At 34.4% G+C, this 111858-nt stretch overlaps 5 protein-coding genes and 3 non-coding genes across 8 annotated transcripts in view; 4 read left to right on the top strand and 4 right to left on the bottom strand.

The window, feature by feature from the left end:
• The first annotated feature begins 11281 nt into the window (after positions 1-11281).
• On the top strand, positions 11282-62679 carry LOC149421109 (lipase member H-A-like). Its single transcript, XM_089635166.1, has 7 exons — positions 11282-11445; positions 14734-14879; positions 16905-16998; positions 22892-23043; positions 58185-58376; positions 60082-60253; positions 62524-62679. Exons 1-7 carry the CDS (start codon positions 11282-11284, stop codon positions 62579-62581), a joined length of 978 nt encoding a protein of 325 aa, XP_089491292.1. The 3' UTR covers positions 62582-62679.
• On the bottom strand, positions 24190-36074 carry LOC149421110 (aldehyde dehydrogenase 1A1). Its single transcript, XM_089635811.1, has 11 exons — positions 35933-36074; positions 32281-32385; positions 27501-27768; positions 26991-27107; positions 26718-26905; positions 26533-26635; positions 26258-26442; positions 26000-26164; positions 25632-25789; positions 24767-24841; positions 24190-24458 (listed from the first exon to the last, which is right to left on the bottom strand). The coding sequence occupies exons 1-11, from the start codon at positions 35954-35956 to the stop codon at positions 24392-24394; spliced, it is 1455 nt and encodes a 484-aa protein (XP_089491937.1). The 5' UTR covers positions 35957-36074; the 3' UTR covers positions 24190-24391.
• A 1295-nt stretch (positions 62680-63974) lies between the features above and the next one.
• LOC149421108 (5S ribosomal RNA) lies at positions 63975-64093 on the bottom strand. The gene has a single exon (XR_016302677.1). It is a non-coding gene; the product is annotated as a 5S ribosomal RNA (ribosomal RNA).
• Positions 64094-64416: 323 nt separating this feature from the next.
• On the bottom strand, positions 64417-64535 carry LOC149421107 (5S ribosomal RNA). The gene has a single exon (XR_016302676.1). It is a non-coding gene; the product is annotated as a 5S ribosomal RNA (ribosomal RNA).
• Positions 64536-64858: 323 nt separating this feature from the next.
• Positions 64859-64977, bottom strand: LOC149421106 (5S ribosomal RNA). Its single transcript, XR_016302675.1, has one exon. It is a non-coding gene; the product is annotated as a 5S ribosomal RNA (ribosomal RNA).
• Positions 64978-68432: 3455 nt separating this feature from the next.
• Positions 68433-73826, top strand: LOC149421105 (pancreatic triacylglycerol lipase-like). Its single transcript, XM_089635165.1, has 6 exons — positions 68433-68496; positions 69303-69495; positions 70542-70818; positions 71168-71324; positions 71825-72025; positions 73564-73826. The coding sequence occupies exons 1-6, from the start codon at positions 68433-68435 to the stop codon at positions 73824-73826; spliced, it is 1155 nt and encodes a 384-aa protein (XP_089491291.1).
• An 8106-nt stretch (positions 73827-81932) lies between these two features.
• Positions 81933-104247, top strand: LOC149421104 (phospholipase A1 member A-like). Its single transcript, XM_089635164.1, has 7 exons — positions 81933-82222; positions 87997-88184; positions 91221-91344; positions 96952-97197; positions 100817-100999; positions 103386-103548; positions 103932-104247. The coding sequence occupies exons 1-7, from the start codon at positions 82156-82158 to the stop codon at positions 104245-104247; spliced, it is 1287 nt and encodes a 428-aa protein (XP_089491290.1). The 5' UTR covers positions 81933-82155.
• Positions 104248-106942: 2695 nt separating this feature from the next.
• The window catches only part of LOC149421103 (tubulin alpha chain-like), a 7412-nt gene continuing 2496 nt past the window's right edge, over positions 106943-111858 (top strand). Inside the window, exons 1-3 of the mRNA XM_089635163.1 lie at positions 106943-106948; positions 107903-108131; positions 111493-111665. Of these exons, the coding sequence (XP_089491289.1) occupies positions 106943-106948; positions 107903-108131; positions 111493-111665 (408 nt within the window). The remainder of the gene's footprint in view (positions 106949-107902; positions 108132-111492; positions 111666-111858) is intronic.

Below are 111858 nucleotides of genomic sequence, written 5' to 3'. Positions count from 1 at the left end.
TCTTTGATAAAATTTAAAACATAAGCAGGGATAACCACATTCTGATTAGGCAAAAAAGATTTCAGGCTTACGAGTTCATCACACAACATACAACCATCTATATCAGATTTAGAGTCTACAGTTAATTTCAATTGGAGATTACCACAGAGTTTGACAAGGTCGGGTTTTTCCGGAATCTGTTTTATATTGTACAAAAAAGACCAAGATTCCGAGTACTCATTTAACTGTTCAAATCTTTCATTAACTGAAATTAATGTAGTGTCCAAGAGAGAGTTGAAAATTTCAACCTCAAATTTTTTTTCTGGAGAAGTTATAGGCTCGTCGTGGGCAGTTTCACCAGCTTGACGCTTAACAAATCGAATTCTTATTGTGGCTCTAAACACAGGTTCAATTTCTAGTTCTTCAGCCAATCCCTTCGCAGTTAAAATGGCGCTTTTAAAGCCAGTATTTCTATATTCTTCCAAGAAAGTGCAGCATTTTTTCAACATTTCTGTACATTTACTGATATCCATATCTGTTGATTGTAGAGATTTACTAACGACATTAATTTGAAAAAGTATGCCATACAAAACAACCAACGAAACTATGAAGCTGAAATCTTTTAACTGTTTGGCTAGAGTAGTAGCCTCATGAGAGACTTGAACATCAGTTTTCTGAGTTTCAATAGCCAAAGTAATTAAAGCGTCATGGATGGCACTAATTTGATAACGGACTGCTTTAACACTGTTTTTTCTTGCTTCCCAACGTGTGTCACTGAGCTTTTTTATAGTATATAATCCCAAATGATCGGTTAGAATTTTCCATCGATGAACAGAAGCTGAAAACAATGTGAACAACCTCTGAAGTACCCCAAACAAAGTGACTGATTTTACGGATGACTTAGCGGCATCGCATAGTACGAGATTGTAGCTATGACAACCACAAGGTACATAAACAGCTAAGGGATTTATGTCCAGAATCCTCCTTAGAACCCCAATATTTTTCCCTTTCATATTTGCTCCGTTGTCATAACCCTGACCACTACAGTCGTTCAATTCCAGTCCGTGTTTATTTAAAACATCAATAATAACTTCAGTCAGTTTTTCACCAGTCGACTCATTTACAGGTATAAATTCTATGAAATGCTCTTTTACTGATACTTTATCGTCATCTGATGATAAATCAACAAATCGTATTGTCAGTGAAAGTTGTTCTACATGACTAATGTCCGGAGTACAGTCAGCTATAATAGAATAATATTTTGATTTCTTTGCGCGAGATATGATTTCTGACTTTATTTTTTCACCGATCAACTCTATTAATTCATTTTGGATGTCTTTTCCGCAGTAGTGGTCTGAAACATCACCCTTCATAGCTAATCGCAAGTGCTCCTGCATAACTGGATCAAATTTGGCTAGTAGTTGTACTAAGCCCAAGAACTTTCCGTTATTTGGCGTATATAGTTTGTCAGAAGTAAGTCTGAACGCCATATTGTTTTCAGCTAAGTAAAGTGTAAGTAGTTAAGTAGGCCTCGTTCAAAGAACGAGGGATATAAAGGGGCGCGCCGGGCGCCTGTGGCGCCCCTTTAAATCCGGCGCCCTGGGCGGTCGCCCAACCGCGCCCTACCCTAACGCCGCTACTGCATGTCACATTACATGTGATACACTTCAGGCCGCCGCGCCGCCCAGAAAAGTCTCACAGTGAACTGGGCTGTAAACTGTTATTTTACTTTTGGTCTTTACTTTTCTGCGCGGCGGTCCTGAATTGGCGCGGGGCACGTCAACAAATAGCGACGGCAATACCGTACCGGGCGGGAAAAGCAAATATTCTAACTTAAAATATTAATTTAACTATGAAATCTTAATCAATTTTCTTTTTTTTAATAACATCAATTCTAATAGACGGTTAACATTGGTAAAATAATTACTGGAATTCCTTATAGAAGAATTAAATTTTTTTCCATACAAAATGTTTAAGCGACGTGGTTCTAATAGTTTGAATGACGTCACACCCACACCCCGCCCCTTACCGCTCGGATTCCGCTCGTTTTGGCGGGCTTAATAAAATTCAAACTTTGAAAATTAATTTAACTATGAAAACAAACTTAAAAAAAAAATACTCGTATTTAAGTTTGAATGCGAACATTGATAAAAAAAAATAAAAAAATGGACTCAACTTCCTTATTGGGGCACTTATATGGTTCGGGGAAGGGAGCGGAATATGAATTATTACATTCACAAGGACACGAAAAAGCGCCGTAGACGATATTTTTACGTGGTATCCCCAATTGGGGGACCTACCTATATGGTTCGGGTGAAGGAAGCGGAATATTAATTATTACATTCAGAAGGACACGGAAAAGTCAAGGTCAGAATCCCAGAAATATTTAGACGGAAATCTTTTAGTATTTTTGAGACGAGAAACTTTTAAAAGATATGAACTAATGCTTCGGATTCCCACCCAGGTGTCGCGAGTTCAATCCAATATTCTACCATTGCGCAAGCAACATTTTCCGCTTATATAGAAATAGGAAATATTTTTTGTCTTGTGTCCTCAATGTGTATTATTTTGGCACCTAGCCGGGGAACCCTCCGTCGTAAGGGCCCTATGGAAGATTCGATATATTATTTTGAGTCCTGTGTCCTCAGTGTGTACCATTTTCACAGCATCCCCAAAGATAACATATTATACCCTAAGGAACTTATTTCCTATCTGGGCCTCCTGAGTGAAGTTAATATTAAAAACGTGTTGTCTTTCAAGTAACCTTTTATTATTATTTTATTTTATATATTTTAGTAATAAATGGATGATTAGTAATTATACAGCGCCATTTTATTGACAAAATCATCTTAAGGGCGCTTTAAATATTAGTAAAATACTGCGATTGCTGGGGCCCGGGCGCCGGGCGGCTCGGGCCGGATCTGATGATTTATACCCCTCTCACTGACCCTGTTAAAAAGTAAGAAGTCACTGATATTGTCGATTATAAGTCCGCCCCTGTTCTGTAGGTCCCTTCTCGATCTAAATACAGATACCGAGGTAAGTACTAATAATTTCTCCTTTCCCTTATTAGTGCGACAATGACCTTTGCATTGCGCTGCACTGGTCAGAAATGCTAGGATACCCACATACAAGCAGCAAGGCTGTAGGTATTACCAAGACATGAAACATGAAACCTGAACCTGAAGCACACCTTCACTCTTCTCTTATTCTGTGATCAATGCTCGAGCTTGTTTTCAATACTGCGGTAGATGCGAAATTGAGAAGCGTTTTTCACAAAGAGAAATATCTACAAAATAAAATCAAAGTAATTGAAAAATCACTCGGGGCCAACATCTTATGATAAATCTATGTAAATACAAAATGTAAGACCTCATGAATTTTAATAAAACTAAGTTTTATTTTTAATTTTTTTAATGTTACTTTGAAATATATTCTAGGGTTTGCTGTCCGTATTTATTGTTATACTTTGGAACAAGCATGCCTTCATTTTTTGTGGACCTAGTGTTGTGTTCGTGTTCCAATTTATTTTTATATTCAGAGTCTGATATATGCTGAATCAATATTTTGTCCCATAGTAAGGCCTGCACAGACAAGGCATTTAAGTACATTTGTGAAAAGTCATCTCTATTTAACAAGAAGTCGAAAATTGCGAATTTTGACAAAAGAGAAATATCTACATAACTATAAAAAAAAATTTTCACAAAGCGATCACACAATAATCAACACTACCGTTTCCTCTAAACGCGTTATTCTAACTGAAGACAGAGCCAACGTGTGAACGCACGCTGTTGGCGGGTTAGCTAAAATCGTTTGATGTGTGCACGAAATAGCGAATACCGATACATTTTAGTTCCACTAAATGATTGTCTTTAATTTTAAAAAGTTTTTTTTTTATCTTTCAAAGTACCTACTTACACCTGAAAAATTATTTTAAATTTAACATTGAATAGATGTATTTAAAAAAAAACATTCGAGGCAGATATTTCTCTTTGTGAAAACGCTCTTCAATTGTACCTCCCCCCTCTCCATCCTCTGCTAAAGGGGGCACATCACAGACCCACTTATTTCAAGTTTAGCGTATCAGTTTAGAAATAACACTTTTCTCCGTTCAGTTTACTTCAGTCTTTCCACTTACCACAGTTGACCGGCACTCTTGTTCCGCGAACATTGCACGATCCACCGTCCCGGAACAGTAGTCAATATTCAATTAATTGTAATTAATTAATAATATTATGATTCGGAGAAAACCGATTAATATTCTTAAATAACTAAGTACTTAGAAATTAATAGTAATACATTTTTAAAATGTGTGTGCTTGTTGATGGCTAAACTCAGTGAAGTTATAAACATAAATTTAATTCAATTTATTTTAAAATTGAATTCAGTTACTAATTTCTAAGATGAACGTCTTAAGTTTTATAGTTAGTGCTGTAATATGGATTTATATTATAGAAGGTATTTATGACATTATTATATGATTTATCTAGGTTCATACTCATACTAAGGCGGATGTAGGAAACACTATACTTAAATTAAGACAGAAATGGGTTGAAGTAGAAAAGCGCGGCGCGCGCTGTTTATTTAATAAGTTCTGATTTTTTGTTGTTTCTTCCCCTTTATTATACATCTATTTAAATTTACATTTTTAAAGCATATCTTGGAAGTGGAAATTAGCGCACTTCCCGACATCCGATCAAGCTGAAACTCGTCAGTTAGACTCGTCGTCTATGATTATGCAATTTGGTGAACGCGTAAATACAAGGACATGTCCGCATTTCTCTGAAATCAGATGAAATTACAGCAGTTAAAATAATAAATAAATGTCGGTCGTAGTTGATCGCGGTTTGGCTCATTTGTTAGTGAAATTGATTCCAGTCCCCAGGGACTGGAATCAATCTTCAGTTAAACCAATAATGTTTAAAACTGTTATGGTTGAATACTGACGTAGGTAGGTAGGTACTATAGAAGAACATGAGAGTTAGGTACATCACTAAAATATCTCATTTTTACGAGGGATGAGGTTCACACTTCGAACTTTGAAGCAGTACCTACCTATCGAGAAAATATAATAATGGCTCTTACAGATGTTCTTACTTACGTGAGAACAATGTAAATGAAAAAGAAAATATTATCTAGTACCTATCGATGAAAACACTACACTAAAAATAGTAGGCAAACTGTCTACCAATCGGGTTAACGCCACTTTAAATGTTCATTTTTCTACCTAGTAAATCTTATAATACCATGACATTACAATTTTTACTACCAATTTTTAGTTTATTTTCAACTTTTTATAAACTGCACTATGTCCTCTTTAGGGATACTGGGCGGAAGAGTCGCTTTACTCGCAAAGAGTGTGAGGAAATATATCAATGGCCTAGCGCACACATGTGTTAAGTGCAGTAAAAACAATTACGTATTTCGTAAAGCATTTATTTATCAAGATTACTTTGTAAATAGATGTTTCGTGGGAAATTTACATGACTTATCTCATCTTTGATGGTTAAAAAACGGATATGCAGATTAATTTTGTTGCTTTAATCTCATAATAAACCTGGAATATTCTTTTATATTGAATTTTCAACTTACACTTAACACATGTGTGCGCCAGGCCATCGATATTGAATATGCCCAAATTGCAGGTGGGAGAAATACAAAATTAGAGCTAAGCTGTGTTTTGCATTCTCAAGCGGCAAATAATGTCAACAACGTGCAAACCGGTGTATCTCCGGTCGTGCATCGGTGCTAAAGGGTTCATTGACGCTAGTTCTTGGTAGCATCTTCCATAGAAATACCGGTAGAACAACTACAGCATTCGCATTTGGTGTCCATGTTCCAAAGCTTACAACCTGACGGCTTATATATGGGAAACCATCTACTAAACTAACAGCATTATGAAAGTTATATATTATGTTTTTTTTTAAATTTATATTTTGTAGTTATCTTTTTGTTTTGTGTTGATAATTGTATTATGTCACTTATCGAAGTTTATTATATTCGATTCTATTTTGTACAGATTAGTTAACATCATGTTATGTTATGTAAGTTTATCAACTAGGTTTATTATGATTAGTTATAATTAAGTAGGTACTTCAATTATTGTAAACACCTTGCAAACTATTATGGCGTCACTCCCAAATTCAAATACGAGATATAATTTCCAAATTGAGTTGGGCAGTTTCGTTTAAAAAAACATTTTTCGCAATTAGCCTCGAACTATCTGTATTTCTAAATCTATTGTTATATGTTTATTTAATAACAAAACAAACTCAATGAAAATCTGTCTTCAATTACCAATGATCGAAGACATTTATTAGGCAATTGAGTGCGAAATTAAGTCGTTTCAAGTGATTACACTTTTTATGACCCCTAATTATGACACTTCACAAGCAGACAATCATTTAATGTTGTTTACTTAACGTTGGCCGGTCAACCCGATTATTGTTGGTTTTTGTGCGCCCATCAAAGTATCTTGGCGCTAAACCGCTAACAGCGTTCACACGTTGGCCCAGTCTTCAGTTCGCAATACGCGTTTAGCGGAGACGGTCGTGTTGATTATTACGAATTATTACGAATTACTACGATTATTAAATAAACGTGCTGTACAAATAAATTAAATAATATTTATAAATAAAATTTTATTTATAAATTGATCATTTCTACATCCATCTTCATTTGGCGGCCTCCGTGGTCGAGTGCTAAGGCTCTCGTCTAAATTTTATTTGATGAATTTCTGTTGTTTCACAATTTATTCATTTTAAAAATTATATACAAGGTGTATCGGCAAGTACCCGACAAACTTTAACCAGCTATTCCTCAGCACATTTGGAGTAAAAAATGTTATGGGCTCTTGGCTGTCCGGTAACATTTTTTTTCCATTAAAAACAAAAAATAAATTAAAAAATCCACACTCCGTCACTGTCATTTGCATTGTTTCTCGTGTTCAACAGCTGTTATTAGCAAGTGTGTCAAAAAGTGTCCTCGCTCTTTCGTACACACTAAATAATAATAGTTAAAAATGAGACGAATGATGCCATGCCATTTCGTTGTGATTGTAAAAGCGCGCCAATGTAGGTACGTACGTACATTATTCAACGAAACTCGAACAAAATATTGCCAGATGGGTTTTCAAACTTTGACAAAGGATAAAACATTGGTGACATGTGGTGAAAATATGAATAGTAATTTTTTTATTAAAAAAAAATGTTCCGGACAGCAAAGTGCCCATAACATTTTTTACTCCAAATGTGCTAATGAATAGCTGGTTAAAGTTTGTCGGGTACGTGCCGATATACCCTGTATAGTATTCCTACGGCACGTTACATTTTGGAAGATACTTTCAGTATCACCCTGGTGTTAGACCACCATGCAGAAACGTTGTTTGAAATGGCTTTAGCTGTTTGGTGACCATATTTGAATAGCCAGGTACTCTCCCATCTTCCTCTTCTCCATCTCTTTCCCCTATCCGCTACCTTCAGACTCACAACATACCCCAATTGGGGATGCCATAGTGTCATTGGCTCCAGATGGTTGGGAACTGATGAGACGCTTGTGCGGTTTCAGATAAAAAATATTTATTGTGATTCTTGCTCCATTTTATGTAGACGAATAAATTTTCCAACGATACGTCGGTCACACGTTGGCGAGAAAAGTTGGCATTCAAAATCAAAAGTTGTACATTCGGCATAACATGTTGCATCTACATCTCAATATTTTTACAATATAAAAATAATTTATGATCATAATATTCCAAACAATTTTTTTGTTTTGTTTTCTAAAGCTAACCACTAAACTGACTTACTCAACTATAAAACAAAAATATATTATCTGGCGTCATGAAAATAACACAGCTTAAATCTATTATTAAGTTCAATTTAGCTGTCAAATAATTTGACACACAAAAATTTTTGTTCCATATATTTCAAATATTAGATAAGAACAAAGTTTTCAAAATAAGACTGTTGAAATTTGAGCGAAACCGGGCGGCAGATAACGACTGGAACTAGTTAAATTCGTTCTAGTATAAATTTGACCTGATAAATAAGAATGCGTTAAAACTTAAAATTTAAAAAAAAAAAGAATTTAAAATCAATGAAGTCATGTTTAATCAAGACGAAACTTTTTTCACAGTTTCAATGTTACACATTCTTCGTACAAGATAAGCTACAGATAAGGCAATGGTGTTAAAAAAGAAGCTTGCCACATTTCTTTCGATATAAAAGCAAAAAAAATGGAAGCAGTTGTGTAAAAATCTGGGTCGCCGAACCAAACAGGTAACGACTGAAAAAAACTGAATTAAAATATCTGGCAACTAGTTTATTTGATGGGAAAGTACAATTTATTATTAATGCTGTTAGGATCGTTAGTGTTAGGAAGTTCCATACACACGAATGTAAAATACAGAGAAGCTTTTCATACCAGTTACAAATAATTTATCACCATTTTGTGAACTCTCCTCTTAGACTGTAGAAATGCTACTATGAAAAAATAGAATCTTGTGTTATAGATACATAATCTTTACTGAGAACTTTGCTGTTTGCTTGAGTTGAAATTTGAAATTATAAACAGCAATTTTTGTTCCAACGTCACTTTGTGTAACTTTTTATGTCGGGGGTTTAAGCAGACATGCAAAAATAGATTTTCAGGGTGTTAGTTTGGGTTATTTTAATAATTTATGCGTCTTTCCTAACCTTCAACTTTAAGGCGATGCACTACGTCGTGTAATATTTTAAATCGAGCCGCTATCAATAACACCCCTTACGTAGATGGCGATAAGGTTTAAATTCCCGTTTAACACCATCCGCCTGTTTTGATTTATGCAAGAAAAAAACATGGCCAAAAAGTGCCTTTTATTTTATTTTGTCGATGTTAAGGAATAAATATTTATTTTTTTCCGATCATTTTATAAATAACTTAATTTGCAACATTATAAAATAAAATCATAACCGAAAATGGGTTCGTAAGTAGGAGATTTTGAACTTTAAAGCAGTTTTCATAGGCCTTATATATAATTTTTTTCTGGGCTTATAAAAAGATTTATCTAAAAAATACTCGATTGTTTTAAAGGCCAAGATGTATTCTACTCGCAGTATTTAATTAAAGCATCTGAAACATTTCTAGGCGACAAAATGTTCAAACCAAAAACACATGATTTTGCATTACTACGTAGTGCATCGCCACGTTGATTGTAAAAATGGAACTTTAATTAATCTTTTACCATCTCCAACGACATAAATAGTTATTTTTTGAAGTAATTAGGTGCTATTTATAAGTTTTTTGTGTATAAGTGTGCAGCAGAATTCGAAAAGTTTATCTAATTTTCTTACAACCTACATACTAAATAAATTAGCTCTAAAGATTTTTTAAGATATACGAAAAAATAATTAATACCTTTGGTTGGATATTATAATCTTAAATACAAAATAAAATTTCGAGACAGGCCCCGAGTGCGTTCCTGAAAAGCTAACACATTTAAAAATGCAACAAAAGCCTTATGCGAAGAATTCACAAACAGATCCGTCCGTGTATTCCTACGACGGACAGATCGGCTCAGCCCATCGGTCCGTCTGTTCGCTATGAGCCGATCCGTGTGTGAATGTACGCAATGGATCGACTCGCCGAGCAAGACCTCATTTGCAGTCGATGAGAATGACGTCAATCAGTAACGGTATGCCCAAAATTTTTTTCCCATAAAAAATTCCCTCGATGTGAGTTTGTATGAGGTAAATTTCAGAGATTCCAGTTTTTTTTTAAAGAAAACATACATTCCCGGGTTACGAATAACCTGACAATATTTGAAAATCTCCTACTACCACCAAAGTAAGCGGAAAATTTTGTTTATGTTGTGATGGAGGACTTATCAAGCCGAGGAGTTAAACACACTACGCCTGGGTGGCACCCAAAAGCAATGGTCACAATTTTTTTCCCTTGATTGGCTTGAGAGTTTTGACTATAAAACAAAATTTTAAAATTTTGCTAGATTTTGTGCTTTTCCCTAAAAAAATATTTAATACCCTAGGTATAGGAAAATTTTCCTAGTAATACCATCACTGTAATTTGAGATGCTCGCGATGTGAATTCTGGGCCGATCTGTCCGTCACAGGTTCATAATTCTTTGCCACAGGAATACACGGGCGGATCTGTCCGCAAAGCGAATCCGTGTGTGAATTCTGCGATAAAACGGGCGGATCTACTCGCCGAGCCTGATCCGCCAAGCAATTCCTATAAATTCTGCGCTTATGTTACTCGAGCGTGTCGAATGATCATCAATGAAAAGAAAAAATAGTTTTATTTATCTGCACTTCAGTGCGTAAGTAGTAAGTAGGCATGACCAACATTTTCGCTATTACAAAGTAGGTATGGTATCAATATTCATATGGGCGCCACTAAAACAAACAATCAAAATTAGATCGATTTTCAACTACGGGTCTTTCATAACATCAATTTTGCAAGTACGTACCTACTTAAGAATTTCGAATCAGATTTTGTGGCAACTCGAATCGTTTATTTGCGGTTTATTTAAATTTGGAATTGTTTATGTTGAGACCTGCTACTGAATTTGGCAATGAGAAGCCAAACTGTGATGAATCTAAAACCGAGTGAATATTTCGCAAAGATCTCCCATTAGATTGAAGTCACAGTTGCGTTAGGTATTCGTAAATGTCTAACATTGATAATAATAGAAACAAGGGAGATGAGCCATGATTTTTTAAATTTTTTTTTTATTAAAGGGAAAAGTACATGTAAGTAATAAGGTTTATAATTTACAATGACAATCTTTAATACTACTCTTCCAGAGAAGCATTTGATTGTGGTTTGAAGAGGAGTGTACATTATGTTATTGTAGATATACATATAGAATCAAGAGAAGTAGGAAAAAAATTATTGTAAGTAAAATGTACTACTAGTAGCTATAATATATAAATAAAAATATGATTTTATTAGTTTCTGGGATAAAGACAATTGTGATTTTTTTTATTAATATGTAAACTATATTTAGAGAAGAAATTGCTTCTTAAGTAGAATATTTACTTTTCACTTTTTTGATAATTTATCTTTAAAATATTTTTTCAAAATGCTCAAAGCTTGGCGTTTGTCGTTTATGATTCTGATTTCCTCAGGGAGTTGATTGAAAAAGGTTCTTCCTTGGTATGTATAGTTATTTTGTGCAAATGAAGTTTCATTACATTATTAGTATGAAACCGGGTGCATAACGTGTGTCACAAACATCGTTCACCCATAGTGCATTTTTAAAGTCAGTGTATTTTGGTCATAACTAGGCGACAGTCGGCACTATTCCATGCCATATCTCCTGCCATCAATATACTATATTATTATATATTTCTCTTTTTTAGTTTCCGATGCAGCATTCTGGTCGGCGATGGACATCCGTTACTGGCGCTGCGTCCGTAAAGTTCAACCCAAGTGTCCCGATTCTGATGTTAAATTCTTCATGTATACACCGTAAGAAATTACTTGTTTGTTTAGTGACTTATCGTTGTGACGCCAGGGGAACTAATTGAATTACATTAATTTGATGATCGTTTCTTCCTAAATACTTTTGGGCAATGATAGAATAATAGTTATTATATCAACGCGTTCCATTGTTTTAGACAAGCATTTTTTTTAATACACAAATGATCAAACACCGTTCAACTTTGGACTATTACATTTCAACCACAATAATATTAACTTTGACCTTTGAACTTTCATATTTGACCTTTGAACTTAACCATTGAACCTTAAACTTTGACCTATTACATAAATTTAATATTGAACCTTTTACGTTTGAACTTCTCCGATAATAACTGAACCTTGACAGTTGGTCAAAGTTGAAATATATCAGTCCGAGGTTCCCCACCCTGTCCTAGAGAGATATATGTACATTGCTTTGTCTACGAGTAATTTGAATGTTTAGCCCTATTTTTAAAGCAATAAAAACTTACTGTTTTCACCATCAATTTCTCACGGACGACTTTTAACAGCATTGTGCATATAACACGATTGTTACGGATACAATTACTATTCATTTAATTTATTAATATTGACGATAAAATGAATTCTTAATGACATACGCAAGAATCTGGGCCTCATCTCAAGGGCGCTGAACTACGAGTAACTACTCATAAATAAGGCCACGGAGAATCGAAACCATGTTTAAAACGGCATTAGTGTTTAGTGACCATTGATGTGTTATATTTAGATGAGACAGCGAAAAAATACGTCCCGCTTTTTTACCTTCAACTGACCTCCAACTCTCCCAACGCTCTAACTAAAATTATCGTATTCGGTCTACACGCACCGCTAATCGCGTTATAATACTGGAACAAGTTTCTACGAGCTATTTGCAAGCAGAATCGCCTCTAATTGTAGCTCTAAGTTAGTGACCAGATCTTAGCAACCTATACATTTGCGAACCGAAGTGCGAGCCGCCTTATATCGGTTTATGTCGCTAGCTTTTATTGAGCTTGTAGACATTTACATTAGAATTTTCTTTCATTGTCGAGTCATCTTCAGTGGAAATTCCAAAGATATTAGAAGAACGAGATGTGCTATGAGCAGTTCATACTGTGTGGAATTGTTTTGCCCAGTGTCGCCGGTTTTGTTCACCAATACTACTGCACACCTTCGCTTACGCTAAGGTATCCGCACTAATACATAGAACAGATTTCTGTGCGTACACGTCCCGATAGTATTCAAAGTACCCTAAATAGGTAGTACTCCGCCTACGGTCCGGCGGCCAACATAGCATATCTCGTTCTTCTAATATCTTTGGGAAATTCCGTTGCTACTATCAGACGTAAGTACCTACCTACAAGTCAGTACGATATAGTAAGCTGGTAGACGGAATGTAGCTACACTAATACAAAGAATTGTGGTTAACAAGACCGACTACCGAACGATGTTTCTCCCTGTTCAACTGATCGTGTAAAGAGAACCAAGTCAATCGGGAACAATTGTAGTACTAAGACATTTGGTTATACGCATCGCCTCACAAACAATGCAGCGACAGTTTGAGATTCACTTTCCAAAGATGAAAATTGGAACGCATTGAATCTACAAATAGCACCACTTTTTTACAACAAGATTAAACAGTTTTAAAGAAACAGGTTATTGAATAAAAAAAGGCAATTCGCTCTGATTACTGTTTTAATAGAAAGTTACAAATGCAAATAGGTTAGTGAAATTAAACTATGATTACCACAAGGTGTGCGAAAGATCACTGTTTATACAAGAATCTGGTGGCTTTGAGGTGGTCAGCGTAGAAGTGACATAGGCCCTGTATATCGGTTGATTTAAAGCTAGGCTTGGTTGGAATGTCGAGCTTAGCGCGGCTTGGAACACAAACCGTATATGGGTCGGAAGCCTAGATATTAGTAACATTACACGTGTTGTTTTTGTTTTTAATGAAGAAATGTTTTTATTTTTTCTATGTAAAACCAAATTACAGTCTACGTGAGTGGTACATCTGTGCTCTCTACTGTCATCGGGAGTTCGAGAGCTTTCAAAATGTCAAATGTTTTTAGACGGGATTTATTTGCTTTTTTTGATAAAGTTCCCCACTTCAATCAGCATGGTGCTGATTGAATTTGTTTGCTGGAGTCAATGCAATATTCATGAAAATATGAAGAATAAACCGTTGAAAAATCTCTCTTATAATACCTTACCACACCATTTGTCTATTATAGATTAATTATCAATTAATAAAATCAACACCCTTCATCGCTCGATGAATATATTGTCGATACTGATAAAATCCGACAATTTACGCACATTTCGGTGAGATGGAAGTACCTACGTAATTAATCGCGTAAACGTCATATTTGACATTAGTCACTGCTAGCGCCTCGACGTCTAAAACAGGAACTATTCTGCAGCTTAGCGGCTGGTTTAGCCGGCTAAAATTTGAGTGAGGGATGTGGCACATAGCGAGAGGATACGAACCGACTGATATACTGGGCCATATACCAACCCAAAAATCTCGAACCGAGATAAACGTATTTAGATTGTAAATATGGGCGTGGAATATAAGTGGTTATATAAAGTGGTTTTCTGAGCTCCACCATTTCTACGTTAACCGTCTCAGTCGTATAAAAAATCAATCCGTAAAAAATAAAAAAAAACAAGTTTTTTTACTGTGATACATCCATTTATATTAATAGATGTTTTTTTTATTTTTTTTTTGGTTGACTGAGGATTAAACTTTCCCCCCAGGGTCAACAACGCTAACACCTAAGCTAAGCCAAATTCTAATTGGATAGCACCCACATTTATTTCGTATATTAACTGTTGTGAATTTTTATTTATAATGTCATCCAATTTCAGAAAAATGCGGGTGTGTGCATGAGTACCATCAAAAGTTGATAGAATGCATTGTCATCGTCAACGAGTATATCTGCCGAGTTTTAGCTCGATCGGATATCGGGAAGTGGATTAAATTCCACCTCCAATACTCCACTTTATTCATTCAATCAAGAAAGTTAAATCGAAATTTAAATAGATGTAAAAAAATCGTACTTCTCGGCTTCCTCATGGGCCAGTAAAGAATCGACAGAAACCAAGTACAGTAAAACAGTGCGCAAAAAAATAATAGTTCGCCAAAGTAAGCGCAGTCTATTGTGTGAATTTTATGCGTATGGTCTCTTACAGCATTCGGTTTATGTCGATTCCTTACCGATCCACGAGGGAGCCGCCTTGCGTATTTACTATGTCTTTGATAGTGTTGAGTAAAAAGCATTAGGTGTGCCCTAGGGATCACCCCCCGAAGCAGCAGATCAACGTGGTGGGGCAGGAGTCTCTGGAGGCACTGGGATGGGCCCCCGCCCGCAAGAATGTCATCATCATCCACGGGTTCAACGGGACCGAGGGGAAGACCCCCATGTCCTTTATAGCTAAAGGTGAGTCTATTTCACTTCACTTCATTCTTGTATTATTAAGGCTTTGGTAAACAAGAAACTTTTTACGATAATATATTGCCGGCAAAGTATTTCAATCAATATTTTGGTATTGCCGGTCAAGATTGTCTTGTATTGCCTATTCTTATAGACGTATTACAATGTCTTGGTGAGTTCGCTCAGCAACTGATATTACGACAATATTGCGGGGCCAAATCTATTTTCTTATTAACTAATTAATCTATTGTGAAGTGCGCCTCTGTTCGCCAAATCTTAACTACCAAAACTGTCGTAATTTCGAACGAGATGAATATCAATAACTTGGGGATTTTATTTTCAATTTTACATACCTATGTTTGATGGAGTTATTGCAGGAGATTGTATTTTTTGTGTTGCGAATTTGTCTTAAACATTGCGGCAATCTTGACGAGACACGACAATATTGACGACCAATACCAATAGGCAATAATGGTCAAATTATCTTGCTCGTTTACCAGCACCACTAGAAAATATATTCGTCTTGAAATTATCCCGCTGAAATGACTCGAGGGTAGTGAATATGTGAAATTTTTTTCTTACCAGTCTTTGGTAATCTTTGGCAGCCATTAGCAATATTTTCAGTTTTTCAATCAGTCTGTGAATGCGCGAATGTGTTTGCTAAATGTCTGCGAAATAAAGGAATTGAATGTAATTTTCTCATCAGTTATTAGTTGCCATTCTTTGATCATTTCTGTTCCCTGATGTGTTACAGTCTGTTGCTTCTAAGATGGATGGTTTTCAGCAGCTAGTATAGGTTGTTTGAAAGATTGCAAGATGCGATTTTTCTAAAACCATTTTCTTATTGTCTTCATTTCAAAACTCAGTCTCCTCTGGGCCTTGATTGAAAAAGACAAAATTGCAGAGAGCACAAGAGGCATCGACCAAGAGTATATCAGAATGTTATTTAGTATTTTTTAAAGTACCTACTATGCTACCGGAAACGTTCAACGATGTTTTCTAGATGTAATCACTGAGTTATAAATAAATAGAGTCTACATTCCTTGCAATATCAGTGTGAAATATGGTTCCCGTGCGGGAAGTAGGAAGAGGGGTGTGGCGACTGTCGATGTCGCCCGAGTCCTTACGACCTCGAATGAACTAAACGAACGTTTCAAAGGTGACCGGCGGCCGCCGCCACACAAATGCCCCACGAGTTTATTACATTAATAAGTGAATTTACACGACTACTGATTATGGTAAAACCCTTACAGATGAAAGGTATTGCTTTCCCTACGACTTACACAATATTTTGAAGTTATCGCCGGAGACCTGTGCCCGGCGAGCGCTTGTAATCTACTGATGCCCAAGATATCTCACATCGGACAATGATCCGATTAGCGTGACCCATACTTCGAACGTCAAAGCTGACTCTATTTATATACGTCATTGGATGAAATACATCTAGTTGGTCGTCCCAGACGGGGATATTTATCATGATTTGTGAATTTTTACTTTCGAGTGCGATACTGTATAAGTTTATCGAACTGCATCTTTTTATGTATCTTCGTTTTAACATACTTATTTAATCTAGTCTTAAATAAATAAAAAAATAAATAAATCCTGTATTCGTCTAGGATAACTTGAAATCTGGAAATTTGACTGTCCTAAAACGGGAATCCTTCCTAGTTGGACAGTAAAAAGCATAAAATGTAATCAATATAATATTGAAAAAAATACTACACGTACGGGTAAATACATTAGGTCAACTTGACAAGGTGATTGAATACTTTTATGCCTCTATCTGTCGTCGTAGGAATGTCCATAATATGTGTTGTATATTTACATATAAATTACTTTACGAGTACTCGTATTTTAATAAATAATGTATTTCACTTCTATCGAACGATTATTATTATTCTGCGATGTTCATGTATTCAGTATTCAGACTACACGCTTATAACTGACTTCTAGAAACTTATAAAACCTGATCACCTACTTGCTCAGTAGTGGTGACGTAGTAATGAACTTACTTGTAATTTCCCGTTTCAGCCTACCTGTCCAGGGGGGACTATAACGTGTTCACTGTGGACTGGGCTCCTCTGACGGTATTCCCCTGTTACCTATCGGCGTTATCTAATACCAAGTAAGTCCATAATATTATGTTTCTGATTTTTCTGTTACTGATTTTTCTGTTTCTGATTTTTCTGTTTCTGATTTTTCTGTTTCTGGTTTTTCCGTTTCTGATTTTTCTGTTTCTGATTTAACTGTTTCTGATATTTCTGTTTCTCATTTTTCGTTTGAGAGTAAAATTGTTAGTATTTATTATCTTTAGTGATTAAATATTAGAATCGAGGCTTTGAATATTAGTAGCAAAGTCAATAGATCTCTTATATTAAAAATAAACATAAATATGTTTATCAAATAAACTATGTAGCAATTAAATTCGGGTAGATTTTTGTAATCACGTATAAAAATACCAGCCAACAAGTATTGAAACATAATGTTGGTGGTTCTTAGTCGAAGTATGATACAGTTAAAATATTAACAGTGGTAGAGCAAAGCCCCGGCAAGGCTGAGGTCCTGGGTTCAATTGGTAATGATCAGAGATGTGCAAAATGGGTACCCAAAACCATTTGAAATGCAAAATGGAAATGGGTCAAAACTTTTCCAATTGAAAATGCAAAATGCAAAATGGTTTTTAGAAAAGCATTTCAAATGCAAAATGCAAAATACCCATTTCCAAAATGCATTGAAAATGCAAAATGGTTTCTCAGGTCAAACAATCAAAATAATTATAGAATTTTTAAACAATTTTGTCATTTAATAATGGACATCAATGTAGAACAAACATATTACATGATGGTAAATCCAAAAACACCACAACTACAGATTATGAAACCACAAAAAATTTGACGGGAATGTTGCCAACGTAAAAACATAGAAACTGCTATCTAACATTTAATATTACAGCGTCATGGCCCCATGTTCAGTATTTGAATCAGTATTTTTTGTAATGGTATCACTCAATTGCCAGGGCTCCTACCAGGGAGCAACTTGACAAATATAAATTATCTCTCATAGCGAGGTTGAGGACCGACTGATATTTGGGGCTTATGAAAAAAAGATGAGTGGAGATAGTAGGAAGAATGTTGCAAAAAAGTATTTAAAATGGAAAATGCATTGAGAAAAGCATTTAAAATGCAAAATGGAAAATACCCATTTTGCATTTAGCATTTCCATTTGAAATGGATTTATTTGAAATAAAGCACATCTCTGGTAATGATCTATAATTAAATAAAATACTTTGTTTTAACCACTTAATTTTTTATTAATTTTCATATCTACCGGTTTCGCTTCAGTTAAGCTTCATCAGGATGTTAGTTAAAAACTAAAAACTAAGACAGTGAATGGGCTTGTATATAGGAGGACAGAGGGAGACAGAATATAATATAAAAAAGTAAGAGTGTATAATAGACAGAGACAAAATACATGAAAGAGAAGACCAAATTGCTAATTGATATATGTGAGGGAGAAAGCAATATATGGGTGTGGTAATGAAAAAACGCTATAGTTTACGTAATTACAAATTACAGAAAATAATAATTTTTACAAGAATTAAACATTAAAACAATAAATTTTAAGGGCATAAGAAACACAATGTAATAGTATTATTACGCTAGCGTCTGGACGATCTAGGCCCTCTGATTGGTCGAATTCAAATCGTATGTTTCGGGTAAATCCCGAATAGGAGTCTGCAGGCAAAATTCGACCACTCTGCCCCTCTGGCGGTATAATTTAATATTATGAATGTATTTGACAAAAACAATCCTCACGCACCTATTTGCAAGCATACATTTATACCACGCCAAAAGTTTAAATACTCGCTGTAAAAACTCGCTGTGTCGAAAAAATAACAAAGATTTACTCCAAATTCTTGTAATGCAAACTACTTTCGGTCAAAGAAATTTTAGGTACATTTTTTAAATTTGTATTTTTATTTATTCTTAAATATATTAGTACAACAAAGGTATAGTATATTGTCCTCCACGCTAGGAGTTCACCTGTGTGTGGAGGAGGACTTTTTCAATTGTAAAGTTATATAATAGTAAACAATACAGTCGATTTAGTTACACAGAGAAACAATAAAAATTAATATATAAAATCGTTTTTTTACATAGTTTTAACAATAACAAATGTGAAATTGCAACAAGATTGTACAATACTCTTCCAGAGAACATAAAAAAATGTGATTAAAGAAATTTCAAAAAGGACATTATAATTTGGATAAAAAGTAATAATAAGGTGCCCTCACCTAAATTCGAAACTATTGATCCAACAAAAATATTGAGTATTTATATTGTAATAAAAATTATAAGTGTAGGTATACTCATAAGTATTTAAATAAACTTTTTAAATGATTGCCTCGACACAGCTAGCCGCTAGCCTAGCGAGGTAGGTTATGAGAAACCTCAACTTTACGTATTTATTTTTATTTTATTTTAGTTATTTATTTTATTTTATTTATTCACTTAACACCCAGAGGGCTTTTACATGCAATTACAATTAAATTAAAAAAATAATATATTCAAGAAACAAAATTAATAATAACAAGAACATAAATTAAAAAATACAGCGATTTGACTAGTTTACAAAAATATAACTTTCATTTAGGAATAGTGTTGAAATAAGTCTTTTACGTAATCCACAAAATCCGCAGAGTTAATATTAAATATATCGACATCACCTAAGTATTGGTTTCCCATAGTGTGAAACCGTTGTATTGGGTAGTTCGCAATTGTGTTTATGTGTGTTGCAGTGGAATAGTGTATTTTGTCGTGTTGTTATTGTAGGTATTCGTAAGTTTTTGAGTTGCAGAAGTTCGCAACAGTTGAATTTAGAGTTTAGAATTTTGAATAAAAAAGTTAAGTCGTTTATTTTACACCTGTTTTCCAATGTGTATTTTGAGTATTTAATAAGAAATGATATTGCAAGTCTTCTAGTGGGATATTTAATTTATGTATTAGTTATGTATTCTATCTACTTACATGTTTATTTTGGAAATTTCTTAAATAACGATTATTATTATTAATTCGAAACGAGATCGATCTTTTTTGTTTCGTATATTTTTTTTGAGATTTATTAATATTATCTTAAGAGGAAGCTACAAGCCAAAAATGAGTATATTCTTAGTATACCTTATATCGTAGGTGATATGCAATTAACATCGCTTGACAAATAGAGTCTACAAACGTTCGATTTCAAGCACAATACTGGTTTTTATTTATTTTGTAAATAATTTTATTAGAAAGCATAAAAGTTATTCAAGTGAAACTGTCACAGATAATCTTAGCTATAATACTGTATCTTTAAAAAGTTTTTTTACTTTATGCGTTCATACATTTATATTCAAAAAAAAAATTTTTTAGTATTTTACTTTTATTTTTTTTTGTAGAGTAATTTATTTTTTATTTGTATTTGACTCAAGCGAAACGATAGGAAAACCTTCAATTTATTTAAAGCATATTTTTGGTATTCATAATGTACACCAATTCGTTATAAAGATGAATCAAAATAGTGATTTAGCATTAAGCTTCGCCTTAAGTCCCACTGTAATCTAAATCTATTCAATTTGATTTACTAACCCACAATAAACTGATTCGGATTATGATTCGGGCAAATTATTGTAATGTTAGCACTGAGTACCCTAGATAGGTAATAATATTTACAATGGCAGTAGCACGTCAGTATTAACGGTCTATTGTTGACATTCAAAATTACTGGAAATAATTTGCCATAATCGGTCACGTCGCAATTTGAATATTTTCGAAAGTCAAATATTATCCATTATTAATTTGGAACGTGCTAGGAGTCTTAATAGAAATAATATCAAAAAAATGTATGCGTACAGGTTGTCAAAATAAAGTAGACAAAAAGGAGGGCGTTACGATCGTTTATGGTTTTAAATAGGTCCATCCACACGCCATCTGCGCCACTCTAGGCAGCCGCACAGGAAAGTCTCACAATTGACTGCGCTGTAAGGGGCCGTTCAAGTATTATGTAAGCACTATAGGGGGGCAGGGGGGTCTTTGCTTTGCTTATTTTTGATGACATGGGAGGGTGGGGGGGTCGAGATAGTGATTACGTCAGCACTGCTCAGCAGTAGTTATTTTTTGTTTACACATTGGCAACCCACACATTGTCTATGTTTGAAAACCGAATACATATTCGGGGATTCCCACAAATAATTAATACGTTTAGGTACTCGCTTAAAAAACAAAATACATTAACAGAAAAATGCATATAGGTACCAATTTTTACGTAAGCATGGGAGGGGGGGGGTTAGAGCTTTGCTTACTTTTGGTGACAAGGGGGAAGAGGGGGTAAATAATTGTAATAAATCTGCTTACGTAATACTTGAACGGCCCCTAAAGCCTAAAGGTAGAAACACACTGGATCGACGTACGCTACGTAAGCAACGTATTAAGAATCTGGACTTTACAATGTGTAAATTTTCTATGGAAATAGATGCTTTAGAAAGACACTTATCACACGCTACGCAAACTCATGCTTTTATAGTTACGCCGATCTGAGTTGTCTAGATTGGCGTGGGACATGTAAAGTTGGAGAGGGTGGCGTCACGCCTCCAACGAGTTGATTACACATTTATGAATGGTATTATCTATACATCTACTGTTATGTTTGGTATATCTATGATTGTTTGTTTGACAATTGACTTAATAAAATAATATAAATAAATCTTAACCAAATTTCATTTCACCAATTTCGCTCTCTGAATCGTAAGACATGACAAAGCTACAATGTGCTTGTGTGTGAACCAGTGTGCTTGTTGACCTGGGAACGTAGTACTATTAGAACGTAGTACGTCGACCCAGTGTGTTTCTACCTTAAGACACATTACCCTATACGCATCAATTGAGGAGCTGCCGCGCAATATCATTTCTTTGTACCTTGACAGTTGACAGTCACGTGATCACGGCGCTCCGTAAATTGAACTGACCTCCTCTCTTGCCAAAGGGTTGCATCATATTTTCAAATATCGTCTGGCTAGCAGATTACGGCATATCATCGTCGCTACGCCCACTTTTTCACTTATCATCATGTGTCAGGTGTGAACGGTCTGTATGGGATTGTATGGCGAGCGATATGGTCTTATAAAAAAAAGTTTTGATGCGTATAGCATATTGTATCGCCACCCCAAACCGTAACCTTACTTTAAAACTGTGGCGTGCGGTACCATCGCTCCAAAATGGACGTGTATTAGCCGCTAATGGCAACAAGATGATTGAAAGAAAAAATAAGAAACTTAAAAGTACTATGCTTCAAGTGAATATTTCGATAGGAAAATCTTGTTTTGTCATTTAATTTTTCCGATTATTTAACTTCTCAACTTCTTCACTGAATTTCTCACAGTTGCTATGCAAATTATCCTATTTATTTTGTAAAATCTAAGGGGAAAATAAAGACACAAATAAATAAATCGGAATGGATTTGTCATGTTTTGATTTGGGCTGTGCCTACTCTAAAAGAGAAAATGGATATAGGAAAAAAAGCATGCGATAAACTTCTAAGAAATTATTACGCTCATTTATTCAATTTGTCACAACAATCAGCGGAAGAGTATAAAAATGACTATGGCAATGCACAATAATGAACTCCAGCCAATTTTTATACCCACCTAAAATCAGAAAAAAGTTTTATTTTTATTATTTAAAAAAAATAATAATTCTGTAATTGAAATGTGTATTTCTTTTGTTTAAATTTTTGCCAGATTTTTAAGTTTTCTATCAGTGTTCTCTAGGTAAATATCTAAAAAATTTCAATATTTATCTTGAGGATAAAAATTATAAATATTTTCAGCTTCAAAAACCCTACAATTATATTATAATATAACTATACCGAGATTTCTCACGGATCTGTGCTATCATTCTTATGTTTTCAGTCCCCCCCCCTTAAACTCAAACTCCCCTTCCATGTGACTGCTATAGATACGCTATAATATATTTTTGTAATTTTAGGTTAGTTGCACAGTGCACGGCGCAGTTGTATGCGCGGCTGACGTACGAGGGAGCCCTGGCGCGAATGACGACCTGCGTGGGACACTCGCTGGGGGCGCACATCTGCGGGATGGTATCCAACCACCTTACGGAGCCGCAGCACAAGATAGTGGGTGAGTCAATTTGAGGATGAAGAAGTACCTACCTGTAAAACATGTCATGGTCCTAGCGCAGATATATGCTGTGGGAGATCACATACAACTTCTTACTGAAGACTTAACGAGCCAATCAACAAAGCCATTCAAAATGCATTGACCATCGGCACATTCAACGTCACGGTTCGACAGTTCAGCAAATTTTTCAGCAATCTTTTGACGCATGTCTATAGTAAAACTAACCTCGTGACCTTTTATACTTACATGTATCTCAAATTTGTAATCTTCTCCGTAATTTATTGGTGCATAACCGTTTTATGAATAAATAAATAAATACCTCCGTTGTGACCTCAGATTCTGTTAGATTTCGAAGTTCTGGGAAGGAAAAGCCACTCTCAAAGCCTTCCACTGCGAAGCAAGGCGATGGATCGAGAGACCTGACCAAAGGGTCTCTTCAAACCAGCGTCTCCCGATGTGGCGTACCAAGCAGCTGTTGGGCAGGCGTATCCTAAAAACACCTCACCCGATGAACCCAAGCACCCCTGCTAAATTATCAAACGTAGCGAACCACTCGGGATGACCTATATCAGAGGTATTGATTATCCAATAAATGGTTCCCTGGGCGGTAGTACTCAAAACCGCCACCCAAATTGAACTAAATTATGAGAAAGATGGAAAGGTTACGACAGATTTATCAGCGATACATAAATCACGCGGCGATGCTTATTCTGAAATGATCTCATTTTAGATCATTTCAGAATGATAGTGTTGAATTTACCTTTTTATCGTTTCTAACAACACCTTCTGTTTCAAATGAATAAATAATGCTACTTCTTTATACAATGAGCCAAATACAGAAACTATTTATAGTAAAAAATTAAGAAATGTAATTTTTTCATAGCCATATTTTCATATGCTTAAAAAGAATCAGTGTAAAATGGTTTAAAATAAATCTTAACAATATTAGGCCATTGAATATGGTTTTATTTTAAAAAAACTCCGAAGTTAATGAAAAAATTCAATCAAATAAATATGTAAGTACCTAGATGTTTTTGAAATTTTCTGACAAGCCTTCAAAAGCTTTAAAATTAAAATTTATTCAGAAATCATTTGGCTTCCGATCTGTTAATCCATTTGGAAAAAGATAATACGATGAAAAGAAATAATGCATGGCGTTATTTTTATAAATTCAGATATAAAATTTAACTTTATTGACAATTTTTACAATGTCAAATACATACATACTATGTTACATTAATATTTCGATATAATATGTTGCCAGTTATATAAATACATCAAATTTAATACCCTTGGTGGCAACCAATATCTTACAGTTTTTTTCTCTACGTGCGTGTGTTTGTTGAGCTTATTTGGATGGCAGTTTGATGGTCACGGTCTTTGTTTCCAAATATTCCTTCAGAGAATCCTCTCCCCTGAAAACATAAAAATGGGTAGTTGAGTATATCATCTCTTTCTTGTATATAATTGTGTACTGGATGGACCAAAAAAAAAAGGTTTTGTTTGGAGGCTGAAGAATGAAACGAAAAACATTAAAAGAACAAGTCGAATTGAATCGTGTGTCTAAATTCAAACGAATTGATAGACGTCACTACGAACGTAGTATATTTGCGGGGTACGAGGGGACAGAGGGCGGGTGTTTCAAATACGACGTGCCTGAAATATTATAAATTCAATAACGACAAGCAGCAAATATTAGAACTAAAAAAAATCAATGACTCACAATTCCCTTCCTGTACCAGATTGCTTGAATCCACCAAATGGAGCTTGGGGAACAACATAGTCGAAGCAGTTCACCCTGTAAAAAAATAAGTCATTTTACATTTGCTTCCTATTCCGATTGTTAGATCAATAGTTCCTACCTATTCGTTGATTCAATACCACCGAGGTGCTTCATATAAGCCATTTTTTTGGTGCCAGTTACACTAAAATATATTAGGATGGGTTGTTTCAGAGAATTTGAAGAATTCATTAAATTTCAAAGTTGTATGTTAAGTTCTGTGAAGGTTCAATCCAAGTTCTGTAATTATTTCAGTTTTGTGAAACATCTGGCCAATAATCATGTAAAAACAGAAATTGAATAGAACCTTCACAGAACTTGAAAATCAACTTTGAACTTTGATAAATTGTTGAAGTAAGCGGGCCACAGACAGCTGCGCATGAAGTCCATCGCCACAATTGACACAAAAGCTACATAGCTTGATACAGCGTTCTGGTCACACATTGTTATATGAGCTACGCCACGAAAATGCCCAGTTTCATCTCACACAGCGGTGTGTGTGGGAAGAGACGTGCCCGCCGTGGGCCCTGCAAAATTCACTCGGCCGGCGCATTCACTGCAGCCCACGTGTGTGTCTGTGTGTCACATACCTACGCAGCCGTGCAAAGCGTGGCCCGCTATGTGTTGATGTGTATGGCAGCTCATAGTGAGCGAAGCTAAAGCCTCGTGTGAAACGTAGCCGTGCGCAGCTGTCCGCGGCCAGCCTTACTTACACGAGAGAAATAACTCAAAAACCGACAAATCATTCCGTAGGTATGATCTTCGGAATATGATATGAAACAATAATTACAAATAGTTGGTTAGTTACCAGACGGATCCAGCTTCAACGGCCTTAGCGAAAGTAAGCGCGGTGTTGATGTTCTGTGTTACAATTCCTGCAGCTAGTCCATAGTTGGAATCATTGGCCCTCTCGATCACCTCCTCAAGGGATGAGAATTTGAGGATGGACTGAACTGGACCAAAGATCTGATGGAGTGAAGAACATCATTACTATAGAGTTCCTTCTAAATTATATCCCTTAAGTAATGCACGCTTAAAGTCAATTATAAACTCTTAGGTCACATTGTTTATTCTTTGGCCTGAATTTCATAATCCAACGAATTAAATATTGGTCCTGGTTTCTCCAATTTCTTTACCTGAAATATGTATTTTGAATTATAAGATTGATGGACCCACCTCTTCCTTGGCAATAGTCATGTTGTCGGTGACATTGGAGAATACTGTAGCCTGTACAAAGTAACCTTCGGATCCTACTCTGGAACCCCCTGTCTCTAGACGAGCTCCCTCTTTCTTTCCTGACTCGATGAAATCCAGAACTCGGTTCATCATTCTCTCATCGATCTGAAAATCAGAAATTGAAAGGTAATAATAGACCAAAGTACACCATTTCCTATTTTCATACATATAATGTATCGTAATATGAATTTGTTTTACCTGTGGTCCCTGTTCTGTGCCGTCCTTGAATGGGTCTCCAACCTTCCTCAAGGAAGCTTTGGCTGCAGCTTTCTTAACGAAGGCATCGTATATCTTTTCGTGGACGTAGGTTCTAGATCCAGCACAGCAGTTTTGGCCGTGGTTAGCGAAGATGGCATTAAAAGCAATCTCAACAGCTTCATCAACTATAATGAATTATCCAAAAGATAAATAAAAAATATAGATTAATAACAAAGTGAAAGGCTTCTCATCTAAAATTGAAACGGAATACCAACCGTCAGCATCGTCGAAAATGACCAAAGGACTCTTTCCTCCTAATTCCAAGGACACCCTCTTCAGGTTAGATAACGCTGCGGCCTGCATGATCTTTCTTCCAACCTAAAAATAAATATTGTTTTACAAGAGCACTTTTATTAGAAACTTTGTATTATTTTAGACAAAAGAAGAACTGTCCAAGTACCACTGTCGATCCAGTGAAAGCCACTTTGTCGATATCCATGTGGGAAGAGATCGCCACTCCAGTAGTAGAGCCAGATCCGGGTAGGACACCGATGACTCCAGCCGGGAAACCAGCTTCCTTGGAGAGGGCTGCCATGGCCAGGGCTGTCAAGGGTGTTTGGTCAGCTGGCTTCAGGACCAGGGTGCAACCTGGTATCAAAAGTTTAATACATTCAAGATGTAATTTGGCAATCTAAATCTTGAGAAGTGCTTTGAAAATAAAGGTACAGCTTACCCGCGGCGAGAGCAGGTCCCCATTTCCATACCAGCATGAGGATAGGGTAGTTCCAGGGGATGAGCTGTCCACACACTCCAACTGGCTCTTTGCGAGTCATGCAAATCACATTTCCATCTGTAAAAAGATAATGTTAACAATATGACAACAGCATAAATTAGAAGTTGAGAAAAAATCAAAAACGTAGCGTGACGGTTCAAGACAAATCTTTTGTTCAAAGAAAGTTATGCATTTTGAAAATATTAAGTTTCCTGCGATTTTCTAACACGTTAATTTCACAAATTACAATTATCTAGTTTAGTTATAAAAATGGTTTTAGTTAAATTATGTGAATTTTAAGAACTAACAAGGGGAGTCAATAGGAAAATCGCTGATTGCAGTTGATATGGATATTTTCTTCGAATTTCAGAAGAGCGATAATGCGATAGTAATTAAATATGAATAAAAATTTAAATAATTACGTTGAAAAGCTAGCGATTTGATTCAATCTCATACCATAAATGAACTAACCAGCAGGGATGGTGTTTCCGTGAATCTTGTCACACCAGCCAGCGAAGTACCTGATGGTATCAATGGCGCAGTTGATATCAAACTCTGAATCCCCGACGGTCTTTCCGTTGTCCAGAGACTCCAGTTTGGCCAGCTCCTTGATGTCTCTCTCCATTAGATCGGCCAGCTTGTTGAGCAACTTCGCCCTGCCGGAGGCATCCAAGGTCCTCCATTCGGAGTTCCTGGAGAATGCCTTACGGGCTGCCTTCACGGCAATATCCACATCTTCCTGTAAACAATAAAATATGTAATCATTGAAGGCGAACGTAATACCAATAAATCTAAACGAAATATGAAACAGAACAAGACACAGAAAATAAAAAAAGGGAACGGTCGCAATTGGGAATCGAACCCAGGATCTCTGTCTTACCGGGATAACCCCTTTAACCACTCCGCCATTGTAACCTGATTTTTTACACCAAATATTTATTATCTTCAATTATTTTCCCAATATTTTTTTGGAATCTATCTTTTTTTTGTGACCTAGATGGTATCTCGGATATGCCCATATGATTTTATCGTTGCCTTTGCATACTTCCGGCTCTTTTTTAACATTGTTGCATAATTTCACTATTTTAATCCTTGATAAAGTCTGCGTAAACGCAACGTCTAAAACGAGGTGTGATTATGTGTAATTGTACATAACCTTGAAAAAAATAACCGTTTCCATACAAGCCTTCATACATCACACTAACATATTTAAAAAAAAAGAATAAATCGGTCTTTAGAAGTACTTTATTTATTTCATATAACAAACTAACTCTGTCTTGGAGCACATGACACACTCCTTGTTTCATTCGCATTCATACATCGTCTCATATTATACATCATATTCTGTTATTTGGACTTCTGACTCTTGGAATGGAATTAATTTTTTGCTTATTTCTTTATATGTTCACTAGAGGTCGCCCCGAGATACGAAATCAAAGTATCTCTCTCAAACTATGTGTAAGTATTTGACGATAGGTATAGCATAATATTAGATTATAAACAGAGATGTGCTTTATTTCAAATAAATCCATTTCAAATGGAAATGCAAAATGCAAAATGGGTATTTTCCATTTTGCATTTTAAATGCTTTACTCAAAGCATTTTCCATTTTAAATGCTTTTTTGCAACATTCTTCCTACTATCTCCACTCATCTTTTTTGATAAGCTCCAAATATCAGTCGGTCCTCAACCTCGCTATGAGAGATAATTTACATTTGTAAAGTTGCTCCCTGGTAGGAGCCCTGGCAATTAAGTGATACCATTACAAAAAATACTGATTCAAATACTAAACATGGGGCCATGATGCTGTAATATTAAATGTTAGATAGCAGTTTCTATGTTTTTACGTTGGCAACATTAGTCCCGCGCAAATTTTTTGTGGTTTCATAATCTGTAGTCGTGGTGTTTTTGGATTTACCATCATGTAATATGTTTGTTCTACATTGATGTCCATTATTAAATGACAAAATTGTTTAAAAATTCTATAATTATTTAAATTTTTTGACCTGAGAAACCATTTTGCATTTTCAATGCATTTTGAAAATAGGTATTTTGCATTTTGCATTTTGGATGCTTTTCTAAAAACCATTTTGCATTTTGCATTTTCAAATGGAAAAGTTTTGACCCATTTCCATTTTGCATTTCAAATGATTTTGGGTACCCATTTTGCACATCTCTGGTTATAAATGATATTGCAATGTGGTATGTTACCACAAAAAAATATGAAGAAGTCTTTTCGAACTATAATTTAAAGAGGTTAAACTAAATATATTTAGAAAATACGTTTTCAGTAGAAAACAACCATTCAAAATGGAAACGTAAAGGTTCAGTGAAAAGATCAGGATAGGCAGGACCAGATACTTCCTAACCTGCCTCTTTCCTATCTAGCCCCCCCCCCCCCGCTGGCTCCGGGCAGTTGGGACTTGTAATAACATTTACATATCAGAAAAGCATTAAAAATGTATTATTTGAAGTATTGTCCGACAGATTCATCAACCGTTTACAGTGATCGACCAACTAAAAATAAGTCGTCATAAAACTACATTCGGACAAAGAAATTACATTTATTTTGCGACGAAACCCCACAACATCCTTCCCCCTGATATAAAGCGAATAGAAAATTTGAATGATTACAAATCAAGAACAAAAATCTGGCTGATAGAGATTAATGAAAAAACTCAAAACTCTGAAAAAAACGACATAGAAAACTAATAAAATAGAAATGAATAACTTTAGTCCGTCTCAGCACAGGTCACCCTAGTGAAGAGGACTAAGAAATACAATTTACTATACATAATTATATCATATTTTGTATGTACAGTGTTTATAGTCGATTACTGAAAATATTTTACAATGAAAATAGAAATCATTTCACATAATGTTATATTTAAGATGTACTACAATGATGTGAGGAATGTGGAGATCCGCAAAAAGAACAAAGGCGGATGTAAGCGTAATGAGTAAGATTAAAAAAGGGACGCTTAGATGGTTTGGGCATATAGAGGTAATGAGCGAAGAAAGGAGTGTAAGGAGGATATATGACGCAACTGCGAATGGTAGCAGTCGGGGACGCCCGAGGAAGACATGGCACGGTCAAGCGAATTAGATACTCGAGTCGGGGCATGTTAAGAGTCAGAATAATAGAAGAGTATGTATGAGACGAAGTATGAACGTGAATGAGGCAAGAAGCGTGTGCCAAGAGCGAGTTGTTTGGCGGTCCGTCCTCTCTGCCTACACCTGCGGGGAAACGGCGTGATGGTTAGTTAGTTAGTTAGTTAATTACTACAATAATAAAGCTAGGCTTGTATGTATGGGATGGGGGATGTATTATTTATTATGTTCGTTATTTCTTTATTTAACTATTAAAGAATTCAGTTTATATTTTCAGTACGTTGTTAAAAATATATATTTTGTTATTTATATTTCTGGTACTATGCATTAAAAAAACTTTACTCGAAGGACGGGTTGTTTCGGAGAATTTGAACAATTCATCAAATTTCAACGTTCATTTTCGGGTTCTGTGAAAGTCCTATTCAAGTTCTGTTATATCATTGTAGGCTAGTTGCTTGACAAAACTGAAATAAAATCAGAACTTAAAAAAAATCTTTCACAGAACTTGAAAATGAACGTTGAAATTTGATGACTTGTTCAAATTCTCCGAAACAACCCGTCCTTAGACGTTTATAGTTGAATAGTCCCATCGTTTTTTGTACATTTTGACGTTCTTAACATTTGCGAAGATAGGTAATAAAAAAAGTTTTAAGGTTATTAAAGAGTAAGTAATTAAATATGTCGAATTTAGAAATTTCATTTACCATTGCCATTTTTCCTGTCATGCTATGCATAATGTGCTAGAACATTTGTTTCTATTTGTTTGATCGTGGACAAGTCGTGGTGTCGACAATTTTATTGCATTGTATTGCAGTGTTTGGAATTTTCGGTGCACATAATGTCTCTTGATGATTACAAATCGGAACCTTCCTAACAATTACTTGTCATCAAATACCTACCCACTATTCTCTTTATGACAATCCTAGTTATGTATGTGCTTGATTATCTAGTTGATATTGAACATAATAATGCCAATCATTTAAATTATTGTCTCCATACGTTGATATGTTTTATGAAATAGGGAAGTACCTACTTACAAAATTGCTCTAGTAAAATATCGTTATCGACAAATATTACCATATAAACGTAGAAAACTAATATATATTATGCAAATCAACTTTTGCAGACATTTTCAATAAGATAGATTTATTAATATTCAACAACAATTATGTCAATTTTTTTTTAAAAGTTGATTAAAATAAAATGCACTTCTAGAGCTTTTTGGTGTATCTACTTAGATTTCGATTACCTATGATGTTTGCTCGATAGCAGATTTTTTATTAGAAAATATGTTTATTTTTTGAAGCTAAAAATTAATTTAATTAATGTCTGAAAACTACATTAAATTTGTTTTTTTATTTATGTAACACCGAACAAGAGTGCCACTGCCAGTGACTTGTGGGACTCAGTAGGACTATGTCATCTACAACAGGGTAGATAGAAATACAGGAGAGTTGAATATGAAGGTTGAAAACTGTTATATCTCTGCCTTTACTTGCAGATTTAGTGTGTTGGGAACTCTTGATAAAGTAAAAGGTTCTTTACAATAATTGCGTGTATTTACGTTACAATAAATAAGTCCGAATTTAGCTACACTGTTCATTACCCGAGGGTTGGTAATTCTCCGTTTCTAGAAGCTTGAAGTCTGACAAGGATACCCCACAGGCAATTGCTACACTCTAGCGACATCTGTCGGACTCTGGAGTAAGCTTTATGACTGGTGCCATCTATCGCTTGAATACCCAACTTTTTACCATACATCACAGAAACTGTACGGCTATATCCAAATTTATTAAAGTTAAAATCAACGTTTCGATTCTAAGTCTGTAGGTACTCTTATCAGTAAAGTACCTCTCCAAGACCATATTGAGACTTGAGAATAACTTACAATCTGGAACGAGGTGCAAATAATATACTTATCATTTATAAATAACCCGTTCTCAGAGTTTTTATTTACTATCGGATTATCGCTATAAATAGTGGTAGGCTGAGTAAATTTAAACAACTGTGCAACTGGTGTGGATGTAAAAATCTCGAATACGGTAATATGATTGGAAAAACCTGTGTGAGCGCGGCCGATGGATGAACGACAAAGATAATCGATAATAGATACAAGGTGATCGACAATGAGTGTACAGACCTGGGTTGCTTCAGAAACATCGACGATCTTGGTCCCTGTGGCGGGGTTGATGTCTGCGAATGTTTTCCCGCTGACGGAAGGGACAAACTCATTGTTGATGAAAAGCTGAAAGAAAAAAATACGAGAGAATCTGAAAAAATTGGCATATTTTGTCTTACATAAACTTTATTTGGTGTATAAATGTTAATCGGTATAAAATTTCGATTTTATTTTCGTGAAAGAAGGAATGCAAATCTCGAAGTGGAAATAAACCCACTTCACGATTCATTTTTTTTAAATTCATCTATTTATACAAATAGACGTATTTATTAATAAACATAGTACAATTAATTAATTAGGATTCATTATAGTAAAAAAAAACCTTTTCTTAGATTTCTGGAAAAAAGTGAAACATTTTGATTTGCCTTAATTAGTATAAAAGGCAACTACATATTTGCATTTGGGAAAATGGCAAATACTGAATTATAATTTTCAAGTAAAGTAAAATGAAAATTTGCTTTCGTTGTATTGGATGACAGCCATTTACAGCTAGTTCTGTCCGTAGCTTTTTCATATTTATGTTGCTATCCCTGATACTACACGAGTGGCTTGAAGAGACGTTATTACGATTTGATCAATTTAAATTTATAATTTTTACTTCAAAATTAAATTTTTTAAAGTCCTTTTTTTATTTTAAAAATATTTTATGTAAAAAACCTAACCTAACCTAACCTAATCTAATCTAACCTAACTTAAAATAACCTTTATGAATATAATTTTCATTTAAAAAACATGCATACATATCTTTATTTTATTTTCAGAGTTCCGCCAATATAGTATCTACCGAATATGCACGGATTAAACGTAATAAAATCTCTTCTACCCACTCGTATAGTATCAGGAATACTAACATAGACATAACATAAGAAAATGTTATGGACAGAAATTATTTTAAATGGCTGTCATCCCATACAACTAAAGCGAATTTTCATTTTACATATTTTAAAATTAGAATGTTAAAATTAAAAAGTTCCCAAATGTAAATAGTTACCTTTTATGGTAGTTAAAGTGAATCAAAAGGTTTTATTTGAAAAATGTATTCGTATTAAGCGTGGCCAGCGATCCCGAATGATTGAAAAATGTATTCGTATTAAGCGTGGCCAGCGATCCCGAATGATTGCAAAATGTATTCGTATTAAGCGTGACCAGCGATCCCGAATTATTGCAAAATGTATTTGTATTAAGCGTGGCCAGCGATCCCGAATGTTTGCAAAATTTTTGTTTTTTTACAGGTTGATTTTTTTCTTTCTGCTATAAATTGAGAACGCGTTACCATTTATCAGCAATTTTGTAGGAATACCATGCTTGCAATTGATGACAATGCAGACAAAACTTGCAATAGTAGGTGTAGGTATTAAAATATTTATTAGAAATTCAAGATATACAGGGTGCCCTGATAGCTCAGTGAATTATAGCAGTAACTCGGTTAGTGTCTGAGAAGCATGAATGTGGAAAATAGTACATTATTCTGTTGACCTAGGTATACCTACGTCTGATGGTCTGATAATATACAATAGCACTTCAAGTAAATAATTATTTACCTTGCCGATACTGTTAAAGTGGGTAGCAAAATAATTGCAAACATTATTCACGATAAACTTACGATTGCAACTCTATTTTTTCTGTACAATTAAATGGATACATCGGAGATTATTGCAATCTTAACTGCTTGTTCGTCTTGCTATATATTCTTTATCGTAATGATAAGATTAATAATCATTTTTGCACGGCTCCGGTTATAAGTAGTCTGATAAAAAGAAAATATCGACAACTTACAATAAAAACTTCTATAAGTACCTACCTACCACAGTTAATAGAGATAAATAAATTTTATGAATTCTGTTTACAAAAAATATATTTTATAGCATTTTAGCTCTCCATTTTTTATTGAATACTATTATTTGAACTAAAAATGGATTTTTTCGGCTCTGCTAAGTAACGTTAGAGAACTGTTTATCAACGTGGAAAGCGAAACATCTATCAAAAATTGTAAAACCAAAATAAAATAATTGAAAATTATGCCACACAGAACATAAAAATAGTAATTGTATAAAATTCGTGGAATGGTTTTTAATTTAAAAATGGATTTTCACAAAAAGATTGGTCGGTTTACTATATCAAATCGAAATAAACCAACTTAGTTTTTTTCGTGATTTTCTACACAATACACTTAAAATACAACCACCAGTTCACATTAAATAATAATAAATAATTAATAATGCACGAAATTGTACACTGCGAAATATGTTGATCGTGTAAAAAAAGTTTAAAAAAAATAATGCTACCTTCGATTTTTTTAATACATTTAATATTACCTAATCTGTCAACAACATCTATTTTTTCTTTATGACAAGCCTTTGTTGAGCTTAATACTTTTACAAAATAGTGCAATGATTAGGTATATATTGTACTGAAATATTTATTTTACAATCCTGTCACCTTCTGAGAACAGGTAATACCTAGAGAGGTAGTAGGTATAATGAAAAGCATACGGTAAATTTATACTATAGCATATTATATTGTTAATTAATATATATTATATTTAAAATTTATTTGCTAACCAAAATACGTAGTTACAAACGTACAAATACGTTTTGTATAAACCACCTCACTGGGTTGAGCCTGTTCCGAGGTGGTAAGAATTTAATTATATTTTAATATCTTAAATTATAAAGAAAATAGAATAAAAAGGGTTTATTTATATTGAAAATAAGGAGACGCTTAATATACACATTTTATTTTATAAGTATATAATAATGAGAAGTAAGTATTTCAGTTTCAGGAAATGGAAATAAATATTTTCTAATAGTTATTTCTTTAAAATTAAAATTGATTGTTCATTTGGCGGCTATTGTTATTGAGTTAAGGTTAGTTTTTTTTCTCTTTTTTAACACAAAATATTAACCTATAATTGGTTCTTAGTTTGGGTTTAATTATAAAAACACAAGTTCAAAAAACCATTTTAATATTATTTTGTCAAAATACAGTGTTTAGAAGAGACGTCAAATTTTCCGTTTTTTAAAGAAATTGCTTCTAAAATGCAATATTTTCCATTTCTGGAAACTGAAATACTAAATTATTATTATTATCTAACTGTTACTATTCTTAAAATAAAATGTGCGCATTAAGCGTGTCCCTGTTTTCTTATATTTACCGAAAAATAAATAAATTTAAATAACTGATAGTAAATAAAAAATATAATTAAAAGTAATAAAAAATAACATATGAGAGTAATAGAAAAGAAATTTTAAGAACAAACGAATAACAAACAAAATATGTAAGGAATATAAAATCAGCGTTTTGAAATGAAAGTATACCGATTAGAAGTAGAAAATGACAAGTTAGAACCGTATACAAACCAATCGATAAAAATGACATTTGTGCCAGCTGTTCCTGCGCATGTTTTGCGAACGAGGATGATAAAATTCACAGCCGGCAAAAATATTGTAAACATTACATATGACATAAAACAGTAACAGTTTTGTCATCACAACATAGATTAAAATATACACAGTAGAGGCGATATTTTTACTACTTTATGTAAACAAAGCTACTAATTTGCACTAAGTAGAATCGTTTGACTGTGTGGTTTAAATTGATTGGTCGTGTTTACCTGGGTGTACTTGACTGAAGCCATGGTTTGTTGAGATGAATACAGATTACAGAGGGTTTGAGGATTGAACTGGCTAGATATTGCACTCGCAGAGGACACGGCACGACTGAGGAGATTGAAGACTGAGGTGCGCTAAAGTTCACTGGGAGAGTCTGGGGGGCGTGAGGAGTAAGTACGGAGTGAGTTCGACTTGTGAGGTTATTTCAGTAATCGTGCTACACACTTCCGTGACAAAACTTGAATAAGTTGAATAGCGGCAGCATAACTTTTATTATTTTTGCAAGATAAGAACGATTGTAATTTAAAAAAAAAAAACATTTATAGAATAATGTCTGTAAAAGGGAGCATTAATACATTTGCGTATACCTACATCACTTTCAACAATGTTATTGTGTAATACCAAGTTATTCAAAATATCTCTGATTTGATACGAATATTACGTGTATTTTTGGACATAAAGAGTGTAGGTATAAATAATTTTTGAAATACATAGATTTCCGTACGACTGCGAGTCCAGAAGTCGTATTTAAGAGTGGTAAATACTCTTAGAACCTATCGCTCTGGTGAAAACCTAGTCAGAATCGAGCGCGTCACTTGAAATAGCTTTAGCCGTGTTTGGACCAAATATGAATTGCCAGATACTTGCCAACCTTCCTCTTTCTCATTTCCTCCTCCTCCCCACTCTCTCAGCACAACATACCTGAATAAGCAATTCCGACAAAATGTTCTTATTTATTATATTTTTGACCCGTGAGGGAGCGGCGTAAGATTTGTGAGAAACCGTCGAACAATCACAGAGCGTTTATCTTCTCTCTTACCGTTTTAATAGTTTTTAAATTAGATTTATTAATTCTAAGTATTATTATTTATAACAATACTTACATGTTCATAATCAGTGTTAGTTAAATACGCGGAGAAAACTTACTGATATGAAATATTGTTTTTATTAAAAATCTGGTCAAATTATTCGTTTTCCTGTTAAAAACACGGGACTGGAGACCTATAACGAATAATTTGACAAATTTCATTACAAACTATAGAAGTCAGAACACGGGTTCTTAAAAATAATAATATTTTCTTATTCGAACAGATATTTTCTGAATAACTAATATTTTATCAGGAAATAGTCATGCGCTCACATTTTAACAGTATTTTGATTAAAAAAAGACGTACTCATTTTTATCCGTGTACCTACATCAATATATACGGCGGTATTCACAAAAAAGTACAGGTAAATCATTTTAAAGAGTCCCTTCCTTATGTGGTTGGAGTACTGGAAAAAACAAAAATGTAATTTAGTGATAATTTTGGTTTTGTTTTGTTTGAAGCTGAAGAATGAATTAAAAACAATTGTAGAATTGAATCACGATTCTAAATATAAACGGAATTGATAAATTTCGCTATATCAACTTTATAATATTTGGCAAGCACAGCGGCTGTGTGTTCCAAACTAGAGGATTTTCCAATAAGAGGTGTTATTTTGATATTCAATCGTAAAAGATCAATGGTTTCGTTGCTTGTGTGGCACGTAGCGCCATTTTGTTGAAAATAAACGTTGTCCAGATCAATACCATCTAATTTCGGCCATAAAAATCATTAATCATCTCTCAATAGCGCAATCCATTCACCGTAACTGTTGCTCCAGCCTCATTTTCGAAAAAGTAAGGTCCAATGACTCCGCCGGACCATAAACCGCACCAATTAGTCACACGTTGAGGATAAAGAGGCTTTTCAACAATAACTCTTGGGTTTCCGAGCCCCATATGCGACAATTTTGCTTGTTGACGAAGTCACCAAGGTGGAAATGGGCCTTACCACTCAAGATGATTTGCATTTGATTCAATCAAGTGAATTTTAATAATTTCAATGCGTTGTTGAAGCGTGTATCGTTCCATTTTTATTAATGGCGTAGTTTCTACTTGTCAAATGTTAAAAAATGACAGCTTCAAAAGTAACATCTACCGAAATAGCGGGCTATTCAAAATAACACCTCTTATTGGAAAACCCTGTAGTTCGAAAAACTTTCGATATTATCGGTATGTACAATACATCGCTTTTCCTGTACGTTCGTTGAAGTGTGGCGTTGTGTTCGCTTTTTTTTAAAAAGGTTTTCCTTATCTGAAATTGAATTATTAAGAGGCTTGTCGTGTATGATATATTATGTAACTAATGTATTAAGTATTATATTACTGGAGATAAGTAGGTACACATTATCTATAATACCTATAATTATTATCTTACAACATATTCATTTCGATACAATAGTGCCTACTTATTATAATCTGGGTTGATTTACTTACTAACATATTGATAACAACTTCTAATGTTTTCAGTAAATACCTAATAGTTGACATCGTATTCTACTAGTTTAGTATCAAATCAACTTAACCTTTCAGGGTAATTTGTTCGCTTTTGGGGACAACTCATATTGTCTCACAGGAACCGCTGTGTCTACTGCTGTGGTAAGAAATATAATCTAAACGGGATTAGAAACAGAAAACACTACGCTTTATATGGAAATCTAGAAGATAACCACAATATAATTTAAATGAGACTTCGCGATTTTTTTATTAATTATTTTCACATGGAACAACAGAAAAGTGAGATCACGAATTATATTAGATAAATATTTATTTATTTAAATATACGCCTTACATAAAAGTGATACATGATGCAGTGTATATCTGTATTATACAGGAGATACTAACAGTTGAAATGACACTAAACTGCGCTATATAAATTCCATGTTATTATTATTATTATTAAATATATGTAATCCATTGTAAAGTAGGTACAAAATACACAGTTGTAAAATTGTGATTACAAGTATAATGAGAAAATATTAAGAAATTATTAAAAAAATGAAAACTAAATAAAAAAAAAATATCAAGCAATATTAGTAAAACGTAAGAGTAATATAAAATAAAAAAGAAATTACAACACTACATATAAGACAAATCATTAAAACTAATTTACCAACGTTATTCTAATTTGTAGGATTCGAAAAAGTGTTGGTTTAGATCATGCTTAATTTTATAAATGGAGTCAATAAATAAATCAATAACACCCCAATACTTGTTGCCCAGATCATGCATTCTATTGGTCAGTGAGTGTGTCTGATAGTTGGTCGTGTATGTATTGCAGAATAATGTTATATTTTGTCTTGTATTCCTAGTCGGCACATGGAGTTTAATTTTGCAACGATGGCAGGACTATCAATTAAGTTGTTTATATATATATATATATATATATATATATATATAAACATTTTTTGTCTAATAAAATAAGTGTCAATATATAGTTACAAAAAAGTAAAGCGGGCATTTATATTTTAAGTTTGCATTTAAAATTTTAACATTTAAAAATAAAAATATTTATTTCTAATGATAAAATGTATGGTCGTATTTTATCACCTTTAAAAAACAATTTTTAGTTTTCGGATTTAGATATATTCCATTTATTTGAATTTTATTGCAAAGCGGTAATTTTCTGACCGTCTGACGGAATATGGCTGAGGCCTCAGGAGTCAAGTATTTTAAATAAGTATTTACTGTAATTTATAATGATTAGATTACAAGTTGCATCGCATGCTGTCCTTGGGTAATGTACATTTATGAAAATGGGACCTTCGTGTGCGTGCGTTTTACGTTTAAAATTTAAAAAAAGCCTTGGTCAAGTTGGTTGAGTCTTCATCTCGTTAGTATGCACTGATATTAACTCTTTCTCCGCCAGAGTTGGTCTTATCAAATCTTTTTCTGAATATTCAGTTCGGTAAACGGGCAACACAGGACATTGGCAACCCAACACACTCTTAAAAGGAAGCTACAAGCCAAATGTGTATATTCTTGGTATACCTTATATTGTAGGTAACAGGCATTAAATTCGTTCGACAAACGGAGTCTAGAAACGTTCGATTTCAAGCACAAAACTGGTTTTTATTTATTTTAAAATAATAATTTTAATAAGAAATCAAAAAAGTTAATCAAGTGAAACTGTCACAGATAATCTTAGATATTATACTGTATTTTTTTAAAGTTTTTCCTTTACGCGTTCATACATTTGTATTGAATTTTTTTTTTTTCATAGTACGTTTATATTTTTTATTGAGTAATTATATTTTTTATTTGTATTCTACTCAAGCGAAACGATAGGAAAACCTTCAATTTATCTAAAGCATATTTTTTGTTATTCATAATGTACACCAATTCGATATAAAGATTAATCAAAATAGTGATTTAGCATTAAGCTTTGCCTTTTTAAAAGTGGCATAAAGTCATGAAAAGGGATGAAAAAAACTAGGTTAAATATTTTACGCCAGGTTGAGTTTATATTACTTTTTCAAAAGAGTGTTGGCTTGCCGATACATATGTATTTAAGAGTGATTTTTGTAAATCAATGCTATTAAAATCCTTAAACAAAACAGGGAGTTTTGGGGAATTGGTCGCATTGTTTCATTTTTTAAATTTTATTTCAGGAATCGGTTTGCTATTTATTGGGATTGCAAAATTATTATTAGTATTACCCCTGACAAAGTAAACATCTTTAATCATTACGTATTAAGAAAATAAAGCATACAAAAGAGTAGTAACAATAACATCATATTTAAAACAAATTGATGTTTATAATCTAAATAGTGATAAAAAGAAAAACAGCATTGCGTATAAAATCATTACTTACTTATCTCATTGTCAGCTACATTGTAAAGCTGTTGACCAAAGTTGAAAGATAAAAGTAAATTGACTGAAATACATACCGTAATTACAATAACATACAGCAGCTGATGCTGTAGGTAGTTAATATATATCGCCCGTTAATGAGCGCTGCAGACCATTCAATTTGATTGGGCGGTTGTATTATTCTGGTTGAGATAAACGTAAAATTGAATCGTGTGGTGATATATTGTATCCAATAAGAGGACATGGCTTAAAAAATCGTTAATTAAATACGTATTGCTGTGTGCGGTGGTAACTTGCCGAGATCTGCGGTAGTGAGTGGTTTACGCGGTTTCGCAGTAGGGTACGGGATTTGTGTTCTTGTGTCCATATGCACTATTAAAAAGATGATTTACGTAATAAATGGAAACTATTCATTTCATCCAATCTAATATCTCTAAAATTCTAAATGCGTAACTGTGTCAGGGTGTTTGTAAGAAAATAGTCTTTCAGCGTTGGTCAGTTTATTTCTCTTACATACAGGGTTCACAGCTTATAGTAAAAACAGAGTACAGGAAAGTTGTAGCACAAAGTAAAGTCATTTAGAGTTTAAACAATGATCACTAACCACTTAACAATGATTAATAATCTCAACAGAGGACCCGTGGTCTTTTAGTTGGGTTGAGGTTTTCCCGACAAGTAATGTCCCCGAGGGAGCTGTTACTTGAATTCCCAAGGAGGACCCGGAGGGTTCTCTCGACTTGGATTCACTTGGACCACTAGAATTCTGTTGCTTAGTTTAACCAGGAGACTTGATACACTGACTCCATATAGGCCTGCACGGTGTTATATACCCTTTGGGACAGGGTAGTACCGGCCGATGACGGAGGGGTGGGGGTAGCTCGGCCAATGGGGTGTCTTCCTGTACGGGTGATGAGCTGAAAGTTGCCGAGCGAGACGGCGCTATGCGTGTGAGGGAGAAAGTATTCGTATCCGTGCATCAGACGAAATACCACGCGCTACATAACTTGTTTACTGAGGACACATCGCCGGAACCCGGGGGATTTTTTAGCACCAGAAAATATGGGTTAAACCCATAGACATATGAATATTAGTAGACCTGCCCTAAGTGATTAAAAGCGTATTATTCCCCACTCCCCATACCGGTTCCATTGGAGCCGGCTGGGCTCGCGTATGGCTTCCCGTGAATCTTGAGAATGTGACGTCATCATTCTTGTTCGAACTAGCGTCGAGCTATGGTCGAGGCATTTTACGAAATAACACGGGAAAATGGTGGCTTAGCTATGAAAACTTGTAAAAATAGATGTGAAAAAGAGAATAAACCCAATTGTCGTATTACATTCCATATGTAAGCATTATTTTAAGCGTAATTACATCGTATAATATGGATCAGTTTGTAGAAACATATACTATCACATCGAGATATATCTGTACGCATCGTTGGTTACTGGGAACTAAATTATGAAAACTTATAAAAGTGTCTTAACTAAATACGTAAACAAATTATTCGACTCTGATAATAGAAGAAATTTTTTTTTGCCGAATTTGGACTTCGCAAATTTGTTCATAACGTGGCGAGTAATTTGCGCTCCCATGTAAAAATGTCTATTCATTCAAGAGCAGATTTTACTTTTAAGAACTAAATGGTGATATTATAATGCGAGATGCCTATATACTGTCAGATTGATTTATTGACGAATCACAGTCAGCTTTACCCCCTTCGTTCTTCAACAGTTGATTTTACCCCTCACCTTTAATTTCTAGTCTATATATTCATATGTCTGTGGTTAAACCCAAGGCCCAATACCACTTTTCACCTCTTCTTAAAAATATTAAATTACTGACCAATAAGTTCTGCAAAAGTGTTATTTGAAACCTGTTGTAAGAAAGCACTGTACACTGCACTAGGAAGTAAGTATAGTATAGGTACTATACACCAGTAAATTCTGGTTAAAAAAAGTATTTTTATCTATATCTGACGGCATCCAGGTTGAGGGGTAAGGCTGTCGACTAGCAATCCGGTTGCGGGTTCAAATCCCAGCGTGCGCAAGTAAATTTCAGTGATTTAATTTGTGGTGTTTCACAAGAATAATATTTTTTTATTTTTCTTGAAAGAAAGACAAACGTAACTTGATAATACTTGAAAATTTCCTATTACTACAAAAGTAAGCGGAAAATGTTGCTTGTGACGTGACGGAGAACTTATCCAGTCTAGTAATTTAATTCAAGACTCAGCCACTATATAGAACACTATCGGAAAGTAATCGGATCACAAACAGACCGCACGTCAAATTTCGCTCTTCAGAAATCACCTTAATTAAACCTTACAAAACTCAATTATCCATGCAATTCATCGTTAAACGTGTTCCTAAAAATCAGTAAAGTGAATTTTCTACTTTAGTGAATTTATAAACATTCGGTTTTATTCTCATTCTAAGTGTTTTAATACATTGTGTTGTGACAGAAGTGTTGTTGCCCAAAACAAAAAATTATCATCATCCGATTCACCAAATAATAATATACAAGAGTGAGCCAGTTAATATTACTCTTATTTGTCGAGTAGCCGTAACCGGTCCGTGGCCTAGCGGCAAGAGCGTTCGGATAGCTAGCGGCATATATTGCACTCGCACAGACATCTGAAGGACCCCGGAACGATCCCAACTGCCGCCAAAGATTTTTATTTTTATTTCTTTTTCCTTGTAAACTGAAATCATTAACAAGAAAGAGAACGGAATAAACTCGAAAAAAAATCGAACTACAATGAACTGTGAAGCATGTTTGAACATCATTTCCAAAAATGACCATGCACTTACGTGCGCCATCTGCAATATTGCCTTTCATAATAACTGCCTAAATATCTCCGATACCAACTTTAAAAGAATGGCATCTAAAAATAAACAAACATGGAAATGCCCAAAATGTAAAAGCCGGCCGAGCTCACCTGCTCCGTCGGCCTCAACATTAGGTTCAGAAGCCGATGTATTATTTGATCGCCTCACTAAACATTTCGACAACAAAATAAGTGAAATAAAAAAAATGTTTGAGGAAGAAATCAGCGATCTTAAGAAAAGCAGTAATTTTATTTGCAACCAGTATGATGACCTGATCACACGCTTTAAAGATTTGGAGGAGGGCCTCAAAGGTATAAAATTCTTAAAAGAAGAGAATGAAAAAAAAAATACAAGAATCTCATCCTTGGAAAGCCGTCTTGCAGATCTAGAGCAAGTGAAGCTCTCCGACAGCTTGGAAATGGCGGGCGTGGAATTGCGGCCGGGAGAACAAGCCTCGGAAGCAGTACTTCGAGTAGCCAACTCACTGGGACTGCCCTTACAACCACAAGATATACGCATGGTGACCAGGACTCAAGATCGAAGACAAAACACCCCGGACAAACTCCACATCACCCTCTACAGTCAAAATATAAGGGAATCTATGCTCTCAAAAAAAAACGCGGCCAAAACCATATACTCAAATTCTCCCATTTTCATCAGCGAGGTGCTGTCACCGTACTTTAAGGAACTTCTATGGAAAACTAAGCAGACGGCTAAAGAAACCCACTACCAATACGTGTGGTTTAAATCAAATAAATTGCTTGTCCGCAAAGCAACTGGGGATAAAATCATCCAAATAAAACACGAAAATGACCTAAAAAAATGGGGTAACAAACTTAGACGACTAATCCACCTGAATCCAAGTAAATTAAATGTATTGCTAATTATTTAATATGGCAGAATTACTAAATACTATCCACTCAACTAGCACTCACTCACATTATTCAACCAATAATACAAAACTATGCGATTCTTTATTTAGCACCCCAGGCACCCTTACTATATTAAATCAAAACATAAGATCCCTAAACAAAAACTACGACGAACTAGACATACTATTGTCCTCCTTTAAAATAGACTTCAATATTATTATATTAACAGAATGCTGGATCCCAACCTCTTTTACTGTAAAATACAAAAAAACTACTCCTCATATTTCACAACAAAATACAAAAACCAAAATGATGGAGTTGTTGTTTACATAAAAGATAATCTTAACGCCTCTGTCTCAGAATTCACCCTAGAAAACTCAAACTGTTTACAAATAATCGCTGACCCAGATACGTGCATACTCGCTATTTACAGATCACCTTCATCACACAACATTACACCCTTTCTAATAGCTCTCGACTCTCACATAAAAAAAATTACCCACTTCAAAAACATCATCGTAACTGGTGACCTAAACATAAATATACTCCCACAAGGCCATCCCCAGAATATCGAATACCAACTGATGCTCCTGGAACATGGCATAATAAGCGCCATCAACACTCCAACCAGAGTTACCAGAGACTCGGAATCATGTTTAGATCACTTAATGATCAAATCCAAAAACAAATTCTGTAGCGTAGTTTTCGAATCCACAATCACAGATCACTACACAACAATGATAGGACTGACCACACAGGCATTGAACCCAACAATTCAAAACAACATCACAAAATTTGAAACTGACTACGTGAACCTAAAACATTGCCTAGAAAACCAAACGTGGGAACACCTTAAAAAAATTAACAACACTGAAGAAGCCTGGAATTACTTTATTACATACCTACAAACGCTCATCACTCAAAACACCACAAAAACATTCAAATCCTTCACGCACCGCAAAATAAGACTCAAAAAATGGATTACCCAAAGCATAATAAATAGCATTAAAAAACGGGACAAACTGCACAAACAAGTCAAACACAACCCAAATGATACTTTTCTGAACTCTTTCTATAAAAGGTACAGAAATACTTGCTCTCTAATTATACGAAAAGCCAAAGAATTATATTACAGAAACAAACTGGTAACTGCTAACTTTGACCCGAAAAGCGTTTGGTCTATTCTGAGGGAAAGTACAAATACACAAAAAAACAAAGATGATGAAATAAAAAAAATACTTATCAACGACGAAGAAGTCGACTTCCACAAAAATCCTACACTTATCCTGAACTACATAAACAGACATTACACAAATATCGGAGCTAGCCTAGCCGAAAATATAAAACAAAAATCGTCTAGTAACGATAATCAAGAAACTCAAAAAATTCCGACTCAGTGCACACACAAAAATAGTGACAGTCTATTCAAATTACATAGAGTAACTCTGGAAGACACCAACAAATTAATACATTCCCTAAAGAATAATACAACATCAGGTCCCGACGGAATAGACTCTAAAACAATAATTACACTAAGCCAACAACTACTTACTCCACTAACATACGTTATTAATCTTAGCCTGAAAGAAGGAATTTTTCCGAGCATCCTAAAAAAAGGTTTGGTTATTCCTATTCATAAATCAGGACTTAAAAATAATGTAAACAACTTTCGACCCATTACACTATTAAACACATTGTCAAAAATTCTTGAAAAAGCAATAAAAGAACAGCTGCAACAATATCTGGAAAACATGCAAATACTCTCAGTTAACCAACATGGCTTTAGAAAAAATAGGAACACAGAAAACGCAATTGCCACTGTAACCGAGTTTATTACACATAATTTAGATGCAAAAAAAAAGTTATTTCAATCTATTTAGACTTATCTAAAGCCTTCGATACAATTTCGCACAAAAAACTTTTCAAGAAGCTAAAAAACATTGGCATAAATGGAGTAGAATTTGAATTAATGAAAAGTTTCATGTCTGACAGAACACAACAAGTTAAAATTGATAACAAGACAAATGAACCACTCTTAATCACATACGGAGTCCCACAGGGGAGTGTCCTTGGTCCATTAATATTCCTCATATACATAAACGAATTATGTGACATTGAAATTGATGGTAAACTCGTGACCTTCGCTGATGATACAGTTCTTCTGTGTCAAGCAGCCACATGGAAAGATTTATTCATAACAGCTGAAAAAAGTTTGTCTATTGTCATAAAATGGCTAAACAGAAATACTCTTACCGTTAACACAGTCAAAACAAAATATATCACACACAGTATTACACAAAGAGGTCAACCTCCGTCTAACTTGGACTTGTTTTTGCATGAATGTAAACAAACATCATCCAATTGCCAATGCGAACACATTGAAAGGGTTAAACAAATAAAGTACCTAGGAGTTATTATTGATGCATACTTACAATGGACTGACCACATTACTTTTATTACCAATAAACTAAAACGAGTCTTACACCTAATAAAATCCATTAAAAACATTTTCCCACTAACAATACTCAGATCAATATATTTTGCACTGTGTCAATCCATTGCCACTTATGGAATATTAGCTTGGGGAAGCGCTACAAACACAACAATTGACCCAATTCAAAAAGTTCAAAAGGCAATAATAAAACTCATACTGCAAGTACCATTCTACACAGACTCAACCAAAATCTTCAAAACACTAGACGTCATGTCAATAAGACAACTTTACGCCAAAACTGCTCTCCTACACCTCATCCATAATAATCTTCATATTACAAATCAAGCAAAAGCCATAATAAAAACCAGGTCCTCAACAAATAAAACACTGAACATTCCAATAACACACACCACACACGGTCAAAGACACTTTCAATACTACGCAACCAAACTTTTTAACAGTATGCCCATTACTTTGAAACAATTATTGACTACAAACACATCTACAAACTTTCTCAAAAAACATATCATAGCCTGGATAAAAAATCAAGATATTCACTTTATTCAAAAGATTATAATTCCAAACCAAACATAACCAAAATATAACAAGTAAAATTTAATATTATACACGTTCATCAAGAATTATCCACAAATTCATACACTCACATATAAAAGTGTGTTTTCATGTTTCAATATATGTCTGTGAAAAAAAAAATAATAATAATAACTTTCTACCACAACACATAAATACCTGTCACCCTTAACCACAAACACGTTAACACCTCAGCACAGGTTCTCCTAGTGAGGTGCTCACGTTACATATAATATCACACACACACACAGTTTTACCTAAATCAACCTATGTTCTTCATTTTTTATACCTTTTTTCTTCATTTTTTATACCTTTTTTCTGTACTTTTTTTTCTCTGTACTGCAATATAAACCACTGTAATAATTTGTAAAACGTGTATTCAAGAATAGACATAAATAAATAAATAGAATTTATTTGCGGTACGTTCCATCGTGGTAGGTACTGTATCACTCTGGTGAAACTTTGCTTGAAATGGCTTTAGCCGTGTTTGGTAACCAGATCTGAAAAGCTGGGTACTTCCGCTTCCCCATCTTCTTCCACTAGCCAGCCTCTTTCGGCCTCACAACATACCCAAATTGGGATACCATAGTCTCACTGGCCCCAAAAGCTTGAAATCTTGTGCGGTGATCACAAAAAAATGTATTTGTATATCCATATACTTATTTAGATATTGCATTCTCAAATTAGCATTTCTTTTGTGAGGAAATATGCAGACATTCTAATGTGCATATATTTTACATATTAATATTATTATATTATGATTATTTCATTGAATATTTATAATGTGACGCAAAACGCCACAAGCAATGAATTAATAAAATATCTGACCGTGACCATGTAAATGTAAAATGAAAACACATATTCTTGATACAATATACAGGGTTTTCCAATAAAAGGTGTTATTTTGAATAGCCCGCTATTTCGATAGATGTTACTTTTGAAGCTGTCATTTTTTGACATTTGACAAGTAGAAACTACGCCATTAATAAAAATGGAACGATACAACAACAACGCATTGAAATTATTAAAATTCACTTGAGTGAATCAAATGCAAATCATCTTGAGTAATGTGGCCCATTTCCACCTCGGTGGCTTCGTCAACAAGCAAAATTGTCGCATCTGGGGCTCGGAAAACCCAAGAGTTATTGTTGAAAAGCCTCTCTATCCTCAACGTGTGACTGTTTGGTGCGGTTTATGTTCCGGCAGAGTCATTGGACCTTACTTTTTGGAAAATGAGGCTGGATAAACAGTTACGGTGAATGGATTGCGCTATCGAGAGATGATTTAATGATTTTTTACGGCCGGAATTGGATGGTATTGATCTGGGCAACGATACCATTGATCTTTTACGATTGAATATCAAAATAACACCTCTTATTGGAAAACCCTGTATTTTTTAATCTTGTCATGTTACTTTTATAGGGTTGATGCATAAGTTAAAGGTATTTTTAATATAATTTTGTTTTTAAAATTAGAACAAAGTAAAAAAATATAAAAAAATTAACTCACGGCAAACTCTTGAAAAGCCGAGTAAACGGAAAAAATGGCTTTTTTTTCTTTGATGTTCAATAAATTGGTATGCTTTTTCCCCTCAATTTTATTTAGTCAAAGTTTTAACGACGTTGGTAGGTGAGAATGTAGCTACCAAAAACTCTACAAACTTAAACCTTAACCAATTTTTAAATAAATCTATTTGAAATTTTGAACTGAATTAAACTTGAAACTGAATTAAACTCGTTGTCGATGACAATGCATTCTATCTAAGTTGGTGGTAATCACGTACACACGCAGGCGTTCACGCATTTCTCTGAAATTCGATGGCATTACAGCGGTTAACATACGAAATAAATGTCAGTCCCACCATTCTTACCCGATCGGCATTCGTCGAGGTTGTTAGCGCGGTTGACTCCAGTCCCTTGTAAGGATGGTACAACCCTCACTCAAACAGCTTTAAAAGACATTTTAAAATATATGTATTATAGAAATAATATTTTATTAACTTCTGTTTCAAAAATAGATTCCTGAACACCGAATATATCTAACATCTAAATCTTTCGTTCTTCTATGGTTATTATTTTTTGAAAATTTTTCGACTGTTGCCAAACTTGCGAACTTCTCTAGATATCGGCTCTCCATTTTCGTTTAAATGGCTATCACTACTAAATATAAATTATTTAAAATTTCAAGGCCAAACAAAATAGTTTTCTTGAATCTATCGAATCTGCTGGTTCCAGAGTTGAATTCCTGGCGTACTCTGAATACAAAATAGTTCTCCGTTTATAAATTGTTTCAATTTATTGATCTTAAAAAAATGTGTATTTGTGTGGTATTTGTATACAGTTGTGTATTTGTAGATGGCTCAGAGCCAAATTCGCCAAAATAACCACTAATTTACGTTAAACTAAGATAAGTAATCGAATTGTTTTCAAAATAGAAATACCAATACATATGTTAATAGGCGATTGGAACTAAACATATTTTTTTTATTTATTCTGGGTTATTACAGATGCTCTCACTTACATGAGAACAATCCAGTTAAAGAAAAAATATGTTAATTCACAAATAGGAACAACAATTATAAAAATCTACTCAGACATATGAAGCATTAATTTTCTTACATCTAATTAAAGATTAAAAAATTAAACAAATAAAAAGAAAAACGCAAATTTTTAAAAATATATGAAAACTCGCTAAAATGACAAACAGTACAAAAAAAGGTATGGGACACAAAATAATAGAGACACAAAAGAAGCAAATAGTTTTCTAAATCCGCATGAATTATCGATGAAAATGTCTACTTCAGCACAATTTTATTCGACACATTTGGGTCAGAGGGCTAAAATAGGCGATATTATTTTTATATATATTCAGGTAAAAGATGCTAAGGCGTCTTAAAGAATGGGAATTAGGAACATTATTTCAATATTCCTAAGACATAATGCAGTGTCAAGATGGCCGTGAATTATATTGGATAAAAATATATTAAATCAGTCACTAACCTTCTAATTTTAAGAGAATTAATTTTTAATTTTTTTGACCAATTCTACAATATTTTCTTATTTAAAATAATGTGGGTTCCAAATAGTGCTTCCATCTTCAAGTTTACTTCTAATTAAACCAAAACTCTAATTAACCAAACATAACCAAAATATAATAAGTAAAATTAAATATTATATACGTTCTTCAAGAATTATCCAAAAATACAAACACTCACATATAAAATGTCTGTGAAAAAAAAAATTAACTTTCTACTACACACATAAATACCTGTCACACTTAATCACAAACACGTTAACACCTCAGCACAGGTTCTCCTAGTAAGGTGTTCACGTAACATACAATATCACCCACACACAGTTTTACCTATATAAATCTATGTTCTTTATTTTTTATACCTTTTTTCTGTACTTTTTTCTCTGTACTACAATATAAACCACTGTAATCATTTGTAAAATGTGTATTCAAGAATATACATAAATAAAATTAAGGAACTGTAAACGGTTAACATTGATTGAGGGTCTTTGAAAGGTATTAGGTTCATATTCTGTGAATAAATAGTATTGGCATCCAAATGTCTTTTAATGTTTATATTTTCAGTTAATTCTTCTCCACTTTGGATGCTGTTTTTGCTTTTCTAGGTTGAACAAAAATTTCAAATCTTTTTGGCCCACAGCCCCCATTTTCAGAGACATTTTTTCTTGAGCGTACTTACCACATCCCTTGTTTATAAATGGAAGGTAACGAAAAATGGAATAGAATGTTTTGGAAGTACCTACTTCTGGTACCTGGCTAATGATCTGGTTACTCAACATAGCTATGGCCAAGCAACAATTCGAATCTACATGGTGGTGTGGTGTCTCATCAGGGACTGATATATCTTAACAATAGTCCCACAGAACTGTCCTATGTAGCTAAACTAAGATAAATGAGTGTTGCTGATTTATTAAAATTCTGTTGAAATTTGGAAGCGTACTTTTCCCAATAAGCTTTTAATACATATCGGAACATGTGTTCACGCACCTGCATTTGTCCTGATGTACACAATGACGAAATGTGAAAATATTAGATTTTTTATGAACACGTGTTGCGACATCCACATAACACATTCGTGTTTTACTGTTTATGAAACCTGTCAATTCATTCGCTAGAATGCCTGTAGTCCTGTTTTTAACCAGAATACGAACAATTTAAAGAGATTTTTAATAAATTGGCAATATTTTCTTCCCGTGTATAAAATGTCACGTGAAAAGCTGATAAAAATCTTATTTTACTTTCAATAGATTAGCCTTTACTTCCTAAGCCTACTCCAAAATATATATTACTAGACAATACCCATCACTTAAATTGTTCGCATGCACCTAGCCTCCCATCGAGATAATACAAACTCAAACAAATTCTCGTACATACAAACTACACAGTAATAATAACAGTATAGGTTCAACATGAAGTAGATATAAAAGTATGATGACGTACTCGATACTTATATACAATGAAAAAACATAATTAGATATCCTTCTAATGTATTTATAATCAGTATGAATCATTGTAAATCACGCTATAGCGTTTCTGGATATTATTATATGTGGTTCGGACGAATTATTTTACAATAAAGGAAATGAGTTGGTATGTTTACTACGACTACGTATACGAACAGTGTTCGTAATATTAATCCAACTAGCTGATGTGCACCCGGCGTTGGTCGACTTTTCTCTACTTTTTATAAATTTAATATGCATGTTTTATATATACAAACCTTCCGGAAGAAATTCTCTAAGTGATAGTGAAAACCTTATCAAAATATGTTGCATTGTTTAGAAGAACTAAGCGCACAAACAGACATAGCGCACATAGCGACTTTATTTTATACTATTAAAAGGGGGTATTTCACTATCTCTGATTATGTTCTGACTAAGCACTAATCCGCGGATTAGTCATTTTTTCGTTTTCACTATATCTGAATAACGCTAACGCTCGGGTTAAAGTTCGATTTGACTAATCAGTGCTCGAACCTCACGTTAGGCGCTATTCCTCGAATCAAAGATGGCGTCAAAACATTCCGAGTTTGACAGCTGAGAAGTGAGTCGAATTTTGTTGAATGAATTTGAATGCTTGTATGATCCATCCTGAATTATTTGATTGTGTTCAAAATAAGAAACAATGTATTAACTCGACACGAATCTATCTAAAATGACCTGATAATCAACATAACATAACCAAAAAAATGCAGACTTCGCGGTGTGCGGACTGTGACGCATGACAGCCGTGGCAGTAGATGGAGTAACTGCAAACATTTTGCGATGTTGCCAGACTATTTCGAGTGTTATCTATCCGGAAGCTCGAAACAATGGTGAAACGGTCGCCGTTGAATAACGAAGTTATTCTGATCTTTAAAGCCAGCCAACGGATAGCTAGTCAGATATTTAGCCCGACATAGTGAAATACCCCCTTAGAGAGATTAAGTAATCTAAAGATATTTTGTTAGAATAATTACAGTAAAATATTCACGGATTAAAGGGATTTTGGGACTACAGTAAATTGTTCGCCAAACAGCGAAAAAAGTTTCCGAAGTACATAAAATGGTAAGATTTGGTATTATTTTTAATCCTAGTAAAATCACTTTGAAGTTATTTCAAATGTTAATAAAGGTTTTAGAAATAAAAATTGGTATCGCATCCCGAGATGAGTGACATAAATCGAATACAATACTAATACAAATGCATCGCTCGCATACAAAATAGTTTACACTTGTTATTCGATTTGAGAAAAGAAACATTTTTAATATAAGGAAAAGTTTTTAATAAAAATTTTGGAATAACTGTAAAAACTTTTAGATATTTTAAATTAGAATAACATAAGTACCGTAATTTTGGGTGTAGTCTAAAAAAATTCAACATTTTTTTTGCTGTAATACATCTACCTTTATTAATATATGTATTTAAAAAATATGAACATATATATTTTTTTAAATTCCAAATTTGAACGCGAAAACAAAAGTGAATTTCAAATAGATGCATTTAAAAATAATCAAAGTAAAATAAATGTTTTTGTTCAAAGTATATACGTCTTTTCAAATGTCTTTTTTTTAATTGGTTTGATTGAGGATTGAACCTCCCTCCCCAGGGACTGGTTGTGAAATTTATAAATGTATTTTAAAATAAAACAAAAAACAACGAAATAATGCTAATAATAATATTTTTTGGGTGTCCGGATAAATCATCAAAATGATAATTCATCACATCTTTAAAAAGTTATACATAGAAAAGGAAAGTGATGAATGTGAAACAAAAAATTAATTAACTGGGTTATGTAGGTTAGGTTAGGTTTAACTTTTTTGTTTGTCTTCATCGTTTCTAATGACTTTATATCGCCTTTTAAATGTGTGTTGAATTGTCACTGTGTTGAGTTATAATGGAACCATTTTTTTCGGTTCTCTATACTCCGTGGCTTTGTGATTTTTGTTCACCAGTTTCTTTAGTTATTTATTTACCACTAGTTTCCGAACACTCTGTGTAAGGTATATCAACGAACAGTATAGGAGGACGCGTAATACCACAGTGCTGTGAATAGGGCCTCATCTTCCCATAGGTAATAATATAAGCAATAACAAGAGACACTAATTTATTTCCTCACCTCGCCACAGGTCATCTCTCTGAAAATTAACCTGTCAGTTTTCTGATTGAAAAGACGTAAAAAATGAAAGAGCCTCTTGTAGAAGATTCCTTCGTCTATTCATAAAGTTTATAACACCCGGATTGAGATTCGTTGTCGATGACAATGCATTATATCAATTCTTTTGGTGTCAATCGCTACACACGCGGACGTATACTCTATTCTCTGAAATCAGACGAGATGGCGAAGCTTTGCTAAATCACTATTTTGATTAATCTTTATAACGAATTGGTATACCAAATTATTTATTATGAATACCAAAAATATGCTTTAGATAAATTGAAGATTTTCCTACCGTTTTGCTTGAGTAGAATATAAATAAAAAAATAAATTACTCAATAAAAAAATAAATTACTCAATAAAAAAATAAATTACTCAATAAAAATATAAATGTAAACTTCTAAAAAATATCTTTTTTCAATAGAAGTGTATGAACGCGTAAAGGAAACAACTTAAAAAAATACAGTATTATAGCTAAAATTATCTGTGACAGTTTCACTTGATTAACTTTTTTGCTTTCTTATAAAATTATTTACAAAATAAATAAAAAACCAGTTTTGTGCTTGAAATCGAACGTTTCTAGATTCCGTTTGTCAAGCAATTTCAATGCCTATTACCTACAATTTAAGGTTCACCAAGAATATACACACTTTTGGCTTGTAGCTTCCTCTTAATATAGGTTATAAATGTCGGTATTATCCGTTCAGCATCTGGCAAGGTCGGTAGCGCGGTTGACAAGGGTCCCTGTTAAGGAACGTTCAATCATCAGCAAACCGATTTTTTTAGTTTTATTAGTAAAAATCACTTCCAGTTTCAGACAAACCCGTCAGAATAATTCTAACATTTTCTCTAATATATTTCATTATAATAATGATATTCGTATCCATAAAAATTTTAACTAAAAATAAAAATATAACACCAAACTATCTATGCAATAATTCTAATGGAACGGAATTTCAACTTCGTACGAAAATCGCATTAAAAATATAATAAGTTTGCATTTAACAAATTATAAGACTTGATAATTGTCGCTTAGAAAAATTTGGTTATTCATTTTGTCTCAAAAAATATGGAGTGGTTTCTTTGCTAATATTAAATTGGTGGTATCCGGCTTCTAAGTGCCAGTCGAATTATGATATCTGGCTATTCAGATCTAGTCATTATACATGATTGACTAACTAACCATCACGAAGTTTCTCCGCAGGGGTAGACATAGAGGATAATCCGCTACACAACTCTATCTTTGCACACATTCCTCGCTTCGTGCATACTTTTCTATTAGTCTGGCGCTTTTAAAATGATCCGATTCAAGTATTGGATTCCAATGATCGTGTAATGTCTTCTTCAAACTTCGCTGACTTCTTCTAACTTCGACTGTTTCACTTTATGAAAACTGAAGGACGATGTTTGTTTGTACATACTTGATGGCATAATAACACTTTATATGAACTCCTCAATACACATTCTCCTAGTGAAGTGTTGACAAAACACTATTACTAACCCATACTGTTATGAATATTGCCTTCTTTTGTTTAGGAGTATCTTCATTTAGAGTTCATTCGTGAAGTGGAAGATACTATCATATAGCTCTGGTGTAATGGCTTTGGCCGTGTTTGGTGATCATATCTGTACAACCAGGTAGTTCCCCACCTTCATCTGCCTCAACTTTTTCCCCTCCCCACCACCTTCAGCCTCACTATATAAACTGTAGTTATTTAAATCTCTAATAGTATATTTAAAGTCGCTATCCGCGTCTGTCTGTTTGTGGCCTTAGTTCTTCTAAACTGCGCAATGGATTTTGATAGGGTTTTCATTAGCATTTAGAAAATTTCTTCCGAAAGGTTTACATATATAATACATGCATATTATATTTATAGAAAGTAGAGAAAAGTTGATGTTTTATAATCAAGTCGCAAAAATATATTTTTTGGCACTACATTGTTAACGATGGCTAAACCTTACGAGATACATCAAAATAATGTACTACGGAATTGTATATCTTAAAAAGGCTAACAGAAAAGTCCATGATGGTATATATCTATGTCCTAAGGATAACCCCCAACAACGCCGGGAACACGTCATCTAGTTAATAAATAAATTTTACATGTCACTAGTAAGGAGTCATATCGAGTATAATTCCACAGTTTGGTCTCCAAATTTAGGCCAGTGCAATTAGCGCCAAAAAGGGGGTCGCGATCGTAATTATTCCGGCAGTCCCAATTTTTTAATATGTTTTATAAACTGATCCTCTGATGTAAAATCTGAGTTTCCGACCTTGGCGCACCTGTGCTCGCGCCAAAATCTAGTTTTTCCCAAATAAACCGGAATAATTACGATCGCGAATCGCTAATTGCACTGGACTAATTATCAAGTTCGTTAACACATGATTGATAGAATAATTATTATCAAATTATTTGTAAAATAATTTCTATATTTTAAAGTAGGTATCTAGAGAATGCCTTGATTACGGCTAATTTATTAAAATTATCGGAACGAAGAATTTTTATGATTGAATGTGTTTGTTTAAAATTATTAATTCGGTGTTGAATACCTCTGAATTGCTGTATTTTAAATTTCATTCCACGTTCCTGGCAGGACAGTAATGACACTAATGACAGTTTACCCACCGCGACATTGTAACAATTATTCTTCAACGTCCCAATATTACACTCCTACGCGTATTTATGCTCCTACGAGACGAATTCAAAATTTGGGAAACGTACACACAATGTTCTTGATATATTTAGTTCATTTATATTGCAATATAAGCTGACTTATTTCATCTAGTAGTTATTTGGTATAACATTAACTTATTAACTTTGGATGTGCAAAATGCGTTGGTTCTATGGCTGAATGTGTCAAATTTTCCTTTTGTATTACTCCCTATTATGTACAAAATTAAATATTTCTTTCTTTTTACAATATTTTAATTATGTTATATCAGACATTTTTATATACTGCACTGATTATGAGTACATTTTATAAACTATGTTAATGTATACGTAAAACCCTTTTTAACAGGCGTTAATAAATAAATATGAGGTAACTTCGGACAGGGAGAGAGCATTGTGCATGACATTCATGTATTAAGTGCCCTTCATAAGAAAGGGTTACTGGCTGTCAGTAATCCTAATCAGTTAGATGCCGGTGTCTGTGACCGATGTACGTGTGTTGTTAATTTATGGCCAGTCTTCATAAGTTTGCTTAAAAGTTCACCTTTATCGAGGTGTGTTGTATAATCTACTATCAAAGTCAGTATTATTATCATTTATCATCAAGATTTGTTATTTATAATTGCTTATTTTATAAAACTCATAAATAAAGTTAGCATATTTACAATTAAGCGTAATTTTTTTATGACTATTTTTTTAAAATTTCGTATTTTGTTGTTTGATTTTGGACATGAATCGAAAGAATATTTTGAAAAGGCCGTTTCGGAGGGACGAAATAAGAAATAATTACAATTTTAGCATTTGATTTACTAGGTCAATAATTATTGGGTCATTTTTCTGAGATGATAAATAATTTTCATGCAATCATAAACGTGTTTTAAATATCAACTATGAACCACCCCCACCCCCTAAATATTTATTTTAATAAATAAATAAAAAACATGAATATGGAATGGCAGTTATCAGAAATCATGACATTTAATGTTTATCTAATAATAGCTAGTTTACATAGCTATCCGGAGTCACCACACTTGATGTGGTGATTTCGAAAATATTTGTAAAAATTACTATAGTTATATATACGTAAATATAATCCAGATACCTTAAGGTTCAAATACATTGGGGTTCAAATACTCTCAACAGGGCAACACAGAGAGTACCTACCAAATTCATCTCTGGAACGAGTTGCAAATATCAGGAGTGTTCTAAGCCCCGTTGTCTATAAATTCTTCAAAACTCCGGGGTAAACAAAACACTTTGGACTCTTATTGGTAACACATATATTCTAATGGAGCTTGGACAGCAATCAGGTCAGTGACTTAAATTTTGCAGGCAGTATACGACCTTGGTAGCAATCGTATTTATATATCTATCATTCTCTGTATTATCGACAGCACTACATTAATGCTACTAGTGCCATCTACGAATAACACATCAAACTAATATCTATTATACCACTGGATCAATTACTGGAAACAACATTCTCATTCTAATATTGAATAATTTTCAGGTTTGGACCCCGCCAAGCCGCTGGTCAGCAACTACGGCTCGAAGAAGTTCCGTCTGACGAGGGACGACGCGCACATCGTGCACGTGCTGCACACCAACGCGGGCTTCCTCGGGGAGTCCGGGCAGGTGGGGCACGCCGATTTCTGCATCAACGGGGGCCGCACTCAGCCCGGCTGCCAGGGGCACCTAGTCAGTAAGGACCCATTACTTTCATAATTCATTTTTAGGTTATTGCGTGCTAGTAGTTCTTTTAACAGCAAACCTCCTGTCCATTACCTACTTAATTATAAACCAAAAATTATTTTGTTTAATTTCAACTGATGAATTATACTACTTGTCCAAATAAACGTCACTATCTCGATGACAACTCTTTTTTCAAACTTTCTTCAGGCAAATATTCCATTATATAGAAAAAAATGCTAATAAGAAAGTCCAAATAATCACGAAGATTTCACGTTTGAAAAAAGAGTCTCTACTGAACCATTGAAACGGCCACCAGAACCGGAACCGGAGAAGACAAACAAATTAACAGACGGACGAAATGCAAACCGGTCGAGTTACCATAATAATTAGTTAAATTTAATAATAATTAAGATTAAAATATTGGATAAACGATACATGAGAAAGCAAGCAAAGTGAAGAGATGTGGCATGTATAAGTCAAGAGTCGCGAATGCTATTGTTTTTGATAGACGCGTCGAGGATAGTTTTCTGCAGGTGGCGCTAAGATCGCTAGCGTATTAATGGCAGGTAAAAGCCTTTTTGGTTCATTTTGTTAGGTATTTTTCATGTTTATGTCTGTGGCCGGCATTGGCTATAGCGCTCTCCTCCAGTGATTATGATTCCGAGTGGCAGCATCTCTTCGCATATGTTTTCTTATGTATAAAAGACTCACAGGCTAAATATTACGAAATCTTTGAAGTGATCCCCATCGGAAAGGTGAAGGGTATATTTTTGTGTGACATTTTTCCCGCCTACAGAAAGTGTCAATCCCTCGCCGTCAGCCTGTGAGAGAATGATCAATTATCACCTCTCTCCCCAACAGAGGACTCTTTCCGTGCTTCTTTTGCAGCAAACCAAAAATATGTACCAAAAACACGGCTATTTCCTGTGCTGTTTCCATCCAACACTGAAAATAGACTTATCCATTACTTCGGCTTTGTTCTTTTTTAAGTGACATACCAAGTTAAGATAGTCGTTCAAGTTATAGAATTTAGTGCAGGAACCAAACAATATGGAGTTAGAATAATGCATTCATCTTATCTCAAGAGATTTTTGACACATTTTATTTTCATTATCCATATATAACTTTTAAGATCTCGTTTTGAATATACCAACTCTTTACAATTATCCTTCTCACATCTTCTGTCTTATATATTTTATTAAACACTTAGTAGTAGTATTTTCATTATTTTTTCATATTTGATCTGATATGAATTTTATCTTCTTGCCTTCCTTTAGTAGATTCTTGTTTTGCTTCCGCACATCCTTAGTTAACTTTAGTTGCATTTAAAAAAAAATCATAAAATTGATTATGCTTATTTGCCTATGTTTTAGATTGATTTGGTGGTGACTACTTTATTATATTTGTTACCCTTATAATTGAACTATGAAGTCCAGTAAAAGGGATGAAAATTGCTTGTGGATCATCACCATGCTGAAATCGTCCAATGTCTGTACAAGACGTAATGCAAAAAGCATAATATAAGAATGATGTCACAGTTTTCACATTCCTCCTCACTTGGATTTCCTGTTCTGAGGCAGCCTGCAGTTTTTATATTTATGTATAATCTATAGTTGTCTTTACATCGTCTTCATAATGTTTACAAGTTGATTATCACTCTATGCTCTCAGCCATGTTTTACTTTAGTTTTAAATTTCTGTTATTTTATTTTCCAGGACGAGCCCGTTGCGCCCACTTCCGAAGCGCCTGTTACTTCGCCGCTGCGGTGCGGAAGTCACGAAGGTTGGTGGGGGTGCCCTGCAAGTCGGAGTGCCCCCGGAAGGGCCTCACTTGGGGGCTGCAGGGGGGCCGGCCCATGGTGGTCCTAGGAGAGGACACCCCTGACAAGTGAGTAGAATTATTCCTGTATACCTCAAATGTTACCTACAATTTCTTTGGGAAACCAGTGCGGAGATTCCGGATAACAATACGATACGATGCGATTGTACCACCCCAGCCAGGAGCACTCTTGTCCCGGTTTGACCTGTAAACCACGGGAACTGATTTGTTAGGACTTGGAACACGTGCTCTGAGGATGGGAAGGAGTTTGGAGTTCGATCAAATCGACCGTACAGTATATAGGCAACCTCCTAATAAGCCAATATTGGAATTTAGGATGGGCAGGAATAAGGGCATTGATTGAGCGTTATTTTATTATTTTTTTTATGTCTTCCTTCTTCTTGCCTCTTCTCTGCCCTTCTTGGATCTTCTTGCCTCTTATTGCCTCATCCTGTCTGTTCTTGCCTCTTTTTGTCTTTTTTTGTCTCTTCTTGTCTCTTTATAGCTCTTATTGTTTCTTCCTGGCTCTTTTTGGCTCTTCTTATCGCTTATCTCTTCTTTCCCCGTCTTGGCTCTTCTTGGTTCTTGCGGAGTCTTGAATCTTGTCTGTAATCCTTGACTATTTCAGTGTCTTCCAGTCTATGCTTGCATCTTCTTGCTTCTACTAGCCTATAGAATCAAGAAGTAAAAAAAAATTGTAAAGGAATTCGTTGTAGTGCTATTAGTTTTCATTTTTTATTATCATTTTGTGCACTAAGTACCTAACTAAGACCGGTCTAATCACGCTTCGAGAAATATAAGAAAACAAACCTTTGTTTCTTATGTTTCTGTCTTTCATTCTCGAATTACAGCCTCATTGTTAAAAGAATCTCTTCTATCAAGCTCCAAAAGATTTCCTTCGGAATATCATGTTCACCAGAACCAGAATATGGTGTTTGGCCTTCAGTTTAGGTTCGTTTTCCGGTTAATATTTTTCTCTTTGTTGTTAGGACATATTTAACAAGGTCGGTAAGTACCTACTAACAGCTTAAAATACAATCATTATTACCGCATGAATCAATTAGCCAGTAAACGACTTATTATTTTCAAATCAGCAGTCAGCACCATTTCCGTAGTTAGACGCTGTATATTATATTTTATATTTGCGCTTCCTTACAAAATAACAGATGTTGCACGAAGAATAAGTTTTTTTTGACGGCTTATATCTTCGATACTATTCTATCGTCAGCATGCTCTGATTAATGTGACTCATCGTAAATAACATGAAATTTGGTTGTAGGAGACAACCTCATAAGCATTTCACCACTTAGATGAAAATTTACCCTAAAATAGACATAACTAAACGTAACTAGCGATCACTTCGATTTTGGATTCGCCTTCCACTTGGGCGACACCGAAAGACAGAAGTATTTTCAATTCAGAACGAAGCCCGAATGGTCACTAAAAACTGGGGACTAAAAAATGTTTCGATCTAAATGACTTTTATTTGATTATTATTTTTTTTGGTAAACTAATGTTTAAGACAAGATTTTTTATGCATAGCACAAAGGGTAAAAATTATTTTTATAAGCAATAATTATTAGCCTGAAACACTCATCCACATTGAAAAATCTTTTGGCGTCATGTATCTTTTATCAGGAGATTTTTCAATGTGGATGAGTGTTTCAGGCTAATAATTATTGCTTATAAAAATGACTTTTATTTGCTTCATTCAGCGACAAACATTATATGTTTAATTTAATCTAATCACTAATTTTTTTCCTTATGGTTTGGCATAATCATACAAAAAACCTCTTCCCGAATTTAATTTTTTTCGCAAATCTAACCTAACCTAAATCATTGATATTATATGGTGAAGGTTAAGCCCACATAAAAACATGGAACAGATTAATTTCGGTGTATCATATATAGACAGGACAGGATAGTGACATTTGATTGTTATGGCAACCCTATCTTCGCATACATTAAATATCTTGGTAGTATTATATTTTTTTTCATTTTTGTTGTCGGCACTAGAGGAGAGGCGTATTTATCGTACCCAGTAAAAAAACCGGGTATTTTCATGAGGTACTTTGTACTTGTACTGTTTCCTAAATATTTGTAAATATCACAGGTTACAAAATACTCACAAGTATTTTATACTGGGACTGAGTATTTATTACTTTCTGTCCCCAGTCCCCAGATAGGTATAAAATATTTGTGAGTATTTTGCAACCGGTATTTTTAACAGGTATTTTTTTACCTGTACTCACTGTACCCAGTAACGAAAAGTACTCACATTACCCACCTCTAGTCGGCACACGAAATAATGATTAATGATTTGTTATTGTTTTTTGCAGGTCTAAAGGAATGTACTGCGTGAAGATTGATGAGACGACAGACTGTCCGTTTGACTGAGACTTCATGCCCAATTCCCATGGCTCCGTGGGGATATGCAGATAACTAGTTTATTACACTTTAGCTGTGGCGACGACGAACTAATTAACCCAACTAACCAACCCACCTTTAGTGTGCTGATGTTATAAAATGTTCGACAATATTTTGCCAATTCAAATGTTGTTTGTTGAAAGCCAAAACCGTTCACATAATCCAAAGCGATAAAAACTCATTTTCTTCTAATTTTGGACTGGTTAAACCTATATTTGAACCCTGCTTGATTTATCAAGAAAATATTTATATAATTTGTAAGTAGTTTATTTTGAGACTAGACAAATTAATAAGAATGAGATATTTTGGACTAATTGGAAAAATGATAAGATTGACACTAAAAAATTTCAACATTCATAATTTCGTCGGTATTTTCATCTGAGAGTTAATACTGATGCTATATATTATAATATAGGTAAGGTACTCGCTGTGGCTAGTAAAATGATATTGAAGTGAGCAGGGCCGCGTAAGACAAACGGCGCCTGGCGCTAGTAAAAACCTCGAGGGAGCTGTGTTATGCTACGTATACATTTGCAAACCATGCGAGTAGAACCACGAAATATGGGAAAGAAACAAAGCAATCCTCAACATTCCATTTAATTTATTTAAACTTTATTAGAAACACGAACTTAGCATGTAGGTATATTATGTTTATTGTTAATTTATTATTAAATATATAAGTGAAATTGAAGAAATGTTTTATTTCCCCCCAGCAAACACTGCTCCCCACTGACGAGAAAAATAATCTAACAAACCAGTACCTACTTAATATAAAGTATAATAACATCATTTTAAGATTGGACTGCTAACTACATAATTATGTTGAACAGCACATATCATCAAAGCAACTATATGCAGATCCCTACAACATTTCTATTCTGAGTTATGCAGATAAGAAATATACATTGAACTGCTAAAAAAATAAAACAAAGCCCCCTTGTTGTTTGTTCCACATTTTTGAAGTGAAACTTCTTTACCCGCGTCATGCAATTTCGAGTACCGGAGTAAAACCAACTCATGACCGAAACGAAAATGCGGGACCGATTAAAGTTCATTTGATCTAGTCAAAGTTTTGAAGTAAAATATAAATGCTTCTTAGCTCATCTCGACAACTGGCGTTGGTGGTGTAATGGTCAGCGTAGTTGCTTTCCAAGCAGTTGATCCGAGTTCGATTCTCGGCCATCGCACATAATTTTTTTGTTTTTAACGCCTTTTTTTTTTTCAATGGTTGACCATAATATCAATCCACTAAGTAATATTTTAGGCCTGTAGCATACTTGAAAAGTTAAAGAATGATATAAAATTTTTTATGATGTTAACGATAAAAAAATAAAAAAAAAACATAAAATTACCATAAAAAATGGGCCAACGGCACGCGGTGTTCCCAAGCGGTCACCCATCCAAGTACTGACCGCGCCCAATGTTGCTTAACTTCGGTGATCGGACGAGAACCGGTGTGTTCAACATGGTATGGTCGTTGGCAAACGCTAAACAATATTAATTTCTATTCTACCTGCCAATAAATATATGAAAATTAGTATAAAAAAGCCCTAATAATACTGAAAACATTAGCAAGGTGTGTGCGACGTTGATAAAAATAATCATTACATACGCGCTTGAAAAAGATCGTAATTACATCCATAACTTTGCAGGAATTTTTTTTTTCAATGGTTGACCATAATATCAATCCACTAAGTAATATTTTAGGCCTGTAGCATACTTGAAAAGTTAAAGAATTTTATGATATTATTAATGATAGTAACGATAAAAAAATAAAAAAAAACATGAAATTACCATAAAAAATGGGCCAACGGCACGCGGTGTTCCCAAGCGGTCACCCATCCAAGTACTGACCGCGCCCAATGTTGCTTAACTTCGGTGATCGGACGAGAACCGGTGTGTTCAACATGGTATGGTCGTTGGCAAACGCTAAACAATATTAATTTCTACTCTACCTGCCAATAAATATATGAAAATTAGTATAAAAAAGCCCTAATAATACTGAAAACATTAGCAAGGTGTGTGCGACGTTGATAAAAATAATCATTACATACGCGCTTGAAAAAGATCGTAATTACATCCATAACTTTGCAGGAATTTTTTTTTTCAATGGTTGACCATAATATCAATCCACTAAGTAATATTTTAGGCCTGTAGCATACTTGAAAAGTTAAAGAATTTTATGATATTATTAATGATAGTAACGATAAAAAAATAAAAAAAAACATGAAATTACCATAAAAAATGGGCCAACGGCACGCGGTGTTCCCAAGCGGTCACCCATCCAAGTACTGACCGCGCCCAATGTTGCTTAACTTCGGTGATCGGACGAGAACCGGTGTGTTCAACATGGTATGGTCGTTGGCAAACGCTAAACAATATTAATTTCTACTCTACCTGCCAATAAATATATGAAAATTAGTATAAAAAAGCCCTAATAATAAGAGAGAAGAATACTAGAAGTTTCACTTCTGTCTTGCGTAGGCTTGACACACCCACTTTTTTTAATAGTAAGTATTCCTCTCCACAGAAGTTATAGGTAATAAAGTATTTGCAATGAACCAAATAATAATTAATATTCACCTGTGTTTGTCAACAAATTGATTTAATTCGATTTGGGTCACCGTCACACGGAACAGGTCTATCAGGTCACATAACCTGTTTGGTGTCTAGTTGTCTAATATAACTAAACCCTATGGATGAATGCAATGGTACAAATTGCAGGAAGTTGCCTTATAGAAGATAGCAAACGTTTCCTTTGTGTAGGGACCGCTGGGAACATTAGAAAAATAATTTGCTGTCAATAAATTACCTCCGATAAGCTTTTCTGTCGCATTGGCCAGTGTTTGGCGGGATCAATGAATTTATTGCATTACACTAATGCATTTATTGGTGACATTTAGTAGGTTCTATTGAATAACTGAGGGATTTTGATAATTTAATTAATCAGAAAGCAGGGTTTAGCAAAATCTACACTTCTAATATTTAATTTAACAATTTACTACCAACTAACTTCAGAAGCAAACTACAATACAATAAAGACTTCCACACAGACCATACCAAGATAGAACGATAACATCAGACTAAAAAAATGAACAACACAAAAACCCACCATTGTTAACTATATACAGGAATTCAAATGTATAGCTTAGTTGTTGGTCAAATTAAGAGACAAAAAAATTTGTGTTAAAAATAAATAAAATTAAATAAATACCAAAGTTGACCCCAAAACAAAGTTTGTAGGTTTTCAAGTCCTACCTACGAATCAACTTGAATCGGGCTATTTAAATAATTGTGACACAATTTCATGTGCTTAGATAATATAATAATTTTATTTTTGGAATAACTTAATGAGTAAAAACTCAAATTGTAATAATTATTAAAGACAATATTAGCGATTCCTTAACGACAATTTGAAACAGGAAAAATATACCGTCACATCTAGGACTTGTACCCTGGACCCTTGCCTTTTGGGCCACCGCTCTACCAACTAGCTAATCCTAAAGGGATCATATTTCCTTCGGTCATATTCAACTGTATCATATTTTGAATAAGATACAAAAAATAGATACCTGTTGATATGACTTCGAAATCATCAACAAGCAACTGAAGGCGGTAAACTGACGGAGTTGGATGGGACGGTCTGAGAACTTGAGAATAATGGATAGGGAGGATGGATAACAATATTTCCGATATGCATCGCCGTGATGAAGATGTGTGTGCAATACTTCCAAATATCTCTATGAAACAGTTGTGCAATCTGGTTTTTTTTTTGTCATATTGTTACACATTGTGCGAGGTGCAGTCCAGTCAAGGACTATGTCTCGCGACCTGGGGGTAAGTCACCTGGGGGATGGTTTTAAGTTGTGCAATCTGCCAAGATAAGCTTGTATTTGTACGTTTTTGCTTCCTCAGTCAGGTTTAAAGGTTTTTTGTTTACATTAACTCCACACAGGAGGCCCTGAAGAAAAATAATTACCTCAGGGCCTCAAGGAAGGAAAGAAAGATATGGGAAGGAAAAAGGTATGAGGGGTGTGTGGAAATCTGGGGATCAATGTGTCCAGGAGTGACGGACGTATGAATCCACCCCTTCCACTGCGGTGCAAGGGGATGTGTCGAGAGAGAGTCCGGAGTTCCTGGAGTTCGTAACAGGTCTCCCTCGACCAGTCTCTCGACATTCAACCAAGATCTAGACATACCTAACCCCATGAGCCCGAGCACCCGTGCTAAGTCTCCAAACGTAGCGAACTACTTGTGGTGACCTATGTGCATGAATGTTAGTTATCCAATAAATGACTCCCGGGTGGCGGTACCCATAACCGCCTAGATATAACATTGCACGTCAGTTTATATTTTGTAAAGTCTGTCATGACCTTTAGCCGTTTGACATCTGGTTATTAGTGAGTACCCATGGCCTAATATAGATGGCGCTGATATAATGATGAATGATCACCCCTATTATAATATTGTCATCGTCCCGCACTTGTCTTATCCTATTTCTATATTAACTATTTAAAATAGAAAAGTAATTAAGTTGTTAACTAGACGAGTTCATAATAAATCGTCTTTGACTTGAATAGGCAAAAGAGGTCTTTCGTTTATCTTATTTGTGGTGTATATTTATATTTTTTTTACTTATATTTTATATATTTTCCTACTAGATGTGTAAAAAATTTGCATAAATCAAAATAAATACTCAAAAACAAAACAAACACCCTAATTGAATGAAATCAAATAACTTTTTTCGGCTCCTCACAGGACCTTCTAGTGAGGGTGAGGAAAATCACATATCTTTAGTTCGCATCATCACAGGTCTTCCTAGTGATGGTGAGGAAGATTAGGAAAATCACATATCTTTAGTTCGCATCATCACAGGTCTTCCTAGTGATGGTGAGGAAGATTAGGAAAATCACATATCTTTAGTTCGCATCATCACAGGTCTTCCTAGTGATGGTGAGGAAGATTAGGAAAATCACATATCTTTAGTTCGCATCATCACAGGTCTTCCTAGTGGGGGTGGGGAGGACTAGGAAAATCAAATAACTTTAGTTCGTCTCCTCACAGGACCTCCTAGTGAGGGTGGGGAAAACATATTTTAATTCTTATCCAGACCATATTTTATATCTTCAATGTATAATTATATAATCTCTAATAAAAAATAAATACTTATTTAATTTAATTGGTGCAAGATTTATAAAACTTTGCAATCAACATTACAAAATACAGACTGGTGGCGACCACATTCCTTTAACAGAAAAGCCACATATTTTTGCGCTGCGGCTGAAATCGAGCCTACAACCAATTCACCAAAGCAAAATCAGTTGATGACATTTTGATATTGGCAGTTAGGAAAATACACGATATTTTTCGCAATAATCAGCTAATATAACAATTGCTGTAATAGAATCAGTTAAATTAACAAACTTATCAACTATAACTTATCCTTCAGCAAAAGTAACTTTTTCCATAAATAGTTTAAGTATGGCTTGGGTTTCAGGATTTTTTCTATAAATTCTAATTTTCGTCTCATCAATAAGAAACACAATTACTGTAAGCCCTACACAGTCGGTTTAACACAAGCCTTTACCTTAAAAATATTTTTGTACATAATCCAACAGTTAAGAACATAACTACTCGTATCAAAACTACACGAATTTATTTCCGACATGCCTCAACACCACACTGCACTTGTGATAGTCCTACATCCGGTAAAATAATAATATATAAGCGATTCCCTGATACAAGTTCTCCTGTGTAAAATGCTAATTCCTTCAGTTACACGTTCGACTTGATCCTGCGATATCACACTCCTGCGTTCATCATGATCTTCTCTCTATCATTGTCAACTCTCATCATCATCGTGATCACAATCAGCAATCTACCCGGTATTTCATTATATGATCTTATCTCCTTACCACTCTCAAGAAGTGATATCGTCGAAATGGTTCAGATACATGATTCTGTAAGAAGTAGATGTCTATAATGCTTGACACATGAACATGAAGAAAATGTTGATTACTATGTATGGCAGAAGAAAAATGTGTTGCAAGTGAAGAGCAGAAGAAAAATATCATTTGTGTGCTGAACTTGCACGTTTCCAGAATATAGATGTCCAAAACTTTAGTGCACAAAGTTGAGGGTTTTATTTCAGTGTATGTGGTGTGGGACGATCCTCAACAACTGTGCTGAACTAATCAGGTTTCCAGAAGATAGACGTCCAAAACGTTGCAGTGCATAAACTTGAGGGTCTTATTTCAGCACAATCGGTATGGAACGATCCTCGACAACTGTGTGCTGAACTAGTCACCTCTTGCAGGTTTCTGGAACATACGAGTAGATGTCCAAAACTTTAAGTGCAGATACTTGAAGATTTTATTTCAGTGCAATTGTTGTGGAGGCCGATCATCGATTACGATGGAATTATTTAAGTGAAAAAATCATAATTCCTTCGTTTTGGTATATTTTCCTTATCAGAATTTACTTAATATGGGAATTTGATTTATTGAGAATTGTGAACACTTTCTTTGTGATTGATAAAACCACTCTCTGTCGAATCGTCAATTATTTAATAATATATTCTATAGCCATGGATCCTATGTGTAAGGGATTAGAAGTAGATATTGTGTGTCTAAACTTTAATTAAAAGTGAAGTGTAATGAGTACTGACTCATAAATATTATTATGGATTCAGGCGGACAATGCAGCGAGGAGTACGACAATAACCTGAAGGACACCTACCCTGACTATGGAAATACCTGGATGTACATTCCCGATGGAGAGGGGAACCCACAGATAGCCAATCTTACATCAAATCCACCGCCCGACAACCAGAGGTTTTTCTTCGGAGATCCGGAGAAGACCATATCCTATCAACTGTACACCAGGTAGGACGAACACGCATCTTTTGATAGTAAGTTGTGCAAAATCTAAAAAAATCTGACGCTTTAATGCATTTAACTAAGTTAAGTTAACTCATATATTCTTAAAAATATAAAGAAGAAAACTTGTCACTGGACAAATTCCCTAAGCCATAAGTACTGCACTTAATGCTACTATCCACGAAGATACCCTTTAAACACAAATCCACGGGATTTGTGAATTTCGACTCTGGCAAGGTCAAAGTTTTATTTATTTATTTTACTATAGGAATTATTTATTTATCACAACCCATTTGGGTTTTCACACTTCATTGCATTATAAGACAAGATAAATACAGAGTGTGGTAACAAAATATCAAGGGCCGTCAAGAATTAATATGTTCCGTGACAACTCAGAACAGTGACAAATCAGAACACTTCTGAAAACAGATATTTTTAAATAATTTTTATTATAAAGTAAAAATATTAATAATAATTTAAAAAAATAACAATTACAAACAAAATTATTAAAACTAAACTAATTCCTCAACCCAACCTCCTTAAACTATTTAACATAGTTGTTATCATTTTTCATGGCTTTGTATGACTTTTCAATAGTACTCCGAATACTCACTGTTTTGAAATGTCCGGTTACTACAAAAATTATTTCAATAATGTTATTTTTTATAATTTTATTTACTCGTACTCTCGTCTAAAGGACACCTAATGTAATATAATAAAACGATGCCAGTAGTCTCAAGGACACCTAATATAATGTAGTAAAACGCTGCCAGTAGTCTAAGTCTAAAGGACATATTATATGTAATGTAATAAAACGCTACCAGTAGTCTAAAGAACACGTAATGTAATAATAATATAAGAACAATTTATTATTTTTCATATCTGTTTTATTTGCGGGTCGTCGCAGAATTTAGTGTAAATTCCTTTGGGAATAACGTACTTTTATAAATTTGCTCATTTCTACTTGAAAATTTTGATGTTTGAGACGAAAATTCATAAAACTTATGATAAACAATTCAACAAGCAACTTGATCTTCATTGCACTCATTTAGAGACAACATGGAGAAGTATTCCGAACTAAAATTGAACACAAGCGAGAGCTCCAACGAGATAGACGATGGCGAGTCGCACCCCTTTAACGAGCCTTTGTTCGACCCCAAGAAGGACGTGAAGATTCTCATCCACGGCTGGCAGTCATCTGGCTCCAGCACCACGGTGGTGAATATGAAAGATGCCTACCTGGAGGATAGAGACTGCAACGTCATCATCGTAGACTGGGAATACCTGGCTTCCGACCTCTTCTACTTTAGATCTGCTCATAGAACAAGGGTAATTACAACATATGTTCAAATTATATGATACGGAGATGTCTGTGGCAACGTGGCTTTCCTGGTATTTGAGCCTTCCAAACATCACGGTAAAATATAAGAACCATCGGAGAAACTGGGTTTCTTCAAACTATTCACATTTCCTACAACTCTTCCACCAGCCTCATGTGGCTTCTAAGACACCTTTTTAATTTTCCTTCTAGCTCCCTTAGTTGGTGTATAATGTATACCCATATTGAGAAGCTTCCTTGCTTGTTTCGGGTTTGGACGGTCTGGATTATAATTATAACATTCCTGAAAAGATAACCCTTGTGTCAATTAGTCAATCTCTATTACAAACTCTCTTATAGCTAGTGGGAAACAAAACGGGCCGCATTGTGGAATACCTGATTTCAGAGCACGGGATGGTGGCAGAGCAGTTCCACATCATCGGCCACAGCTTGGGAGCGCATGTCTCAGGGTACGCTGGCAGCACCGTCCGATCAGGGAGGGTCGCGAGGATAACAGGTTCATATTAAATTATTCATTTATATTTGGATTAAGGTTATGAGTTATAGATTCAAGATGACAGAAGGTTGAAGAAATAAATAATAAAATCATATCCCCTTCACGAATCACGACTAAAAGAAACCAAGACCATACAATACAATATATAAAATACGATTAAATCCATTAAAATGCATTCGAATACCTTGTCCAATTCCTATTGTATTTCAATGTCATTTGCCCTGATGGTGGGCTCTGCAAAACTTTTCAACGTTGGCTTAGATAGGAAGATGTCCAATACGGCTCATCAGTTCAAAACTCAACCAAAGCAATTCCTCTTCCTCTTCCACTTAAAATATTCATCAAACTGTATTATTGCAAGACCACAGTTGTCAAAACTTAAATTAACCCCAGGCACCTCTGAAACTAAGTGGAGGTAATTCGCTTATCAATTATCCATTATTTGCTTGTATCGTAATTTTGTGTTTTCGATTTTGTGAAATTTGTGCGTGCTTCTTTAGGTCTAGACCCCGCCCTCCCCGGGTTCGAGTATTGGGCGGGTCCGCCTAACCGGCTGGACGAGGGGGATGCACAGTTCGTGGACGTCATCCATACGTGCTCTGGGGTCCTGGGGTACTCCGCCCCCTTGGGGCACGCGGACTTCTACCCGAACGGGGGTAAGGCTAGCCAGCCGGGGTGCGAGGGGCTTCCGGAACTCATCGGTAAGTTGAAATTGTATTGATTTTTCTTTATTTCTAATATAGTATTTAATCTGTAGGCACTGTCGAGGCGTTCTTTTCCTCTTAGCCTTCTTATTCTGCTTGTTTTTTTCCCTGTCCTACTTTTTATATATAGTCTGATGGTGGATACACAGGAATGCCGAGATTCCTCAGTCAACAATCTGTTGTATTTTTGATTAATATCACAAAGATCCTCAAAGTAAGATACCGAGTTCTTAAACTGGTCTCTAAAATTTATAAACAAAATGTCAAGCATGAGTAAATGAAAACGGAGTTTTTGATCTTATATAAGAATTTAACTTGGTTGTGGAATACTACAATCCTGTTTAATCACTATTTAATTATTTTATTATCATCATGTGACTTTTTTCATTTGATTTTTTTTCGTTCCGTGGGCCATTTTTTGTCCACGTTTGTCTTTTTCTATTCGTGTTAATAGTTAACGATGCTACAAGAGAGGTCGATTTTTTTTATAAAATAGGAGGCATAATACATGTGTTCTTCAGTGTAGTAACTGACAAAATTAAATCAACCATCGCATCGTCTGTACACCACCACACAACGGTTGAATCAACCAATGAGTCGTCTGTAGGGGTTTAAGTTCTTCCCCCGTAACACAAAATTCATGATACAGTAAATAATAGATTGAATATTGTCTTTTTTATGGAATGAGAAGAATTCCGTTTCCATCGTGGGCATGACATATTTAGGATTGAGTCTCATTGCAATTTTACTGTGGGCAATGCAAAATCACTTTAATTATTCAAGGTTAATTTAACAATCGGAAACTACAGTCACAAAACAAAATTATTACCAGTACAACAGAAAAATCAGTTTCCTTTAATAGTTCTACTAGTTCCCTTAAAGAACAGGTAAATAGTAGGTACCGAACTTTAAAAAAATAATTGACAATATTCGTGCATTCATAATATTTTGGACATATTTTCATCTTGGCAGTATAAACGAAGACGAAGATGTAAAACACCCCTCTAGGACTAAGGGGAGGGGGATTTTTTCTAATTCATGCTCATAAATTGGGTCAGGTAAGGTATCATTTTTTATGTGTTCATTAGTGCTCAATCCAGGGGGTGTATTGTTGCCTAACTATATCCACTAATGAAAAACTCTGAAAATCTATGGAATAAACTTTCCGAGTTTTTCATTGTTGTATAGTATAATAAGTAGGTTCCGAATAAGAATTGTACTATATATCATATATGTTTTTTTCGACGGTTTTTTAGGACCAATTCGTATAATAAGTAGGTTCCGAATAAGAATTGTACTATATATCATATCTGTTTTTTTCGAAGGTTTTTTAGGACCAATTCGTAAAATACAAAAAGCCTGAAGATATCGATCTAGTGAGTGGTTTGGTATGATTTGAGATTTTCAGGGCCAAAAGTATTATAGTGATTTGTTTTTGGGGTATTATACCGCGTTGAACTACTTCTTTTTTTAGCCAACGTTTCGGACAGCTGATTGGCTGATTACGAATATCTTACATGTGAGTATTATTCCAGAGGCCTGCAGTCACGGCAGATCGCACCAGTTCTTCGTGGAGTCTATCCGCTACCCCCGCGGCTACATGGCCCGACGCTGCAACAGCGAGGGGGAGGTCCGGGACGGAAGCTGCTCGGGCCCCGACACTCCCATGGGGGACTCCGTCACCCCCGACACCAGGGGGGTCTTCTACACCACCACCAACTCCAAGGAGCCCTACGCCAGGAACGTGGAAGAGGACGACAGCTATTGGAAGACTCTTACCAACATGATAGGAAGATAATTTATGGTTGTACAATATACACGTTAACCCTTTTATTTATTGTCATTTTTATCGATGGGCAAATTATTTTAACCCTTTGGAAACTAATATCAATTCCATGGACCTAAAAAGCCCTGGACGGAGCATTTTGAAAACAGTTTGAAGTCGCGGGGTGAGGTTTGGTATGAAAATGCCAAAATCTCTTTAATTTTTTAATGACGTATCCCATTCCTTGTGTCATCAAATACAACAAGACGAAAAATAAAAAATAATAATAGTTCATCATGCACCACTTTGCATACAAATCAGTTCAACAGTAGTCATACAAGATGGCTGCCAGGCATTTTCCCGTCACCCTAGATTTGGCTTCAATGCCATTCATAAAAAATTGCACTAATGCTCTAGCCAGGACTTTTTAGGTCCACGGTTAATTCAAATGAAAATTCCCAGTAGTAATGCTCAATTGTTTGGATGTATGAACAATCTATGTACATAATATCTTCGTTATCAAGAAATACACATTTTTTTTACCTCTAAGTAGCAGTGGCGGTCCGTGACTATTCGGTGAGCTAGAAAGTGGAAAGATTGAAGAATACGACATAATTAATGTTCTTGTAGCTGAAAAAATATATGTTTAGTCATTATTTTTCAATCTAACTCACTGAAAAGTCAAGGACCGCCAGTGCTAAGTAGATATGTATATGCATTCAGGTCTCAAAGGGTTAACAGGGAATATAAGGATGTAATCTAAAAATATACGTATGTAGCACTTCTTATAGCTACAATTTTACATTAACTAAGTACAAAAGTTATCTGCATTGTTGTGAAGTTTGAAATAAACGTCTGAATAAGTTATTTAGTTACTATATTTCGTTTTATGAACACCTCTCTGGGAGAACCTAGCAGGTGTTTTAATTTAAGGAGTTATAATCTTTAAAAATGTGTCGTCTTTAAGATTTAAACAACATATACAAAGAAAAACAATTGAGTAGATACCAAAATTCCAGATGACATTAAGATTTTTTTTAATAATTTGTATAGCGTCGCGATTGTGAAAAATCACTTCACGGATAATTTTTCAAGATATCTTTATTAAATTAGTGTCAATCATTTACATATTTAACACACTGCTAAGTGGGTACTTGGTACAGGTTTGAAAATGACCGTATTAATATTTAAAAAAAATAATAATACAGAATCAGTGTGTAAAATAGAGTATAAAGCGTTGGTAATAAAATAAGATAATCTACTACTATATAAATAAAAATGGAAATGTTCGTTTGTTCAAAATCTTAAATATCCAAAAGTTCTTCACTGATTGCTTTGAAATTTTGACGTTGAATTCGAATAAATTTTTTTATATACCTATATTATATAGATGTCACCTGTGACCGGTAAAAACATGATTTTTCTAAAAACCAGCGCCATCTGTTGGACGTAAAACCAACCCGCGCCATTGTTTATTTCATTGCGCCAAACAGCTTGTTAGGAATAAAGGAAGAAACTAAGCCTTATGTTTAACTTTTAGGGCTGTTTGAAGGACTTAAACTCATTGGCGGTATATTTTTAGCGTTTATCACTAACTTAGTAGTGAAACTTTGCATAATGTTAATCGACATTATGAATATGAATGGATTTTTAATGCTAGGATGAGGCATGTGCTAACAAAAATACATTTTTGTCGTTTTTTTCGTATTTTTATTTCATGGTTGCTTACTTGAATATAATGATTTTTATGAAGTCTGTTAAAGAACCAAAGAATAAAAAAGATTATAGGTTTACGAAAATAAATTAATAATCTTTATTTAGAATTTTTAATGCCGCTACGTTGGGTAGGTACCTTACTAGGTTTACTGATAAATTATGAAGTGACACGTTGTATGAAATATATTGTCATTTACAAATAAAAATAAAATTTATAGTTATTTATGAATGCAAGTTTTTAATCCATTCTTAAGCTATTTGAAATAAACATGTTACAACTAAATTAATGTAAATAAATAAATCTAAAAAACAAACAATATTTTCTTAACCCCCTTCTTTGTGGTTAAAATCTTTGCAACATATTATCCTCAGTTAAAGTGTTATGTATACATACAATGTAGGTAAGTGTATTAAATGTACGTTTATATTACTGCCATCTGGTTCATTTTAAAACGAGTTTATCGTACCTGATTAAACATTATCAGGTAATGACGAAGCGTTTTCTTTTAACATCGCTAGAGGGCGCTTTTCAAGACAAATGTTATGGTTATCGTGTGGTAGTGATATAAACAAATTGACGAGCAATCACGAGGTATGAAAAAAACTTTGAAACGTTGACAATTTATTGTAAAATCAACAAAATCGCACAGATACGCCACCAGGTCTTGTTTTAAGATAGAAATGTGGTGCTATGCTTTTTGTATAGCTGTAGGCGCATCAACGAAAATGTTATGTGCTTATGTCTTCAAAAAGTTTTTCAGAGATCAAATGGCGCCCCTTGTCAAAATCAGTAGACACCTAGGCCCTAGGTAGTAGGTAGGTAATTACTGTAATCAATAATATTTGGATGATTCGTATCTTTGTGTAGGACCGTTTTATGAAAAATAATCTCGTGTGCGACGTGATAGGGATGTTAGCTGTTAGGTGTTATCAGCTCCTTAACGCTTTTGCAATTCTGCGCCCGGAGTCAGCTGTTCCAATTGTGCCCGCATAGGACCGACACAGAACTTTAACACTTCATCGCATTTCAAAGATAATATTCAAGTTATGTTAATTATGGGTCTATGGTTTACGGTACTTGGACAGTAACAGAACTTAAATAGAACTTTCACAGAATTTGTATATTTTCTTTGAAATTTGATGAATTGTTCAATTTCTGTCAAACAATTGGCTCTAATATTTTATTTGACTAGGTATTTTGTATTAAATTACTAAAAAATATTGCCACCAATATAATAGGAATTAGGAAAAGGCTTATTTTTATCAATCTTTTTCTGAATTTTCAGTTCGGTGAAGTTCACCACAAAAAAATTTACGCAGTGTAAATTTTTTTGCATCTAATATAATTTTGATTTATCTAATTTATTGAATAGAGGGCAAAAAATGTTTTTATGATGTTTGACGTTAGTTAACATTTATTATAAAGAATATCTACCATGTCCTCAGAAATGAAATTAAGATTTGGGTGAAAAGTAAATTTCCGAAGAAACAATTTTTTAGCAACTAGGCCGTATTACATTGGTTGATTGGATAATTCACTTCCTACAGGTATTTTCAAAATGGCATTTCCAACCTCCTCTTTATTATTGTCACAAAATAAGTATATTTTTTACATCACAACAAATGCAGTGTAATAATAGCAGCCTCACAGGACGGCCCTGTGGCATACCGTTATAACGTATAACACTTAAATAGGTCGAACACTTGTCAGGGTTTAGCAATCATGTCACGACCACCGATCGAGGAGAGGTCAATAACGTTTGTACATTAACAATTAGCTGTCTCATTACATTACAGAATGATAAGTCTACCAGACAAAATAATTAAGGTGTGAAAGGTCCATCACATCTTCAAGAGTGTCCCAACACTCGGGATGGAGCAATAAGAGGTATTTTGTAGTGGAGAGGTAAGGCCCTCAGCCACGTATTCGGAGGTCAAGGGTTCAAATCTCGGTATGCGCAATCAAATTATATTTAATAAATTTTTTGTTCTTTCATAATTATTAATTCATCAAAAATAATGTATGGTTTGAGTATTTTCGGCACGTTCGGAGTACAATATACTCTCAGTATCGCCCTGGTAAAAGACCACCATTTCAGAATTTTAGCCGTGTTTGGTGACCAGATCTGAATAGCCAGATACTTCAATCTTCCTCTTTCCAACTCCATTCCCTCCCCATTACTTCCAGCCTCAGAACAAAGTCCAATTGGGAATGTCATAGTCTCACTGCCTCCGGACGAATGGGAACAGTTGGGACTCTTGCGCGATATTAACATAATATGTGTCAATTTTACCAAGTTTAATGCGTTAAACATCATATCATTATGTGATCCAATTACATCGAAAACTCGGACATAAATGAAATCTCGGATTCAGAAGAAATTATAGAAAGCCGTGGTGTAATATAACAATTTCTGGAAACCTGTATTTTTAATTGTTTTCAAAAATAAAATTTCGCTTGCGAACCATGTGATGCTATTTGGATAAAAGATAAGTAGAAGTTAATTTGAAGGGCTTTCCTCGGCCCAGTGATGGAAGGTCAAACATAATTTTTCACTTGTGATTTTATTAAACCTGATTTTTATTTTATTTATTCTTTTATTATTACTATATATTGCTTATTATTACTTTTTATTTTATATTTTATTCTTATTAGAATTCTCCAATTTCCTAATACATAGCCATAGAAATATATAATAACTCCTTAATGATATGGCAAAGGCTTATATCTGCTGAGAACATTTTTTTTGTCTAAAAAATATTGAGGTTTTATTGTTATTTGAGATTTTAAGAAGATATTTATAATATATATTTTTTCCATATCTAACTTTTCACCTGAAGTCATCTTTTGCCACCTCATATCTATTGGCCACTCAAATAAAACACAAAAGTTGTTTGGTTTAAACAATGCGTTATTATTATTTATAAGGCAGAAAATAATCTTTTTTATCAAACTTTGAGTTACATTATATACATACCAGATGTTGAATATCATTTATGGCGAAAATATACATTTTCACTTTATTCTTTTGCCACATCACGTCTAATGCTTTTTCCACGTGGCATTAAGTGACATTTTTTTTAAAGCCGCATACTTCAAAATGATTTCTGTTCTAGATTTATTGTTGCTAACATATTTTTTATTTGATTTTTCACGCCCATGGCTTTTATTTATTTACTATTTTACTATTATGTGTGCATTATGTTCTTAATATTTCCCCCACTAGGATTTCCCGTGCTTGGGAATACATTTTCTGTATTATAACTTTATTTTATTCAATTTACGTTTTAATATAATCTAATACTTATTAACGAACATAAGAATATAATTATTATAACGAACATAATTATTATAACGAAAAACAACATAAGAATGAATACTTATAAATAAGAGAGGAGGAATAAACAATTAAAATCATATAATTATGGCAAAACACCACTGGAAATTAAAATGTTTTGCTGGTTTGCCCGAAGTAATGTCAAATCCGCATATATCAAACATATTACGGAAAAAAAGGAAACACTGCTGATAGGGCTTTCCAACCAAGGTCGGTCCCGTGCAGGTGCAATTGGAGCAGTCCGCTGACTTGCCAAGGAGCCAAGGAGTATTTACAAGGAGAATAATAACCTTACACCTAACACAGCGCCTTTGAGGTTTTTAGCGTAGGGCCGGCCCTGCGTCCTACTATTAATGTTTGTCCAATCTAGGAGTAATGGCGTGTACTAATGGGAGATGACCAAATAGGTCCTGATATCCGTTATTGTTATTCGCGTGCCAAAGCAATACGCTTGTGAAGGCTTTGGAATGCGAGCGAAACCGTTAACTTTAACATGTAGCCACAACGAGAACCTCGTTGTAAATCCAGATGATAATCGAGCTGTACGAACTTGCGTAGTGTGAAATTCTTGCCAACTTTACGACAACACTCGTATCGTCAGCTGAATTATGCACACCTTCTCGATTAAATGATAAAGATGAAAATTGGTCACCTCACTACTGTTTTTATTGCATTTACAGTATACCGATGGAAATTAAACCTGATTTCACTTAAAATAAAATAGGTACCTACCTACACAGAATTTATTGCTTACAATATTTTGTTTTTGGTAATTGCAATACATTATCGTTGGCGAGGTATGTTTGAACTTGACTCATATATATTGTTAATTAAGGTTATTACTTTAAAAAATATGTGCATGGAGTTGGTGAAGTGTAAACATTTTAATGACTGCTAAAAGCTGAATGCCATTACCACGCTGCTGGTTCCCAATATAGGGGCGTACTGGAAGTCATATTTACATAGTTGAAAACAGCCTATTTTCAAGGAAAAATTTAGAGAAAATTCCGCAATTGGAGATAACTGATACAACAAGTACAAAATGGGGAAAGGGAAAAAATACAAGATTTTAAGTTTTCCCTTGGACAAATAAAGGAGCCATAAATCTACTTGCATGCTTGCATCCAATTAGCATGTTCAACCGTGTTTATAATATTCAGAGAGTATACAAGTTACAGTGGTATATAACCTTTGAAATCTAGGTTTTATAAATATAATAATTGACTGAGCGTGGTGCAGTATTATTTTTACTCGACCATTTGTCTATAAATTGGTTCGTTACGTTCTAGTTCCAGTATACTACCTTTTATCCCACCAGAATTCGAACAATCGTGGTTCCTAGGTACTAAGAGCTGTCAAATTGGATAAATCAGTTTTATAGTACCTACCGGCCTGAAGGAAGTTTAATTTGAAAAAGAAAAGTCACTAAGATGGTGACATTTCTTATGAAAAATTGTATAATTCTTTATTTGACAAATAAATTTTAAAAATTGGGTTAAATATTTATGGTTAGTAATTAAATTTGTGTTTTTAATTAACCTACTTACAAATCTTATGTATTCAGAGGAAATTTTGCTTAGTTTTATAAATAGGAGAAAATTAGAAACATATTTTTTACTTGAACCTGCGCTGTTCTGATATACATATATACGAACATATCAACAACTTCGACTTTCTCCGCAAATCTTTTGGCAATAAATTGAACATCATCCTTTAACGGTAAAATTATGTATATTATAGTGATAAATGGTTTTATTGCCAATGTGATTCTTTCTTTATTAACAGAATACCTGTTTGTTTCTGGCACACCTTTCAGGAATTCAAAATACGAAGAGAGTTTTTAAAGACATGTGCTTTTTTTAATACATTATATAGTGATTTACTTTTGTGGAATTGTGCCGTGTTTCACTACCTCCTTCTTTATCCAAGGTTTCGGACAGCATTGGTGTCCTGCATCAGGGCAGATATGATGACGGACACTGTAATGCTGTCCGAAACGTTGGCTAAAGAAGGAGGTTGCGCAACACCGCATAAAACCTAACAAATAAATAATACTTTTGGCCGTGAAAATCTCAAATCATATCTGACTTTACATTTTAAATTCAACTACTGTTAAGTATTATGAGGCTGAAGGTAGTAGGGAGGGGAAGGAGATGGGGAAGAGGAAGGTCAAATCTGGTCACTGAAGACGGCTAAAGCCATTTCAAGCAACATTTCAATTCTCAATGGTGGTTTTACACGAGGGCGATACTGAGAGTATCTCCCACTCTGGAACGTGTCACAAATTTTTACATTTTATAAATTATTAAATTATGAAATAACACAAATTAATCAAATAAAATTTACTATGCGCAAGCTGGGATTTGTACCTGCGACCTTCGGATTGCTAGTCGAGAGCCTTACCCCTCGACCATTGAGGCCTTATTTAATTAATAAATCAAATTTATTTATTTAAAATGAGCAATCAACTAACTCTTAATTAATATTTTCTACCTTCAGGTTAATTTGAAAAGTAACTGTGGTAATTATTAATTACACCATCAGAACTGGAGACAACATTAAATAAATTAAATGCTTACAGACGTCGCATTGTATGAAAATATCCCATTAATTATGTTGGATTAATGGTGTGGGCTTTCAATGTTGGTAACTATTTTTATTTTGTGGTAATAATTCAGACGACTTGTCAATGCATATATTATTAAAATAACTCTAACTAACACAACCTAAAAACTTATTTTGTGCATGTTTTACACCTCCCCGACTTAAATAGTTGTTTCCAGTAGCAATTAACTTGAAATCAGTGCTATTAAAAAAAAATTAAAATCGCCAACTTTTTAACCGCCTTTTTCATAATAAATATAGTATCAACGTAATACATCAATGATCAACGTATTAAAATTAAACCAAATTAAAAAAATATGAAATTATACTGTTTAAAATGACAAGGAAAACTGACTCCTCAACACGAATACTTTTGCGTGCATATATATGTAAATAAGCACTGTTGCAAGAGAGAGTTCTTTGTTACTCAAACGCTTCGAAGAAGTTTGCCAGTCTCGTTCAGTCTTCGCTCCTCGAAACACCTTCGTTTGTATTTATGAAATAAAAAATAACGCATTATGGACTTAAATACGTAAACCTGTTAGAGAATCCCTTATTTAAGACCTGGAGATTTCTTGTTTAGTTTTTGTTTTGCCACCAAAGGTAAACCCGTTTTCCCGCGGATTTGGAAAGTGACAGTTTTGTTGGGACGTTTTCGCAGTGTGTTCGTTGCTGCGTTTGGTTTTTTCCCTAATCAAATCAAAATGGTTTTACGGTCTACAGGAAGTTTGGTGTCCACAGCAATTATTCTGACAGTATTTTTTCTTCAAGGTATAGATTAACGATATTTTATTTAGAACCAATTTTTTAACAAGTACCCACTTATTTTTACCTAACCATTTATTTGACAACTCTGCCATAAGTTACCCCAAGGTGAGAGGTGCAAGATACTCCCCCTCTCTTACCCAATGCCTTGCTGAGAAATATATTCATAGGTCCGTCACTTCTGGATCCCTAGATTCCCGTGTCCATCCCAGAATTTCCTCTCCTCGCTTTCCTTAAAAAGACCCTCTTCACAGCATCCATTATAAATATTGATAGATGAATTAACGTTTCTGTTAACACTATTCAAGTTAATACCTTATCCTCAAATGCGCAAAAAGAATTGGAACTTAACTAGTGCAGATCCGTGAAAAATTACGGGATATGCTGTTACCAACGTGTACTGATGTCTCATCTAAACGTGTTCCACTATTATCTGGATAGTATTAGCGCGGGGACTGGATTTGATAGTTTACATTCGTTCTGCGCTTTGGGAGCACTGGAAGTTAAATTGGACTATTTCAACACTTCCAATTTTAAAAAAAATCAATATCAAACCAAAAGTTCTAACTTTCATTGAACCGGTGTTATAGACAGACACAATATCACAACCGAATTTTTTTTTAAGTGTGTTTTTTTTACTTATAAAATATATCTTTTTATATAAAGTGTACATCTATTCTAAAACTACTATAAAAATATTCTATTACCTACGTACTAATAATTTGGACTTCACAACATTAAGACATAACCCACGTATAATTGCAAGACTTTTGGCTTCCTTAACATTTAAAGGGAGTTCATTGAACATTTTGCAACCTTTAAAATAAATATTGTTTTGTGTTGCCGATAAATTTGTCTTAGGAAGCATAAAACCGTTCCAGCTTCTCCTAGAATAGCCATGGACTGTACTATTAATACTAACACTTTAGCATATAATCTGTTGACATTTTATTTTTTAACTTGAATATAAATACTAGGGCATTATAGACCTTGATAATAACATTGCCACACACTTAGATATATATCTGCTACAGCACAATATAGACCTAATACCTCTGTTTTGAATTATTTCCATTATTTTAACTTGCGTTTTATAGCTTAATAAATAAACACTTGTGCAGTAGTTCAGGTGGGATGTTACAGGATACTACATGCTATTAATAATCTTTTTTCTGCGGGTTATATTTATTAAATTTTGATTTTAACAATTGTTTTGTGAACCACCCAAGGGGGACGAGTCGGTTTAGAAATTTTCGCATTTTTACTTCAATTAGTCACATATTTTTCAAATTCTACTGTACTGTATTTACCAAACCTACAAACATCAGAAAATATAAAAATGTTTTCTGAAAATCGGAAGAAAAGTCGTGCCACGCCAATGTAACATAGTCTCACGCAAAAAAATAAAATATTTTGAAAGTCATTTCAACCATTCCAAGTACCTGCCTTGCCTCATTGATTAATTTATCGTAATATTCTCACATGCCCGTAAACAGTAAAGACAATACAGGTACAGGTGAATCTGGGTTACGTGCTGTGTTCATTGAACTTCCTGTAGAAGGACTCGCCATGATGATTTTCCGTGCATGGGTAACCATTTGTTATTCCCAGGTATGCTATTCGATATTAAAGTGGGCAATAACTTGTACAGTAATTATTGAGTGAACAAACGTTACATATTGCCTAACGGCCTTTGGCTACCAGCTAGCACCCTTGAGATGGTTTCTTACAAAATCGTTGGTGCACGCATTGTTTGATAATTCATACGAAATATTATTAAGTAGATCGGCCATGTCGAGTAGGTGATTGTGCATTTGAATTTGGAATCGATAGGCTCCCATTTTTAGTACTAGTTGCAAAAAATCAGTCAAACAACGTTATCTACAAAATGACATACCGATATTGGGGTATTTTCGCAAACTATGAATACCTTAAACATGTGTGGACGAGTTGTTTCGCAGAATTTGAATAATTCATCAAATTTCAATGTTGATTTTCAAGTTCTGTGAAGGTTTTATCCAAGTTCTGTTACTATTCAGTTTTGTGAAGCAACTGTTCAATAATGATATAATAATATAACATAAATTAGAACCTTCATATAACTTGCAATACAACTTTGAAATTTGATGAATTGTTCAAATGTAAAAGACTTTTTAGGCGATTAAATGCATAAATAAAAGGGAATAAAATAATTCTGTGAAACAACCCGTCCTTAAAGTTTATTTTTCAGATTATGATTATCGTACTAAAAATATGCAATTTTAATGTTTTCATTACGTTATTATTGATTTAAAAAAAACGATATAAAACCGCACATTCCGAAACGGTTCCAACCAACTGGCTAACGTTATTGAGATATAGAAAATGCGGTTCCATGATTGCCACTCAACACTGACAATTCAACACACCTTTAAAAATTGATATAAAATCATTAGAAACGATGAAAAAAATAATTTAAACCTAACCTAACCTACTTAACCCAGTTAATAAAGTTTTTGTTTCATCACTTTCCATGACTTTATATAATTTTTTAAAGATGTGATGAATTATCATTTTGATGATAAACCCCGCGTAAACCGCCTGACGTAAACCCTGCCGAATTCAACCATAAAAACGAACATGTCGTTTTGGCGGCAAATCGAAAATGGCACATTTTAAATCGTCATGGAACATGTCATCGTCAACATAAACTATCATAATTTTTGTCTTAATTTTTTTCGGGAATCCCTTTTGAATATCCATCCAATAAATTGTTGTTCCAATCAGCATCAGCAATTTGTATTTAAAGTTTTCTGTATTGATGCTATTATTTGATATTTCCCGAATCCCCCGGCGTTGCCCGGGCTTCACGCATAAATTTTCGAAATCTAATTTTCAAAGTGACTTTCCTGTTTTTTTGAAGGCCAAGTATGGAAAATTTGAATAAAACTGCATATTAGTATACAAATTAAATTCACGCCACAGTCACTCTTCTCTATATAAATATATATTAGGCGAAGATCCCAGCGTTGCCCGGGGATTATGCAGAAATTTTTGAAATTAGATGTAGACTAATATTTTTTGACATGTTTTGAAAATGAAGTATGCAAAGTTTCATCAATTACTATCAAAATTCTGCTTTTACGGATGGGCGCAAAAGGCGCTGGGGTGGTTTTTCTAAATCTAATGTGGACTCAAATCTGAAAATAAAACTATAGATTTATATAAACATTAAATCCACGTCACCACGACACTCTTCTTTGAGTTAATAGATTCTGTTTGAAATTGGACACTAAAAACATTCTGAAAACTGAAACAAAAAAAATTGGAAAAACTTATCGCTGCATACAAAAGAGGTTAAGCAAACAATTTATTTTCCGAAGAAAATAACTTATTGTACCTAATAACTAATAACATAGCTACAATAATTATTTTTGCTGTGATGCAGGACGGAGAATACATCATTAACAAACGATTAGAATGTCGAAATGGTTAACTTTATTGTGTAAAGGTAATCATTATGAAAAATCTCATTTTTTATACACGGTGACCGGAAAGTAGTACTTATAATATAACGGAAAACTGTCAAATGCGGGTAAGTACACATTTTGCAGAGCTTTACGACTTTATTATTTGCGAAGATTCAGCTCCGTTCATCTCAAATCTCTAAATAGTATAAAATAAAGTCGCTATCCGCGTCTGTCTGTTTGTGCGCTTAGTTCTTATAAACTAACAAACGGTAGGGTAGCAAAATTGTCGCATCTGGGACTCGGAAAATCCAAGATTTATTATTGAAAGCCTCTCTATTCTCAACGTGTGACTGTTTGGTGCGGTTTATAGTCCGGCGGAATCATTGAACCTTACTTTTTCGAAAATGAGGCTGGAGCAACAGTTACGGTAAATGGATTGCGCTATCGAGAGATAATTAATGATTTTTTTATGGCCGGAATTGGATGGTATTGATCTGGACAGCGTTTAATTTCAACAAAACGGCACAACATGCCACACAAGCAACGATACCATTGATCTTTTACGATTGAATATCAAAATAACTACATGTGCCGACTAGGAATACAAGACAAAAATATAACATTCTTCTGTAATACATACTCGACCAACTATCAGACACACTCACTGACCAATAGGATGCATGATCTGGGCAACAAGTATGGGGGTGCTATGGATTTATTTATTGACTCCATATATAGAATTAAGCATAATCTACACCAACACTTTGTTGAATCCTACAAATTAGAGTAGCGTTGGTAAATTAGTTTTAATGATTTGTCTTATATGTAGTGTTGTTGTAATTTCTTTTTTACTTTATGTTACTCTTACGTTTTACTAATATTGCTTCATATTTTGTAAAATTTTCTCATTATACTTGTAATCACAATTTTACAAGGGTGTATTTTTTACCTTCTTTACCTTCTTCTGAAAATCACGTTAAACGCCATCATTATAATATGTGTTTTGCATAGAAATGAAAATCCAATTCATCAATGTTTTCAAAGCTTCCAATCGCTTAGCCACAAGCTTAGTTAACCGGTAACGAAGCTTTAGATTAACCGGAATGGTCAGCATAGAAAGCTACTGCGGAGATTCATCACGACATAAAGCAAGAAACTCTGTGAAGGTGGATATTAGAAATCCCATGCAGCCTGTCTGAACACATTTCTTTCCACCTATCTGTACACGGTGTATGGACAACCAAAGTTGAGGTAGTTTTTATTTATTGAAGAAGTTTTTATTTTCTCTTATAATAAATCAAACCAAAAACTTCCTGAGAAATCATAAGATTTGTAAGTAGGTACTTAAATACCTACCTACTTAATTGTAAACCAGAAATATTTTATTTTATTCAAATAAGGAATTATACAATTTGTTTAAATAAATCTCACCATTTCAACGTCAATTCTTTTTTTAAACTTTCTTTAGCCCGTTAGGTAATAATATATTGATAATTTTGATTGAAAGCTCGCCGTAAGAACCATGATCATGCAAACTCGGGCAGGATAGAAGGTAGTATCCACCAAGGCCACCATCTTGAACCGGAACGTAGCAAACAGACAAATGATGGAGTTAAAATAGGACTTGGTTACGCTCAGTCAATTACTTTAATTATTAAAGTCGCAACTGCTACCAACCGTCTTAAGCCAGTCGGACTATGGCATCCCCAATTAGAGTAGGTATGCTGTGAGGCTGGAGCAACAGTTACGGTGAATGGATTGCGCTATCGAGAGATGATTAATGATTTTTTATGGCCGGAATTGGATGGTATTGATCTGGACAACGTTTACTTTCAACGAGACGGTGCTACGTGCCACACAAGCAACGCAACCATTGATCTTTTACGATTAAATATCAAAATAACACCTCTTATTGGAAAATCCTGTATATAGGTAGACTGGTGCAATACGTGTTAAAAATTGGCTTTTCTGCTTCTGGGCTACACTTATTTAATCTTCGAGAAATCACTTTAGCCCTAAATCTCCTCTATCGCTCGATGTCCGTATTGTCCGTGTCATTATTGATTGAGCTCCGCTGTTTTGATGTGTCCTAAGTACTTGACCTCGGACTTTTCTGTTATTTTCCTATCGTTTAGGCTGACGGGTAATAAATACATTTGTAGTGCCTGCATCCGACTTAAATAGTACCTGCACCATATACCATACAAACGCGTTTCTACGCCAAATAGTGATCACGCACTTAGCTCAATGCCAACGAGTGGCCTCCTTTCTTAAATTGCACGATTTTTAATATCCCTCCGAAAGTTTAATTTATTAAATCTGTTTATACAGGATGTTCGTCTCAGCTGCAGCTGCCCCACCCCATCAGGGACGCCCTATACCTGGGGAACCAGAGCCTGTTGGAGGAGGGGAACAGCCCCGACTGCGTTTGGAGAAGGGGGGCTGACAGGGACGCCTGTCCCGACCCTGACATGTTCTATACCCTGTACACCCCGGAGGAACCCACCACCAAACAGAGGGTAAATCAAACCAATAATATACCGCATCGTCTCTGTCCAGCGCTCAGTATTTCTTTCTGATACCTATCCGGAGTAACCTTATTTATATGAATACCACACAAGAGTCCGTATTGCTCCTAACCGTCTGAAGTCAATTAGTCGATGTCATCCCGTATGTTGTGAGCATTGTGAGGCTGAAGATAGATGAGAAGGGAAGGAGATGTGGAAGAGGAAGGTAGAGAAGTACATAGCTATCTAGATATGGTCATTTTAAGTGACGTTTCAATTCAGAATGGTGGTCCTACACAAGGGCGATATTGAGGGTATCGGACCCCACTAAAGATTCAGCCTCGGTAATGCCGGCTCTATGCAGGCACAATTGGAGCAGTTCGCTCCAGGGGACTACTTACCAACAGAGATGTGCTTTATTTCAAATAAATCCATTTCAAATGGAAATGCAAAATGGGTATTTTCCATTTTGCATTTTAAATGCTTTTCTAAAAACCATTTTGCATTTTGCATTTTAAATGCTTTTCTCAATGCATTTTCCATTTTAAATGCTTTTTTGCAACATTCTTCCTACTATCTCCACTCATCTTTTTTTCATAAGCCCCAAATATCAGTCGGTCCTCAACCTCGCTATGAGAGATAATTTACATTTGTCAAGTTGCTCCCTGGTAGAAGCCCTGGCAATTGAGTGATACCATTACAAAAAATACTGCTTCAAATACTGAACATGGGGCCATAACGCTGTAATATTAAATGTTAGATAGCAGTTTATATGTTTTTACGTTGGCAACATTAGTCCCGCGCAATTTTTTTGTGGTTTCATAATCTGTAGTCGTGGTGTTTTTGGATTTACCATCATGTATAATGTTTGTTCTACATTGATGTCCATTATTAAATGACAACATTGTTTAAAAATTCTATATTTATTTTAATTGTTTGACCTGAGAAACCATTTTGCATTTTCAATGCATTTTTAAAATAGGTATTTTGCATTTTGCATTTGAAATGCTTTTCTAAAAACCATTTTGCATTTTGCATTTTCAAATGGAAAAGTTTTGACCCATTTCCATTTTGCATTTCAAATGGTTTTGGGTACCCATTTTGCACATCTCTGCTTACCAAGGCACCAAGAAGCCTGATAATAACATAACACCTAACACAGCGCCCTTTAGGTTTTTACTAGCACCACGCGCAGCTTGGCTCATGGCCGGCCTTGGACCTCGATAAGAGGGGGCATTATAGAATATTAATTTATGTGTCTTTATATCTTATGTAAGGTCGGTTGTCCAGTTTTTTGTTAAAATGATTTATGTATGAGACCTGTTTAGTTATTTCAGTATCTACACAGAGGTATAAAGACGGTTGTCCCACGACAATGTAAAACTAAGTTAGGTCATCATAAAAGGTTTGGTTTCCCCACAATGTTCAAAGGAAAAATATCACTATTTCCTCTCTCATGAGCAATTTCAAAAATGTGACAATACACCTTTGATTTCTGAGGTACAGATATTATATTAATTTTTCTTCGTCATTTTTAATTGGATAACATTTGCCTTGGATTTATGGAACATCAAATACATTTTTTGTCAATATAAAACCAAGACAAAAACATTTGTTAATATTCCGTCCATGAGAAGTAACACACGGTCGCAAAAAATGTCAATAGAAAATTTCGAAATCGAACTTTATGCATGCTTAAATGTTCTTTATGAACACGATTTCATATTAAAAACAATGTATATTATTTATTTTTGAGAGACTGACCGCATCAGGTTTTTCTTGTTATCCAAACCGCATATGTTTTAATGTATTACGTTACCGTCAGTGTCGATCAACATTTTCGTCGATTTTATTTTCAGAAAATGTGATTATTGCTCATTCTCAAACTGTTGGTTAAAAAAATTTACTAAGGTGGAAGTGTTATGTTATTATTTTGTCAATTTTATTTTGTATAGATTTTCGATATGACTAATTCATAACAAAATAGAATAATTATGCACTTAATTCTAGTGTTGTTAGCACCAAAAAATTGTGTTAGTAATTTCCTTTCAAATTCTGTAATATTAATGAATTCCGATAAATGCAATATCAGCCTTGTGATTCCTGTTCAGATTACCAAAGACGCTAGTTTGTTGATTTACTTCTTCGATGAATTATTTTCGTCTTGCTGTTAGCAAACATTAACGAAGTAAGGTAGGTTTATTTTACACATGGATTTATAAACCTAATGAATATTTCTTAATCAATTGGGACCTCTATTTTCCCACTGATTGCCCCAGTGGTCCACGCTCATAAATGCGAATTATATAAATTTCAATTCTCGTACTTAGGACCTAAATTATTTAATATCATTCCTAATGCTTGGAAAACGAAAAGTACAAATGTTTTGCGCAAATTGGTCAACGACTGGCTCCTTGATTTAGGGAGGGTAAAAAGTGAAGATATGTTGATCAATAGATAATCTCATTATAAAAAATTATAAAAAATATATATGTACATTATTGTCAAAACACTGAAACATAATTTTTTAAAGTACATACAATACAAAAACACATATTTATCACCTCTGAACACAATTGTCAATTCTGTATTAATCTGTACTTTATTTATCAATGCTATCGATTATTTTCTAATCATCCAACTATATTATAAACTACCCTTCCCATTTTTTCTACCTTACAACTCCTGTGGTGATCTGTCTTTTTATAACTACTATCTGGCTGTTATTTACTTTACCGGTTTTGTTTTATATTAAGTACTAAATTATAATATGAACTAAACTTGTCAATTTGACTGGCCTAAAACAGGATCCATTCCTAGTTGGCTAGTCAAAGTTTCCGCATGTTTTATTGTATGATTTTTATGTGAAATAAATTTATTATTATTATTTACTCGACTGAATTTTTAGTTGTTGGTGTGTTTGTTATTTTTTTAAACTTTTTATCAATGCTCTGTTTTATTGTGGAACCGAAATTAATATACAAGAATCAAAATCCTTAGTCCTTTTCTTAAAAAAGCTAGTCACTTTTAAATGATGTTTGTTTACAGGTGGACCTAGACAGTTCAGATTGGCTGAGAGGAACTAGCTGGGACTCGAGCCTGGAGACCATACTGCTTATCCACGGGTATGCCGGAGGAGACGACACGCTTCCCATCATCGTACTTAGAGATGGTAAGGCTTTTATTATTTCCTCAAATTCTATTATCTGCTTTTTACTTTATTTTGATCTATAGAATATGGGCCGAAAATAGTGGTAGATACCTACATGTACATTCTCTCAGTATCGTCTTGGTTTCAAATCGACAAACACGATGATTAGGTCGACAAACATGAAGAAGAGTAAATCATGATGTAACACCAATGCAACAACCAACGGTCCGCCTCAGAACAGGAATCCCTACTGAGGAGAACTGTAAGTATACAAGTTAAAAATAATAATGTATTTGATCAATATGCTATTTGATCACAGTTGGACAAAGGCGAGTTCAAGCATATGCTATATTAGTCCTCCATCATTGAAAAGCAACATTTTCTCTCTACAGTGAGGAAAATTTTAACGAATTCATACTCTCAAAAAACCTCTCCAAAAGCATGTCTTATTTTATTTTGTAATCGAATCAGAAAAAGCTTCGCAAGAAGATTTTTCAAAGTTAAAGAGTTTTCACCAGAGACAACTAGAAACTTAACTTTTTGTAAGCTTATAAAAAGACCCGCCAAAACACACAATCTGCTGATGCAAGAAATACTACGAATGTTTATCTATATAATCGTTAAGGAAAATGTATAAGGTCTCCACAGAAAACAGTTATTTGGCTGTAAGTTTTGAAGTTCTGTATAAAATACGTACTGCAATTTCAGGTATAACGTTCGAAATTGCATTAAACAATTTTTAATTTGCACCTAATTACAGACATTTTGGTAAATACTTATTTTATAAAATTTAACAGACAACATTGTAATCCGCATATTATATAGAATTTACAGATATAACTTTTTGTATCTAATAGTGCTTTAGTTAGCAGACTACAAAGTTACATATGTTTAGGGCCATTGAGTGCTGGGCCAAGATGTGTTCTGCCAAAACTAATTTCAGTCCTGCCCTACCTATAAAAAGTACTTATCTAAATAATTCCACGAATATTACAATTTCACAACCATTCACGATTCAACATTCTGCAATGTCTACTTCGTATAATTTCTCTTTGGCGCCCTTGAGTAACCTTCAATGTTATATCTTGAATCGCATAATCTTACATAATATGGTAAAACACACAATTTCACATCAGGTTTTGTAAAAATAAATTGATTATTTTTAACGAATTACATAATATGCACTGCCATGAGTAATAGTTACTGAAATGAGTGACGTTATCGTAATATATATGTCATATGTGACATGGAGTAAATCACTGCAATAATTTAGTGTTACAAAATCGTTTCATCTTGCATGCTACAAATGTGAATGTTAGAAAAAAGGTGATTTAACTAATAAAACGTTAACATCCAGTAAGATTGTACTTAAAGTAGGTAGGTACCTCGTAGGTAGTCATTCGAGCAAGAAGCTAAACGCGTGGTAAATTATTAAATGATTGCAAAACTCGTCGCGTGCATTTTGGAATCATTATGCATGTTACGGCGTGTTTTCGATTAACACCATTAGTGTTTTTTATTGTTTGTTTTTAATTACTCATAAATAATTACATTGCTTATTAAGTATTACGATAACGATAGAGTGGAAGATACTCCCAGTCCCAACCCGTTGAAGAATAATAATTTATAAATATTGCATATTATACGAGGATTTGTACGTTCGTAGGACGTTTTTATCACAAGATTGTATCTAATATATTACTAGAACTTGTACGTTTGTAGGACGTTTTTATCACAAGTTTGTATCTACTTTATTACGAGAACTTGTACGTTCGTAGGACGTTTTTATCACAAGATTGTATCTAATATATTACTAGAACTTGTACGTTTGTAGGACGTTTTTATCACAAGTTTGTATCTACTATATTACGAGAACTTGTACGTTCGTAGGCCGTTTTTATCACAAGATTGTATCTAATATATTACTAGAACTTGTACGTTTGTAGGACGTTTTTATCACAAGTTTGTATCTACTATATTACGAGAACTTGTACGTTCGTAGGACGTTTTTATCACAAGAGTGTATCTACTATATTACTAGAACTTGTACGTTTGTAGGACGTTTTATCACAAGTTTGTATCTACTATATTACGAGAACTTGTACGTTCGTAGGACGTTTTTATCACAAAAGTGTATCTACTATATTACTAGAACTTGTACGTTTGTAGGATGTTTTATCACAAGTTTGTATCTACCATATTACGAGAACTTGTACGTTCGTAGGACGTTTTTATCACAAGAGTGTATCTACTAATTACTAGAACTTGTACGTTTGTAGGACGTTTTATCACAAGTTTGTATCTACTATATTACGAGGACTTGTACGTTCGTAGGAATTTTTTATCACAAGTTTGTATCTACTATATTTCAAATGAATTTTTAGTACAAAAATATAACGAAAATAATTCAGCTTAAGACAATATACACGTGAGGATTTTTATTAGATGATAACGATAAAACTAATACTAAATTTGTGTTGAGCTATAAATGTAATTAACGTAGTTAGAATAGTTTACATTACTCACGTAATAATTAAAAAATATTTTAATACTGAAATGGAAATATAAATCAAGAGTTATTTTAATTGTAGGATTTGTGATGCCGAAAGTATTTATAAAATATTTGCCTCGAAATCACATTGCCTTTCAAAATAATGATACATACTGCCAATTTTCAATATAAAATAATTATATTTTTTATTGACAAATTAGAGGTATATCAGAAACTTACCCTTCGAATAAACACCGTTAGTAAACTTGAAAATTGAGGTGTCAAAAATTTTAACAAAAGAAATACTTTTAAAATAAAGAATTATTACTTAATTAAAAATAAAATATGTTTCTGATTATAGGTATGTAGGTACCTACTATATCGTTTGTCTGAATTTACAAAATCATCAGTTCCAATTTTGACCATTTCAATGAAAACTTTACAGTTTTTTTTGGAGTTCATAGTTACACCGGAATATTTCACATCACAGACAACCGAAATTAATATGTTTAGTACTGATATTAACTAGTCGGGAATTTCCCGGGAACCTCAAAACTAACATTCCCCAATATTGAGGGTTACACACTCGCTCACTCCGGGAAATTCGTATGTTTAATACTGAGATTAACTATTCGGGAAATTCCCGGGAACCTCACAACTAATATTCCCCAATATTGAGGGTTACACACTCGCTCAAGCCGGGAAATTAGTATGTTTAAAACTAAAATAAACTAGTTATGAATTTCCCGGAACCTCACAACTAACTTTCCGCAATATTGAGGGTTAAACACTCGCTTACTCCGGGAAATAAGTATCTTTAATACTGAGATAAACTAGTCGGGAATTTCCCGGGAACCTCACAACTAACATTCCCCAATATTGAGGGTTACACACTCGCTCAATCCGGGAAATTAGTATGTTTAAAACTAAAATAAACTAGTTATGAATTTCCCGGAACCTCACAACTAACTTTCCCCAATATTGAGGGTTAAACACTCGCTTACTCCGGGAAATAAGTATCTTTAATACTGAGATAAACTAGTCGGGAATTTCCTGGGAACCTCACAACTAACATTCCCCAATATTGAGGGTTATGTATGCAAGGTGATTTATTTTCTTTGAAAAAAACATTTGATGTCAAGATATTCTCTTGAAATCGCTGGTGGTATAAAATGAACAAATAATTTGAAATTTAAAAAAAATTCTGCGTCGTCTCAAAATTGGCTCGTACGTTATTTCTGTAATAATGTCTACTTCTATGAAGCAAGCCGATACCGGAATGTGTTGTATAACACCATTGCATAATATAATCTGTGATACTTTTTCTCGTCTGGTATACTTTACAACTAACGATTGTAAAAAGTGTACCAGTCGTCAGTGCCCATATTATGTGTTGCACATGACTTGCGAATCAAATAACAACCGATAAGTTAACACATTTAAATTTTATGAAATTCGTAGGGGTTATATATGTATTGTTATATCAAAAAGATTCGAAGGATATATCTAAAATTTACTACTTTTTTCTAGCATTTGTTTGTTTCTAGCGTTTTATCTAGTATTTATTTGCCTTCTGAAGGAAAAAATATGTCGTACGAAATAATTCAAAATTCCTTGAACAGAACTGCATTATATTTCATATTTAAATTTATTTTGTTGTCCGGAACTAGTGGTACAAGAGGGAAATTGGTGATTCTGCACTAGTTTCCGGACAGTGTTAAGGCGAAGCTTAATGCTAAATCACTATTTTGATTAATCTTTATGACGAATTGGTGTAGGTACATTATGAATACTAAAAATATGGTTTAGATAAATTGAAGGTTATACTATCGTTTCCCTTGAGTAGAATACAAATAAAAAAATAAATTACTCAATAAAAAATATAAATATCAACTACAAAAAAAACTTTTTTTCAATAGAAATGTATGAACGCGTAAAGGAACCAAGTAAAAAAATACAGTATTATAGCTAAGATTATTTGTGACAGTTTCACTTAATCAACTTTTTTGCTTTCTTGTAAAATTATTTACAAAATAAATAAAAACCACTTTTTTGCTTGAAATCGAACATTTCTAGACTCGGTTTGTCAAGCGATTTTAATGCCTATTACCTACAATATAAGGTATTCCAAGAATATACACATTTTTAGCTTGTAGCTTCTTAGATGGTTTGGGCATGTAGAGCGAATGAGCGAAGAAAGGAGTGTAAGGAGAATATACGATGCAAATGTGAATGGTAGCAGAAGTCGGGGACGCCCGAGGAAGACATGGCACGACCAAGTGAATCAGATACTTGAGTCGGGCCATGTCAAGAGTCAGAACAATAGAAGAGTATGTATGAGACGATGTATGAATGTGAATGAGGCAAGGAGTGTGTGCCAAGACCGAGTTGTTTGGCGGTCCGTCCTCTCTGCCTACTCCTGCGGGGAAACGGCGTGATGGTTAGTTAATTAGTTAGTTTAGCTTCCACTAACGTGATGGAATTGCGACGATAATATTGTTAATTTTATCAAACTCCTTAAAATTGAAAGCATACAATATGCACAGCACGTGATAAGGTGATGAAGAATATACTGCAAGTGAAAAATACATATACATACATTTATAGGCAGTTCCGTATTTACTCGAAAGGCACGCGGGGCACAATCCCAGAACTTATATATAAAAACAATAACTCATAGTAAGAAAACAGCCCATAATAATAGTGCAGAAACATTTTTTAGGTTTTTGTTGTTATCCTGAATGCTTTTGGCTTTCAAAGGAGGCCCCAAACTCAGTGCAGGGTCGGCCTTCTCTAGCGACCCACCCCCTCTCACCACGGATACGAAAATGAGAGGGGTGCAAAGTCAGTGTGCCCAGGGGCCCTCTCACGGCTTAAGGCTGCCCTGTAAATAGGTATCGCAACCAGTGAACGTGTTTGCAGGCAATGGATCTGTCATAAATAAACCACTCACGCATCTGTTTATTTGAACGCGATACCTATGATTTGGTGCACACTTATACCGCCACCAAAATAGTGAAATATATATTATCTAGTCGCATCATCCGGAATGAAAAGCGGTGTAAGAGGCAAGTGTCTGATGGTAAACCACCAATAAACACTTGCGAACTAATAAATATATTCTTGTTTTATTCCAGCGTATCTGCGCACCGGCAAATACAACGTGATAATGGTCGACTGGGGGCTGCTCTGCCGCCCGCCATGCTACGTGGCCGCCGTGCACAACCTGCGCTCAGTGGCGCGCTGCACTGGAGCCATGGTGGGCCGCCTGCTGCAGCAAGGCCTGCCCGTGGCCACGCTCACCTGCGTGGGTCACTCGCTGGGGGCGCACATCTGCGGCATCATGGCCAATTACCTGCCCTTCAGGATTTCGAGGATCATAGGTGAGACACTATATCTCTTGAAATTACATCTAACAGAAAAAAGGTCATCAAGATACCTCCATAGTCGAGCGGTCAAGACAAGTAAATTTTAATGAATGAATGTGTTATTTCATGTAAGGAACATGTGTTTAAATGTATGAAAGAGAAGATAAAGATGTAGGAATTAGACAGCTTGCTAGGGGGGTATGTTATAAATATGTTCGATTACCTCATTACTTACTTTCCGAGATAGTAGTAACTGCATCCTAGTACCACTTTGTAATCTTACCCACAAGAATTTAATTTGATTACCCATCACAGTAATGGTCGAGGGGTAGGACTCTCGACTAGCAAGCTGGAGGTCACGGGTTCAAATCCCGGTGTGCGCAAGTAAATTTAATTGTTATATGTTTGTGTTATTTTACAAATTACTCAAGTAAATAAATATATAGTATATTTGTGACACGTTACAGAGTGGAAGATACTATCAGTATCGCCCTGGCGTAATACCTTCATTCAGAATTGAAACGTTGCGCGTTGCTTGAAATTGCTTTGGCCGAAAAGATAAATAGAAAATTTGGTGATCGAGCTTACCTATCTCATAAAACGAGCAGTCGTCACATTTCAGATATTACATATATTCATATAAAATTATATACAGCATATTAGTGTGGAACATTCCAGTGTGGTATATACTTTCAATATGATGAAATTATCTACCACATTTCAATAGAGAGGTATTTCAATCTTCCGGCATTAATGTTAATCATGATTATATGGAGACATCTCCTCAATTAGACTCTAATAACGATTCAATTAACTCAATAGAATATTTTTCTCCTATTACATTTAATGAAATTGAAAAATATATTGATAACCTAAAACCATCCAACTCTAAGGGAAATGATAGCCTATCATGTGATACATTAAAACAAATAAAACAACATGTATTAACGCCATTACAACATATCTTTAATAAATGCCTCAAAGATGGTCATTTTCCAGAACAGTTTAAAATCTCCACTATAATACCTATTCATAAATCTGGGGATACGCATAAATTAGACAATTACAGACCAATATCCCTTGTTTCAAACCTATCAAAAATATTCGAAAAATGCATCAAATTTAGAGTCATTGAACACTTAGAAAAATATAAAATTCTATCGAAAAACCAATACGGCTTTCGTAAAGATCTAAGCACTGAGGATGCCATATATGAATTGACAAAAAATATTTATACATCTATCGATAAAAAAAAAGAAATGTCTTGCCATATTCCTAGATTTAAGAAAAGCTTTCGACACCGTTAATCATAATTTACTCATTAAAAAATAACTCAACTGGGCTTCAAAAAACACACACTAAAATTACTATCAAACTATCTTAAAGACAGAACACAAAAAACAAAAATTGAGAATAATTATAGTTCAGAAACACAGATAAAAAACGGAGTTCCGCAGGGAACTGTTCTTGGCCCGATTTTATTCTTAATTTATATTAATGATTTATGTAATTTTGTAATCCCTGGTAAAATTGTTTCTTACGCAGATGAGACGGCAATAATAGTAGATGGTAATAATTGGACAGAAACTTTTTCGAATGCAACTGTATGTATTTCACTTGTTTCAAAATGGTTAAAATACAACAAACTTGTCTTAAACTACAGCAAAACATTTTACTTACCTTTTTATAAAAACATCAAAAACAAACCAAAAGACAACCTTAAAATTAGAATCCATAATACAACTTGCAATCAAGAAATGTGCTTCCTGTGCAACGAACTCGCTAATGTCAAAAATATAAAATATTTAGGAGTATCAATAGATATAAATCTTAATTGGAAATCTCATATTAATCAAACCACTTCTAAACTAAGATATCTAACCTACATATTTTATAGACTCAAGGAAATTTTAAACGCTGAAAAATTGAAAATGATCTACTTCTCCCTGGTGCAATCTGCAATCACTTATGGCATAATAGGATGGGGTGGTGCACCTGATACATTTATTAAGCCTCTACAAATAATTCAAAAGCACATAATTAAAGTCATATATAACAAAAATAAAACATTTTCGACCGACCTATTATACAAGGAATCTAAATTATTTAACATTCGTAAATTATTTATATTACAAACTATGAAATATCTATTTAAAAACAAAAACAATTTCAAAATAAATGAAAACAGAATGAGCAAAAGAACAAATAATATATTTTACACCCCCCAAACCAATACTAAATTAATGCAGACGCATAGCAGTTTCATTGGTCCTCGTACATTTAACCTTCTACCACTACAAACTCAAATGATAAATAAAAAGATAGAATATATTAAAGAGGTAAAATTATGGCTGATTGACGCAGATATTGAAACGCTTTTACTATAAATTTATTTATCCTTTCTACAACTCACTTGCTGAAACTTTATAAACTATTGTACATAATGTTTTCTCTTTACTTTTTATAATAACTATAAACAAAAAAAAAACTTTTTCTACTAATGTATATTATACTTTAGGTACTTGAAATATAGTAATCGTTTTATATTACCCACACTCAGGCAGTCAGTGCCTTAGTGGGTTTTCATTTCTTTTGTAAACTATTTGGTATTATATATTATGTTATTTTATACTATCTATTAATATGTATAATATGTGTAAAGAAATGAAAATAAATAAAGTAAAAAAAAAAAAAAAAAAAAAAAAAAAATAGGGAGAAAAATCAGCATTCAGAATTGAAACGTTGCATGAAATGGCTTTAGTCGTGTTTGGTGACCAGATCTTAATAGCCAAGTACTTCCCCACCTTACTCTGCACTATTTCCTTCCCCTATCAACTCACCCAAATGCAAACAAGGTAAAGAGATGCAACTGGTTCGCAAATGGGACGTTTGGTACTAGTATAGTTATTAGGTGTAGTTACCTTAGTAGTTTTGGTAAAGGTTACGAATTCCGCTTCACAGTAAATATGGAATGTTTACTTTGAATTAATACTTGAATTTAGTTATATTATTACTAAAAGTTACTATAAATGTTGGGGAACCTTTAATAACGCCTGCTCGCGTGGGGACGCGAAAGGGGTTTAGAGTTATATCCCAGTTTTCAAGTAGTCTGTGTGCTACGCTAGGTTTGTATAGACTGGTTTGTGATTTAATTCTAATACATATTTTCCATGTTATTTCCTGTTACAAAAAATTGCCCCTTTAATAACGCCTGCTCGCGTCCCCTTTAGAGTTATATCCCAGTTTTCAAGTAGTTTGTGGGCTACGCTAGGTTTGTATAGACTGGTTTGTGATTTAATTCTAATACGATATTATGAATATAATCCAACTCTTGATATGAACATAGTCGCCGTCGGCTTCGACTATAACGGCGCCGCATACTAATTGACATATCGCGTAAGTGACTTAATAAACGAAATTAAAATTAAAAGTGTGTATTTTTCCGTCTCCCCCGACATAATAAATCATGTTTTGAATTAATAAAGCTAAATCTATTTATTTGAAAGTGAAATATTGCGTATTAAGAGTGAAGCGGAATAAGAGAAAAATAATGTAGTTTTTAGTGACCATATTTGAATAATCGCTGCATTTCTTTTGTATGTAGACACATATTAATCATATTCCTACTGGTCAGGTTTGGATCCTGCCAGGCCACTTATCCGTAACACCCCCGCCCTGCGTTTAGACGCAGGGGACGCCCTGCACGTCCAGGTGCTCCACACCAACGCAGGCCACTACGGGGAGGGAGGCCGCCTGGGGCACATGGACGTCTGCATCAACGGAGGGCGCTCGCAGCCCTACTGCAGCAACACGCCCAGTCAGTACTCCATCTACCCGTATCCAATATTTTAATAACTAACCATAAAACCGTTTCTCCACATGTCAAATAATTGACTGTCAAACAACTCGGATTTGGAACACTCTCTTGCTTTATTCACATTAATAAATCGTCTTACACATACCCTTCTGCTATTCTGACTCTTGACAAGGCCCTACACAAGTATTTGATTCACTTCTTGCCATATCATCCACGGGTGTCCCCAATTTCTTTTACCATTCACATTAGTATCGTATACAGGATGTATCGGTACGTACCCGACAAACTTTAACCAGCTATTCTTTAGCACATTTTGAGTAAAAAATGTAATGAGCAGTTTGCTGTCGGGTAATTTTTTTTAAATTAAAACATAAAATCCACACTCCGTCACTGTTATTGGCATTGTTTCTCGTGTTCAACAGCTGTTACGAGCAAGTTTGTCAAAAAGCGTCCTCGCTCTTTCATACACACTAAATAATAATAGTTAAAAATGAGACGAATGGTGCCATGCCATTTCGTTGTGATTATTCAACGAAACTCGAATAAAATATTGCCAGATGGGTTTTCAAACTTTGACAAAGGATAAAACATTGGTGACATGTGGTGAAAATATGAATAGTAAACTTTTATTTTAAAAAATGTTACCGGACAGCAAAGTGCCAATAACATTTTTTACTCCAAATGTGCTAAGGAATAGCTGGTTAAAGTTTGTCGGGTACGTGCTGATACACCCTGTATATTCTCCTTATACTCCTTCTTTCATCCGCTCTATATGCCGAATATATCAAAGCTTTGCTATCTTAATTTACTCGTTATGCTTACCTTGCATTCTTTCCGAATCCCCACATATGTATTAACAAGGTCATACATGGATTTACCACACATACGTCTCAGTGATTTTATTTCTACAGCATTCAGATTACTTGCATCCTCCCTCTGGAGTTATTATTTCAAATTACTTAATGGCGGTTTGAAATTTTCGTGAGTAGAATTGTAAGATTGAAAAAATACGACATCATTAATGCGGTTGTAGCTGAAAATGATTTTTTTTTTGTTTTAAATTTAAAAAAATATTGTATGAAGTTTTTTTAGTTTCGGGATGTTGTGCCTTTTGCTTGCCAGCATACCAGCAATGTGTTTTTTCTTTGAATATTGATATTGGAATAGTTTTAAGAAATGACATAATGCATGTAGGATTTTAACACCTGTACATTTATTACCCACGAATTAATCATTTAAATATGTATAAGTAGACTATTTTAGCATAATTTTTTTTTCTCCATTATTTCTGGCTTTCACCCTTCAAGGGTGTTCCTGGCCATCATTTAAAATTATTGAGAAATGAAAGGTGAATTTAAATATTAATTTTATTTAAATAGGCAAATTTCAAAATTATAATGAAAATTGGAGTCGAGTTCAGACTTAGAAGAGATGAGATGTTGAATGGAGGGGAGGCAATTTTAGATAAGGCTTGATAGAAGAGAGGATATTTGTTTAGAGAGGGACAACCAAAAAATATGTTATCTAAAGTTCCCACTTCTAGACCACAGAATTTACAATCTGGGGAGTCAACGACGTGAATTTTAAAAAGATGGGAAGGAATGGAACAATGTCCGATCCTCATTCGAATGAGTGAAGAAATTTATTTTTTGGAAAAATGAGGGAATTGCTGAAACCACGGTTTTGATGGAATAGTCCTTTGTATTGAGGCATAGCAGGCTCCCTTGGAAACAATTGAGAATCCTTTTATAGCATCAACCGCAAAAAATAGGCAAATATTATAAAATACAGTGAATGTCTGGAAAAAAACTATAATACGATAAATTGTGTCATTTTTTAAATTCTTATTAAGCAGGAAAACTTTTCAAGTGATAACTTCGTAAACGAGTTTCACTTTTTATTTAAAAAACAATAATGTATAACTTTTAATTTTTTGTAATTTATATATTCCTATGCATACAAATGGTTTATACATTTATATAACTACATCATGCAATGGAAGATTTGTGTTTTTGGAATCACGTTACAAACATTGAATGACGAACAGTACATACTTATATCATGTTATCCCATCTAATTATGCATCAATTTAAAAAGGGCAAAATTAATTCAAGATTTAGGTACAAATTCAGTAATTAAAATGATTCCACATTTAAGAAAAGTGATTTTTTACCTTACCTAACAACAGAATGAGGATAAAATTTATTTTTGCTCTTCCTTTATTTATTTTTTTTTATCTTATGAACCTACCAATTATTTAATCATGTTTTTTTCGGTTGCCATTTAAAATTGAATCCTTATAAACATCTGTGGATGTTCCACTTAAATCATAAGCTGAAGTTCAAATCTATATGAAAATAACAAGTTTTATTTATTTATTTATTAGATGAGCCCCTGTGTAGTCATATTTGGTCCATCTGCTACCAAGCGGAGAGTCTGTTCAACCCCCAAATGGCGGAGCCCTGCGGCCGGCGGTGCCCCATGGGGGTCTTGCCCCAGGCCCCTTCACCGGGGGCCCCCTTGCTCATTGGACAAGCTGCACCACTTATGTAAGTATTGATGGATACAAATTATACACACATATTACTAATCAATGTCCTGAAAAAATACAGAATTATTTTTAACAGCTAAAACTATCTCAGAGATTTGTGATTTCAAGAGGCAATACATTGCCCAATTTTACAACTCAGATTTTTTTTTACACAAGGTCAAAAATATGTTTTTTGGGCTTTATGAATAGAGATAAGCGATAAGCTCCTTGGCTCTCGATCCAGAAGATTTTAGTGCGGCATGATGTATTTTCACCTCATTCCAAAGTGATTGATTCTCTCTTATAATTATATAATTTATTAATAAATTGAATACCACCTCAGCCGATTTCCAGTTACATTAAATATTTACTTTTAATTGTGGTTGGTATTTTTTCTTACAGGGCGTTCGGAACCTTCTGCGTCCGCAAATCCACGGCGCCATTCTGCCCCTCCGATGAGAACAAAGGTGTTGGGGACGATCGGTGCTGTCTCACGGCTTCTGTGAACGCCGGCTCCATCAAGAACAATACCCACTACCCCAACCCCCTCCCCCGCCCACCTCCCCCAATGCGCATTCCACTCCACACCCGCCCCAACTCCATCAACAGGATAGGCAGGTTCAGACAATCAAGACAAAGGGCTCGCTTTGAGAAAAACAGAGAAATTTACGCAGAACAATTTAATGATGATGAAGAAAATTTCAATGATTCGCAATAAGAAAAAAAAAATTGTTGTTTTTTTTTCAGGGCAATAATACTTTATTTTAATTTATGTTTAGAATGTAAGAAATGTATAAATCCTGTTTACACCATAAATATAATATAATACAAAAACTCAAAACGTAAAAATGAGATTCTTGATGCGCATAATAAGTGGCGGCTCGTGATTTCTGGGTGTTCTAGAGTGCTAATATTACAAAAAAATGGAATTATGTTGTTTACCCCACGGATTTCCTGAAATTCTTTATACAAAAAACCGAATTTTAGAAAAAAAATCGTTTTCAGCTACAACAACATCAATAATGCCATTTTTTGTAATATTAGCACTCTAGTACACCCAAACGTCACGAGCCGCCACTGCGCATAATACCAACTTATGTCTACATGTACATATTTACTTACAAGTCTTACCTTATCACAAAAAATTAACCCTTTTAAAAGGTTACTGCTGCGTATAGATATGTGAGCCGAACTGCCAAACTGAACCTCAACTTATGTGAAAGAAACTAAGAAACCGCAAATGCCCCAAACGCCGCTTGCTGTTGCTTCGTTCTTTTCCCGTAATTCGTGGCTCGGTTCGCAAATATATACGTACCATAACACGTAAGAAGTTTTATGCTTAAAAATATTTGTTTTTCGATCCCTAGAAGACTGAAGTTAAAAAAAGCCCAATTTATCACTGTACATATTAATATAAAAAGTATGACCCATCTTTTTCGCCTTATGCCTAAAGATGTGGTATTCACCTCCACACTGTCCAGCCAAGGGCTTAAAGTCAAACAACGTTATCTACAAAAGACATACCAACTATTCTAAGGCTTAAAGTCAAACAACGTTATCTACAAAAAACATACCAATTATTCTAAGGCTTAAAGTCAAACAACGTTATCTACAAAAAAGCATACCAATTATTCTAAAGCTTAAAGTCAAACAACGTTATCTACAAAAAAGCATACCAATTATTCTAAAGCTGAAAGTCAAACAACGTTATATACAAAAATATATACCAGTTATTCTAAGGCTTAAAGTCAAACAACGTTATCTACAAAAAAGCATACCAATTATTCTAAAGCTTAAAGTCAAACAACGTTATCTACAAAAAAGCATACCAATTATTTTAAAGCTTAAAGTCAAACAACGTTATCTACAAAAAACATACCAATTATTCTAAGGCTTAAAGTCAAACAACGTTATCTACAAAAATATATACCATTTATTCTAAGGCTTAAAGTCAAACAACGTTATCTACAAAAAAGCATACCAATTATTCTAAAGCTTAAAGTCAAACAACGTTATCTACAAAAAAGCATACCAATTATTCTAAAGCTTAAAGTCAAACAACGTTATCTACAAAAAACATACCAATTATTCTAAGGCTTAAAGTCAAACAACGTTATCTACAAAAAAGCATACCAATTATTCTAAAGCTTAAAGTCAAACAACGTTATCTACAAAAGACATACCAACTATTCTAAGGCTTAAAGTCAAACAACGTTATCGACAAAAAAACATACCAATTATTCTAAGGCTTAAAGTCAAACAACGTTTTCTACTTAAAAACAAACCAATTATTCTAAGGCTTAAAGTCAAACAACGTTATCTACAAAAAGACTTGCCGATATAATGGGATATTTCCATCTAGGAATTCATTTATTTCAAAAACGATCTTTCCGAAACGGTTGCAAAATAGAAAATTTATTTGTCGACATAAAAATTCCTTTATCGTAATTTTAATGCCCTATTATTAATGGTATGTTTTTTGTAAATAACGTTGTTTGGCTTTAAGCCCTCGGCTGGTCCAGTTACATAAGTTTAGGCCTCTCAACAGTGGCTGTCACCAAGAGAACCGGAAACGCATTTTACGAAAAATCCGAAAAAAATCGTTAATTTGAAGGTAAGGACAAATTTCATATCGTTATGTAGAACAGGAATCGCCGTCGGGCAAATGTAATGAGATTATATGACGCAAATATGAAGGGCAGAAGTCGGGGACGCCCGAGGAAGAAATGGCGAGATCAAATGAATCAGATACTTGTTTCAAAGTCAGAATAATAGAAGAGTATGTATCAGACGATTTATGAATGTGAATGAGGCAAGGAATGTGTGTCAATACCAAGATGTTTGGCGGTCCGTCCTCTCTACCTACCCCTGCGGAGAAACGGCTTGATGGTTATTTAGTTAGTTTACTCAAATAGCCATTTATTAGTCAAAAACGTAGAATTAATTAATTCCTAGAAGCAGTACCTACCTACCAAGAGTAAATAGGACAGCAATGAAAAGGCAAAATTTCGAATGAATTTTAAAATACGTAACAAAAAAGAAATGCGTAACAAATGAGAGCAAAATAAAATTATTTTCAGCTCATTAGGAAAATTATTATGTGAAAGTGATAACGTTATTTTAGTTTTTTTAATTTTTTTCTTTGTACAAAATTTTTGGTGGTTTTTGTAAATTAATTTAGTGGAATTTCTTGAGATTTATTAAAACTAACAATGGTAAGAAATCAGTTAAATATTTGCTATTTTTTATTTGCTTGTATCTAGAAATGAGACTTCCCAGATTGTAGACATTGAATTTGTGCAAATATTTCCAATAACTGTAAATATGTATACATATTTAAATATTCTATCAATTAGTAGTTAAAATTTTAAAGGTTTTTTTTCTCATTCCACGCTATTCAGTTATAATTTATAATGAAGGTAGAATTTATCATGGAAAATGAAAAACAAACGATTTTTTTCATTACCTCCACACAGGAGACCGTGAGAGAAGTTATTGATGCTGTGTGGAGGGTATTTCTGAGGAGATGAAGGAGTAAACATGGGTCTTAAAGAGACACGTGTTGTAGGAGGGAGGAAACACACAGGACTTAAATCGTTACACAGCCGAGCTGTTGAACTCATGAACGAGTCGTAGGAACGACCCATTCTCATCTTACAAATGTCCAATATTCTTCCATTGTACTACCGGTAGAACAAGAACAGCATACATACCGGGCGCCTGTGCTTTAAAGATTGCAATCCGTTTGTCAAGATAGGGTAATCTATCAAACGGACCGTTTGTTTTTGGACAGAGTTGAGGATTTTTTTCACGTATCTTGGGACTCAGTCGGGATTTGTACTGGGTCACTAGTTGTACACTATTAATGTATTCAGGGTGGAATTAAAAAAATTTCCGAACGTTAATCGTAAGCATTGCAAGAGACTGCAATACAATTATAATATTATTTATCACGTTTAATATTTTAGAGCGGAGTTTTTTCCAGAATTACCAATTTTCAAAATTAAAATTCTAGAAAGATCTATTCTAGTTTTGTAATTATTTTGTCATAGGCAGGTTGTTTCACAGTACTTGGATAGTAACATAATAAATAATAATAGATTTGAAATTTGAACAGATCATTTCAAATTTAATTTTCAAGTAATTATTTATTTTTCCAGAAATTTCAAATTTAAATTCTAGAACTGTAAAGTTCTATGGGCCAGTTGTTTCACAGTATTTGAAGTTTTCTTCAAATTTTAAAAAATAATTTTCATGTTCTGCGAAAGTACCTACTATTCAAGTTCTGTTATTATTACGTTATGGTCAAGTTGTTCACAGAACTGAAATAATAACAGAACTTTAAAATCATCTAGTTGTAAAAATATTTTCAGAGGGAATGCATCTCCATACACCTCGGGCAGGCCGGCGTGCAGATGGGTGACGCGTGCTGGCAGCTGTACTGCAGGGAACACGCTGTGGATAAGGACGGGGCGTTCCACGACGAGCAGGACCAGACCCCAGCCCAGAGCAGCCGCTCCAGGGAAACCTTCTTTTCAGAGACCAGGGCGGGCCGCCTGGTCCCCCGGACTATCATGGTGGATCTGGAACCAACCGTCATAGGTTAGTCAACAGCAGAGATGTGCTTTATTTCAAATAAATCCATTTCAAATGGAAATGCAAAATGCAAAATGGGTATTTTCATAGACATATGAATATTAGTAGACCTGCCCTAAGTGATTAAAAGCGTATTATCCCCACTCCCCATACCGGTTCCATTGGAGCCGGCTGTGCTCGCGTATGGCCTCAAGTGAAATTTGAAAACGTGACGTCATCATTCTTGTGCGAACTATGGTCGAGGCATCATCGGTTCATTTTACGAAATAAAACGGCAAAATGTTGACTTGTGCTATGAAAACTTGTAAAAATAGATGTGAAAAAGAGAATAAACCCAATTGTCGTATTACATTCCATATATAAGCATTATTTTACTTTATTTTAAGCATATTCACATCGTATAATATGGATCAGTTGTAGAAACATAATATACTTTCACATCGAGAAACGTCTGGACGCGAAACACAAAGCTGGTTGGTTGCTGGGAAGTAAATTATGAACATTTATAAAAGTGTCTTAACTAAATACTTAAACGAAATATTCGACTCTGAAAATAGAACCGAATTTTTTTGCCGAATTTGGACTTCGCAAATTTTTTCATAACGTGGCGAGTAATTTGCGCTCCCATAAATTTTCGCACCAAAAATGTCTATTCATTCAAAAGCAGATTTTACTTTTAAGAAGTAAATGGTGATATTATAATGTGAGATGCCTATTTACTGTCAGATTGATTTATTGACGAATCACAGTCAGCTTCACCCCCTTCGTTCTTCAACAGTTGATTTTACCCCTCGCCATTATCTTCTCGTCTATTAATTCCTATGTCTGTGGGTATTTTCCATTTTGCATTTTAAATGCTTTTCTAAAAACCATTTTGCAATTTGCATTTTAAATGCTTTTCTCAATGCATTTTCCATTTTAAATGCTTTTTTGCAACATTCTTCCTACTATCTCCACTCATCTTTTTTTCATAAGCCCCAAATATCAGTCAGTCCTCAACCTCGCTATGAGAGATAATTTACATTTGTCAAGTTGCTCCCTGGTAGGAGCCCTGGCAATTGAGTGATACCATTACAAAAAATAGTGATTCAAATAGGAACTGAACATGGGGCCATGACGCTGTGATATTAAATGTTAGATAGCAGTTTCTATGTTTTTACGTTGGCAACATTAGTCCCGCGCAAATTTTTTGTGGTTTCATAATCTGTCGTCGTGGTGTTTTTGAATTTACCATCATGTAATATGTTTGTTCTACATTGATGTCCATTATTAAATGACGTTGTTTAAAAATTCTATAATTATTTTAATTGTTTGACCTGAGAAACCATTTTGCATTTTCAATGCATTTTGAAAATAGGTATTTTGCATTTTGCATTTGAAATGCTTTTCTAATACCCATTTTGCATTTTCAAATGGAAAAGTTTTGACCCATTTCCATTTTACATTTCAAATGGTTTTGGGTACCCATTTTGCACATCTCTGGTCACCAGTCACTCATCTGTCATCTGCCATATGCCCACTTGTGTTGTTCTGTCGCACCCTTAAGACCCCGCATCCCGAATTTATACAATCCATCAATGTAATAAAGGGTTTTCCAATAAGAGGTGTTATTTTCGAGAGATGATTAATGATTTTTTTATGGCCGGAATTGGATGATATTGATCTGGACAACGTTTACTTTCAACAAGACGGCGCTACGTGCCACACAAAACCATTGATCTTTTACGGGAAAAGTTTCCGGACCGTGTTATCTCTTGAAGAGGTGATCACAATTGGCCACCGAGATCTTGTGATTTAACACCTTGCGACTTCTTCCTTTGGGGCCACGTGAAAGAGAAGGTCTACGCCAACAGCCCAGCGTCGATTCAAGACCTCAAAGATGGAATTCGTGAGGCTATCGAGGACATAAGGCAGCCACTTTGCGATTTGGTTATGGAGAATTTCATGAAAAGGATATGGTCCTGTAGGCGTGGTCGTGGTGGTCATTTGACTGATGTTATTTTTCACTATTAACGGCATACTTTCCTCTTTATATTGAAATAAACATTCGATCATTTATATTAAAAAATGGCATTTTTCTTTGAATATCAAAATAACACCTTTTATTGGAAAACCCTGTATATCGTTGAAGAAGAAGAAAGTACTAATCTCAACGAAACATGAAATAGAAGAAGAAACAGGTAAGACAGAGATCGTGGATCCGTTTCCTAGTTGAGACAGTTATCTTTTTATTGTATGTGTCTTGTTCTGTTTTATGTTTTGTTTAGATTTATTAGTATTATCTTCTTCTTCGATAATTATTTTTTAAATCAAAATTTATAACAAGTATCTAGTATAGGCCATATATAAAGAATATAAAGAATTCGATTTTTCATGATTTTATAGGCTTGTGAATAATATTGGCAACTTGTATATTTTATACACAACTTGTGTATAATAAAGGCATTTTGTGTATTTTATAGACAACTTGTTTATAATTTTCTGAGCATTCTGCGCCATTTTTTATGTTGAGCAAATTTCATTTAATTTTTCAGCTCAGCATACAGATATTATTTAAAAAAAAAAAACAACTGAGGTGGGACCACGTACGCTGCGTGTACATTACTACGTTCTCAGTCCAACTACACACTATTCCAACGCATGCAACGCAATTTGAAATGCAGTATCGTGAAATTCAATGCATTCAACGTTGTAAATCACATTGTAACGTCTGATTAAATCTTTTAGTTATTTAGCTCCCATTTTAACAAGAAAACGAGCAACAAACGCCAGTAAACGCCAAATACCAAAACAAACATAACCTTAAAGGTCAAATCTTCGATTCTTCAAGGACAAAAGTCTTTGGGGGTCCAACAACGTAATCTTTCTTTCACTTCCCACGTCGATCTGAACAGCGCAGAGTGCAGGTTTGCGTTTCGTGTGACAAGTGTGTTTCTGAAACATATATTTATGGAAAATGTTTGGATTGTAAGTTGTCTCGATATCTTAACGAGCTGTGTACATTACGTACGTGGGCTCAGTGTGTATACTCACTATTGTCGGCAATAATAAAACGCTAAGTAAGTGGTAATGTTGAAATATAATAATGTCTTCACGGTCTATGATAATAATAACATCCAATACTCGGTAAGGTTATATCGCGTATTGCGCAGTTCAAAATCCCCGCCGTTGGGACGGCAACCGCCTTTTCCAGGGTGTCCAGCAGGTCCAGTCAATCCCTTCTTTACCGGCCGATACGCACGGCAGCTTGAGTAGTTTCCCTGTTGGCCGGCAGAGCGCACCTCTGGCGGCATAAGAGCGAACCGAGACTGTGGCGCAAATATTTAAATATGCAGCTAACAATACAATGTTTTCTTTGCACTTTCAGACCAAGTGCGTAGGAGCGAATACGGTAACCTTTACCACCCAGAACAGATGATCACAGGCAAAGAAGACGCGGCTAACAACTTCGCTCGGGGAATGTATACTACCGGCCGGCAAGTCATCGCTCCTCTGATGGACAGAATCAGGAAATTAGCAGACAACTGTTCCAGCTTGCAGGTGATTCCACCATTTAATCTGTCTAGTTCTTATTATGTATTTACGAAACATTATGCAAGAGCTGCCAGGAGCAAGTGGGACTCTTTCATTATTATTGTTATTTAATGAGCAGTCAAGCATTTTGCTGATGCGCTAGTATCTGATTTCACAAAAAAATAATTTGAGTTGTTTTAAATTTAAAATAAGTTAATCC

The sequence above is a fragment of the Hesperophylax consimilis genome, chromosome 9 (genome assembly GCF_061612785.1).
Source record: "Hesperophylax consimilis isolate HC1 chromosome 9, BYU_Hcon_1.0, whole genome shotgun sequence".
NCBI classification, from domain to species: Eukaryota; Metazoa; Arthropoda; class Insecta; order Trichoptera; family Limnephilidae; genus Hesperophylax; species Hesperophylax consimilis.
This window is presented reverse-complemented; position numbering and strand designations above follow the sequence as displayed.

Bases quoted from the DNA above. Each gene is read 5' to 3' on its own strand.
- LOC149421110 (XM_089635811.1), bottom strand. From the start codon at position 35,956: ATGGCTTCAGTCAAGTACACCCAG. The intron at 27,108-27,500 runs GTTAGTTCATTT...ATCTTTTTACAG, and splicing joins CGGAAACACCATCCCTGCTG to ATGGAAATGTGATTTGCATG. The intron at 24,842-25,631 runs GTAACTAACCAA...ATTTTTTTACAG, and splicing joins GTTGAAGCTGGATCCGTCTG to GGTGAACTGCTTCGACTATG.
- LOC149421109 (XM_089635166.1), top strand. From the start codon at position 11,282: ATGCCATATCTCCTGCCATCAATATACTATATTATTATATATTTCTCT. The intron at 11,446-14,733 runs GTAAGAAATTAC...GGTGTGCCCTAG, and splicing joins AAATTCTTCATGTATACACC to GGATCACCCCCCGAAGCAGC. The intron at 58,377-60,081 runs GTAAGGACCCAT...TTTATTTTCCAG, and splicing joins CTGCCAGGGGCACCTAGTCA to GACGAGCCCGTTGCGCCCAC.
- LOC149421105 (XM_089635165.1), top strand. From the start codon at position 68,433: ATGATCTTCTCTCTATCATTGTCAACTCTCATCATCATCGTGATCACA. The intron at 69,496-70,541 runs GTAGGACGAACA...GCACTCATTTAG, and splicing joins TCCTATCAACTGTACACCAG to AGACAACATGGAGAAGTATT. The intron at 70,819-71,167 runs GTAATTACAACA...ACTCTCTTATAG, and splicing joins GATCTGCTCATAGAACAAGG to CTAGTGGGAAACAAAACGGG.
- LOC149421104 (XM_089635164.1), top strand. From the start codon at position 82,156: ATGGTTTTACGGTCTACAGGAAGTTTGGTGTCCACAGCAATTATTCTG. The intron at 88,185-91,220 runs GTAAATCAAACC...GTTTGTTTACAG, and splicing joins AACCCACCACCAAACAGAGG to GTGGACCTAGACAGTTCAGA. The intron at 97,198-100,816 runs GTGAGACACTAT...CCTACTGGTCAG, and splicing joins CAGGATTTCGAGGATCATAG to GTTTGGATCCTGCCAGGCCA.